The following is a 144,179-nucleotide window of genomic DNA, read 5'->3' as shown; positions in this document are numbered from 1 at the left end:
AAGCTTGTAAAGTAAAATGTCGTGGTTAATAGTGTCAAATGCCTTGGAGAAGTCCAGGAATATACCAATTAGATGCGAATGATCATCCAAAGAATGGGCTACTTTATGCACAAAATTTAAAAGAGCGTGGATAGTGCTATGTTTTTGTCTAAAACCAAATTGAAAGTTAGTAAATATATCATTGACTTTAAGAAATTTAGTTGTTCTAACAAAAATTAATCTCTCTAAAATCTTAGAAAGAGAAGGGAGTAAAGATATGGGACGGTAATTACCAGCATCAAGCTCGTCTCCCTTTTTAAATAAGGGAATAACTTTCGCAATTTTCATTTGTTTAGGAAAAATACCACTCAAAATAGATTTATTTAATATATGTGTCAAGGGCTCAACAATAGACGATATGGTACCTTTTAATATAAAATTACTTATGTCATCATGACCAGCACTGTGTTTATTATTCAAGGAGGAAACAATATCGGTCACTTCATAAATAGTAGTCGGATAGAAGAAAATGGAATTGGCATTAGGTTGTCCCAAGAATTTAGAAAAATGCTTATTAGATTGTGGAATTTTTTGTGCCAAATTTTCCCCTATGGTAGAAAAGTATGAATTTAAAACATTGGCGATTTCTATGGGATCTTCAATATTCCGATTATTAAATCTTATTTTAGTAATATTTGATTTCTTTTTTGAAATATTCAAGGCTTGCTTAATAACTTTCCATGTGTTTTTCATATCATGTTTATATTGTTCTAATTGAATCGAGTAATATTTCTTTTTTTCTGCACGCAAGATTTTTATTAATGTATTTTTATAAGAAGTATACTTCATTTTTGAATGCTCATTCTTTTTTATTTTGAATTTATAGTACAGTCGATTTTTTTTATTAATTGAGCGCAAGAGGGAGTTAGAAATCCATGGAAGTCTGGGTGATGTTTTATAATTAACTCGATTATCATTCTTTTTTGGAATATGATCATCTAGATGTTTTTTAAATATTCTTAAAAAATTACTTAAGGATAGATCGACATCATCAGTGTTGTAAACACTAGACCAATCAACTCTATCTAAACTGACACCAAGACTAGCTAATTTTTCTGGGGTGGCCCTACGTCTAGCTGGTAGGGGATATACTTTTTTTAAGGAACATTTAAGATTAAAAAATGACATAATTGGATAATGATCAGTAATATCAGAAAGGACTATTAAGGATTCTGGGGGTGGTAATGAGTTACACAGAATATTGTCAAGGAGAGTGGCTGAGTGATTACTAACACGTGTAGGTTTAGAAATTAATGGCAAGAACGAGGCTGAGTAAAGTGTTTCAAGAAACTCATGTGAGAAATTATTACTAGCATGTTTTAATAGATCGATATTAAAATCGCCCATTACAAATACATCTTTGTTAACAAAATTAGCATTACTCAGAATAGATGTTATAAATTGTAAGAAATCATTATTATTTGAGTTTGGGGGTCTATAAATAATTCCAACTATTATATTTTTGCTATGAGGAATAGAAATTTCAATAAATAATGACTCAATAAACTCATTCATAAAATTAAGTTCGTTTAGGACAGTGAATTCAAAATTATTGGAAAGATAAAGTGCTACGCCCCCACCAAACTTTTCTGATCTGTTATTAACAATAAAATCATATCCATCTAATGCATAAGGTAAATTTGTGTCTGTGGAAAGCCAAGTTTCGGTCAAGCCAATAACTGAAAAAGAGTGTTTATTATGGTTGTCTAAAAGAATTTGAAGGTCTTCAAAATGTTTACTTATGCTTCTGATATTCATATGGAGTAAGGAAAATGAGTTTTTAGAATTTTTTTTTGTTACTTCTTTTAATTGTAATTGGGTTATATATTTCGAGGAGGGAATTGGAAGGGAACATTGATTAGAATCATTAGCATAATTTAACTCCTCAGATGATAGATTAAAGTTATCTGCAAAATTATTATCATATGAGGCAGAAGAGGTATCAAGGTCATTGGATTCTCTATCAGAAGAATCATCATAAAAATTGAAAGATAAGTTATTTGTATCAGTCATTTAAAAATTTATCAGAACAGGAGAAGCATAAAACATGAACAATTTGTGAGGAAGATGGAATAATCCAGCACTTCTTAAGCAGCATCTCAGCAAGCATCTGAAGAAAGGAAGAATGAAGATAGTCAGGCAAGAACATAGATACAAACACAACACAGAACAAACATGAAATACTCTCATTTGGAAAAAAGTAACAAACGAAAACAGAAATAATATCTCTCATCTTAGGAGGTGTATCATGCGGAGCTCCAGCTTAAAAATAAATGAATTGAATTACTCTTATATGGTAATAAAATAAAATAATAAGCAATTAGCATCTACTAAAAAGTAGAAAGTAAAAAGTAAAAAAAAAAAGTAAAAAGGGATCTGCATTTTTCAAAAAGAAAAAGGAGAAAAGATGAAAATGTAAGCGACAAAATGGAAAAGCAAGCATGAATATATAATTACGAATAATACAAGCGAATACAGAACAGAAGCGAATATATACTATATATATAAAGATATGCGATAGAATATTAATTATGAAATAAGCATGCAATGGGGAAGGTATGCAAGAAAATATAAGCATATGCAGTACATGAATAGGGGTAAAATATCAGACAAAATAGCAAGCGAATATTAAAGCGTATACCGAATGAAACGAGCAAAAAATATAAAAATAAATAAGCAAAAAATAGAATAAAAATAAAAGGATAAAATAAAAGTAAGGAACTTAGGTTGGGGAAAAACAAGCAAATTATTGTAACAGATCAAGCATTAAAAGAAATCCAGTGGGATTAACAGTGAAAATTGGGATTAATCAGTAGTGAGATCATTAACTGAGCAGGCATGCATAATGTAGAATAAAGCAAATGGAAAAAATAAGCATGCATGAATAAACAAGACACTTATTCACTGTTAAATAACTAACACAACACCTTACCTCGAGGTCTTGTTAAGGAATCCCTGTCAAGAAGGGGCTTTTGTACTAGCAAAAAAAATCTATTGATTTCCATCATAATAAAAAGGGGAAAAGATATAAGCATTCATTAGTAGCAAACAAAATTTAAACAATATAATCAGGAATGCAAGTAATGAAGAGCACAATAGGGGAAGTGGGTATCGATCGGAATATTTGTACAGAAACTTGGCGCTAAAATTAAAAGTATGGCAATACTCTTGGGTAAAAATTATCTACTTAACTCCACTGACAATGATTCCCGGAGATAGAGAACTATAAGGGAGCGTGGCTATGATGAATTCTTGCATTTGAATAGTGGAAGGTTGAACAACATATAAGACCAGGGTAGAAATGTGGTTTAACGTAAAGTACAGAATGGGAAAGCATTTGAGTATTAAAAGAGGTTGCTTTGATAGTAAGATCAAAAGAGCACGAATACATAGAATACTATAAGGTTATGTTTGATAGCTGAATGAGTTGAATTCTAACAATACAGTGAAACAAGACACTGAAGGACGGGTAAAACGATAAAGCCAAAGAACTAAACATTTATTTCAGGAATTTGTGGGCTCATTGAACTTTAACAATAAATTCCTGTATTGATTAACCATGATTTGTGACGTATACATGTATGGCGCGAAAGCAAAGTAAGGGTAAGACATGGTCCTCTTCAAACCCGAGTAAGGATACAAGCAGTAAATAAATTAAGGAAATAAATATTGGAAGGGAGGGGGAGTATTGATAAACAATTAAATGCTCAGAGAGATAGAGATAAATGGTCATAATTATTATCTTAACATCAGATAATGGGTATATTTTAGCATAATTGGTAAATTGAAATATACAGAAATTTAAGTAAAATAATTATAAGTTATAGGCTATATAATTTTATAACAATTTTCTGCTTTTTAATTTATTCCAAATTTTGTGAATAAGTTATTCTAAATAGTAACCTAAAAGCTTTACCCAGGGCATTTTTCGATAACCAATGCTTAATATTTTTTTTTCTCTCTCTCTTGTTTTCTTCTCTTTTTTCCATTGAAAATGAGAATCAGGCTAAAGAATGGCTTGCCATTGCAGGTGAACAGTAAAGAAATGAATGTGCTTATATTTGATGCATTAACAAAGCAGTATGAAGTCAACATACACATAATTAGCGTAATTACCGTGGAAGCAGAGCAAAAGTGTTCATGTATGAGTAAAATTGTACAAAGGTATCAAAGGTCTACAATAGTTTTGCGCAGAACAGATGTCATTGATCTCTTATAATAATCATGCCGTAAGTTTATTATGACAGATGATTCATACATCCGTTACTGTATAAAACAAATGAAGGAATATGATTAAATATAAATACAATTGGTGGGCTTAAATATCATATAGATTCAGTTATGGCCTGTAAAGTTAAGAGATCAATGACACCATTACACAACATACATCAGGAAACTTGTTCTATGTATAGAAAATATATACAATAGTATAATAAGACTGACTACAGTGACCAAGAACATTTAAAGCAATTTGGTAAACAAATAAACGTTAAAATAAATCTAATTTTAGTAAGAATATGTCTACCAGAAAGCAAAATTTTTGCTGACTTTATCTGCAACCTTTTCCTTCAGCTTTGCTTTCTTTTTTATTCATTTTCTTCTCAATCACATTTAATTTTCGTTATGACTTCAATCCGTAAATTAATCAATATGCATATACCGCATCATGACTGATAATATGTGTGCAATAAATATATAAGTTTAACACAGGGAGACATAGAGGTTGAATTGTAAGTCATTTTGTACTGTTTAACCGTTATTAACATCAAGAGAAATTCTTGTTTTATCTAAAATTAAATTCATGACGAGATTATGAGGATTACAGACTTGCCTCTTTAGAGTCTTTTCGCTACGCAGTCCAGGTGGTCCAGGCAGTACTCGGAGATCCGTCACGACCGCGTTTCCGCGTTTGCAGGGTAATTTTGGATCCGATCAGTTTTATCCTCGTTGAAACATTTTCCTCGCGGCGAAGCTTGTATGCAATAGTAGCGAGTCGTCCCCTTTCCCGCTTAAGTTTCTGCGGTAGATCGGTACGAATAGATACGCGGGCGTACTCCGGATTCCAGGTCGCTCTGGCTGCAGGATCTGTCTGCTGCTGACGCGGCTGAAACTCATACGCACGTAGAAGGCGGTCCCGGTCCAGCATCGAAGCGAAGCGAATTATGATGGGGCAGGGATCGTTATTTCGTTGACCCTCGGGGTGTTTGTTGCGCTGAGTCGAACCAGGCAAGCGATGGGCGTTGACAATAGGGATCCTAGCGGCAGCATCGGGGGTGATTTTCAAGAAGTTAGCCAACAAGTCACGGGTGGTAGCAATAATATCCTCATTTTGTTTGTCTGGCACTCCATATACTAATAAGTTCTGCTTCCTCTGATGAATTTCCATTTGAATCAGCTTCTCCTCAATTTCGTCTTCGTGAGTTTTAATATCTTTTTTTAGTGATGGAATCTCATTCATCTCAATCGCGGCGATTCTGTTGTCTGTAAAATTAATACTCGCTTCCAAATCTGAAACGTCCTTTTTTGTCTGCGTTAAATCGGCTTTAATTCCGTTCAATTCACCGATGACAGAATCTAGTTTTCCATTGATGAGTTGCAAATTGCTGGCAAACATATCCTTTATCTCTTTCCTCAATTCAGCTATGCAGGTAAGGACTCTGTCAGAGCCCCCGTCGACTAGTATGGATTCGCTGGCGCCACTGGCGCCACTCAGGTCGATGGTAGAGGTGGAGTCATTTGCCGCGGTACGCTGTTCCGGGGCCGTATCGCTAGCGGTCGTACTCGCGTTCGGTACTTGCTCAGTACTTGGTGCGGCGGCCATGTTTTCTGGTTTATGACTCAGTTTTGATTTCTTTTTTGTGTCCAATTTCTTACTTTCCTGTATACGACGAAGATTGTACGCAGAATCCCTTGTTGACTTATTCATTGCTCATTAAGATGAAGGTTACATGAGCGTGTATGGGCGTAATTCTCACAATAGTTTGATGAAATTCGGGAGCTCGCAACAGAAACGTCCGTTCACTACGATGTCATGGCGTACGATCAAATGGGATCGTACTCAGAATATTTTCATTTTCATGTCGGGTTTCTCCCCATTCATCAAATTATAACCAAGCTTCTCATTTCTCAACTTCTGAAACATAATCACACTTCTAACAAAGATTCAAGACAAGATTTAATCACAGTAACAGTAACTAATCACTTACATTCATCACCAGTAAGTTTTACTGCAAAACACGTCGATTCACAACCGACCACATATTCGGCAGGCGCACATCATAAACCTTTCTGGCACGATACCGCCTTTTAAGTATTGTTGTTTACGTGATGATGGATATCAAAATTTATAGTGGATATGCCATTTAAACTGAAATAAAGGAAAATGTGTGTTTTGTAATTTATATATTAAATATTAATTCAATAAAAAATAATCATCTTCATTGGTAACCAAAGTTGCTGTGAGAAAAAGTAGAATTCATTTTGCATTTGATGAATAAATTACAAGAAACAACATGACACACCCGAGTAACCCGATCAACATTTATTTGACGCTTAAATGGTTTCAAATTATCTTCATTCTTCACTCGCATTGAAAGTAAAGGTAAGAAAATATACGATGAGTTATGCATTTGAAATCATCAAAACATAAGACGGGAAAGAAAAACGATCTAAAGCGACACCATAGTAAAATCGCCATCGTTGTCAGAACGGAACTTTACTCCATTCACGGATGGTCATGCTCCAAAACTGATATAAAGTCATGTTTCAAAACTGATATAAAAACGATGGTTTTCGGCGGGAATATATTACCGAAGAAGATTAATTGATATTGGTGATTATATTGGCGACTAAAACTTATAAATTTTGTTGGTGAGTCTTACTAAATTTAATGAGTTTTTGTGACAGGAAAGTGGTGAATCAGTGTCCACGGATACCCGAACCCGAAAAATGAAAACCGTTATTCCGTCCACGCGGGCGGAAACCGTTTGGATATCCGTTTGGTGGCAGCACTAATATTTACCCAGGGAAGCCACTTCAGTTCTGAAAGCTGTTCCTAGTGGGCCCTGCTATTATTATTACCCCGGCAATAGGCGATTTGTTCATATTTACATGAATTCTTGGTTTCATGGATATTTTAGATTCATGGAGATGTAATTTCCAATAACCTATTGTATTTAGTTAGTTGTAGTTGAACATTATTGTTGCTGCTTCTGTTGTGGTTGCCTCATACTTGTGTAAAAACTTGTCTGAATATATTTCACAATTTCTTTGTTTTTTTCACCCCAGGTATAGAATGTCAAGCCAACCAGGCATCAGCAACTTCAGAAGAATGTACAGTAGCATGGGGTGTGTGTAATGTAAGTAGCCACAGACAGCTCTGATCATAAGGACTGACCCATACTCGTAATCCTCATGGCTGGTGATCTGAAAATCATGTTATCTCTGCCAGCGCATATGTCGTTGGCTCACATTGCACGCTTTTGACTTGTGTGTCGGTCAGCTCATTTGTAACTAATTATGAATACTACTTTTAAATTTGTTATGGCAGAACGCGGAAAGATTACACGTAGCCGACGTAGGTAACTTGATTTTTCAGAATACCTTCCCTGAGGTTTGCTATCGGTAAAGATAAACCTAGATATGTGATCACTGGTCTCCAGAGCCCCATGTCATGAACAATCCATGAAGTTAGATCAAGTGTGCAAAGATTGTATCTGTCTAATAATGATAATGTAAAGTATTTCTAAAATGCCAAATCCACTTGGGGCCCGTGGCATAAAAGTTGACATTATGGTATCGGAAACTTTGCCATCCAATGGTAACATGCATGAAATCCTTGATTTTGATTGGCTTTAGATCAATGTTGCCATGGTAGTTACCATTGGATGGCAAAGTTACCATAATAGTAACTTTTATGCAACAGGACCCAGGACTCTGCGCTCAAGGCACTGTGGAAAGGAAAGCTTTCAGCATTCTGAGATCAGCCTCACTTCAATAAACAAAATAAAACAAAACAGAACCCCAAACCCCCAACAATGGGACAGGGATGCCACTTTTCCGTATTTATACGGAATTCCGGCTTTTTTCCTGCTGTCTGTCTTATTTCCGTATTTCCGACTTTTCCTGTTTTCTGTGTATTAAAAAAAAACGGAAAGTCCTCCTTCTTTCCCCCCTATCTCTCCCGATTGCGATGCATGTCGATCGACCGAGTGAGAGATATTTACCCGAGATATTTGCTTTTATACAGTTCATAATTTATAAACGCTTGTACTGCCTACTACGTTCATTGAGTTATGCTTTTATCAAGGCTTTCTGATTAGAATTATCGATATCCTGGCCAATCAATGCGAGCGACAAGTTCCTAACGCACGCACATAGACAAGCGCAAAGCAGCGGCACGAATCGCGGTATAATAGCGACTGGTAAATACGACTGTAAAGATGATGACGTCATCCAAGATGGCAACTTACGATGACCAACGAAGGAATCGAGGATGACTAAGTTTTGATCATCATTTGAAAGGAATTAGCGGTAACTGCGGTCTAAGGTACGATGTTTCTGAATTTTATATATTTTCTCGTAAGTTTGGATGTAATTTTTTTTTTATAATGTGACATTTTATGTACCAAAAACGATCCGAAAATCGGGTTTCCGCCGAATGTTAGATCTAACGTTACTGCTGCATGCTGATGCGGAACCCGGGAGCTCCGGCCCGGAAAGCGGGCCGGAGCTCCTTGGGTTACGTACGTATCAGCTAGCCCAGGGAGCTCCGGCCCGCTTTGCGGGCTGGAGCTCCCTGGGTTAGTTGTCTTAATGTACGGGCCAACAACTCTTCAGTCTATGTATTGGTGAGTGGAGCCAACGCGGTTCAGCTGAACAACCAAAATACAGAGACTGAAGCTTTTGGTCTAGCGTTCTATGAGAAACACACAACTAACTACCGTCAGTTTTTCAAACCTAATTGACTTCAAAGTCATCGATCACAACAAGGTAAGAAGCCACTTGGTCCTCCCCCCTCCCCTAAATTTGAGGTGGGGGCGGAATCCCCCCCCCCCTCCTAATTTTTTTTTATTTTTTTTTTATTTTGCTTGTCCAATTTTTTACCTGTGACATGTGTCCATCCCAAAATTAAAGGTGGACCCCCCCTAATTTTTTTTTTCTTGGACACTGTCCCGGCCCGCGATGAGTTTCAGTATTTTTGGAGGTCACCTAGTGGCATCCCTGGGGAAACACAGTAATTCTTATGGCTTTTGATATCTGCTATACCTTTGAAAACAGAGGAGGGCACATGAATTGATCAAAATGATGTTATCTGTTTTTAAAACAGATTTGAATGGACATACAATACATTTAGGGCCTTTTCACACAAGAATATTGAATCATTGTAATGATGATTGCATTTTGTCTTTAGAAACATTGTACCATTCACATGTTCACTCGACTTGTGATTTGAATTCAAATTCCTGAGCGAAGGCGTTATTGTGTCCTTGGTGACTTGTCAATGAAAGCACTGCCTCGCAAATACAAGCTACTAAGATTGCATGACAATTGTATTATCTACCGAAGTGCTTGAAAGGTCATGCAAGCTCTGCCCCCCAAAAGATGTTTTGGAGGTCAACCCTTTCAGACGAAAAATCTGTAGTGTAACTTGAGTGAAACTTAACTGGAATTCATCTCCAGAGTAGAATTTGAATTCGTGATTGTGATTAGCATTCGTGATTCTAGTTTGGTTTCACACGTGCTAGAAATTTATCATTAGAATTTGAATTTTCATTCAAATTACAATTTTGGTACCGTGTGAAAGGGCGGTTAGTGGTGTTGCAGGATATCCAGAGTTTATAATGATGGATCAATCACAATTTATTTTTGAAGATGGCAAGTCAAACTATTAAAATCGTGGCAAATCGAGTTGGCAAACTGTGTAGGTAGTCCAGTGCAGCGACAGATCATGCTTGTTGAAAGAATTATTAAAGGACAAGTCCAACCCTCCAAAAATTTGATTTGAATAAAAACAGGCAAGTTCAGTCAAGTTGGTCCTTAAAATTTTCAACGTTTTGCTAGATTTTTCTCTTTTTATTCAAATCAACATTTTTCTGAGGTTGAGTTGACCTTTAACAGTTGGTGTACCCTTATGGCTTTTGATCATTCCTGTCTGAACTGAGGTATTGCAAAATTTTATAATTAAGTGAGCAGCCGAATCAGTGACTTCTATTTGGAGTCCTAGTCAAAGTGACTAACTGCCTTTTCTAGATGCATGTTATTTATTCTGATTTGTTTTGTTTTCATTTCCTTTTGTCAGCATGCCTTCCATTTTCACTGCATATCGAGATGGTTGAAGACTAGGCAAGTGTGTCCTCTGGACAACAGAGAATGGGAATTTCAAAAGTAAGTTTCTGCATACATGTACAAGTACTCCCCCCCTATAGCAACAGCATGTGGTGTTGTATGGGGGATGGAGGTATCTTTGAAATTTGCAAAAATATAGCTCGTGAAATGATACATTTATATAATATTGGATGGCTCAGAATGGAATACCAGAAATATTTGCCCTAACAAGTTGATTATTTCTGCTGTTGAGTGTGATGGAATTCCTACCCAAATTCTGCTTTTCATTCTTTGAAATCCATTCAGTCAAGTTATTCAATTAAAAGTATTAAAAGAAGTGTGTATCAATAGGATAGTTTGAAAATAATGTTTAAAAAATTTAAAAAAAATGGAGGAATATCTCTCACCTAACCTTGGTATCTTATAATACTGGTATTTGTAATACACCTTTCTGTTGTAATTCCTGTGAATATTGAAGGTATGGGCCATTTTCTGTTTGTTTTCAAATACACTTGTATTTTTTTTACTCCACGCCTATAATAATGCGGAACTTATTCTAATATGTATAATTTTTTTCTTCCTTTTCATCTATTCATTACAGGTATGGACGCTGATGATGACGATATTCTGTATCACAACATGTACATCTTGGTCGCTATGTTTGAGTCACCAATCCTATTATCTCTTTCTGTACAGTTGTAAATATTGTATTGGAAGTAATATGAGTCAATATAAGGGCATGGGTGAAATTAAGCTAACCATAAAAAAGCTTTTAAAAGTTTCAACACAAATTGGTTAACAAATTATATGTGATTTACATTGTTTCTTTATATTTTCTTTTAATGCTTTTCTTTCTGATAAAGACATGGTTTCCATGGAAATATTTTTTGCCTTGATCAATTTCAAATTCACCCTAACAATGTAGATAGGACATTGTTAAAGGTCAAGTCCACCCCAGAAAAATGTTGATTTGAATAAAGAGAAAAATCAAACAATCATAACACTGAAAATTTCATCAAAATCGGATGTGAAACAAGAAAGTTATGACATTTTAAAGTTTCCCTTATTTTTCACAAAACAGTGATATGCACAACTCAGTGACACGCAAATGAGACAGTCGATGATGTCCATCACTCACTATTCTTTTGTTTTTATTGTTTGAATTATACAAATATCCCACTTTTTACAGATTTGACATTAAGGACCAACTTTACTGAACCATAAAATGTTTAAAAACGATGGAAATACCACATGTTCAGGGAAAATAAAACTTTGTTTCACAGAACAATGAGGAAAAAATAAGAATATTTCATATAATAAAATACAAAAGAAATGGTGAATGGATGACGTCATAAGTCCCCTCATTTGCATACCGATCAGAATGTACATCTAACTTTTTTTGTGTGAAATTAAGCAAAACTTTAAAATGCCATAACTTTCTTATTTTACTATTTTTCATCCGATTTTGATGAAATATTCAGTGTTATCGTTGTTGGATTTTTCTCCTTTTATTAAAATCAACTTTTATCAGGGGTGGACTTGTCCTTTTAGACTGGTTGTTATATCATGCATTTAGTTGTAATATGTGGGTCCCGTAACACAAAGGTTAGCGATTAATCGTACGCTTGATTTTCACGATTGATTGAACATTGTAGTCAATTTTACGAATTTTGTTTCAACTTATTATTTTAAAAATTAAATTATAGGATACAATTTGTAGTACTGGCATTTAAATGGGTGCTAAAACAGGAGCATCTGTGAATGAGCATTATTGCTATGTACAGGTGTTGTAAATGTAGTTAAATGTATGCACTGTACCTACATGTGTTTTGTTCAAGGTTCTACAATATTTATTACATTTAGTTGAATCAAACAAAACACAGCCGGATAGATAATTGTTTCAAGGTATTTGAATTAAGGATTTTCAGTTGTTTTTTTACATATTCAATATTAACCTAGGTCAAGAAATTACTTCAAGTATTAAGAAAGCAATGATTTCCGGGGAGCGTTTCATGGAAGGACTTGTTGGATGTTTTATCCAACAGTTCTGTAGTAACAGTGCTTCTCAGCCAATCAAAATCAAGAAAAAATGTCAGATCTGACGACTTGTCGGATGAAAATGTTGATGAAACACTCCCCTGAAAGACATTTCTTTTCAACATGCCATTAGACTTTTCTTTCTATTAAAGACATGCTTTGTTTTGTTCAATCATCAAAGTCAATCGATACTGTGAATGTGTTAGCTTGCAAATAGCTTCATTGGACACCACCCTGGTTTAATATATATATACACATGTACATAGTTCTCTCCTGTCTCGTAAATTTTATCTCATACATGCATGCACTGGACCCTTACCTTTTCCCCAACATTGTCTTCTATTGGAAATAAGCATTGGATTGTATGTTGAATAAAGAAACCTGTATTTAGTATGTATCGTTACACAAAAATCTTGTTCTTGCGTTGTATGTATAGAAGTATCAAATGCTTTTATTCCTTTGTATTTCAGTTTTCATGCACTTTAATACACACATGTAGATTAATTTGGTTGTCATTGGGTGTTGTGGATTATGTAAATTTGGTGGGTGGTTGGATGACCAATGGCCCAAACTCATAAAGAGAGGTTGTAAACCATGACATTATAAACTATGGACAATGCAAGTTTCATTTATAATTCTGCTTAGGTAATTTAGCATGATTTTGCGCATATTTAGCCCCCTTCGAAAGAAGCGTGCATTATACCCCAAATCTGCATATTCCATGGTTTGAAGTGTACCCCCTCGTTTAGGTCTCTATTTTGTTATGAATTCGGGCATTTAAGACGATTAGAAAATGAAACTGTTTATATCGATATTTCAATCTTTTTCAAATGTGATTTCAAAGAGAATTTGTCCCTTTTGATGTATAAACTCTGAAGTTTAGCAATAACAGTGGTGCTCAAAAGTTAGTGAACCCCACCAGAAAATGAATGTATTGAAAGTGTTCAAGTTCTGCCATGTTTTAGACATTTTATTGTGAAATCACTATCGGGTGATGAAATTTGATATTCAATACAGTTTGTTTCTCTGGGCTCAAGTCCGAACATTGTAGCGTTGTTGTCTACATTCAACACTCAGCATGAAGGCATGCATTTTGTGGTGGGGTTCACTAACTTTTGAGCGAATGATGAGGGATATTGCATCAAATTTACTCCATGTGTTTCCCATATCTTTGCAAGTGATATTCAATTTAATTAGCTATTTCGGCCTGTATTCTGAAGTCGGGTCTACCTTAGACCATGGTCTAACTCTGCTAAAATTATGGGAAGCCAAATATGTCAAAATAATGTTTACATCTTATGCTGCCCATATTTCCAGTGCTCTTTCCTAATTCTTTATGGTGAAGACAACCATCTTATTCATCCTTCCTAGACAATTATTTGAGACTAATATGAGCTGATACATTCAACCTCTCAGAATTATGTCACAACTGGCTTCCCATAGTTAAACCACAACTTTAAACCAGAGTTTAAATTAGACCTGTCTTCGGAATATAGGCCAATGTGATTAGCCACTGGATGATTGTTATGCGCTGGTTCCCTCGGGCTGACAAGAATCCTGGGCCATCTAAAAATGCCACAACACCAAAATCTAAACAAAAAGTATGAGATAAGAGAAAATGAGTCACCCTATCAAGATTCCATGTCACATAGGGATGGTGGATGACAGTGGTGTTGATGATGGACTTTAACTTGGTAATGAAATGGTAGCGGTTGCCGATACGCTATACAGTAGTAGGGCAGGGGACGGATCCAGGATTGATCAAAAGGGGGGGGGGGGGAGGGCACATTTTTCCGATGATTATTTGACAAGGTCATTTCGTCCACAGAAAATTTGAAAGGGGGGGGGGGGCACACATGGGTAAAAATGTTATATATTTTATACACGGGAGTAAGAAAGGAAGTGTTGTTGATGGACTATCCTACTGATGATATGGTAGAGTTGTGTAGCTGATAAACTTTGTTTATAAGTGGTAGAGGTTATAGCAGTGATGGTAGTAGTGGTGTTGGTGATGGACTATCCTACTGATGATATGGTAGAGTTGTGTAGCTGATAAACTTTGTTTATAAGTGGTAGAGGTTATAGCAGTGATGGTAGTAGTGGTGTTGATGATGGACTATCCTACTGATGATATGGTAGAGTTGTGTAGCTGATAAACTTTGTTTATAAGTGGTAAAGGTTATAGCAGTGATGGTAGTAGTGGTGTTGATGATGGACTATCCTACTGATGATATGGTAGAGTTGTGTAGCTGATAAACTTTGTTTATAAGTGGTAGAGGTTATAGCAGTGATGGTAGTAGTGGTGTTGATGATGGACTATCCTACTGATGATATGGTAGAGTTGTGTAGCTGATAAACTTTGTTTATAAGTGGTAGAGGTTATAGCAGTGATGGTAGTAGTGGTGTTGATGATGGACTATCCTACTGATGATAATGGTCGGGTAGTGTTGCTGATAAACTTTGTTTATAAGTGGTAGGGATGGTGGCTGTGAGAGTGGTAGTGGTGGTGATGAACTTTATTTGAGTGATTATAATGGTAGGGTTGTCTATAAACTTCATATTGGTAGGGATCGATGGTGACATTGATAGTGGTGGCGTCGCTGATGACATTTATCATGTTGATGATATTGGTAGCGTATTCTTACTGATGAATTTTATATTGGTAGGGGTGATGGCAGTGAGAGTGATAGTGGTGTTGATGAACTTTATTTGAGTGATTGTAATGATAGGGATGTCGATAAACTTTATAGTGGTATCAATGGTGACAGTGATAGTTGTAGTGGTGTTGATGATGACATTTCTCCTGATGATATATGATAATGGTAGAGTATATGATGGTAATGGTAGTGTTGTTATTAAATTGTATAGTGGTAGGGCCGGGTGGTGACGGTGATAATAGTATTGGGGTAGATAAACTCTATCCTGGTATTGGTAATATGGTAGAAGTATAGTGCTATGAGTGGTAGAAGTGGTGATGGTGAAAGTGGTTGTGGGGTTAATGAACTTAATTCGTAATGGTTGACTACCTGTCTGACATTAATATTATCAGGGAGACAGGGGCATCGATCCATGTTTTGGATGGGGGGGGGGGGGGGGCGGAGGGCAAAAGTGAATAAAATGCCTGAAATTTTTGTTACAACTGAATAATGATACAATTTTGAAAAATTTACAAATTTGTATGTATAGTAATTTTATGCCAAGTTTAATGACTTTATGGTGCTTTACAATTCTTTTTAAAATGTATTTTGCGTGGCATATGAATTTTTAAGTTGTCAAATTTATTTGGGGCAAATTTATATTTTACCTCCATATTTTGTTTGGTGGTTAATTGCGGGCAATTGCCCCCCCCCTCCCCTGTATAGACGCCTCCGCAGAGATATGCCTGTGTTTCACAGCCAATCAAAATGAAGGAATCTTGTCAGATGAAAAATTCCAGGGGCCGGGGAGCTGGGGGGTGGGCTTCAGCCCCCACTTTTTCAAAAAATGGGTACAAAAACGTAAAATGACCATCTGATTGTGATTTTTTTGCATAGTTAGCCCCCCCCCTCAACTTTCGGCTCAGTTCCCCACTTTCAAAACCGTTACGCGGCCCCTGGATCCTTATTAAATACTCTCCTGAATCCGCCACTATATACGGCGTTATGATGCAAGTTGAAAAACTGAATTAGCAACGTCTGGCATGGCGCCATCTACTGACAAGATCTTATAATTATTTCGTCCAATATAGAGGTGATGATGGTGGGGATGATCATGAAGATGATGATGACGAAGTTAATGATGAAGATGATGATGCATCGTTGATTGATAATGAAGAAGGAAGTTGATCATAAATGTGATGATTAATTATGGTGGTGGTGACGGTGATGATGAAAGATTTGATGATGCATGCTAATGATAATGAACGATGTTTAGGCCAATGACGATGGTGATGATGAAATTTACTGGCACTTGATGATCGTCGTTACAATTAAGCTCGAAACGACTGAGCATCGATTTACCAACACATCAGTGGGTGATTTTCTACTGCACTGGCCTACAGATGAGGGGAGGGGGGGGGGGGGGTCATGGCCCCCCCAAAAAAAATGATAATAAAAAATACTAGTTTCACTACCAAAAGGGAAAAAAGTTCGGAACAATCGAAATTAGGGGAAATAAAGGAAAAAAATTATATTATTTTCTGAATAGAATAAAGAAATCTACCGTAAAATTAATTTTTTGTATAAAATAAGTATTTTTTCTTTGCTTGTTTACAGCTTAAACTAAATTTTGCCCCCCATTTTTTTTTGGGGGGGGGGGGGATGGCATTACGCCACTGGTATTCTGTGCCTGTTTGATCAATTTGAAGAAATAAGCGACATTGAATTCTATTGAAACAAGTTGACAGGAGCCGCGGAACGTACGGTTTTGAAAGTTGGCGGAGGGGGGGGGGGGGGGGGGGGGCTGACCATGCAAAAATTCACAATCAGATGCTCATTTTTACGTTTTTTGAACACGGTTTTAGGAAAAAAAAGTGTGGGGGATCTGAAGCCGGCCCATCCCCCCCCCCCGGTTCCGGGTGGCCCCGAATAACGGAGACAATCACTACAAATCCATTGACATGGCAACGGCGAATGTCCATCCAGCATGTAGGTCCATTGTGATGCACTGGGGTGAAGAAAAAAACGACTAGCCTATACACAATGGCGGGAAAGTTTGAATAGGGGCTGGCGACAGTGAATGGGACAGAAGAGTGAATGAATGTATTTTACCAACATGAAAGCAATATGACTTTCCTCCTATGTGTTACAACGCCGGAAAGTTAATTTCTTTTCTTTATCTACCTCAGGTGACAAATACTGAAAAATAGCAACAATGACAAAAGATTGAACATGTTTGGTCAGAGCTGGGCAATGATTATTAGCTCGCTGTTTATTCAATAGACTCATATTTGTTCAGAATGATACGAACATTGCAAAGTATGCATAAGCAAAAACACAGCCAAGAAAATTAACTCGACAACAATGATAAAGGATTGGGATTTGAAGCTTAAATCCCGAGGGATTGTGATAAAAGAAGATTTGACGTTGTGTCCGATTTTATGTATGTGTCCCTGGCTTTGTCTGACTTCCAACGGCCATGTTGTGAAATCAGAAAGGGAGAAACTCGATTGTTACTAGCGGATGAAGCTCCACCCGACGGAGACTGTGCAAACCGAACTTAGAGCTAACGTCGGGAACAAAGGGCTTCAACGCCTCCAGGACAATCTCGCGAGTTCTGGTGTAACTTAGGCCGTGAGAAGTGGCGACTAGACCGCGTTTGGAACGAGCAAGCCTGCGAATCACTGGTAGGTTAGAATGAGGAGGATCGCCTAAAGCTGCGAAATATCGCTCGGCTATAATGACGGGACAGGTCGGGTTGGATGTCCTATAGCAATGGTAACATCTCTGCCTTGGCGGAATTGATCGGTTTTAGAAGAGGGTAAGTGTAGGACTAGCCTGTCATGATGAAGAGTGCAGTCCTTCCTTCTTATCCTGCTAAGGTCGTCGAAGCGTAGGAATCCAGCATAAGAAATGAAGCATATAAACAAAATGCGTAGATCAGCTAAAGATGCATTGAGCTGACCGTGTGATGCGCGAAGATGGGACAGGATTTCTGGTGTAACAGGCTCCTTACGACAAACAGGGGAAGAGTGAGTCCGGTTATACCCCTGCACTGCTGTTTTTACCATCGGGTCATCTGTGGGTGAAGGAAGGCCTGCGAGACTGTGCGCCCATTTCACTGACGCGACGAGGGAATCTGCTAGAGTCTTGGCTCCGCTAACGGAAGACAGGTGGGAAAGGTATAGACAGAGGTGGTACGCTTGGACTGGAAATGTGGGTAGAGATTTGGAGCTCGCCCACTGGACCCATTTGTCCCAACGGGATTTGTATTTTGATGTGGTAGATGAAGCTTTGGCAGACATGAGTAGGGATGGAAGAACATCAGCAGCTAGGCTGCGTAGATGCGGATCGGAGATGGAGTCTTGCTTGGCGGACCATGTTTCTGAAAGTTAGCTCATGAGAGCAAGAAAATTAGACAAAATTAATAAAAAGAAATCAGTCGAAAGACTGACATACATACTGTAACAGTAAGCAGAGTGAGAAATTTCAAGAAACAAAGTAATGAGTAGAACCAAAAGCTGCTTAATACGTACTCTGTCAAAAGTAGGTATCCAAAAGACCTAGATTTTATCAAAAGAATAACAATGCGACAGGAAACGAATAAGGATCGAGGATGCAAGACGCCCACCTGACTAGTGTACGAGACACTAGTACTCGGAGGCCACGAAAAACCCCCATATTAGTTCATGGAGGAAACGTGGTTGCGTCCCAGGGTACTGAGCGAGGGCGCACTCCCTTGCTCCTTGCTCCTGAATACTAAGTAATGCAAGTTTGACCAGGGGAGGGGGGGGGGGGGGGGGGGGGGGGTGAGGGGAAAGCCGTAAGAACAAAAAAAAAAAGGGGGGGGGTGGGAAGTCGAGCTAATAATGCTGAGCCGAGAATGGAAAAGATATGCGTGTTGGCGCAACGAGAAAACTCGAAATTCGCAGTTATGTAAGAAACACAAAAGGAACACCTTGCGTTGGATACCGAAAAGAAATTCCACATTCAACAACAGCAAAGGCTTAAATTCTGAAGGAATGATGTCCAATGACTGCAGAATTGTACAGCCGATAGGTGTTTCCAAAAAAGGATATCCTGCATATTTTCTATTCCTGATATTGCTGGATATGAGAGGAACTCTTCAGGAGATGATTTCAAACATCACTATTAGAGATAACCAGGTATAAGTGAAATACAAAACAGTGGTATAAGTTAAAGAATTAAACCTTGTATATAAAATGGCTAAACGAAATACACGTTGGCTACAAAGGCCAAGTCAAAGCATTAAAGCCTCCTGGCTAGGCATTGCATCGTTTTCAAGAGAGAATGTGAATGGGCATGCTCCCTGACTTATCTAGGGAGGGGGGGGGGGTGTAATTTAAGGGGGAGGCACGTGCACCGGGCGCCAATTTCTTCTTCTTCCAGTCTGGTACAGTCCACCATTGGCGTATTATCGTACCTTGTGCTTGCCACTTTCAGGGGGGGGGGGGGGTCAAAAAGGGAAAGGGGTGCAAATAAAGAAAAGTAAATTAAACAAAAAATGAAGACAAAATGCAAAGGGAGGCACAGAAATGAATACCACCGAAGGTGATTGATTGTACCCCGTCCTATTACTCCAGTTACCAATACACTTACCCAGGGATGAATATTCGTGCCAACTTTTGATAAGTGATATATTTTTATTCTCTTCAAGAATTCTAACAAATAGTCCTTAAAATATTCTATTTGCAAACGCAAATATCACTTAGTAACTTTCCATCTGTAGCTGCGGCTTTTAATATGCCATTCTTCTTTAATCCTTACAAATACATGTGTAGTTCTTGAATACATATTTTTCTAGTTCATTTGTCAAAGCTTTTCACCACGCACTGCATTGATAAGGGAGACACAAATCCACTTCATTAATTTCTACACCAATCATGAAAATGTCCCATTTTCAATGAAGATATAAAAAAAAAATCAGCTCGCGCTTCGCGCACGCATTACATATTATGTTCATGAATTCCTACAAATCGTCTTTTCACCTTTCAGGTAAGTATATCAAACGAATCAGCTCACCCCTCGTGCTTGCATTAATTGCTTAGTTATGTCACTCATTCAATGAACAAGGTTATGATATAACCTTGTTCTCAGTTACATCTCCATGTGTTGCAAAATAAGGGTAGCAATGTTTGGCTTTTTTTCTTTGGGACAAATGCTTGATTTTTTTACACTGTCTGTTTCCATTACAGCTATACATCATATAACTTGACTCTTAAATAAATTTGATTCTTTAGATTATTTTTTCTTAATTAAAAATAGAGATTGAAAAATGAAAATTTTCTTACCATATTACTTTTCACCAATAGAGGGCGTACACAAAAATATTCCAAAAATTTAAGTTTTTGAGCGCTCTGGTGAATACAAAAATTATTCCCTGGTTACTAATGAAAAATAAATTGCAAATGTATGGAAATTAGTAATTTTGGTCACAAAAGTGAAATTTTAATGATTTTTAAAAGTGTGTGCTGTGTACAGCATTGGCATACCATAGTCCTACCTGTAGATTCCCCACAGGCAGGATGGTTGCAGTGAACAAGTGAGTTATGTAAGGCCTTTCATTCAATTGATGACACCCCCCCCCAAAAAAAAAAGACTTCCATGGATGCACAGTATATAGTCTCCTAAAAGATATAATGTACTCTTTCCCGGACCATTTATTTCGTATTAGGTGATAGATTTATCCCTTTTTCCAATTCAAAATTTCATTGGCTGTAAAGCTTGAAAATATATATAGAACAATGTACAGACATCCATGCATAAAATGAATTCATTATTCAAATTGCACTCTAAATTTCATATAAATTGCTATTGCTTTAGATTCAAACCTTAACGATTTGATTTTATAGTTATTTTCTTCCTTTTTGAGCGGGAGCTGTAATTTCTTTACCAGGGGCGGATCTAGCTTTCGCCAGTGGGGGGGGGGGGGGGGGATATTTTCTCGACCGATAGATGTTTTTGAGGGGGGTATGTCCTTACTATAATGACTAATGGGGTTATTACCATCTTAGCTTTAAGTTAAGGAATATCTATTTCATAAGTCCAAATAAAATAATGCGAACGCGTAGCGAGATATATTTTATGTATTTAAACTCAGGCGCGATTAGAGACTAAAAGTTTTTTGGGGGCTTCTGGAGTTTTGATAAATTTTCGACGTTGCTATATTCAATACAATGAAAATAATATATTATGTATAGCCTTATATACCGACCAAGCAGCTAATCCCCCTCCCCCTCTTAAAAAATATTTCTTATATCATGCGAGCAGGTGCGGATCCAGGATTTCGTAGGGAGGGGGCCCAAATTTGACCTGATTTCACGTTTTTTGAGCAGTTTTGGGTCTGACATGTATGGCACGCTCATAGGGAATCAATTAAATATATATTTCACTTATAAAATATATGTTTCTCTTTCACTTAACCATTTCACTCAAAGAAATTTATATTTCACTTTTAAAAATATATTCCACTTTATCAAAAAAATATATTTCACTTAAAAAAAATATGTTTCACTTTAAAAAATAATATGTTTTACTTTAAAAAAATATATATATATTTCCCTTTCCCCCAAAAAATATATTTCACTTTTCAAGAAAATATATTTCACTTTTCAAAAAAAATATATTTCACTTTTAAAAAAAATATATTTCACTTTAAAAAAAATATATATTTCACTTTTCAAGAAAATACATTTTACTTTTCCACAAAATATGTTTCACTTTAAAAAAAATATATATTTCACTTTTCCAAAAAAATATACTTCACTTAAAAAAATATATTTCACTTTTCAAAAAAAATACATTTCACTTTTCAAAAAAAATATGTTTTACTTTAAAAAAAAAAAAACATTTCGCTTTTCAAATAATATATTTCACTTTTCAAAAAAAATATATTTTACTTTTCAAAAAAATATATTTCACTTTTCCAAAAAAATATGTTTCACTTTTTCAAAAAAAAATATATTTCTTTTCGACAAAGAATCATTTCACCTGTTCCATTTTAATTGTGAGAGAATACAAATCCTTTCGCATTCGTTGGATAACACATACATGGTGTGCCTTACTGCACGTGAAAATCCATTCCTCTCTCGCTCCGTATTACATTTCACTCTTGTTGCAAAATTCATTTCACTCAATTGCAAAAAATACGTTCCTCTTTTTTCTCGGCCTGTAGGCGGCGCACACCATTGTTGGTGGGACGAGGACAATGCACCACGAGGTGGGCCCATAAACACAAATCGTAAAGTTTGAATTTATCGCTGATTACGCTCAATAGCCAGTGCAAACAGCTGTTGCATTCGGCCCTATGATCAATCACTAACCTTAGCACGGTCTGGCTATACGTAAAAGGTCCATGGTTTTGTAGGCATGCATGAGACATGAATACTTTATACAATACGGAGCTGAATGGTCAAGGTATAAGTGTTGAAATTTCCCTTTTCTCCCTTCCGTCTGTTTTTTTACTTCATTAAATGACATACGATGATCGTAATGATTGATGAAATGAAGCTTACAAAAAGCTACATTTCACTGGTCAACTCGCTTGTACCTGCACTGCAAAACCAAATTCTCTCCATTTTGTATGAGACATGAATGGGGGGGTCCCCATCCTTAGAACAGACATAAAAAGTGAGTATACGGGATTGAAGTTGGGTGATGACATCGTCGCTTTCGGTGGACATTCTCGGCTAACACCTCAGAGATGTATACTAATTACGCGTTATTAGTATATATCTCTAACACCAACCTTTTCGGGTTGAGCGATGACGTCATCACCCAACTTCAGTCCCGTATACTCACGTTTTATGTCTGTTCTAAAGATGGTGACCCCCCCCCCCTTCATGTCTCGGACAAAATGGAGAGAATTTGGTTTTGCAGTGCAGGTACAAGTGAGTTGACCAGTGTAATGTAGCTTTTTGTAAGCTTCATTTCATCAATCATTACGACCATCGTATGTCAATGAAGTAAAAGACAGACAGAATGGAGAAAAGGGAAATTTCAACACTTATACCTTGACCATTCAGCTCCGTAGATAGTGTATGTATCATGCCTCATGCCTACAAAACGTTGTAGCCAGACCGGCCGTGCTAAGGTTAGCGATTGATCATAGGGCCGAATGCAACAGCTGATTGCACCGGTTATTGTGTTTGTATTCTAGTTCAGTGGGTCCACCTCGTGGTCGTGGTGCATTCTCGTGCACGTGGGAAAGTGATGTAATTGGGTTCGCTGGTATTCCCATATCCTCGTTATTTTGTGTGTTGCAACCGCATTCATGATTTCTCCCCTCAGCACAGCGAAAATTTTGCAACCATCCCTTTTCCTCGTCCCACCAACAATGGTGTGCGCCGCCTACAGGCCGAGAAAAAAGAGGAACGTATTTTTTTGCAATTGAGTGAAATGAATTTGCAACATGAGTGAAATGTTTTTCGCAGCGAGAGGAATGGATATTCACGTGAGGAACGAATTTTACGTACGGTCCAATACGGCAGCCGTATGTGTTATCCAACAAAAGTGAAAGGATTTGTTTTCTCTCAGATTTAAAATGTAACTAGTGAAACTAGATTTTAATTCGTCGTGCGGAGGAATTAGGTGGTCTGTCGTAGATACAGAGATAAACAGACATAATTATTTAAACAAATGAGTGGATATAAGTATGAAAGATAAATAGACAGACATACATACATATTTAAACATATACATATAAGAAAGATAGATAAATAGATAGATGGATGGAGAGATAAATGATAGGTGAGTAGATCAATAGAAGATATATATATATTAACAGGGGTCGCGGAAGCTGGGAGGGGGCTTGTTTTTTTATATTTTTTTGGAAAGTGAAATATATATTTTTTTTTATGAAATATATTTTTTTGAAAAGTGAAATATATATTTTTTCAAAAGTGAAACATATTTTTTTGAAAAGTGAAATATATTTTTTTGAAAAGTGAAATAAATTTTTTTTGAAAAGTGAAATATATTTTTTTTTCAAAAGTGAAACATATTTTTTTGGAAAAGTGAAATATATTTTTTTGAAAAGTGAAATATATTTTTTTGAAAAGTGAAATATATTTTTTTGAAAAGTGAAATATTTTTTTTTCAAAAGTGAAATATATTTTTATGAAAAGTGAAACATATTTTTTTTAAGTGAAATATATTTTTTGGGAAAAGTGAAATATATTTTTTTTTTAAAGTGAAATATATTTTCTTGAAAAGTGAAATATATTTTTTTGGGGAAAAGGGAAATATATATTTTTTTTTTGGAAAAATGAAACATATATTTTTTGAAAAGTGAAACATATTTTTTGATAAAGTGGAATATATTTTTAAAAGTGAAATATAAATTTCTTTGAGTGAAATGGTTAAGTGGAAGAGAAACATATATTTTATAAGTGAAATATATATTTAATTGATTCCCTATGAGCGTGCCATAGACATGCACTTACATAATGTTGCGTAATTTCGTTACCGCGTATACCCGGACAACGCAAATTTGGTCTCAAAAGTTGTGCGAGATTTGAAATTAAAAAGTAAGCGAAAGGTTCGGTTGAAAAATTTCGCGCGGCAGATTTATCGTGAAAAATGTAGGGTGGGGCGGAATCCGTCCCCCGGACCTTTAAGGGGTAAACTACAATTTCTAAAGCACTATTCGTAACCATGAAAAGAATAGGTATCTCGCTTAACAATTGATGCGGAAAATTTATGATTTTCAGACTTTTGAACTGGCATTTTTTAGCACATTTTGTAGCTATGATATTTAATACACTGACTTAAAAAGGATTATTTTAAGCTCTGATTCCATTTATATTTTTTTCTTTTTTCTCTTCTTCTTTTTTCTTCCCTTTTTTGCACCGCCATGGGGGGGGGGGGGGGGGGAGGCAACCAAATTGCCCCCTGGATCCACCTAATGATGTATATTGACCTGAAAATTAAGGACTTATGTACGTGGGATCGATGGAGAGGATACGCATCTCACTAATCATGTATTGCGAGCGCGTAGCGCGAGCTGAGTTTTATATCCAGCCCTTTTTGTTATTCTAGACAGGATACATGACTTTGCATGGCGCCCCCTTAGTTTAAGGTCAATTTGGGGCCCTCGGTTTAACATGAATTTTGCGCCCCCATGTGAAATATGACTTTGTCCCCCCCCCCCCCTCTTAAAAACATGAATTTGTCGCCTATGGTCAAAATCAAATTGGCGCTCCCATAGTTCGAACATAAATTCGGCGCCCCCCTCGATCGAACATCTATTTGGCGCCCCCTAATTCGCACATCAATTTGGCGCCCCCTAGTTCGAACATTTCCATTTCCATTTATGCTCAATATTATACTGTTTTTTGTTTTACGAAGTAAGAATGCCCGTCTGCAAAATTGTACTTGATTTGTATTACTTTATATTACTTTGTATTATGTTTTGAATGGAAATGGAATAAAGAATTGAATTGAATTGAACATTAATTCGGCGCCCCACCCCTACTTCAAACATTAATTAGGTGCCTCCTATAGTTCGAACATCCATTCGGCGCCCCCTAATTCGAACATCAATTTGGCGCCCCTAGTTCAAACATCAATTTGGCGCCACCCTATAGTTCGAACATTTCGGCGCCCTCTATAGGTGAAACATCAATTTTGCGCCCCCTAGTTCGAACATCATTTCGGCTCCCTAGTTCAACATCACTTTGACGCCCCCTAGTTTGTACATCAATTCGGCGCCCCCCCAGTTCGAACATCAATTCGGCACCCCCCAGTTCGAACATCTATATGGCGGCCCCCCCAGTTCGAACATCAATTCGGCACTCCTCCCTAGTTCAAATATCAAATTGGCGCTCCTAGTTTGAACATCAATTTGGCGCCCCCAGTTCGACCATCAATTGCCCCCCCCCAGTTTGAACATCAATTCGGCACCTCCCTAGTTCAAACATTAATTGAAATTGGCGCCCCTAGTTTGAACATCAATTTGGCGTCCCCCAGTTCGAACATCAATTGCCCCCCCCCAGTTTGAACATCAGTTCGGCACCTCCCTAGTTCAAACATCAATTTGGCGCCCCTAGTTTGAACATCATTTTGGCGCTCCTAGTTTGAACATCAATTTGACGCCCCTAGTTTGAACATCAATTTGGCGCCCCTAGTTTGAACATCAATTCGGCGCCCCCATAGTTCCCTCTAATTCGCTCATCAATTCGGTGCCCCGTAGTTCGAACATCAGTTTGGCGCCCCCTAGTTCGAACAGCAGATCGGCGCCCCGATCAACATCAAAATGTGCGCTTCCGCCCATTTATTAGTTATTTCTTCCTCTTTCTCTTTTCCTTCTCCTTTTTTCTCTTTCCGCTTTCCCCTTCTTATTTCCCTTCCTTTCTCCCCTTCGCTCCTTTTTCCTTCTCTCTTTCTTCCCCCTCTCTATTTTCTTTTCTTTCTTTTCCCTCTTTCTCTCTCTCTCCTTTGTTTCTTCTCTTCCTTTCCCCCTCGTCCTCTCTATTTTTTCTTCTTTTCATTCCCCTCTTTTCCTCTTTTTTTCTTTTCCTTTCCCCCTCTTGCTCTCTCTTTTTTCTTTTCTTTCTCCCCTCTCTTCCCCTCTTTTTTCTTCTCTTTCCCCTTTTCCTCTCTCTTTTTTTTCCCTTTTCTTTCATTCCCCTCTTTTCCTCTTTTTTTTCTTTTCCTTTCCCCCTCTTGCTCTCTTTTTTTTTCTTTCTCCCCTCTCTTCCCCTCTCTTTTTTCTTATCTTTCCCCTTTTTTTCCCTTCTCTTTCTTTCCCCCTCTTCCTCTCTTTTTTTATTATCTTCCTTTCCCCCTCTTCTTCTCTCGTTTTTCTCTCTTCCTTTCCCCCTCTTCCTATCTCTTTTTTTTTCTCTTCCTCCCCCACTCTTTTTTGAGGGGGGGGGGGCAATGCCCCATCGCCCCCCATTGATCCGCGCCTGCATGCGAGGGAGCGTCTAGTCTCCATGTTCTACACCAGTGGTGAGATTCGTATCCACTTCCCAACTTTCAAACAGTGCTCAAAGGTTTCCCTTTGTGTATCAAAATTTCAACTCGCGCTTTGGTTCCATGACATTTGCTCCGGCAATCAATTGCTCCGTTGGAAAATCTGCACATTAAGCCATGCACAAACATAAAACCTAATCCTAATCCTTATATTTATATTATTCTGAATAAAAAACTCTATTGCAATCCTATATATTTCAACTATTAAATAATGCGAGCGCGAAGCGCGAGCTGAAATTTTTTTGACATTCCGACCTAAAAAGTTGACATTCTAAGCACTATTTGTAATCATTAACGGTATAGGTATAAATTAAACCAAACAATTAATGCGAGCCCGAAGCGCGAGTGGAAAAATTGAGATTTCAGACCTAATAATGGGACACTCTATTCATGTTTTGTAAATCATGAAAAAAGATGGGAAATTTGGTCTTTTCCTACATAAATAATGCGAGTGCAAAGCGCGAGCAGAAATTTTTTTGATATTCTGATCTGAAACTGGATAATTTTAGCACGTTTTGAATAAAGATCAAGCTGCGTATCTTAATAAAAATGTGTGCGCGTGTTTAGAGTTAGGCAGAATCTGGGCATTCTGAATACATTTCATTTTTTATCATGAAAATCAATAATGCAAGCGGAAGCGCGAGCGGAAAATACTTGATATTTTGGTATGAAAGGGTGAATTTAAGCACTATCTAAAGCACTGTGTAGGGAAATTATGAAGTGGATACGGATAGCACGTAATCAATGATGCGAGTGAGAAGCGCGAGCTGATATTTTTATTACTATTTTGACCTGAGACTTGGACATTCTTGGCCTGAGGACATTTTGTCATCATATGAAAATGATGACTATCCTCCTATTCCTATTCTGAAAAAGCGACAATTTTGTTATGAGGAATTCATGAAAATTTAATCTATCGTATTCATTAATGTTATAAGCTTAATGAGTGAGTGAAATTTGTTGACATTGAGGCCTGAAAACTGGATATTTTAAGCACTTTTTTAATTATGAATAGAATTTATGAGTTGATATATTTTCAACAATAATGCCAGCGCAATCGCGGACGAAATTTTTGATAAACTGTCATAAAAGGGGTATTTCAAGTAATTTGTTATAGAATTAATACCGGTATATAAAGAATCTGATGGACTAAACAGAGACAATATGTAGGCCTACTTGGCAAATCAAATAAAGCGAGCGCACAGCGCAAAAAGCTGCAAATGATATTCACACAATAAAACGGACATTTTACAGAGCAATTTGTAAATCAAACAAAATAATAAAAGCTCGATGTTCGAGCTGAAATATATGCATTGTATATTTCAAAACTTGATATTTTAAGCTACATATCAGCCTATTAAACACGATATGTATTCGGTCGAATAGGCTATGCGAGCGCGAAGCGCGAGCAAAAATTTAATATAGTGACATGAAATATATTTTCAAATCATTTTCAAAGTCTTCCCTTCACCTTATTTTATTCACTCGTCTCCCTCCTCTTATTTTTCCTTTTCATTTTTCCTCCTTTCCCCCCTTCTTTTTTCTTTCTTTCCCCCTTTGTTTCAATTTTTTCTCCTCCAAAATACATGTATTATTTCGATTTTATTGATGTATTTCTTTCCATCATAAAAGACCAAACATAGTAGGGGGGACAATTGATATTGTGTCCCCCTACTATTTTGGGTAGGGGGGACGCGACCCCCCTGTCCCCCCTGGGATTTCCGCCTATGCTGTAGATCATGAAATTTATTTGTGTTTGCTTCTAAAACAGCGATTGGTCTATAATTATAGTTCACTTCAATTGCACATTCTCTCAATTTATGCAGCATGAATGATAGGGGCGGGGCAAGATTAATTAAAAGTGACGTAACATTTTCTCAATTGAATTACAGGGGAATATTATAGGCCAACTGCCCATCTCTCTCTTCACTTTTTATTCCCTTTTCTTCCTCTTTTCCTGTTTGTTTCTTATCTTTTTCCTTTTAAAACACTTTATATAGGGACGGTCGCCTCTTGGCGAAGAGAAAATGAGTTGTTGGAACTCGACAGGTCGACTTGGTTTAGTGAGTCATAAAACAAGATGAAATTGTTAAAACTCTGCAGGTATTGGCTCGTTTTTTAAAGCCAATATTGCACTCATCTACGATTCGTGCGATATTAGCCCTAAATCGTGGACTATATCTCTGGTATCTCCCATTCTGAGCCATCCAATATGATGATTCCGTATGTATAGTGCACTGAGGGGTGCTGTGTCGGATTTATCGTACACTGTTAGAAAAAACAGAAGGTTTTACAGAAGTAAAATAAAAAAAACCCCATATTTTACAGAAAGAAATAACCAAATCATTCTGTAAATTGTTATAAAAGGAACTATTTTTTAAACAATTTTTCTACAATTTTACAGGACAGGTCTTAATTTTTTTTTATTACAATAAATTTGTACGGTGACATACACCAAATACAGATTTCCTGTAATTTTACACAAGTACATGTTATATTACACAGTGACGTAAGATTTAGGTATTCTCGAGACTCACTCTGCTGCAGGAATTATGGTTTTTTTTAATAAAATTTTTCTAACCGTGTACATGTTGGTTGGTCAGAGAGCGATAAAAAATACCTGCCGAATAATTTCATGATTTCTCAGGACCTTGAACTATCTTATGTAATTGATTATTTATTGGATTAATCCTGATGGCCCTCTTCATTTTCATCACCTTTATTATTCTACGTTTCTTAAAAATCCATTGAATGACGCATTTTGAAAAGAAGCATTTTTCATCGTCACTGACGCTATAAACACTGGCAGGTGCATTTGTACCTTTTTCTCGCTTTCATCATTATATCACTTCGTCTTTTACTTCTTTTATTTTACATATTTTCCTTCTTTCTTTCTTATTTCAGTTCTTTCTTTCTTCCTTCCTTCCTTTCTTCTTTTTTTAAATTCTTCTTTCTTTCTCTTCTTCTTCTTTTATCTCCACTAGTTTTTCTTCCCCTTCCCCTTTTATCCCCTTCTTCGTCTTTAACGCAGACCAAGCCGATATTTATTTTTGTTATTTTCTTATTTTTTTAATCTCTTATCGAATTACAATGGAAATAAAACGACTTAAGTATTTTGCATCATTCTCTTCGATTTTCAGTATCTATATATCATTAAACTCTACCCACTAATCATTCTTCAGTCATCAGTGTTTTCCTCCAGTAGTTTTATTCCCAATTCAACCCTACATCTTTCTCTCATCTGAAAGCAACACCAATTTGTTCCCATGACAACAGGACGCCACCTCGCTACTGGAGCAGGTGCTGCGCCGCTCTCCCGCTCCAAGACGCAGTTTCCGCCCCTTTCAATCCTCCAAATGCTGTTAATAATCCATACACCACACTCACTTCGACTTCCTGCCCTATCTATTCAGCAATTCAGTTTTATTTTGCTACCAACCATCTAAGAAGATCCAGGAATTTCATCCTTGGTTAAAGGAGGAGGAGGCGCGATAGCTCATCAGTCGGTATAGCGGGGGTTTCGGATTCCGGAGACCCGGGTTCGATTCCCATTTAATGCGCTAGTGCCCTTTGGTAAGGCATTAAATCTCATTACCAGGTCCCTCGGAGAGGACTTTAAGCTGTCGGTCCTCTGGTCGTTTGCTTACAAGCATTCATGCTTTCTTAGCAATCAGGTAAAAAAAGATCACCACCAGTAGTTGTTTACAGAGGGATATGATTATAAAATCAAGGATAACAGTACATTAAGTGTCTCCATCTTTAATACCAGAAGCATCTTTTAGTGTAGGATTTTTTCTCAAAACAATGAAAAGTATTAAAAACTGACGCAGCTCAAATACAATCTGGATAAAGATGTAGTTTGGACATAGTCAAGACCCCCATACCCCGATCCGCCTTACAAATTGTGTCCAATAACCCTAACCCTTTTCAAGCTGTTCCGACATTGTATTCATAATCCATTCCTATCACGTCGCACTCGAAAAGGATAATAGCCTTATATACCTTAAAGGTCAAGTCCACCCCAGGTAAATGCTGACTTGAATAAATGGAGAAAAATCAAACTAGCATAGTGCTGAAAATTTCATCAAAATCGGATGTAAAATAAAAAAGTTATGACATTTTAAATTTTCACTTATTTTTCACAAAACAGTGATATGCACAACTAGGTGAGTCAGTTGATGATGTCCATCACTCACTATTCCTTTTGTTTTTTATTGTTAATTGGAATTATACAATATTTTATTTTTTATAGATTTGACAATAATGACCAACTTGACTGAACCATATAGTATTAAACAATGCTAATTCCACATGTTCAGGGAGGAATTACTCGTTGTATCACTTGTCAATGAGGAGAAAATTAGAATATTTCATATAATAAAATACAAAAGAAATAGTGAGTGGATGACGTCATATAGTCTCCTCATTGGCATACCAGCCAGGGTGTGCATATAACTGTTTTGTGAAATTAAGCAAAACTTTAAAATGTCATAACTTTCTTATTATACATCCGATTTTGATGAAATCTTTAATGTTATGCTTGTTGGATTTTTCTCTATTTATTCAAATCAACTTTTTGTTGGGGTGGACTTGTCCTTTAACATGTTTAAGCTAGAAACTGAGTGGATAATTATTATGTGAAAAAAATGGAGTGATGTTTTGTTAAAAGACGTGATTGTTCGCATTGTTATTGCATAATTTATTTCAGTTAAGGCCTTTTACACTGTAAAAAATATTGGGTAAAAATGCTCCATGAGGGTAATTATGTGTCCAACCAACATTGGACATTTCTTTTGGGCATTTTCATTTATCCAGTGTGATGAAAATTTTGCCTATTCTAAAGTAATCGCTGCTTATTTTTTTTAACCTTACTGGACAATTTTCTTCCCGCATTGGGTAAAATACTGCCCGAAATTGGTTGAACGCAGTTACTCTCGTGCTGGATAAAATTTTACCCAATATTTTCTACAGTGTACACTGTTACAAAAACCCTGATTTTACAAAAAAAGAAGATTTTGCAGAAAGCAATAACAGAATCATTCTGTAAATTGATAAAACAGGAATTTTCCGCAATTTAACAGAACAGGTCTGTTTAAAAAGGGTAAAAGGGTGTTTCATTTAAGGAAATTTGTAAGATTCAATACACCAAATACCAATTTCCTGTAAGATTACGCAATCTGGTAAGATTACAGGTGTTCTCGAGACTCTGCTGCAGGAACTTATAGGATAAATTTTCCAACAGTGTAGCTGAGAAGGTGTCAAAATTGTGTTATACCGGTTTAGCTACTTTTTGATGATTGCTATTATGTGAGCCTTTAAAAAATGACGACGAAAGTGAAGATGATGTCAGTGGATCCATATATGAAAATATTCTACACATGCTCAGAACATTTAATTACATAGAAAGAAAACAATACATTTATTTTATTGAATAAATTGATAAACGATTTGTTTTCTTCGTAAGGCGTGCTCGGGAAAGCTGGACTTTGCATACTCAAATCGAGTTTATCTGAAGTTTGTGTTTTCGAAATATGATTTAACATTCATGAGAATATTAATTATATTCATAAAATGATAACTTATATCATGCAGATACAAAGGTCAATACGATGAACCCTTGTCTGTTTAATTACATTAAATGAAGGCCTATGTACATTGGGTGATTCATAACAATACAATCAGGTCAGTGACAGAATATCACTTATGTTGTAAGCACTTGTATCACGTGGATTACAGTACCTTGATGGGTTTTCCAGGGCTATCTACAACATCATTGTTCCAAAAATATTCGAAATATTGCAGTGGTGTGTGTTTATATATATATATATATATATAAATATATATATATGTATACATATATATATATATATATATATATATATATATATAAACCCCTCAAAAAAAGTTTGGAAATCTGTGTTTGGCCATTAATTTCTCCCAACTCCCAATTCTACACAATGCATATTTGACATCATTCAAAAGATCATTTAATTCTCTTTTAAATGATACTATGCTTGGTCATGCCATCATGAAAAGGGCAGGATTCAAAAGTGTTGGATGAGGTCTGAATTGAAAAGCTGCAAAACGAGCAAAAAAAGTTTGGAAATCTGAATTTGGCCATTAATTTCTCCCAACTCCCAATTTTACACAATGCATATTTAATATCATTCAAAAGATCATTTAATTTTCTTTAAATGATGCCATGCTTGTTATGATCATACCATCAAGAAAAGAGCAGAATTCAAAAGTGTTGGGTGAGGTCTGAATTGAAAAGCTGCTAAATGAGCAGAAATAGTGATGAAGGGTCAATACAGAACATGATTCTTTTGTCTGTGTCAATAGAGATGAAAATCCATTCAAATCAAGACCCTACTTCTTCATTTTTTACGTTTTGTTGTGGTTCATGTTGTGATGGTTCCGTGAGATAACATGGTTTGAGTCGTGGTTTGAATTACCCATGCATGTTTGTTGTGTGTTAGGGTGTGCAGAGGTGTGTTTGATTCCATGTGAATGTTGATGTTAAGGTGCATGAAAACAAAAGAAACCGCTGAGAAACTCACTGAGTGACTTTCAATATTGTGTCTTTTTGCAACCTTTTTTAATTTTGACCTTGCCCCACATTTCAAGGCACTGTACCTCCATGTGAACCATAATCATATCATGTAGGGTATCATTTTAAAGAGAATTAAATGATCTATTCATCGATATTAAATACACATTGATATTTACTAAAATCGAGGAGGGATTATCGATCGAAATCAAAAGAAACCGCTGAGAAACTCACTCATCACCACGGAAAAATAAACAGTGACTTTCAATATTGTGTCATTTTGCAACTTTTGAATTTTGACTTTGCCCCACATTTCAAGACACTGCACCTCCATGTGAACCATAATCATATCATGTAGGGTATCATCTTAAAGAGAATTGAATAATCTATTCATTGATATTAATTACACATTTATATTTACTAAAACTGAGGAGGGATTATCGATCAAACTCAGATTTCCAAACTTTTTTTGAGGAGTTTATACATATATATATATAATAATAATAATAATAATAATTAGACTTATATCGCACCAAATCTACTCTGTAGAGTGCCCAAGGCGCTTTTTAGGAAATTAAGAAGAATTGAAGAGAAATGTTTTAAGGTATATATATATTTATATATATATATCTCATACTCTGTTTTCTATGCTTCTGCTATCAAACAAATTTATAACGTTGATTTATAATTTTGAACACTCTAAAAAAGGTTTACCCAATATTGGGTAAAATGGGAACGTGCATGTTGGTTGGGTAAAAAGATACCAAATATTTTGTAAATTTTACAATGTTACGTTGAAATTTACCCTTAAAACATGCAATTAGCACAATATTGGGTAACAAAAACCCAGCAATATTGGGTAAAATCTTACTCAATGTTATTAGAGTAAAGCGACTCTGATAGGAAATCAATTAGATACTTTTCTTAGGGCCGTTGACCTGATTTGGGTAAACCGCCTGCTATTTTACACAATGGGGTGCAAGGATAATCATCCTATTAAAACTCACACTTTAGAATACTGATAAGTAAGATTTTAAGTCAAATAGCTTCCGTGATTATCAAATTGATATTTTCTCATCGTAATTATGAAAGTTTCTTGAAATCTCTATTTCATAGACGGTATGCCTACAGAAACGAAATAAATAAAATACAAACTATATCATCGAGTCAAAAGCCACTGTATGGATGAATACTAAGCGAGTGGGGGGGGGGTGATGATGATGGCAATGATAATAATGATGATGATGATGGCAATGATAATGATGAAATGAGAAAATGACTTCTTTTCACTCAGTGTGAAGAATCTTCAAGAGCTGCTTCTGACAAGTGTAAACGCTCAGGTGTTCGAATAAGTGGTAGACACTATGGACAATATAAGAGAAAATCACCTGCCCCAAAGTCGTGCAAATAGTCGCACTCATTGACAAATTGTCAACATTATTGTGAGAAATCTACGTCAAGATGACCAAGAAGGCGAGTTCAAACAGACTCTTCAAACGAATCAAAGTTTGATATTTTTTACATTCTCTCATAATTTACCATAATAAACAGATAGAGCAAAATATACAAGAGAGAGAGACAGAGAGAGAGAGGGAGAGAGAGAGGGGGAGGGAGGGGGAGAGGGGAGGGGGAGAGAAAACACACTTTTAGGCCTTGACCTGACCTTCATACCAATAAGAAACAACAACAACAAACACTTTTGAGATATCAAAGCACCAAACAGTCTGCTTGATATGAATTAGTAAAGAAACCTTGGTGCGAAGATTCGTCCAATCAATTTTCGACCAATAAGGAAGGCCGCTGGTTTAGTGGATTTCTCCAGACGACATCTTGGCAATACTTCATTTTGGCGCGAACCGATTAATCACCCACAGGCGTTTGCTGATTTCTCTGAAACGCCCGGATGCCAAACAAGCAATCGCCGATAAGCAATCCATCACCTATCGAACAAACTATTGGTATTTATATTATCGGAAATTGGATTCATAAATCTGGGCTAACAAAAAAAAAAGAGGGAGAGGAGCTAGAGAGATGGATTAGTATCATTACCTCGGCCCAATTTTGAAAGTTTTCGTATTTGTTGTCCTCCCCCGTCAACAAAACGATGGACCAAGGCGTCGCCGATGATGATAGACCGATGGCGGGAATGAACAGGAAACCGTCCCCGGTAGGAGCATCCACATCACCTGGTAAGTGGTGTCGAATTGACGTCGATATTCCTCGATGTTGTCGAATTTAAAACAATTAATACCCCCTTATAATCACCAGTTCATTTGAGAATCGCTATGTCCATGATTTGAGCCTATACATAATATATGTCGTTAAGGATCTTTTGTATGTACCGTAAACCTATAGTGGTAGGACGTTAGATTGGATTTTTTCTCACTACATTTAAAAAGTGAAATTGGCCAACGGTGGTCGTAGTGATCGGTCGGGGATATTTTTTCTCAACACGCAGGGAAAAGAAGTGATTTAAGAGTATTATTTTGGAAATTATTTTTTAACTGGACGACATCAACGATCAAAATAAAAATAGAAATTGCAGGAACGGGGTAAGTTCTTCAATGTGATGTGTAGATATGGCATATAATTTAGGAGGTGGTCTTTATACACCCTTTTTTCTTAAATCGAACACCGTGTTCAGAGGCAAATATATATCAATACCATTTTCATCGTATAGAGTTGCATATTCTCACATAAACGCTGTTTAATTCATGTCATTTTACATGCTATCATGATAATAATTATATTTATGTTGAAATAAAACCCATGATGTCCAGATTTATACAAAGCAAAAACTGTGGTGTTCACCTGTGTACATAGAGGACATCACCAGTTATTTTACACCGGTGTTAAATTGACCTATAGGTGTTGCTACATTTACACTTTTTGGTGTTATGTTTAATATCTCGGGTGTAATTGTAACACTTCAGGTGTGGTCCTCTGTTAACACCAACTGGTGTCACTACAGTTTTTACAGTTTAGAACGTAAATATCGACATAATTTTACGGAAATTTTATCACTCTCATTTTATCGTCGTCGTATCATTGCGATTATCACTTGCAATAATTAGGCCTATATATCGTTCCACTAATACACTTATCGTTAATTCTTGGTAAATAAACTTTCTGTTATTGAGGGGTAATGTTATTCGATGTAGCCGCAATTTCGGTATAAAAGGGGGTTTATACCGTCCGCTTTCTTTTTTTATTTTTATTTTACCATAAAGTAAAAAAAAAGTCATTTCATTAATGTCAGAACTAGAAATAAGACAAAATACGGCAAGTGAGTACTAATAATAAAAACCACAAATACCGTTTCGGTTTGTTTCTATAAAGTGATAGCATCGATTTAATATCATTTTATTTTTATTTTTTTGCCATTCGTAAATCATCGTAAATATAATCATAGTCATGATATTTATCACCATCTGCATGACGACGATTACCTCATTCTCTGTTTTGCTGAATCATTTTATAAAAGTGCCTCATAATTTTGTAGGATTTCTCCTTTTGTATCCAGATTGGGTGATGCTTGCCCGGCAGTATCTAACGCTCGTGTTGATATCTCTATTTCTCTCAAGCTGTCATTTAGCAGGTAAATAAGTTAGTAAAATTGTATTCATGTATAATTCATTTCATTTAGGTTTGAAAATTACATCAATACTAGGATTTTTACCGGAATTCGGCATCAATAATTGATAAATCAACAATACTAATACAATTTATAATTGATTATAAACAATGTGAGATATATGTATTTATCATAATTATGCAGCGATTAGAAATATTTATAAACCCTATATAAATGTTGCATAATTATCATTACTATTATTATAACCATGGACCTATTTGTAATAGGTCCATGTTATAACTGAAATGTAATGATAGAATGCACATTCTGCAGGTAGCTATCGTAAAAAAAAGTTGGTTGATGCAATACCAGCGGGTATAGCTATCACACTATTCTTTCATCTTATAAAACGAAATGATAGCATTGTTTGTACTTTAGGCATGTTATCCAAATGTTACAGCAGTTTGTAGATATCAATCATCCACTGTAGTTATTTTTTTACTACTTTTTTTCCTTTTCCCCTGCTACCCCACTCATCAGCTTGTTCTTGATGACGAAATAATACGAGATATTTACTGCTAAAATAATTTAAAGACGTTTTTGTCCAACACAATAAATGTATAGGCACACCACAATGCAATCGCTATACATTAAATGTCTAATCCCTATATCATGTATATTCTATAAGATGGGGATTCAAAAGTCAATTTGGTTCCATCGTCACTCCGATCCACACTTAAAACCCGTATTCATCTCTCAAAGAATTGGACTAAAATTTTCTTCTGGTTTTGTGGCGAAAGAGTACCTTTTTGTTAATTGTCATTTTTTGCGCTTCGCGCGACGCGGGCGAAAACATCCAGTATTAAACATGCTAATTACCAATCAACACATGAAAATCAAAGATCATGTTTACGGATTTCTTTTTCCTAAAAACTATACCAATTGATTTGATGCAACCGACCCTTATCTGTACAGTGTTTGCATGTGGGGGGGGGGGGGGGTCGATATCTGCCCCTTAATGCTCCCTTGCTAAGAAAACAAATACCAGCCATGTGAACCAAACAACAATAAGAGTTCAGAACGCCTACCCCGATATCATCAATGATCGATGCGCTCTTTCTTAGCATTAGAACATACTTTCTCCCATGTATTCGCATTGCACAACGGAGTGGAGGGATGGTTGAATATGTTTCTTACCCGTACAGATAGATGTGATCTCCTTATGCGATAAAAAGGAGATCAATTACATCAAGGGCGCCAGAAATGGGGGCAGGAGCGGTCGCCCCATCCAAAAAGTGGGACAGGGTCAAAATGTATGCATGAATATCCGTCTTGCTTTTCCGCTTGTATTGGTTATGTGATGCATATTCTGTCCATCATCTGATAATAATAATAATAGAACAGTTTTTGTATAGCGCATTACACCTTACAAAGGTCTCAATGCGCGTTAGGAAAAAAAGAAAAGGTGAGGGAAAGCTGCTGGCAATGCTTTGATAATATCATTTTCAGTTAAATAAATGTGTTTTCAATGCAGATTTAAATTGCCCAATTGTATCAACTTGCCTTAAATTGTGTGAAATACTATTCCAGAGTTCTGGCGCTGCGTGCGCAAACCCCTGTTCGCCATAAAACGTTGTCTTAACAACAGGTACGTTATATAAATCCTTATGAAGTGATCTAAGAATTCGAACAGGTTCATACTTTACAAGTAACTCAGACAGATAAGATGGAGCTATTTGTCGAAAACACTGAAATGAGGGTAGTAAGATCTTGAACTTAATTATGCCTGACCGGCAACCAATGCACACGATGCAAAATCTTAATACAGATGATACAGATTCATATCTTTTTGATGCCTTTCCATAGCATTCATTCCCTTATTCTTTCAAACGTTAACCCCTTTCTAGTTTACATTTTGATCTAAGAGGAGGTGAATTTAAAATAAACAGATCTCAATTTATAACATTATTAAGGTTTTCGATTTTGACAAATATATCTTTACCGGAAAATGAACGTTTCTTGCATGGGAAAGAATCAAATGAATATGTCACAATGTTATCTTATTGGTCTTGAAAATCGAGAACGGGATTTCACTCAGAGCAAAAGTCCTTCGTTGAGTCATGATGACCACATACCATGAGCACATTTATCATTATGCAGGGAGCGAGCAATGCTTTGCGACAGACACCACCAACGATCTCGAAGCATGGTCGGGAACCATTCGGTCGGCCAACTTCGGCCTCGTGGCCTATCCAAACAACGAAGATTGCCGATGGGTCATTCGACTTTCACTCGGCTCACGGATCTCTCTTCAGTTCAACCATTTCGACTTGGAACCGCCAGGGAATATATGCTTCGACTACATTGAGGTCTAAACATTTTCATTCATTCATTCATTCATACATACATTTCATTTCATTACATTTTTGTGTCCATTAAATGATCATTGTTTACACTTGATCATTCTCGCTTGGGAAAAATAGAAAAAAAATCACAGAGTGATATAACAATATAAAACGAACATAATAAAAACAATGATAAAAGTTATATACAAAATTATTATATACATTCAGAAATTACAGATTATAACTGTTTCATTGTTATGTAATCATGGCGGATCCATACTAAGGAGAGCGACTGGGGTAGGGGGATGCTAAATTTGAAGACAGTATACCGTTTTCACAAACATGGCAAAACTGCTAATAAATACTTTAATGCTGATTTTGTTGAAATTATGCTTAAGTTCAGCAAGGAATAGATTTATCGTTGAGAGATTAGGACCTACTTGTTATAGTTCACTACGATGTGAATATAATAAAACAGAATTGGGGGATATTTACACGACATAGGTTCGATGAATGACATTTTAAACAATTTGAAATAGTATAACCACACTAAAGATTTTCTATAATGGATGAGAAATAAAAAATAATTTTGTGTTTATGATATTTCAAGATTTTTGACGGCGGAAACACCAATGCTCAATCCGTCGGTCAATTCTGCGGGACTACTCCCCCAGAAGATATACTGTCATCAGGACACGAATTGACCGTAGTATTTCACTCGGACAACACGCAAGGATTTCCAGGATTTGAGATGCAATACACAGGTTTGTATGTTTCGTCTTTGGATGGATCACAGGGATTTTTTTGAAATTATGTTTCATGAGTATTCATTCACATATTATAAAAATATTTGCAAGTAATTGCAATTTATTTGGAACTGTTCAAAGATAACAATCAGCACAAAAAACCGAGGAAAAAAGGAAATAAAGAGGTGGCATTATGTAAATCAAAGCAAAACAATATATGATACAAGTTTATGGGAATACAGTTCTCTACCCCTCATAAAAAAGGAAGAATTAGTAGAAGATGGAGGAGTTTATGAAAGATAAAAAAAAAATAACGAAAGGGGAGAAAAGACGAAGGGGGTGGGGGTACATTTATTATTATCATAAAGTGAACAACGGCCGTACAACAAGGGCCGTTTATTTTGGAGTTGACAAATTTGCTTTCAGTGGAGTTACAACACTCTGCAATATAATGAATAGTGCTTGCCTGCAATATCAATTCACACCTTTCCACTGAAAGCGAATTGGCTAACTTCAAAAATTATAGGCCCTGATTGCATCCTTCTTCGGGGGCAAACCGCTGTGAACAGGCCTTTGAACCCAAGAAGAAGATGATGATAAATTAAAAAAGGAGAAAGACAAACAATCTTTTGTGACTGGAAACGTTCACTTATAGAACTTTATTGTCTGAGTTGGGTAATTGCTGTTATATAGGCCTATTGTATGTTCAATAGAGTTTTATCAATGTAGAGATTTTGGAAAAGTAATGGTTTGGACCTTGATAAAGTTAATTCGCTCTGGTAGGACCAACCAGTAACTGATAAGAGGCTAGGTGGGTTTAGCCATGATGGTGTTCATAAGATGGTCTGAAAATCCAACCATCTGCTAGTATATAAGGGTCAAGAGGATACAAACAAAATATGATATTCATATTGGTGAATATGATCTGCGTTCGATAGACGATCGGTTTGTGTGCCGTTTTTATCGTGATTTTTTTTTACTGGGGGTTTCAAATATTCCTAACAAATGAATGTACTGACAAGCAACGAAACTAGCTCTTTGCATATAATATAGATAATCAATGGAGTAATGAGTCAAAACTTTTGAGAGTACCAGACATGCATGGCATTTGGAAAAAGATTCTAAACATGAGCTCGCGAGCAAGCCATATTGCAAGCCACACCTCAATACAAATATCTATTTTTTTGCGATTGATTTTGACATAAAATATATACAATTATAAGTAATTTCACACAAGTTTCTCCTTTTCTCCTAAATCGATTTTTTTTTTGGGGGGGGGGGGTGGTCCATGGCTCCCACGCCCCTTTTTATTATTCTCTGGAAGCCTTTAAATAATGTCCACCACAAATCACAGTCGGATTTATATTAAACATGTCACTGTTACTATTGGCATGACTTGTTACAGTAATATATTATTGGTAGCAAATAAATTCCAATTTCGTTAACACGTCCGTATGTTCAAAATTCGAGAGATCGAAGCATTAAACGAAAATTTGTTGATTTTTTTTTCAATTCTGCTATGTCAGGAGTTTGTTCCGCCGTCTCGTTCCCCCTTGAAGCTGACGAGACCATCACCATCGAGTCCCCTCTCTATCCAGCCGCTCCCCCGTCTCAACCGGCCTGCAGCTGGTCGCTTGAAGCACCTGAAGGACATTACGTGGAAGCAGAATTTACCGATTTCCAACAGAGTAGTGATTCGTGCGATGATACAGCGATAGAGGTCTGGAAATTACTATCATAATTATTAGCCGTCTTTATCAAGAGTCGATCAGCTCATTTATTTGGAAATGAATATATGAATAGGACAAGAATAGAAGAGCAAGGGCACAGATACCTGTTATCAATTTTCCTTAATTTGTACTGAAATATGATACTTACATGTTATTGTTATATACTCGACTGTAATAGTCTAATGCATTGGTGTAAAGCAATATTAATTCTTGAATAAAACACTAAACAAATTTCCCTAGTCGTTGATGTTCTGAAATCTGGGGAGCGTTTCATGAAAGGACTTGTCGGACGTTTTATCCGACAAGTCCCATTGTATCCGACAGTTACCATAGTAACAGTACCTCTCAGCCAATCAACATCGGAGAAAGATGTCAGATCTGACAACTTGTCGGATGAAAATATTGATGAAACACTCCCCTGATTTTGAGCTCTTGATCCTACAATATACTAATTCTGTAAGTCACTATAACCATGGTCCGAGGGCCGGGGGTTCAGTCCCTATTTTTTCATTTAACATGTACAAAAAGTTGTAATCATATTGGGATTTTATCCATGTTCAGTCCCTCCCCTAAACTTTCAAAAACCATGGCCCCAAACCTGAACTCCTAAACTATTCCATGAAAACAGATACACCACTGAACATTATTTTTTTTAAAACAGGTTTATGATGGAGAAGTCTCCCCCTCTGGTGTTTTGATGACGGTTTGCCCCGATGCAACAGCGCCACCTAAGTTGGTTTCGACCTCCAACACCTTGATCGTTGTCTTTGGAAGCAGTCAAAGCACAACCTTCTTGTTCTCTATCAGAGGTTCTGCAAGTAAGTCGATAGAATGATAATAACTTCATGTATTGTGAGCAATTTTTTTTTACAAAGTTTGTGTTGAAATGACGTTTGTTTATGAGTACATGTATGATAAACAGAAATTGAAAATATATGAGAAACGTTGAAAAGGAATGATTATGATCTATTTTTGGTTTAGGAGTCTTACCTTGCTCATCCAATCCTTGCCTATATGGCGGTTCCTGCTCAAACAATCTACAACTGACCCCTCCTATTTACCAGTGCACATGCGCGGTGGCATATACGGGTGCGCAGTGCGAGACAGAGATCAACGAGTGCGCACCCATCAGCCCATGCAGCGACAATGCGCAAGACTGCATCGATCACGTGGGGAGTTTCGAATGTGTATGCAGTTCAGGATTTACAGGTGTCTTATGCGAAACAGGTAAAGTTTTATTTCTATTATATACCTGCTTAAATATTTCATAATTGTGTTCATACAACAGGTCTATGCCAAAAAAGTTTGACCAAAGTGAGATCTAGCATTAGGGGACCTGATGTAGATAGAGATGCATTTTGAGATAACAATGATATGAAAATAAATGAATAAAACTCAAGTCAAAGCTGATGTCATAGGTCTTACGTTTTTTTAATAAAAATATTCTATCCATGTCTCTTCAATTATTCGCTACCACCTTGACAGATATCGACGAATGTAGTAGACCAGATGTTTGCTCAAACGGTGGCATTTGTATAAACACCGAAGGGTCTTTTGAATGTCAGTGTGCCGGAGGTTTTACAGGACAATTCTGTGAAACGGGTAAGCAGAATATAAATTTATGATATATTCACCCTTTACCCTTTTTTTAGGTGAGTTTTTAACTTTATTTTTCTCCTTGTTCCTGCAAGTCTACTCTGATTCTTATGTCTGTCAGCTTATTTGTTGTAACTGTTATAATAATAATGTTCGTGCCTACCACAGGCATTTTTCCATGCTATGTTATGTATGTTCAATACAATGTAAAAATGCAAATTTCCATTTATTTATTTATTTGGAGAATAAATACTACCTTATGAACATTATATCTTATGAACGAATGGGTCAAAGCACTTGCAGTCTGCAAGCACCCTGTCTGCATTGGGTTTATGCAAACTTTAATACACATGACAAAAAAGTCTTTAAAATATCCCTTTTGCAAACTCAAATACTCAATTTCATTCATTTATGATCCATGTTTTTATCATAATCTTGGGAGACTATTATTTTTTTCTCACCAAAGCGCTCAAAAATGTATTTTGGGGCATATTTATGTGAGTCCATCTTTTGATGGAAAGTAAAAAGAAAATGTCTCCAAGTTTTAGGTCAAGATATATGATGAATGATTCTAAAAGAAACTGACAGCGCCTTTTCGATTTTTTCTCTTCTAGATATCAATGAATGCGATGAGTACCCTTGTCAAAATGGAGGATCCTGTACGAACGAGCAAGGCAGCTTTTCATGCCAGTGTACTGGAGGGTTTGATGGAGACACATGTGAACAAGGTAATATTATATGATCAAGATGTCAGTGATTGTGATCAGAATTGGACATGAAATATTGCATTTTATACAGCAGATAGGCATGATTTCCTTTCTTATTATATTTCCGCTCTTCTGTTTGTTTGCGAAATACGAATCCACATTCTTAAATATTTTTCAGATATCAATGAATGCGATGGGTCCCCTTGTCAAAATGGTGGATCCTGCACTAACGAACAAGGGAGCTTTTCATGCCAGTGTGCTGGAGGGTTTGAGGGAGACACATGTGAACAAGGTAATATCATATGATCAAGATGTCAGTAAGTGTGATCAGAATTGGACATGAAATATTGCATTTTATACAGCAGATAGGCATGATTTCCTTTCTTATCATTTTCCCGCTCTTCTGTTCGTTTCCTAAATACGAATCCACATTTTTAAATATTTTTCAGATATCAATGAATGCGATGAGTCCCCTTGTCAGAATGGAGGATCTTGTACGAACGAGCAAGGCAGCTTTTCATGTCAGTGTGCTGGAGGGTTTGAGGGAGACACATGTGAACAAGGTAATATTATATAATCAAGATGTCAGTGAGTGTGAACAGAATTGGCTATGAAATATTGCATTTTGTATAGCAGACAGGCATGATTTTCTTTCTTATTATATTCCCACTCTTTTTTTATTAGTTGCTTTTTTTTCATTTTTTTTCTCTTCTAGATATTAATGAATGCAATGAGTATCCTTGTCAGAATGGCGGGTCTTGCACGAATCAACAAGGCAGCTTTTCATGTCAATGTGCAGCGGGATTCGAGGGTGACATTTGTGAACAAGGTAACATATTATCTACTGGTGCATCTCTCAAAGTTATTCATTTATATTGACAAACTAATGGTAATTCTTTAATTTGATATAAACAGGGGTAATATGTATCAATTCGAGATCCTTATATAATAATGAAAAAAGGGAATGTGTAATACATGTACGATGATTAATAATTTGTATGTTACAGTTCTTCGATTTGTAGGGCCTATAAAAGTAATAACGTAGTCCTACATGTACAATGTATGAGGCACTTAATAACTGTAATACTGTTTACAATGTTCATTATCACAATTTTTTTATCATATTAGGCATATAAATCAATCATAATTAAGATGCTTCCAAAGGTCGATGTGAATGAGCATGCTCGATAGAACATTGTATTTGCATTCAGACATATTTAAGATATTTAGTCGTTTACAATTCGTTTTATCTTTTATTATTTTTTATTTCCAGATGTCAATGAATGCGATGCAAATCCTTGTCAAAATGGTGGGACTTGCACCAACCAGCGTGGCAGCTTTTCATGCTATTGTGATCTGGGATTTGAGGGCCTAACGTGCAATCAAGGTATGTTATAAGAAACAAGCTCCTTAAAAGGAAATCAACATTCTAAATTCTAAATTGAATGATTTTGATATGGAAATTATAACTTACTTCGTATTTAATATGGTAATATTTACTAAATTTCATTATGTGTGGGATCTTGGGGGTTTAAGTAGGATTCTACGTTTATCCGAGGAAAAATTTAATTGACCGTCATCAAGCTATTATAACTCTTCTGTTGAGTGCCAATTAAGTGAGTCTAGTATGTGAAAACCATGCCAACTAAATATATATATCTAAATACAAGATGGAATTCAAATTGACCTCAATTATCATTACACAATCTCAGTTTGAGTTTGGAAATTATTACAAATTTTGATAACTGGGCAAGTCGACATTGCTACTAGAACATGCTTGGTGAATATTAGATGAATTATATGAATATTAAATAAACTAGATAATGACATTGTATCTTTATTCTTGTAGAAATATCTTTCTAAATTGAAAACTGATTTCCAGTTTTAAAATTGCTTTATGAAATTGCTTTCGAAATTTCTTTTTAAGCATTGGGCTTCACATGTTTCACATGCCACCGTTAGACTAACTTCTGTTAGTGTTCGTGGGGCATTTTGCATGATGATGTACTGATTATGGAAGAACTTCACATGCACAAGTATTCATAACTATTAAAACAAGAAATAGTAATGACTAAATGGCTAGTACAATCTAGATATTCAGAAAGGTGCAAACGTTTTTTTCTCAAGTCTTTACTATCTGTTTGGTGCACATGTTTGCATTGCAGATATAGATGAATGTTCACAGTCTCCTACCATATGCCAGAACGGTGGTCAATGCATAAACTCTGAGGGGTCCTACAGATGTCAATGTCTTGCGTCCTTCACGGGGACGCACTGCCAGGAAGATGTTGATGAGTGTTCTAGCAATCCCTGTGTTAATGGAACTTGCTCTAATAGTTTCGGTTCATACCTCTGCCTTTGCGCAGATGGCTTTGAAGGAAAGAACTGTGACAGCGATGTGAACGAGTGCTTCTTAGCGCCATGTCTAAACTGGGCAACCTGTGTTAACACTCCAGGGTCCTACTACTGTCATTGCACGGAAGCCTACACAGGGAAGACTTGCAACAAGGATGCGAATGAGTGCGAGCTTGAGCCATGCCTGAATGGAGGTAGTTGCATCAATACAATCGGATCCTACCGATGTGAATGTCCGTTGTCATTAACTGGGAATAACTGTGAAGTGGATGTCGATGAATGCCTCATCAGCCCCTGCCAGAACGGTGGAAGTTGTACTAACAACTTTGGTTCGTATACGTGCACTTGTCCATCATCTTACTTCGGTAATAATTGTCTCGGTGACGTCAATGAATGCGATGCCGATCCTTGTTTTAACAATGGTACATGCGTCAATCTTGTTGGTTCATATCGATGCGAGTGCTATCCCCAATTCACAGGACAACTTTGCGAAGATGATGCTGACGAATGCCACGCACTCCCTTGCAATAATGGAGGTATCTGTACAAATACATTTGGATCCTACACCTGTGAGTGTACACCTTATTACACAGGACAAAACTGCGAGATCGACATTGATGAGTGCGAAAGCAGCCCATGTCTTAACTGGGGATCTTGCTCTAACAGCGTTGGTTCTTACGCCTGTACGTGCACTCTCTCATACAGGGGTCGGCACTGCGACGAAGACGTTAACGAGTGTGAAATCAATCCCTGTTTAAACGGAGGGAATTGTTCTAACAGCGTTGGTTCTTATCATTGTGAATGCCACCGCTCTTACACCGGGCGACACTGTGGTGATGACGTAAATGAGTGTGAAAACAACCCCTGCAGAAACGGAGGAACTTGTTCCAATTTTCACGGTTCTTTTCATTGCCAGTGCAGTGACCTGTTTTCCGGCTCACTTTGCGAAGAAGGTTTGTATGTCTTTTATCATTTCAATTCTTCAAAGGAGTGTTTGTAATCTCAAATTTCACGACAAAGACAAGAGCATATTTTTCCTCAGGTTACATCATGATCTTGCGTGGCGATTTATTGCAACCATAAGGGGGAAGAAACAGTCCTCTCTCACAGGCACTGTACAAATTTCGAAATTCGAGAGGGAAGGCGGGCGGTGGGAGCTTGTCCCCCACCCTAATTTCCTATTTATCGCCGCCCATGACCATAAACAATCTGTAAGTTCAGTCTCAATATTGACTATACGCCCATCATGCACACATATCAGACAAACCATGCATACCTTTGATCGTTAAGTAAGTTGATCATGCATCTCTTCTAATTCGTCAAAAAACATTGCGTGTGAAATAACTAAGAACATGGAGAAGATCGTGATCGATAAATAATGGTTTGAGCGATGAAAATGTCGGATTGCTTTTGAAGTGATCTAACCTTGTATTCCTGTAAACAATGTCAATTATATAATCCTTCCCCCCCAAAAAGCTTTAAGCTTCTACTGTTTGATATCAAACTGGAAGAATCAAAGCTAGACGTTTTTTTTTTCATATCCCTCAGACGTGAATGAATGTCTAAACACACCCTGTGGTAATGGAGGAACTTGTCTAAACTTACACGGTGACTTTTCCTGTACCTGTCCAGACACTATGACTGGAAAAACCTGCGAAAGCGGTCAGTATGAGAAGCCCAAATCAGGCTCTTTTTATCCAAGTTATTATCGTTCTAATTTTCAGTTTATAGTGACGTTCTCACTGCAGGCAATTTGCAGGAATCTTGCGCCAGTCCTATTTTTACATTCTGGGAGCAGAAATCGGACTAGATGTAATTATCGTTTCATGCAATAGAAAAAAAATTAAATGAAAATACAGAGATGACATCATCAGGGCTTCGTTTCATTAAGAGTAGTTATAATAACAAATGCAAAATTTATCTCACAAATTTACTATCAGCCAATCAGATTGAATGATTTCAGTAGCTTTTAACTGTTATTGAAATTTGTTAATGTAATAAGTTTTGTGAAACGGGCCCCATTTCGCTCAATGCATGTTCATGGCCATATTCATATAATTTTCTTTGACAGAAATAACGAAATGTAATGTTATTAAAAGTATGATTTGCAATGTGTTGTCTGTTTTGATTTTGTCATACATATAAATCATCCCGTACATGTAGTACCCGTTTAAAGTCATATATGGCTAAGTAAAGTTGTGGTGATAATAACAGTGCCTTGGAAAATATTCAGAGGCGATCAAAGTGCTCAATCAATTTTTATTTTTTCACACACTAGATGTTGATGAATGTGCGATTCACACCCCTTGCGAGAATGGCGCCACATGCATCAATGAAGATGGAGGGTACAGCTGCGCATGCGCTCCTGGATTTCAGGGAGACACTTGCTCACAAGGTAGGTATGTAGGTAGAGAAGCCTCATTAATTTCACGTTTTTCTGCAACATTAACCATGTAAACAGAATATGTAGTTAAGATTTACTGTGCACTTTGAGTGCATGGATTCGATTCCCAGCCATGGCGTGTTTTCTATCTGCAAGAAATTTACCTACATTGTGCTGCACTCAACCCAGGTGAGGTGAATGGGTACCTAGTATGAAATTATTCCTTGAAAGGCAGCGCACGTAACAGCTGCTCTGCTAAAGCCAGGGTAATTATCCTTCATTACTGCAGAGCACTTGGAGACTTCTGATAAAGTAAGTGTTAAACGCTATATAAGCAAGTATAATTAATTCTTAGTGTAATATCACACTGAAAACATGGACAATGGAAGTACGTCCTTTACCATGATTTCATGATGATACTCATAGTGTAATAAGGACTAACACCGAAAGGTATAATTTTAAACTAAAAATTCGTCAGTTGATACTGTCAGTAATTTGACGTTGGAGGACGGAAATTGTGGATTAACAGAATTATATTATCCACAAATTAATATGGCATCCTGATACGTTAGGCCTTACAAGACCAAAATTCATACCTCTTTTGGGGTTGACATCTCCAGAAGTTTCTTATGGTTTCGCCATGATGCATTTCCTTGACATACATATATTTGTATTCAGCTATTTTTCAAACAAGTTTACTAAAAACTGCGGACACAAATAGCCCACACCCTATTTCCTTTTTATATATATATATTTTTTACTTTAGACGTGGATGAGTGTACCTTGACAACCCCGTGTCTGAACAAAGCTCGTTGTATCAACATCTTTGGTAGCTACTCGTGTGAATGTGGGCGCAACTTCACTGGCAAAAATTGTGCGATCGGTAAGAATAATCAATATCTTATGGCTTTTGTAAAAAAAAAATCATATCAGTGCTTCAGATGTCTGTTTTCTTATCAAGTTTGTCACATAATTTTATTTCGGATATTTATCACAAGTCTCATATTACCCGAAAGTGTTCACGACAAATCCCCCCTCCCATAGCCGAGGGTAAGCATTAATGTTAAAGTCAACATGCCAATGTGTAGCTACAACTTAAAACGGCATCAGCTTGAGTCATAAACTACTCATATAATTCATTATTTTGAATGCAACATTTTCATCAGCCTTATGATATACATGATATATGTCAACTCGAAGGATTACAAAAAGTGCCTTACTTTTATTTACACGTACTGCTATATTTCTAAAGAACAGATGGATTACAGTATATTCCCCAGCATTCCTAGTTTAATTGGATCAATCCATTGGTATCTAACTCTGTGCTGCACTCAATCCAGGTGACGTGAATGGGTACCCGGCAGCATTTATCCCTTGAATACATAAGCGCTGAAAGGCAGCTCAAGCTAAAGCCGGGGTAATAATAATAATAATAATAATAACGCGCCTCGGAATAGTTTCTAGATAGATGGCGCTATATAAATATATATTATTGTTATCATTATCATTATTATTATTATTATTATTATTATTATAACTCTACGGATCATTCACGCCTTTATTAAGACGGAGCCTTGTAATATCGATGAAAACTACCAAAGTAGATTTCTATCTTGTAATATCGATGAAAACTACCAAGGTAGATTTCTATATCATTCAAATTGAATCTCTCTTTAAATTTTTCATTTATCACTGTTGATGTCCTTCGTTTTCTTTTTTTTCAATTTTTCCTGATTTGTTACGTTTCCCTTCAAGATATCAACGAGTGTATAGCAGAACCCTGTCGAAATGGAGGATCCTGTATTAATACGTACGGTGGTTTTGCATGTGTCTGTGCTGGAGGGTTCCGGGGAACATTTTGCAATGAAGGTAAGTATACTTATCAAACTTCTTCGTATTAAAGAAGTAACCATGGTGCAGTGGCAAAGTGATTTGTCTCGTATACCTGCGTATACCCCGGTAAAGTACTTATATCCCTGTGGATTGACATTTGGCAATTCATTATCTTTATCGAAAACCTGACTTGAAGAATGTTTGTTTGTGTGCTCAAATTTCTGCGTTCAAAATAATACAATACACAATATGAAATTTGTTTACATGTACAATATACAAAACAATCCACAATATAAACAATATAGTCAGAATATAAGGTATACACAATAACTATGTGAATATAACCTATTCTTGTTTTTGAAAAATAACGTGTGAGCCCTGTAGTGGCACCTTTTTTTCGCTGGACGGTGAAATTAAATCTAAATGATAATATCATGCAATTTAATTCTTATTTATCATTTAGACGTCAACGAATGTGATATCCCTGGGGGATGTCAACACAGAAGTACATGTATTAACACAGAAGGCTCATTTCGCTGCGATTGCGCAGATGGGTATCAAGGACCGCTTTGTGAAGTCGGTGAGAAGAAATTATTCATTTTCTTTACTCTGATACACTAGTACAACCTTGTTATTTACAATAGATTTGAAACATCTTCAATAAGTAAATAATAATGATATACCGCAATCATGTCATGTCAAGTCAAGTACTTTTAAGAAATATTTCAATTTAAACTGTCATGTTACACACGTGTAATATAAATTTAAATAGGATCTTGATAGCCATCACTGATAACTTCATTTGTAAAATCCCGCCAAAATCAACTATCGCATACTTTCACTTTGTCTTTGGTCTGTGGGTGGGGGTGCATGTGTGCGTGTGTGTGTGTGGGAGGGGGGTGTCAATCAGAAATTGTTAAGCAGAAATTGTGTAAAGCCTTATTTCTTCAAGCTTAGCGCAGTAAATGTTGTGTAAGATAAAATCTTGCGAATTTAACGTTATCTGCTTATTTTTCTTTGACAGACATCGATGACTGTGCAGAATCACCATGTATAAACGGAGGGGCATGTGTTGATGGTATCGACAGTTTCACCTGTGTCTGCTTACAAGGCTACTATGGGGAGAGATGTGAAATAGGTATAAACCCGAAAAAAATATTTCAATCAATTTGATCTTATTTTATAATTTTTAGTGATTAGCTTTTATTAAAAAGGGCCCTTTTGGCCTCGGCATACTTGCATATATTTACATTTAGGTACAATACTGTAAAACTATTTTCCTGATGTATATGGGCTTATGATATCATCTGTAAGCATAGCTATTGGTAATTCATTCACTCTTTCATATACAGGGTAGAACTTTCAATAACGAGTTTTGCTCTCCTTTACTTCGAAGCAAATTTGTTTGTTTTTCGTTTCTAATTTTCCATTCTCGAACCTACCCCCCCCCCAACAATTACTTTAGAAATTCCTCATACTGAATCAAGGCCGTGTGCAAATATCTTTCCGAAGAGGGGATGGGGTCAACGTTTGATGCACACTCTACATGTATTTTTGGAACAAAATGTACCGTTACCTTTACAGAAAAGATAAACTTATCGTTTTGTTACATCATTTCATCTTGGTGAAATGATTGCTTTCTCTTATTATTTAGTTGTGAGTGAAAACATCAAAGATTGCGAGGAAGGGCTAGATTCGATTAGTCGTCTGTACTGGAATAGAACGACTGCTGGTAAAACGGCTGAGACCGCCTGTCCCCAGGGAACAACTGGTAAGCTACACTGCCAAAACGCCGGTGTTAATTTAACACCAACCTGGTATCTATATCGGTCCACACGAGAGAGGTGTTGAAACAACAACGCTTTGGCGTTAGGCTTACACATATTTGGCATTTAAGCAACACCAATTTAGTGTTCAGCCAATATCAGTTTGATTCTTAATTGGTGTAGTTTCAACGCTTCTCTGGTGTGGACCGAAAGATACACCGACGTTTTTGCAGTGTAAACTCAAAGAAGAATCTTATTCTCGTAGGCTGCATTGCTTTATCATGTTTATGCTGTAGTATAAAAGTATCATTTTACTTTTATAGAATGATAACATTTAGATAGCTTTCTCAGGCCGTCGTGCCATTTACGAAAACATTTAAGAGGACCAGCCTAACTATAGTTAGTCACTTTGCTGTATACAGCAAAGTGACTTGTAACTGGTTGTAGCGGAAAGTTCACCTCGGACTAGTAAGACCACGGTAAAGCCGAGGCTTAGTGTTAATTGAAGCGGGATTTGAGAAAACGATGCTAGCGATAAGTTCAGTACAGAGATATATATTCAAAACGATGAGGTATCAGAAATTGTTATTTTTTTACATGATATGGACATCTGAATTTTCTTCTTTTGACTTGGATGATACAGAAAAAGGTATATACTACAATACAATCATTAGTGTAATTAATCAATTAATGTTAAAATTATCGTTGAAATACCCTCAAACTTAAAATTAATCAAAATTAATAAAATACTTTTGTTTTATTGCTGGCAGTTATTGAATTATAATAACAACAGTTAATGTTACTGAGCACCGTCCAATGGTACTAGTCGGTCAAGGGTTACCTGCTGCGTCACTAAATTCCATAATCTATACCTCACGAAGTAATTATTAAGGATGTCAATACACCAGCTAAGTAGTTTCTGTATATACTACATTAGCTTTCCAATTTTCTTTCGATCGATCTAGGGATCGCTAGTCGTGTATGTTCGGCTCTTACCGATGTCACACCACCTCTTTCGTCTTGGGATACACCTGACCTGTCACAATGCATTAATCCTAATTTCCTGACGGTCACCGAAAAGGTAGGACGGTAGCACCTCTTTGAAGCAAGCCTAATGACATGTGCGAGTTTCAACTTCTAAAAAGGCCACAGGTTGGAACATGATGTGTTTCCACGCCACAGCCTTGATATACAGTGTTCTGGGACTCCTATATTCTTTACTGCGACAATTAAACTCTTAAACACGTCTGTGTTCCCAAATGTTCAGGTCAAGCGTTTATTTGGTTCTATACAGATCTTTTTTCGACAGCCTTATGCGACATAAATCATAAGATACAATATTCTTTAAATTGATTGTGTTTTTATTTTTACCTTCGTTTTTTTTTATCCCAGAAGATTTCAGCATTCTTATATTATCTCGACACCAGTATGAGTGAGGTTTAACAACAAAACTTTGCAACACCGTACCGTTCTGTTCCTACATTCATCTGTTGACGCCCTGTATTAAAAAAACGATTACATTTTAAAGAAATGATATAATTATGAACACATACAAATTTTCAGAAAGTATAGATGCCCCGAAATTCGGGATGGCAATATGGTTGACACCAAGTGTCGTAACAATTTGATTGAGAAATATGATCCAGGTTGAAGTTAAACAAAACTTGTACAAGTTAAACAAAACTTGTAAATTGTATAAGTGTTTCATTTCTACAGCTCGACGAGCTTGAAAAAAGACCAAACATCACCGTCGACGATGTCATTGGCCTAGCCTCCCTTCTTTCGAATTTGACGTCATCGTCGAAGAAGAATCAGTCGTCGACCGACGCCAATGAGCTCCATATCGTACCCCAAGACATAATGATCACCACCAAGGCTCTTAGCGCAGTGGCAGATCTATCGGCGGAGATCGCCAAAAATCTGACTGTTAAGGACATTGATGATCTCACAAACGTAAGAATTATTTACCTTGTGAATTCATGATAATCGTGAAAAATGTTTGAGATTCAAGGAAAAAATTTCTCAAACGTAATACAGGGAAAGAATAATTAAGAGAGAGGACAGAAACAAACTTATGAAATATTGGAAAATATCGAAAAGATTTTCTATTGGTGCATTTCTAATCGAAAATCAAAACTTAATAATGATCGTTTTCAATGTATGTTGTATTATATATATTTCGTCAGAATTTGTTGCTGTCACCTCATAGGCCTGCATGGCAAACGCCCATAGTACATATCTGTAATGAATGAATCGATGATGTAATTTCCATTCTCTGTAACTTACCCAAGGCATTTGTCGACACCGTGGACCATATCCTGGATGATGCGAACCTTGGGGCGTGGAAGACCTCGGACGATACCGACATTGTGACTCAGCAGCTGACGTCAGTGGTTGCGTCTTCAGAAAACATGGCCCTCAGCATGGCTCAGGCTAGGAGGGCTCGGAGTCGATTGGATCAGGGAAAGGATTCTGCACCCCATGCTGCCAACCAGAGCCTGTCATTCAATAAGACAAATATAGGTAATACTGATTGGTTTCCAAAACTGACTCTCTGTCAAGTCTGATCAAGAACCTTCTTCCCTGTTGGTCTAGTTCGAGATATACTTATAGTTAACATCAATATACTTTGATATAAAATCGCTCTGGTAGCGTACTCGATTTTTTGAGTATTCAGGCAATGAATCATTCAAAATAAATGTAGATTTACTCCGATCACTTTTTTGAGTTGAATGAATCGATCGGTTTAATTAGCACTAGGAAACTTTCACCATGCAAGGGCCAATGAACCCTAATTGGGACGATCGACAACTTTCTGGCTCCATACTCAAGTATATTGAACAGTCCCAAAACATTCAAAAAGGTCATCAGAGTGACGTGGATCAATCAATAAAGACTGACGCGAATCATTTTATGGATTGATCGGTGATATAATCACGTTTTGTGCTCCCCCTTTCTCCGAACATAATGATAAGACTACATTATCATGAGCGTGTTGGATTATTTGCAAAGGAACCTTGGACGGTTTGAGGAGTTTCGTGGAGCATTTCATGAAAGGATTTGTCAGATATTCTATCCGACAGAGTCTGTGTTATCTGACAGGGCTCAGCCAATCAAAAAATCAAGATTATCTGTCAGATCTGCACAACTTGTCTGACAACAAGTCTTGATGAAACCTTTCCCTGTAATCTGGCTGATGCTGTTCAATGTGACTATGAACACTGCCTTCTAATTTTGTTTTACATTTTAATTATATACAGAGTTCGATGTCATCTTCGTAGCGGACTCTGTGGACGATGAACGCGTGAAGAGAACGTTCGTACGATCAGGCGGTAGTCTCTCCATCCCTCCGGAGGTCTTCCAGATAGCCAATCAGCAAAGCGATGGTAAGTCACATGGTCATGTCCACGCGCAGCGCGGGGAGGGAGGGGAAATATTGTCAACTTGTATTTTTACAAAATTCCACAAAAACTGTGTACCAGATCCTTATATATCAAATAATAAAAGCATTCCCAAATGTCTTTGAAACAAGCTCGGTCGCTTTGCTTTCTCGCCTATCCATTTTTCATGACCTTACACCCGGAAAAGATTTCTTCTTACGATATTCTGAACATGAGTCGTAATTGGGTTCTACAAAAGATTCAATGATGTGCTTTGATTAAGTGTGCCATACAATTAAACACAAAGCAGAAACCTTACTATCTTTCAATATTGAGTTAAGTTCCAGACTGAACAACTTAACTTCATTTATTGATTGTCAACAATTACCACGCTGCGACCGAATCGTCGTATTTATCTTTTGAAAGTATGAACAACAAAAAACATTAATAGAGTATGTGTAACTTAAGATACATCAATATTTATTATTATAGTTAAAAAAGAATATTACTCCCTTACTCGGATGTTTATAACATTGGTGAATTATTTTCATAAAATCTTATTCACATGGGTTTATTTTCTACATGTATTTTCTTTTCAGATTCAGATCAGTTAGCTATATACCGAGCTAGATACCCATCGCTTGCTTCATTATATTCTGCCTTAGAAGATGAAAGCATATCAAGGTAGGGATACTGTCACGAATATTTCAGTTAGGATTTGGATCCCGTGCAAAATGTTCGTATGGCTAACTTTAACTTTGCAGAACATGTAATAAAAAAAAAAAACATCTCATTAGAAAACAAAGTAGGCTTAATCTTCTTATGAGACCAAGTCTTTTGGTTAGGTCCTTTGATCAATGACAAAGTATCAACAACGTTTAATTTACCCAGAGTAGCAAATGCAGTTAAGAGATTGCACTAACAGCGGGGCCTTGCATAACATGTTATTCATTGTATTTTTATTACCAAGATAGAAGGCATATCGTCTCATTAAAAAAAAAGTCCGGTAGGAATTGGAAGGGGTTCGAACTCACGCTCTACCACTAAGCCCGATAATAGATATAAGTTTTAATCGTATTCATGAAACCAATGAAAACCCCAAATTATACAATATCTACGAAATTGTATTGGTTTGTTGACCACTGTTTTTTCAGGCAGTCCCTGTACCCTTCCATTTTCTTTTTCATAAAATTGCCTCTGTTGAATAGTTTTTATTCTGAAATCTATAACTCTGTCTTTGATTTTTTTTAATTTCAAAATGTTTTAGAATCAATACTGATGTGATGGCGACCAAGATCTTAGGTGTAGACGAGGCTTTCTTCGGGGAACTGACTGAACCTGTAGTAGGAATCTACAAACATCAAGAGGTAAACCAGTTCGAAACAGAAAAAAAGAAATAGAAATAATGATACATTTTTCCTTAATAAGATTGGTAGCAGTACGCTCTCGATGTATAAGGTCATTGATCGGAAAATTAATGAGAACTATCTTAAGATTTTCAAGAATTTATTCAATTATTATGTATACCAAGCATGTCACGTCTACCCATTTACAAGACAATATTACACGCTACTTTCTAGAGGCTCACTGTATGGCCAACTTCATAATTCGAAATGACTGACTATTTTTTATCTTGTAAGTTTATTTGCGCATGATTCAAATGTAAAAGACATTAGAAACACCCTTCACGATAATCACTTAAAATTCAACCGAAATAATTCGTATAAACACCTCACCAATCTAGGCGACTGGTACTAAAAGAGGTTCAATCTGATTATTCTCTCTTTATAGATTGGCGCCAATTTGAACCCGAGTTGTGTATTTCTTGATCTCGATCAAAAGTAAGTTTTACAGAGAGCGTTCTCTGATTCCGGCTTTCCAGGGACTGCAGAATCGGGGGTGGGGGTCCTCAATAATCGTGTACAAAAATTGACCATCTTATTCATGAATTTTTGCATGGTTAGTCCCCATCCACTACCGTTCTGCGGTCTCTGGTTTATTATAATTAATTTTCTTATAATTACAATTTTTTAGGCAATATATTTATCAATTTCTCTTGTTGTACTTGAGAGCATTTCTTTTTTTTAAAAGAAAATCGTGTTTGAAATTGCATTTACAATGATCACATGATCATCGATATAATTATCTTTCAGAAAATAATTAATAAAATAATGGTTACATTTATATAGCGCTTATTACACTTTGTTTTTTTAGCGATTTACATTGCAATTATTATTACTCCGATCCTCTGACATTGACTTTCCAGTTTCACATAAATTAACAAGATTTGTGCATTTTTACATTTTCTATAAACTTATCTGTTTTATTCGATCATGAAACGGAAATAGTTCTGGAGTACAGTCTGATATATGGAAGGCTACTGGCTGTAAAGTCTACGCCAGCAATAGAACCCATACAACATGCCACTGCAATCATCTCACAAACTTTGCAGTCATCATGGATGTCCATGGTGTTCAGGTAAGGCCAGGGCCCCGTCTTACAAAGAGTTACAATTGATCCAATCAATCTCAACTGTATGGAAATCTATCCATGCTATAAATGAAAACAAAAATAACAAAGTGAATATTAAATTGCTCAAAATATGTCAAATGCATGATTTGTTTTTCCATTCAAATTAGATATTGTCCATCAGCAGCAATCTTCAAAAAGGCGTTGAAGACTCACGGTATTGGGTTTGAAGCTTATAAGATACATGTATTTTGGTCGTTGTTGCAAAATAGAAATATTTTAATTACGCTAATCAAAGAGCGTTGTAAAAAAACTATGCTTGATATCCAGTAATTTTTGCCAGAACAATGCTAGATGTGACAACCTAAAAATTGTGCACATCAAATGCTTGAGGACTCATGACAAAATAATGAATAAAACATCATTACCATGATAATAATTTGGACTTTTCAGGATAGCCTGTCGAACGGCCATGGGACTGCACTGTCTATTCTATCTCAGATCGGTGGGTCCATGTCTATCGTAGGATGTGTAACATCCGTAGCAGTATACGAATTCTTCAGGTAGGTAGACAAACTATGAATGAGTGTTACCGGACTAATGGGACATTGCAATAAGTTTACGTTCAAAATCAAGCGCAAGTCATTGCAGTTGATTTGCGTTCAATTCAAAATCAAGCGCAAGTCATTGCAGTTGATTTGCGTTCAATTCAAAATCAAGCGCAAGTCATTGCAGTTGATTTGCGTTCAATTCAAAATCAAGCGCAAGTCATTGCAGTTGATTTGCGTTCAATTCAAAATCAAGCGCAAGTCATTGCAGTTGATTTGCGTTCAATTCAAAATCAAGCGCAAGTCATTGCAGTTGGTTTGCGTTCAATTCAAAATCAAGCGCAAGTCATTGCAGTTGATTTGCGTTCAATTCAAAATCAAGCGCAAGTCATTGCAGTTGATTTGCGTTCAATTCAAAATCAAGCGCAAGTCATTGCAGTTGATTTGCGTTCAATTCAAAATCAAGCGCAAGTCATTGCAGTTGATTTGCGTTCAATTCAAAATCAAGCGCAAGTCATTGCAGTTGATTTGCGTTCAATTGAGACTCAATCGTCTTGCAATGTCATATTTTGCTCGTGACTAACGATTGATTTGTAATTGAATAAAACGTTTCCTTTGTTACAAAGAAATGTTTAGATAATTTATATAAGCAAGAACGTATGCAAATTACAGAAAATGTTAACACATTTGGTATAAAAAGCTTAAATACACTCTTTTTTAACCTACCGGAAAAAAGGATTTGACTCCCAAATGTTTGTACACTTCTCCGTGGACGAATTTTTTTTTAAAGAGGTAAATGTTTTCAAGTTTGTAACTACTTTAAAAGATAACCGTAAGTGGCAAACATTTTATCATAACCAATTTTTTTTATTCAAATCATTACAGATTGAAATCGGACAGGATTCGCGTACACGAGAATCTAGGAGTGGCTATTGCTATTTCACAGTTTATCTTCCTTGTAGGGATGGAACGAACAGATATTATGGTGAGCTGTCAGAAAAAATAGTTATTCTGAATTTTATTCCATATATTTTTTTTCTTTCTGCGTATTTACTTAAGATTTCATTTTGCATACCCATTTGTTATCTATATCATAGGTCACTCACTGGTATTGATTCGAATTTGCTTCATTTATATTTGGGATATGAACGGGAAAGTGCGTTGGAGTGCATACTATACTATCATAAGAGTAAGAATTAAACGCTCAATATAGCACTGCACGCATGAAAGCATCTGAAGGGAGTTAGTTTATGATCCTTTAGTAAATTTTTACCGACGCTAATTATTTACTTATGATCGGTGATGTATGTTTCTCACTTCTGTATTTTGTCATATTACGCACTTTTGAGAGAAAACGTAAACAAGTGTTAAAAACGATTACTGATGTCTCGTTAAAACTTCTGTTTTTATTATGTTTCAACATATCACCAAGTCTGAACATTTAGATCGAGTAATAAACTCATAAAGATATATTTTTGTATTGTCTTTTGGTAGTGGTTATGTAAAGCGGTAGCTATTACTTTCCACTACTCTATCACGGCCATGTTCTGCTGGATGCTGCTAGAGGGCGTTCACCTATACGTCATGCTAGTCAAGGTATTTGGATCAGGAAGCAATGTCAAGAAATACCTATTAGCGGGATGGGGTAAGTAGGAACCCTGTTTCACGAAGCTGTCTTACAATCTATATTCCGTGATCTTTGACAGGGGTGGGGGTATTTAGCCAGTTCATAGTTCCATTCTGCGCGTGATCAGAAGAAGGTCATTTGTACTCAAGAGGCATAGGGGCTTCATATTCAATGAGATAAGCACCAACTTTGATGTCTTTATTATTCATACCTTGGAGTGGTTCAGGAATTACCTAATAAACCGTAAACAGTTTATTAACATAAATGAACGAAATTCTTCTCTACTAAAGGTCAACTGGGGTGTTCCTCAAGGTAGCATACTGGGCCCACTTTTATTTACGATCTATATAAATGACATTCACAATTCATCGACAATATTATCTTATATTCTTTTTGCAGATGATTCAAATGTACTTTATTCTCATCCTAATCCCGATATTTTAGTCAATATATTGAATATTGAACTGGAGAAGCTAGTACAATGGATAAGATCTAATAAATTGTCAATCAATGTACAAAAAACGAAATGTATGCTTTTCAGCAATTCTTTAGATAAATTACCATACGATATTAAATTGGACAACGCTGACATTGAAGTGGTCGCTTCCACAAAATTTTTAGGCCTGATAGTAGACAACAATTTATCTTGGAAAACACACATTGATTCTATATGCCGTACAATTTCACGTAATATTGGTGTTATAAATAAGGTCAAGTTTTTTCTTCCAACTTCCTCCCTAAAAATGCTTTATTCAACATTAATTTTACCTTATCTAAACTACGGGATAATTGCCTGGGGAAATACACATACATCATATCTAGAAAGAATATTACTTTTACAGAAAAAGGCATTGCGCGTTATTTTTAATATGTCCTGGAGATCCCATACAGACCAATTGTTTATTGACAATAAAATCTTAAAAGTAAAAACATTATATCAATATAACTTGGGTCAATTTATGTATCAATTAAATAATAATATGCTACCATCAATCTTCGATTCTTCATTTAACAAAAACAAAACTATTCATAAATACCCTACACGTCAATCCGACGAATTTCATTTTCCTTTGCCCCGGACTATTCTTGCCAAATCTATCTTTACTTTCGAAGGTCCTCGACTTTGGGGCACTCTTAATAATACTATCAAAGATTCCCCAAGTCTAAATTCTTTTAAATTTAAGTTCAAAAAGTTTCTCCAAGATACTCGTTAGTTTGTTTAACTCTTCATCACTCATACATTATATTTTTCATATATACTTAGCACTACTAGTGTGAAATATGATAATTTTTGTTTTCCTGTTGATCCGTAATATTCGCTGTGAGTGCCGGGGCAAGAATCTGGAGACCATTGATCTCGTTTTTTTCTCTCATTTTCTATTTCTTTTTTTTTTTCTTTTTTTCTTTTAAACTATTCATGTAAATAGATTTAAGCTCAACTTCTACATTTGTGTTTTGTTTACATTGTTCATACAAATATGTAATAGGAGGCTGCATTCTACAAGCTTCGCTTTTTTAGCAGCCTCCTCCGTTTCCGACCTGTTATCTTAATTATTACATATGATAAGTTTCTTTGTTTTATTGATTATATCAAGATGTATGTAACAAAACTTATTATAAATGATTGTAAATGATTGTTGGAAATGGAAAAATAAATGAAATGAAATGAAATGAAATATATTCTTTTGAATTGTGCTCTTCATTAAATCCACAAGAAAGCAATAATGCGTCCACTTGCGCCTGGTATGTTTGGCCAAGTACATTGTAATAGCAACATGCTATACAGGCATTCAAAGTAGAAATTAATGCAACAAATACCTTCATACAGTGTTCATAGAAGTGCTATTCTAGTCGCTTGGTTATGCAATTTATACATCCTGCTATGTAAGGCATGCTTACATAATATCTTGCTTTAAAATCCGCTTATCATATTGAAGGTAAGCACAGGTCATTTAAACAAACCCACCCATGAGGTAACTATGAACTGGTCTATCTGTGGATAACAATACAAATACCTGTATTTGAAGTACTGCATTGTTGTGAATTGGTGAATTTTTCAGTGTCACCGAATCAAGATTCCTTTGCCTGGTTTGGGGAAAGTAATACAAGGAAAAGCGGGCTAATGACTATATGAAGCGATGATAATGATTATAATATAAATCGCATTACATATACTAGTTATAAAATTCAGTTATAAACATGATTCGACTCGGGGTGAGTGGCGCATGGCATCCAGGTACATAATACCCCGTTCATACATAACTTGAACACTCATGAAGTGCTATAGTCATGATAGTGACTGCACTTTGAGAGCAGATTTAGTCATTCAAATTTGAACTAGAAAATCAGAACTCAAAATGCAGTCAGTCACTATTTATACAAGGATATTAAGTGCTAAGTTAGCACTTCATTTTTTTAGAGTGAATTTCATTTTAATTTAATGTATTTCCACTTAAAACAACCATACGAATCAATATAATACAATATTCAAGACATACATGCAACAGTGGGGGATTATTAACAGCACCAATTGGTTATTGAAAAAAATGACCCCTTGCTTACATAGATAAAATTACACAAATTTCTACAATCTCTATAAATTCGAAATACAAAAAAGGCATAAATAAAAGAAAAAAAAAGACAGAAAGAAAGGAAACATACATGAATTTGATCTGCATCAATCGGGTAAAGCAAGAAGATTTCTTTATACAAATGTTTAATTTTTGTAAATGATATGACTGTTTGCTTTATGTGTATAACACCCTCACATGTGTTTCCCCTACTATATGTACCAATGAAAATTATTGTTGTTCTTATTTTACAGGAATTCCTTTGGTTGTTGCTGGAGTGTCAGCTGGTGTCTTCTACAAAGAATACGCAGTGGGAAATGTGTAAGAAATTCAACTTTACATAATTTCTGTCCATCTTAATTTAGATATATTTGTACACAATGTAAAAAGTATGCTTTTAAATCATAATCAATATCCAATGTAATGACTGAAGCATGGTATGGATCCAATGCTGCAAAGATGCATCACAACCCCAAACATCAGTATTATATATATATATATATATATATATATATATATATATATATGAAGAATTTAGTTGCAAAAGGTGTTAGGTCCACTTTGGACCATTCCGAGAAAAACCATGTTTTTTATTCTCACTTATTGCAATATTCTTATGAGAAACTAAATTGTCATGATGTACTACCCTATCATGTGAACATAAAATTTGGGTATAAAAGAAATCTACCTGTCTTCAATTTTTTTCTATACATTCTTTTACAAATTATTATTGTGGACCTAACCCCTTATGCAAGGAAAGTGAAATGAATCCAATCTATTTTGATTAAAAAAGGGATTTTGCTTTGCCATTTTCATTCACGTTTTCATGTGAATTTCAAATTTTCTTTGTTTTCATCAGAGTGACTAAAATTGTTGTGCTTTTGAGACAGAAAACAATAAAATTTATGAACAATGGACCTAACCCCTTTTGACAAATGAGCTCTTCAGAAGAGTTTGTTTGCAAGAGGGGTTAGGTCCACTCCAAGAAAATCATTTTTTTTATTCTCCCATATTGCAATATTCTTATGCGAAACTAAATTTTCATGATACCCTACCATGAGAACATAAAATTGGGTATAAAATAAATCTACCTGTCTTCATATTTTTAAAAATATTCTTTTCTAAAAGAATTCTGTGTGGACCTAACCCCTTTTGCAACTAAACTGAAATGGACCTAACCCCTTTTGAAAAAAAGTGATTTTTCTTTGCCATTTTAGATCACTTTTAATGGGAATTTCAACTTTTCTTTGGTATTACCTTATAGAGCTACTAAAAATCTATACATTGAGACAAAAAAAATAATTAAATTTGATGAAAAATTGACCTAACCCCTTTTGCAAGTGAGCTCTTCATATATATATATCAAGAGCACCATCACATTCATCAGCCTTACCTGCCGACATCATCATTCTCATACCACCACCACCATCATCATCGTCATCATCATTGCTACCATTATTTGGCTACTGACACTCTTAAAAATGTTGGGCAACATACTGTCCACAAAACAATTGGTTAAAACTTTATCCAATTCTGGGTATTTTTTTTTGCAGGAGTTTCTGCATTTATTGTAAAGTCAAAATAAATTTACAATACATAAACATAATCGTAGTATGACATGAAAGTACATTGTAATGTGACAAATTTATAGCAGTGTCATAACAATATTTAGACATGAATACAATTTAAGGATAAGACAAAGTAGTGAAAAACAAATGCAGTGGCAAACTATAGTAGCAAAATAATACTTGAGTAATAGCCAATAATGTGTGCTTTGTGTGAAAATTTACACAGCATTGGTTGATAACTATGCAGAGTTGGATATATATTTTTTTCTACCAACTGTTGTGTGGACAGTATGTTGCCCAACATTTTAAGAGTGTAATCAATCAATTAATTGGGTGATTAAAAACGATTTTTTTTCTTCTTTTTCTTTGACATATTCTAGATGTTGGATGTCTACCAGAGCCATGCTTTTTTCCTTCATACCAACGGTAGCCATTGTGATAATGGTGAGTTCATGACCCACACAATACAGTATTTCGACAGCATGATGGCTGTCATTTGTTGATAGTGGAGTGGATTTTGATAAAATTTGCATGAGTTGTTAAGGGTGTACGCGTGACCAGGCAATTATTTTTGGCTCAAAAGCATAATATCTCAATCATCATGAACGGTCTTTTTTTTATTTACGTGTATGTCCTAACTAATATGCGTATTGTTTTTTATTTTCTAAATCATGTTGATTGAGAAATCTATAGCTATGCTGCGTGTTATATATTTTATGATAGCCCTCATTTTTCAAGAGATCAATGATAATAATATTCGAGCGCAACGATATAATATTTCTAAAGAAAATATTTGTTAATCGAAAAATGGTGTTTAACTTTTCAAAACAATGATTAAAGTTGGCTCGTTTTATAGTGTTCCACTGTGATCACACTATTGATGTTGCATTGCGATGTTGCAATGCTATTGGTGGCTCTTCATTGATGCTGTTATTGAATATTTATTTAGAACTCTGGGCTTTGAAATTTGGACTTTGAAAGAGGGTCGTGGGTTCAAATCCCAGCCACGTCGTAGTTACCTTCAGCAAGAAATGTATCCACATTGTGCTGCACTCAACCCAGGTGAGGTGAATGGGTACCTGGCAGGAATTTATCCCTTGAAATGTCGAGCGCTGGAAAGGCTGCTTGAGCTACAGCCGGGGTAATAATATCCAAGTCCTCTGGAAGCGCATATAGACGTTATTCATAATGTGTTATGCGCTATACAAGAACTGACTATTATTATTATTATTATTTATCAAAAAAATTCTTTGAAGGTGAACACGGCTTTCTTGATTATGGTTCTTCATGTGATGATGAGATCAATGTCGGCCAAGTATAAGAGCAGAGTCTCAAGCAACACGTCACAAGTCAAGTAAGTTTGGATCAAATTTATGAAGGTGAAGGCCAATAAGTTTATGTTAAAAAAATATTTAAAAAAAATCCACAATTCTAGCTTAAAGAGAACACAATTTATTCATTCTCAGTGCTTGGCATATGAATTTATTATACTGTACATTCATCAACTATATGGTACATAAGTTTAGATATTCATTAAATATTTGTGAATACCTTTTACGGTATTCTATCTTACTCTATAATTTATAAAAGGCATTCGTAGTAAAAGAGGAGCCTTATCATAATGTTAACATTTGAGCAAAATGAGAACGTTGCCAATTTAAGATATTCTGTTCTTGCATTTTGAGATTTTGAATTTTGGCCTTACAACATTTTGTTATGCCTCGACAGTTTTTTTCGGATATTGTTTTTTCGCCGAACATTCGCTGGCTGATCATTGATAACATGTTTCTAAGACTTTTCTTAGTTAAAAAAAAGGTTGCAGAAGTTCGACCTTCTTTAAAATTAGGATGAACTAGTGTACACTGTTAGAAAATTTCTATAAAAAAAGAATTCCTGCAGCAGAGTCTCGAGAACACATGTAATTTTACATGCATTTGTGTAAAATTACAGAAAATTGGTATTTGGTGTTTGTAACTTTACATATTTATTATAATTTTGTAATTAAATTTGTATTAAATTATTGCAGTAAAACTGTTCTCCCCTTAAAAAAAAATGAAAATACTTACCATGATTTTCTTATTTACGAGATAACTGGATATACTCATTTGATTTGCTAGTTCATTACGATTAACTTGCACGCCGAATAAAAGTACACAATCTCCCTACGCACGCACCATCCCAAGATCATCACGCAAATGGGCGTCCATTTCCTCTTATGAGCCTGAACGCAAGACATGTTGCCACGCAAGGCGAGTGGAGGGTTCAAATGAGTATATCCAGTTATCTCGTAAATAAGAAAATCATGGTAAGTATTTTCATAATTTACTATCAATAACTGGGATATACTCATTCGATTTGCTAGACCAACACGGATTCAACGTGAAGGGAGGCATGTCTAGACTAAGAAAGTGCGTACAAAATAGGGAGATGAAGACACGAAGGCCGCTGCCTTAAGGACAGAGGAGGCAAATAAGGCCTCATGCGAAGTAAAGTCCTTAAGAACAAGGAAGTGAAGGAATTAGAAGAGCGCCAAAAAAGGCGGTCCTCAAGATGTCGTCTACGACGATTCCATAGAAAAGAGCCCAAGAAGAAACGATACTATAGTATCATGGGCCCTCGGCCTAGTGTCAGAAGGAGAACATCATCACCAACTGACTTGATCGTTTCAACAATCCAGCGTGAAATGATGTCTCGAGAAGCTGCCGCAAACGGCTCGCGCTACAATACAACCAACTGAACAGAGTTGGGAATTGTCTGAAGAATGGCAAACAAAGACAAGGGTTAAGAAGTCACGCCTAATCTACGCCAATCCCGGCAAATGTCCGGGAGCGATGCATAAGTATGCAAAGCTACGTACTGTAAATGGTTACATATAAACAGATACAGGAGGGATCTCGACTGATAGACAGACGAAAGAAACCCTGAATACCGACCCCAGAGGGAGTTAGTCAAGCGTCAAGAACGACAGACAGGCGCCATGACGGACTAAACCATACAAGCTCAACGTTTGAGAAGAAACTCTAAAAGTGAGAATATAAGTGAAATAAGTACTAAAGTAATGAGGGAGTTGCACGTGTGTGACATCACAGATCTTGGTCGCATTGCCAATGGGAGGAACTACATGGCATTAGTGATCTCAATATTCAAATGCTCATAACTTTCTTATTATTCATTCAATCTTCCTCAAACTTTCAACAATATGTTTCTTTGATATTTCTCTTTGATATGGATTCAGCTGGTTTCAAGGGTTTCATTCTCCTTTAATAATGATAATCGCCGATGATCAATAAACGATCCGACTTTGTTGAAAAATTCGACAAGAATCGTGATCGGAAGACTGAAACTTGTACGGTTCAGTAAGTGATCAATCAATTAATCAATCCGAGAAGGCAACAGCGGGGCTAATAAAAGCCACGGTCGGGTCACCGGCTTAATAAATTAAGCCAAGCCGCAACAATGCAAACGTAAGGAATGCGAGATATCTCGGTAGCCCCCGCGTGGGGGAAAGCGCCCAGAATTCGATATCTGTACCAAATGCGTGAGGGCAGAACATCTGTAGGCATAGAAATGCCGACAGAAAAAGCCTGGGGCTTGAAACAAGCCTGAACGCACGTACACAGCCGACAATCTAATGAGATATACGGCTGTTTCTTTCCTCCGAGATGATGCTTACCCGACCGGGAAAGACTCGGGGAACAAGCTGTGAATGTCAACAGGAGGGGTATCTAGCATATAAATAGCCGATTCCCTTCGGGTGTTCGGTGCGGTTGCTGCCGGCGGGGTCCGGGGGGGGGGACGACCGATGATGGCAGCTCGGGCAAGGCTCGCACGAGCCGCCCAAATACGAGACAAACAGCTTAAAACTAACCATAATGCACCGGGTGGTGAAGGCATAGCGATTACTAAGTATAGGAGAACTATTAATCGCCGTGACATTCAGATCCGATATTCATGCTCATAAGCTCGGCAGAGCTACGAGATAGTGAGACATACCGCTGAGCGGTGATGGTGCTAATATCGGAGTCGCCCTCTCTACAGCGACGATCACTGGAGGACGGGTGTCTGTACTAGCCCTGACTCTAACCTTACAAGAGTAGGAGTTAAAAGTAGAGACAGGGCACCCTTACTTTCGTATAGAAAGTGAGGTTCAGGCCAAAAGCTGACGGTCCCGTCGCCTGGGCGGACGGTCCGCGGGCGTGATAGGTTGCCCTCTCAAAAACAGCCTAACATTCTCACGAGAGAAGGAAGGCATGCGTTATGTAAGAAATTCTTACCTTCAATCTACAGGCCCGCCTAGGGGGTAGAATGGAGAGAGTTACCACTGAAAGAGCCGTCGCCGTAAGCGATGCCCAGTCAAACTGTGAAGCTTGACGTAGAGGGCGAATTCGGGAGTACCTGCATATTAATGGGGGATACCCATGCAGGTGAACTCGCCGACGGCTCCCCGGAGTGCGGGCTGGCGGGAGAAAACTCAATCCGCTCAAAGCCCGACACCGGCAATAAGACCGACAGAAAGCAGCAAATCGGCTGCAGCGTCCAACCAGCGACATACGGGGGCTTGCCGACTTGCTGGGTGACACCCATACGTCGGCAGCACCTGTACATATCGTGAAATCACCCGTGCGGGTGAAAGAGCCGGCAATTTCAATGAAAAGGGCCGGCGGATGGTGCGAGGCTGCTGATAAGCCCGGCCGTCGCGTAGCGGCGGTCTATAATGACGGAGAACACGAGGGTAAGAACCCGTAATGCTCGGGGACGTGTTGATGCAACGTCCAGCCGTCGGTCACCGAGAGCTTGCCGACATGTTGGGGCTTGAAAGCCGTATGTCGGAAGCGCCTGCATAGAAACGGGATCACCGTGTAGGTGAGCAGCGTTTCAATAAAAGACCGGCGTGAGAGGGCAGGTGACTGCTTGAACCGCACGGTGCTTAGCACGGCGGCTGAAGCTGACATGAAGCGTGGGGGGAATTACCCGCACTGCTCGTGGGCGTGTGAAGCAACATCAGAGTTGCGACGCCTGACCCACAATTATCGGGAGTCTGGTGACATAATGGGGGGCGACGCCCCTATGTCGATAACACCTGTGTATTAGCGGGGATTTCCCTTGCAGGTGCGTGAGCCGGCGAATCATGAAATTGCCGGTGAATCTCCGCGGTGTGAGATGGCGAATGTCTGCTTGACCTGGCCGGTGCTTGACACGGCGGTTTTAGCTGACGGAGAGCATGAGGATAAAAATCCGTGATGCTCGAGGGCGTTCTGTTGTAACATGAAGTTACGACGCCTGGCCATCGGCACAAGAATCAGAAAGAAAGGTCTGCCCGCGAAGCGGGGTTAGCGACCTAGAATTTCTTCTTCTTCCTCTTCTATGCGGCCCCCGCCGGGGGGCAGAAGAAGGCACAAGAGAGAGGGGGGGACGTGATATCTCGCATGAGAAAAGTCACCCAAATCTGATCAAGCCGTTTAGGCACATGAACGCTAATCAGATAATCGTGAGATTGACGGGGTCGAGCTCACGTGTCTCTAGCGACTAGGGGCTGGTAGCCCTTTGCGAATGCTCCCTAACGGAGACTGACAAAGCATCGAGCCTAGTCTGTGCCGGGAAAAGAGTCCCATGCTCTTAACCCGGACTTGTTTGACCTGATAGCCGGAGGGTCAAGCAGCCCTGGAGGAGTGAGGTTTTCTATACTTGTACAACACTCCCCCAAATAGGTTCAGGTCCCGTCGAGGGAGCCTTGGCTATCACCTTTCAGGCACGTGGCCGCAGCGCCACGGTTCCACCCTAAAACGCTCGGGCACGTGGCCGCAGTTCCACGGTTCCACCCTCTTGGGCACGTGGGCGCAACTCCACGGTTCCACCCTCCTTTTTCCAGGGCACTTGGACCCTTTATAGAGCCCTTCGCAAAGGGTCTCACTCTCTTGCCCTCATACTCACCGCCGCTGATCACGGGAACAAAATACCATGTCTGGTTCTCTCCCAGCGGCAGGTTTGGAGTCATCAAGAGATGAGTCGAAAGAGCTCATCTACCTGGTAAGCTCTTAGCCTGAAAGAACAAAGGGAGGGTCGAAAACAGAAAGGGGGCGGAGGGGTGGGTGGGCAAGAAAGGTGACAAAACAAGATCCTTTTCAGAAATTATTAATAATAAAATTAATAATTCCGGTAAATAACACAGGACCGACTTCTTAAACATGAGTTCTGAAACAAAGTTAAGAAGCTCAAGTGAGATTTTTTTTAATTTTTTTTTTTTAAATTAATTACACGAGACATGACGTTAATTAATTAAAAGCAGAAAAAGTCCAAGACGAAGAGCAGGATCAGCTAAGTAAAAAAAACACAAGGTTTTTTTTTTGACAAAGGTCAAAAGAAACAAGTAAAAGGAGCTGATCTAAAAGGAAGAAGTAAAAGCTTACTTCCCTTAAACTGGAAAACCGAAAACTCATTAGCGAAAACAAAGAACGCTAATAAAGAACAGGGGGCTTTCCAAAAAATATTTTAGAGAAATTTTTTTAAAGACAATAAGTCAAAAAAAAAAATTCAATACAAAATAATCATTAAAATTGATTAATAATTAAACAATTAACAGATAAGTTAATTAATCAATTAATTAATTAGGAACAAAAGAATGATTGAGACACAAAAAGAACAATCAACCGACTCAAAACAAGAACAACAACAAGTTGAAAACAAGTTTGAGAACAAACAAGGACGACGCTCCTACCTGTCCAACATAGCCTAAGCTGTGGAGAGGAAATAAAATCAATTCAATTCAAGACGAGGCAAAGGAGCAAGTCAAGAATTATAAAGGATTATAAAGAAAAGGGGAGCGTCGCATCAGTGCCTGCGGCACGCAGGAGAGCGCGGAGCTATACGGGGAAGGGAAGCGGAGGCAACCCGTCTGTGAGAGAACGAAACTGACGTTCGGAACTCACAAGTTTATTTGAAAAAAAAACGTGAATAAATAACACGAAGCTCCGCGCAGAGAGAAATAAATGAAATCAATCTAAAGCCAAAGGCAAAGGATTGAAATAGGCAGTAAATATATAGAAAAATATGTCAACAACGGTCACTTTAAAAAAGCAAAGTGGGAGTGTACTTTATAGCTAACGTCTGATCACGGTGGCAGGCGAAAGTAAAAGAGGAAATGGACGCCTATTTGCGTGATGATCTTAGGATGGTGCGTGCGTAGGGAGATGTTGCGCGCGCGCAGGAAAAATCGTGTACTTTTATTCGGCGTGCAAGTTAATCGCAATGAACTAGCGAATCAAATGAGTATATCCCAGTTATTGATAGTAAATAGACCTGTTCTATAAAATTGTAGACAAATTGTAAAAAAATCTTTCCTGTTATAGCAATTTACAGAATGATTTGGTTATTTTTTTTCTGTAAAATCTGTTTTTTTTTCTTCTGTAAAATCTTTTGTTTTTTCTAACAGTGTTGTCTGATCTAATCAAACTTCAATGAAGAACAACATCCTGACAATTTCAACCATTTTCTCTGTGTCTATAGGGCTGGATTAAAAGCGGCCGCCATCTTGTTACCTCTGCTTGGTCTCACGTGGGTGTTTGGATTTTTGTCAGTAAATGCTCGAACTCTCGTCTTCACTTATCTTTTTGCCATTCTCAACTCATTTCAGGTGAGTTCTCAAATTTGAGATAGATAATAATACCAGGGTGTATCTCCATTGGAAGGCATACTCCGCAAATGGACCTATTATGCTCCGTTAAAGCAGTTTGAATGACCCACCCCCTCCCCCGAAAAAAAAACCTGTTGCAGACTAAGTAATGTGTTTTTCGGAAGTGATCTACATTATTCTCCTTACCTCATACATGTATGTTTTATTTCCATTTTGTCTATTTTTTATTTATCTATATATCTATTTATTATATATTTCATTTTTTATAATATCATCTTGATTATTTATTTTTTATTTCATTTCGTTTATTACTATCATTATTGTTTATTGTTATTATTATCTTTTTTTTTTTTTTTTTTTTTTTTTTTTTTTTTTTGGGGGGGGGGGGGGGGGGCTTAAAAACTGCATAAGTGATACAGCAGTACCTCCCAATATCAAGTAGTGTGATCAGCAAAATAATCATTACAGCTCTCAAAAACTACCAATATAACGATCCCATAAAGACATTGTTTGCTTTTTATTTGTATAATACTCGCCCCATCAGCTTATTTTACTATTAATATGCTGCCACAATAGTAATTCACTATCGGCATATCTACAGAGAAGGGGGGGGGGGTGCTACCCTCCTACTTCTTAATATACGCATTTATTCAACATGCTGAATCCGTCCCTGTCAAAATTTATTTTTTGTAGAGTTCCAATATTTATTGTCAAAACACATTGCTGTTTCTTCTATTTTATAAGATATGCACATTTATTGAATCATGAAGTTACAACAATACGATTCTACTCGCATACAATGAAGTCAAATCATGGCATGTTTTACGTTATGAGAGCCAACAATGGAAATATTTCTAATCAAAATGATGGAATGACATCGGAGACTGGCAATGTGTTCACATGACCATCAAATGTTGCGTTTTTATTTTTGATTTTCAGGGACTGTTCTTCTTTATCGCCCATTGTATTCTGAACATGGAGGTAAGCTTTCAAGCAGTAGTATTGTCTTTTGTGATCAACTGTAATATTGATTAATATCGTTAATTAATAGTTGTAAAGAGTATCATCGAACCGTAAGTCTTCTCGTTGTCAGGTGAATAAATAAATGAAGGGGTGGGTTGGATCATACGGAAATATTCGAAAATTTACGAAAATCTGCATCGTCCTGAATATAATAATAATAGTATAATAATAATCCGCTTTTATATTGTGCTTAATACTTCGGAACGACGTGTCTAATAAGCGCTTTACAGATACAATCATTGTGAAGATCGCTAAATAAATACTTATATTGTATTGTATTGTATTGTATTGTATATATTATTACCCCGGTCATCGGATTGAATCAGTCATTCCCGCACACAATGTGTGCACATCCTCCACTCCCCAGGGAGTATTCCAGTCAGTCGCCGGTGAGGCGCACAGAGTACTGGACAAGCTAAAATGACTTTCACATCCTGCCGGGTACCCATTTAGCACCTGCACGGGTATAGAGAGTGGTATAGATTCACGAGCGTACGAAGCGGGAGAGATGATTACATTTTGAAAATGAAAATATAATACGTTGTTATCCTAATGTTCATGGTAATATTCGGCAGGGTGGATTGATGAGAATCTTATTTATAAATGTAAGCTGTTCCATTATAGAAGACCGAGTAAATGATAGTAATGATTATTGAAAACCCCCCCAAATCAAGTTTAGTTCAGATTGTCAATCCGCGCACACGCGGTATACAATTAGGCTCTTTCAATACTACTAATACTAGTAATAATATTAATAATAATAGTAATAATATACATGTATGTGTATATATAATCAGGAGGGGGGGGGGGGGGGAGCACGTCCCTACACAGGAAAGGGCAAGAATTTGGGATGTATGAATTTGGCAATATCGGTTACAAGAATTTTTTCACAATTATTATTATTATCTGATGTCATCGGGGTATAGGGATACACATAGTAGTTTTGTGAATTGTGATTGACGTAAAGTGGGATTAGCAATTTGCTAGTTATTAAAAAAATGGGTACAAACATGGTACTTAAAAAAGTGTATTTGTGTGTATTTTCAGGTGAGGAAAGCATACGAGCGTCGATACGGCAAGACCAAGGCGGGAATGATCAGTTCTACAGCCCTTTCGTCCGTCTCCAATACTGCAAGCGGCAAGGGTGGTAACAGGAATATTTCGGGAAAGTCTAAGTCGACTTCTGGATCATCTTCTAAAAGCAATGCAAATGACACGGTGGCGCTTTGCAGGAAAAGCAGTGACGACTCGCAGGGCATGGTAAATATGATGATAGGCATTTGTAAAAAATTCCGGTTCAGATTAACTTGGAACGAGCCTGTTAATAATTGGCACCACACCCCGTTCCGGTTAAAAATTATCCGAAGTAAGGGCCGATAATTTTTACGCTTTCTGTCTTTTTTAAGGAAAAGATGCGTTTTGCACATTTATATGCGATAAAAGTTACAAAAATAAACAAAATATTTATCAGCTACGAAATCATTGAGTCATCATAAATAGAAAAAAAACATGAAATCACAACACAAAAACAATCTTTACGAATAATCATCGAATGAGAAAACAGCAAATAAGGTTGGAGTTTGATAATGAGGTAACTATTCCGCAGTATCATTCTGAAGCACTTTTTTGTTTATCAATGCGTTCCAGAAAAAAAAAATTGAGAGATGTAACAATGTTTTATCATTACTTTATCAAAGTAACAATCAATGAAGCATATATTTGGAAGGAATCTTCAGACCAATTTACTAAAAGAAAATAAAAATCTGATAAGTAACGATTTTTAAACCGGCGCGAGAAGTAGCTTCTTTGTTTCTTAAAAAGAATAAATCTTTATTGATTGTTCATGTGAAACCACACTCCTTGTGGTATAGATGATTTTGTTGTTTATCCACTTATATAGGATTGTCATGATAACCCGGTGAAAACGTCAAGCGTAGATGAAACTAACCATCTTAACAATGGATTAAGTACCAATCAGGATTCTACAAAGAAGAAACTAAGCGTAAGTATCTAAAAAACAAAGGTTTCATAAGATAATAGAGTCTTAACATTTCTGTATATAGCAATATAAGTAATCAATCTACACCTAACTCTAACAATATATATCACTTTCCCAGAAAATCTCTCATTTTTGTTTTTAAGAAAATTCAAAAGTATATATATTTGTTTATGGAGCTATTGTGGGATGGGTTAGATATTCTTGCGTTTCCTATATTAAAGGGTATCAAGGTAGCTTATCCTTTTGTTTGTATTCCACCTTACCAGTGCAATATTGAGAAGAATACATACGGGAAGAAAAATAAAGATTCATTCCGTAGGGAAAGCTTTCAACAACTTTAATGCGAAAAGTATTTTGGTATTGCTGTCAAATTGTCCATCGGACCATGCAGATTAAAGCATGCGTTATAAAACACTTACCGGATAAATTGTGAATAATCCCAGCACTTTAATAAATCCATATATTTTATTGTTCGAAATAGAAATCTGAAACAAAAATACCCCCAAATTAATTTTGCCCAGTTGATTGTGGGCCCGGCAGCCACATTCCAGTGCCACATCGACGTTGTCGGTTTATTAATAAATAATAATTTGACCAAATGAATTCCCCAAAATTATTTTTTATATTGTCAAAAAAGGGCAAAAATGGTGCCTCAAATATGTGCTAGCTCACGGAAAACCTACCGCATCAATTTGGATTTTAAAACGAAAGTGCGTAACATAGGAACACTCTGACCACGTAAAATTGCCGCCAAAATGGGTGAAATTATATGCTGTTTTTATTCATGGAGAATTAATTGTTAATTTCATAATTCGCTAAATCATTGGTAAAATAATACAATTTCGAATCAAATGCGGTTATTTTATCATCATAATACAACATTTTGTGATGTGTTTTTTGTTGAAAAAACATTTATTTATGGTATTAGTATTTTTAACGAATTTTTATTTTCTTTTAACAACAGCCTGACGGACCACTACAGCACAACGAAATACAGTGCCTCGTGAAAGATAGGTAAAGTCATCATAAGGATGATCACATTGAGTCCTGTGATTGGACTCGAACTTTTAGGAATCGCTCTCAGTAGTGGTTCAACACCAATAATACAAGTTACAAAAATAGCTTTATCCTGTAAATATGGTCACATTGAAGCCTCAACTGGCAATTACAAAATATTCAAAAAAGTGTACTACCGAACAGACTACATTAACAAATACACCTGAAAAAACGAACGATATAAACAATCGATATCGTAATACTGGCAAATCCCTCCCATCCCAATTTCCCTCGTTAAGTAAAAATCTCTATTTAATAATGGCCTGTGATCAGCATTGAAATATTTTATTATCATTATGTTGTTAGTATTACTTTTTACCATTATTATGATTATCTTTATGTTAACAGTTTTCATCACATAATCATTATTATAGTATTCATAATCTGTTCTTTAGATTAGAAAGCACACGTGACCCCCATTTCATATGGAAAACTGGCTTGCCATTCAACTTAATCCGGCTTATGTAAGTTTCCAGCCATTACCTAATGGGAATGAATGTAATTTATCAAACACATACTTCATTGTTTTTATATTATTTTATTCATTACGCATAGTAGAACTACATAATTTCCCTAACTGTGTATGGGTGTAACATTTCATTCGTTAGAAATGTTAATTCTACATTTGATTCATTAATAAACTTTTCCCCTTTCTATTCCAATTGTGTGATACTTTAGCGAAAAGAATATCAACCAAGGAAAGCAAAATGGCGGACTGTCCAAGGAAGCTAAGGTGGCTATGGAAAACATGATTTCAAAATCTAATGTCGCCTCGAACAATGAGAATATTGCATAGAAAGAAAGAACTTTATTTAATACTTACTTTTGAAACAAACGGCTTGAAGAAAGTAATGTTATTTGCTCTCAATATTTGAATATATTTCGATGTTCAGATTAAAGAAATATGAAATATATAATATTACACTAACTCAATGCGACCTTCAGTTAATCACATTTTGCACATGGAAACACTGTATTTATAAGTAGGACCACCCCATCTACGCCATCTACGTTAGAAGTACGCACAGGCTTGAGGCTGGTGTGATGATAATTAATAAAAGAGAAGTGTAAGGCTATTAAACTCATTTAATAAGCATGTGGAGTTCAACGAGAATCCCAATTGTACTGCCGTGTTGCTGTTTTATCTGTGTTTTATGAAATAAGCATACACATTTATCTACCTTTGTCCTTTATAGATACGAGTCTGAGTTTTCAAATCAAGATGTAATATAATAAAATTCTACGTATTTCTGAACTTCTAAAAATAAAGTGAATGATGCTCCAACTTAAAAAAATAAATTGTGCTGTAGGTATGACTAGCTTCATAAATGATTAAATAATTTTGAAATTTGATATCGATCATGTAAAGTTATATTTTTATATCAACATGTAATTATTGTTTGATAATTCTACTGGCGGGTAGCTACTGCGAACAGTATGGCGATCAATTTGTAAATAAACGACTTTGAAAAGGGCTCGAATGTAGATATTATGGGGGCGTTGCGTGGCTTCACAAATAGCCAAACCTATTTAGTTGATGATTTATTGATGTGGTTGTCAAACTAAAGGTCTCCCATTTTTAGAACGTTCGTCGATTTATCTTGAAAAGAATCTGTTTCCATCTTTTAAAAACAATTATTTAATGTGCCCTCATCTATTCCGTCCATTATACATCGGTAGATTTTGAAAAATTATATAAACATTGAAAGAACACAGAAATAAGTTGAAATGAAATAATTGTGTATTTGTTAGAGATAGAAATAACGTGAATGTTTGTACGATGGATATTTATGATAATGGTTTTGATTGTTGTTTTCACATTCGTTTCTGTAGTGTGCACAAAGGTTCGACAATATTTTCCTTGGAGACCACATTCTCCGCAATATTTCAAATCTATTTCAATTTTCTTCACAAAAAAGTCATAGATGTGCAGTGGCTACGTTCTCAAGGATAGTCTGGTTTAGTATTTTGATTATTTAAATTGAAGACGCAGGCTAAACATGGATGTGTTTATTTATCATACCACCACATAATGCTACGAAAATAATCGTCATTGGTTCACACAAAAAACAATTTGGACGAGGGATCACTTTTCTAGCTTCTTTGCTATCGTGTACTGAGATGGAAATTTCTGTCGGAAAATAAATTGGGTACTCTGAACACATCTTTATTCCCTTCCCTTATTTTTTCGGAGAAATAAAAACAAAGGAGAAGAAAAAGGGATTAAAAAATGTCATAATTCAATCAAAGCCTTTGGTGGCTCCATCGTGAAAAAATATTTCATAAAATCAACTAATATCAAATTTGAAATATGAAACTCGCATCTAACATTGTAGCATCATTTGTTAAATCTCATATTAATCGATTTTATATTGTGGATCTTGAACTTGTGACACGTTTAATTGCTCTATTATGATGTCTAGCTATTGTCTTATTTAAAAAGTTGGTCCAGTATTCTAAGAATTGTTTTAGTTGAATAAAACAAACAATTTGATCTTTTGTATAGTCTCTCGTACTGAGATTCAGAAAGGTTGGGGAAGCTCGTGAACTCATCATGAGGCACGCAAGATGCAATGTTGTAATAATTCTAGATAGACTGTGGCATATTAATGATCATATATCAGTAAAATAATATAAAATGATAATAACAATTACACCCTTCTTGAATTCATAAAAAATATACTTCAGTAAATTAAAAGAACAAAGAAATTTAACAATAAACCAATTACCGAGGAACACTTTATTTACAGATAGCTGTTCCATTTGGACAGATGGTAAACACAGTATAGGGTTTCGGAGAGCAGACAAAGTCATTTGTTTGGAGACTGAAAGAACATGATACACCTAAAAAAAAATGATGGGCATTATTTTAGATTGAAATAACAACTCTACCATGGTGAATGAGCATATTTTCCCCGTGTGTTAGACTCGCTCATAATGTCTGAATTATACCCCAGTACACTGTAAAAAATGAAGTGCTAAATTAGCACTTACAGTGCTTGCATAGTGACTGCACTACGAGTGCTGATTTTTTAGTTCAAATTTAAACTAGAAAATTAGCACTCGTAGTGCAGTCACTATACAAGCACTTTAAGTGCTAAATTAGCACTTCATTTTTTACAGTGTAGTTTCTGAAGCAAACTGACCAGTATGTAATTATATTGGACCCTTTTTAAGAATCTCGTGGTACGTAACCCCAAATAAAATCGACCTTTTAATGGTAGTTGCCGTGGTTACCGCAACAGCAAGTCTTTATGAAATGGGCGCCTAAATTCTTTTGATGCGTCCCAACATATATTTCGTCATATTCAATAAATGTGAACTTTGTGCAATAATCACATTGTAGATAGTATCATTAAGTATATAATGAAGTTGGTTTCAAATTATGAATGTGATGAGTACGAAGTTTTGGTGAAAGAAACATGAGAAAGCAGAGACTAAAATGGGATTTACCAATGATAAAAGAGGTTTGGATGACTGAAGTTGTTGGCTATACATGTTGTACGCATCCTATACCGCATATCAAACGTCAATCAAAGGACACAGAATTACTTGATATTTGATAATTACACTGTAAAAAATGATGTGCTAATTTAGCATTTACAGTGCTTGTATAGTGACTGCACTACGAGTGCTGATTTTCTAATTTAAATTTGAACAAGAAAATCAGCACTTGTAGTGCAGTCACTATACAAGCACTGTAAGTGCTAAATTAGCACTTCATTTTTTACAATGTATGAGGTTTTTACAATTCCCTTGGTAACTTATACAAGAAATTCGAGAAAATATACGACATAACTCAATTTATATTAGTCTTCTAACTCCAGCATAGGCAGCGGATCGACGGCAATGAGAATGAAGTTTGGTCTTAATAAAAATGTGACTTTTACCACTGTAAAACTCAAATGATGACATGGCTCTTGCATTTTCCTTAATCCGGAGAATGATGGAGGCACTTCTATGTTGTTAATTTGGTATGGGAAAATTGCATCTCTTTTAATTTTATCAAATCCGATGCTTACTATTTTAACGCGATTTAAGAATATAAGAAATCATAAAGGCAAATGTATAGAAAGAAGAAAAGGAAGAAGAAATGTATGCATATATATATATATATATACAGTGCGTCCCAGAAAAAACGAAACCGAGATTAAGCGATGATTTATCATAACTTAATCAAAAATACAATAGACAAATGACCTACCAATGTAAAGCTTAGAATCTCTTCTTTCATCTGATATTACTTAGAGTATTCCCCATTCACGCATGAGTGAGCAAAAACAATTTGAAGAAAGGATACCAAAAACTCATTTGGCGGGGGGTATCTGAATTTCAAAAAGAAAATCACATGCCTAAAAAGTTCAATATCTGCTCTTTTATTTGATACCTTAATCACAAAAAATGGTCAAGAAATAAAAAAGTTATGTTCCCTCGAAACAATGCTTGTATTTCCATAATTTCATTAAATAAACGTGTTTTCACCGGTTTCCCACAGAAGCTATATATCGCACGGTTAACAAAAGACTTAATGCATGGCTGATCGTCAACAAAACGGAGTGTCGAGTGAGTTTGAACGCGAGCCTGTAGAACCTCTTAATTTTATGAAATTATTGAAATTCAAGCCTTATTTCAAATAACCAGAACTTTGTTATTTCTTGACCATTTCCGCAATTGAGGTATAAAATTAAAGAGCAGATATTGAACTTTTAAAAAATGTGTTTTTCTTTTTGAAACCCAGATATAGCCCGCCAAATGACTTTTTGGTATCCCCTCTTCAAATTTATTTTTGCTCACTCATGCGTGAATGAGAAATAATCTAAGTAATTTTAGATGAAAGAAAAGATTCTAAGCTTTACAATGGTAGGTCATTTGTCTATTGTATTTGTGATTAAGTTATGATAAATCATCGATAAATCTCGGTTTCGTTTTTTGTGGGACGCACTGTATATATATAATGTTATATGACTAAATGTAAAGACAGAAGGGGGGTAGAAAGAAGAAAGAGAGAGTCGGGGCGTGGGCATCTTTTAAAGGGCATACGAACCAGCAGACTTGGTAGCCTCATCTCAAGTCCTCAACTACTCATATCTGGCCAGGTTCATTACCCGTAATGCATCATTCTGAGCAGTGTATAGTCTTGTAATAGAGGACCAGTTAAATAACAATTCACTACTTAATATTTCACTGATTGTGTAACAAAGGAGCAAAACAGACACATTTTCTCTCAAAACATCTTAGATTCACCACACAAACACAATTCTAGGCCTAATCTATTTTATTCTCTGTATTCAGGGTTTGGCTCAATAACTTTCTTCAATTACAATTGCAATAAAATAATTGAAGAAATGTTCATTTACAATTACTTTTCAATTAAATTACATGTTTTATGATTACAATTACCAATTACTTTTGTCAATTACAATTTCAATTACTTTCTAGAAAAGTCATAACTGACACTAAATTTTTTCTGTACATATTACCACCTATTTCAAAATACTTTTAAGTTACAGAGAAACTGAAAAGATGAAGGTTTAGGTTAAAGAGCACGGATTCTGCCTGTTACCCTCTTTGAGGCTGAAGCAGTTGACATGAAAAATGTCACGAAATTAATTTATAAATTAAGTGAGTTTACTGTAAAGTAATTGAATGTAATTAAAAGTAATTTACAGTAATGGAAGTAAATTACTTTTTTTTTTCAATTACAATTGCAATTACTTTCCCGTTCAAAATTTTAATTACAATAACAATTACTCAAAAAATGTAATTAATTATGTAATTGATCAATTACCTTGTAATTGAGCCCAACCCTGACCTGTATTACTAATAGTTTAAATCTCGAAAGGGTATACTTCAACCCTACAGCTATTCATATTACACAGTTAATGATAGATGCTGATAAGTTTGCCCCGCTTAAAAAAGAAAAACCTGTTTCCATAGTGAAATATAGATTTTCAAAAGCAAACAAGGAATGAGCTAACCACTTCACAATATTGTACGTTAGCGTCCGACATTTCACGAAGAGAGACACAAGCATGAAGACACTTCATATCTTTCAAACGCACGAGTGGTTATTGTATCATTATTTTCTTCCATGCCCAAGCCACTCGAGAAAGTAGATCAAGCAGATTAATACAAAAAAAAACTATGAAGAAACAGATTTTGTGCTCCATCAGTTCAAGGGGGGGGGGGGGGGGGAATAAAAGGGTTGGCAATACGGAACAGGCGCATATCATACTGGGTTTAGACCAATCATATACAGATATAGGACTAAATTGTTCAACTGGGTGACACGGGATAACAATACTTTTGTAAAGAGCTAACAATGGCGATTGCGTATGCACAATCTTTACTCCCTGGGGAATATTTAGGCTATGAACAGTAAATATACTTTCATCGCTAAGCCAACGACATTGGAATTACATACTACCGGGTACCAACTTAACGGAAAATGAAACTTTGAAACAAGATAGCTTGTGTGAAAACAAAAAAATCGAAGAAACAGTTCAAAGAAAGTTTGAGAAAAATTGAATAAATAATAAGAAAGTTATGAGCATTTGAAGTTTGGATCATTATTACAATGTAGATCATTCAGTTGGCAATGCGACAAAGATGTGTGATGTCCATAGAGATGTATACTAACTATCTCTATGGTGATGTCACAGTCATGTGAACAACTTTCCCATTACTACTTTTCGATATATTTCACTTAAACTGCTTCTTTTATCACATTTATTAGTAAATCATGTATTCTTTCTATAGGAGTAATACAGATTTTTTAAGGAATAAATTATATATAAAGAGTTTGTATCACCATAAAAAGCAAAAAAAAATAAATATATATATACATTTTTTTTTATAGTCCATCACTGGGAAAGTTATTCACAATGTCACATCACACATCTTTGTCGCATTGCCAATGAGAGGATCTCCATAGCAGAAGTGATCGCAATATTCAAGTGCTCATAACTTTGTCATTATTTGTCCGATTTTTCTCAAACTCTCTTTGATCTAATTCTTTGATTTTTCTCTTTCCGCACAAGCCCACTTGCTCCAAAGATTTGATTTCCCTTTAACACCTGAATGGAGAGTGACAAAGTATACAGTGATGCATTTGCCAAAGGATGATAGAGCAGCAGTAGGATTTGACCACAATACTATCTGGTTAGTACGGTCTGTATACAAGGTAAGAGCTAGAACAACTATCAATACGACGCAAAATAATGATCATTTGTCACTGTTTCAGCTATAACACAACAGATGTATTACCTGGAAATGGATGCAATGTTCCAGTAATTTGTGGACTAGTGATCATGGTGATGAAATTACATAGGGATTGCACGATACGCATTACTACCAACCTCATTTCAAATGACAGCTCGTAAGTAAATGTATCATACTCAAATCCTCATCGATTCTTTAGAGAATTGATACACCGTGACATCGTGATTTGAAAAGTAGGTTAAGAGAACGATTCAATAATGGGACTTCAATTTTGCGCGTGTATCTGTAAAACGGAGAGGCTTTCACAATATCGGTATCATCAAGCCTATGACTTGTGAGATATGGAGTAAGTCGAGGTCGAATGTACAGAATGGATTGAATCACGTCTAAATACAGGAATCAAAATGAATACATGAATATATATGCAGTAAATAGAATTCATGCAGTATGAGTGATGGTGGTTACCAAACAGAATAGCACAGTTCAACACTTTCTAATGATAAATGAAATGCAAATGGGTAATTATGAATAAAATGGGTGTCTATTTGCCTTACCTGTGTCGAGTGTGACAGAAATAGATCAACGCCTTGTCAAAGGCGTTAGTGCCGAGGCGGGAGTCGAACCCCGAACCTTGCGATCTGTATTCTGCAGAGTCTATCCATTAGACCACAGCACATCTTCGGAAAAGGGAAGAAGAAATGAAAGAAAGAAGAATAGTAAATAAAATTAAATAAATAAATAATACACGACTGAAAATCCACGGGTCCTGTCTTACAAAATATTGCGATTCATCCTATTACCCACAACTATGGAAAGCCACCAACGCCACCATCTAAAATGCATATTTGTTCAAAACGTTTTCTAGAATATATGATGTATATCATACATTCATCGCTTTCATGGTTGTCTTGACAATTCAGTATGCTCCTCATTGTTTGCAAAAGGACATTTTTGTGCAAATTTCCTGTAGGAAAAATGATGACATTGATGGATTTCCATCTACACTGTTAGAAAATTTATCCTTAAAATAAAAGCAGTTCCTGCAGCAGAGTCTCGAGAACACCTGTAATCTTACCGGATTGCGTTATCTTACAGAAAATTGGTATTTGGTGTATGGAATCTTACAAATTTCCTTAAATAAAACACCCTTTTCCCCTTTTTAAACAGACCTGTTCGGTTAAATTGCAAAAAAATTCCTGTTTTATGAATTTACAGAATGATTCTGTTATTGCTTTCTGCAAAAATCTTCTTTTTTCCTGTAAAATCACGGGTTTTTTAACAGTGTAGTTAAGATTGATTTGATCAAACTCAACTCTTTGTACGACGGGGACCCGGGTAGTGTAACTTTAAATTTACAGTGTTATTATGTGATCGTGTGATTTTTAAACAGGTAAATTCACCTGAATCAAAGAGTAACGGGTATATTCAAAGGCTCGTATTCTGAAGTCAGGTTTAACTTAGACCATGGTCTAACTCTGTGCTAAATTATGGGAAGCCAAAAGTGTCAAAATTTGCATTAAGTTGTATGTTTACTGTGCTTTTTCCAGATTCATCGATGGTGCAGACAAAAATCTATTTATACTTCCTACACAATTATGAATGATTTGAGAGCCAAATGAGGTGAAATATTATATCTCTATACTGTTAGTGATTTATGTAACAATTGGCTGTCCATACTTAAACCACAACTTTAAACCTGAGTTTAAGTTAAACCCGACTTCAGAATACGGGCCAAAGTGACCAAAGATTTAATAAAATATGTATTAGGGTAAAGGGGTGAAAATAGGGCGGAAAAAGGAAGGATGAAAGCCCCACAGGCGCATGGGTAACTATGACTGACGTGATCAGAGTATTTGAAATTAGACCTGTGAGATATAGATCTTAAATAAAATGGGATAGTATCCTTCTTATATTCAATTATCAATGTCAATTTCACCCTCACCACAAAAGAGGTTTTGGATAATAAAGTAAAAATCAGATTAATATTCTTACCATGGGCAGCATGAACATGAAGGGCCCAATTCGGTAAACCCTAAAAAATACTCGAGGGGGGAAAAATCAATCCCAACAGAACCGCAGTGAATATACTTGTTTTATCATTCCCAGATTTCATCTTAAGCTATTGAAAATGAGTTTTACATGATTTCACCAATTCGTTTCACAAGATCTTTCATTTCTTAACTCTTGCTTCAAACACCATTAAACGAACACTCATATTATCTCTCTCCTAAACACACGTACACCCTCCCTCGCGCACACAAACATCCACCCACACCACTCCTCCACATACATGCACTCACACAACAATCGCACACAACCTCACTCGCAGTCTTCTCTTAAGAGTCGCACAGGCCTTGAGCTAACACAGTTACACTAACTTAACATCATCATAAGATATCGGAAAAACGCGGAGAGGCTGGGGTAATCATGGTAATACGTAACACTGATCGCCCTTGCAGTTTCTAGCATCTTATCAGGTCGACGCAAAATAGGGAATTTGGCAAACACCGCCTGTTATCTATAACAAAGGAAGCAAAATATGGGATTGTGCAATATTTTCTCAGGGGTTTTCTGTAAGAGTTCGCATGCGTCTAGCAAGACTATATTTCCTTTTGCGAATCCTTGCCCGTCATGCCGATGGATAACCATTTAATTTTTTTCTGTGATCTTAAAAACTCAACTGTATTTGATAAGTTCAAGTGATTTATATTTGATATTTTGCACGATTTGTCTTTTTTATGGTCGAATGAATAATAATGATGATGATAATAATAATGATAATAAAAATAATAATATAAATAATTATTTAGGATGATCTTAAGATGAGTGGGTAGTAAACAATACTATACAACCCTCTTTTTTCATTCAGAAATGCCATCTGCTTTAAGGCCTCTTTCCCCTATTTACACAGTCACTGAGAAAATAAGTATATAATGTCATGACAACCTTGAAATGTTTGCCGATCATTACGGGGGCAGAACTAGTATCTCCAGGAAAGCACTGGCGTTCAGATGAGGGTTGGGCCTTGAGGATGGGAGGGGTGCTCTGCCTCCCCCAAATGTTCCACGACCCCCCCCCCGTATAGAGGATATGTTAGATTTTCGCTCTCCCATTACTTTTAATGTTTATTATTCAAAAGATAAAAATATTATTTCATATTTTCATGAAACTGGGCTTTTGAATGACATCTCCCACTTTGTCTCCCCGCTCGCACTGAAGCACTATCCCACTGCTCACTTCATGAGCAGAAACAGGTAACCTCTCGAAAAAAAATCGTCCTTACTCCATCGAAGCTCTTACATTATAGAGAGTACATTGACATAGGCAGGTACAAGTACTTTGGATAGAAGATATACTTTAAACATGGCTAAAGGCATCTGGAATCCTCTCACCGCCCAGCCCCATCTATTCTTCTCATTTTGTGAAAATGAAAGTGCATATACTTTTAGGTTACTTGCATTTACGCTATTAAACCTCTGTCATCTACACGGACGTGGGTTTCTTCGATGTCTTGACAAATTTGCTATTTCACTCAGCAAAAAATCATTTTGACCCGGATTGGTGATGCACACATTCTGTGCATTTCCAGGGTAACCCTTACATGAAGCTTGGAGATGAGTACTTTAGACATGACGTGGCGGTGAGGATAGAAATGAGAGTGAGGCACGGAGTGTCTAATGAAGGAAAGTAAGCGAAAGTGAGAGTGAGAGAGAGGGGGAGAGAGAGAGAGTGGAAGAGAGAGAAAGGGTGGGTTAATATAGAGAAGAAATGAGAGAGGGGGAGAGAGGGAGAGAGAGAGAAGTGGGGGGGGGGGGGGGTCAAGTCTGAAAGCTTTCATTTGGACATGAAACTCAGAAATTACTTTAAAAATTAATCTATATCAAGGAAATTTCGCTTCAAATAAATGTTCTTAGCTGAAGTGATGCGAATGGTAAAATATCAAAACGAATGCTGATTTAATGGGGGCACCAAAAGTAATCACATAAAACAAGAAATAAATAAAAGCTGCAGGGAAAGAAGACTTTAAAGAACTTCTTCCAAATTATAGATGTCAGAACATTTTTATTGGAAAAAGGAGCAAACAAAATATGGTTATCCTCACGACTCTACATGAACTGCAAAGACACGTGTCAAAACGTTTTGTAGTCGAATGCACTTATAGTTGATCGATTTCTTTTACAGCAAGTCATACGGATGTAATTTCATACATTACTGAAAGTCTTTATGTTGCCCATACCATCTCGAATAAAAGTTCACGAGAAAAGGGGGAAGTGCATGCTCAGCTTAGGTGCCATAAAGTTCATAGGATAACTTCAAGGTGTATCATTATTTTGTACAAGTTAAAAAGGCGTAATGAATGCTTCTTTGAATATGATTCCCTGTCTAAAAGGTGTTCATTATTATCATATTCACATTTCTGTCAAATTCTTTGGTGATATGCAACCCCCATGCGTCATTCAATTTCAATTCATATTTCATTTTTTCCCAAATGATGTAATATTCCATGTCTAGTACCATTAAAAATTGGCAAATGATATTTCATTTAACAATTTAAAGGTAATATAAAACAGCCACATTCGACAGTGACAGCTCGATTCCTGAGGAGTTCACGGTTCCTTGCCAAGAAAGCAATTTCTCTCAAGTAGTCTTGCAAAACATACCCAATTGAATATCCTTAAAGTAAACCCTATAGTATCCTACCACAAATACGTTATTACGAAAACCGACCCACAAATTAACCCCAAACAAAATAAGTGACAGTCATATTTTATACACACTTACAATTTTGGGCAACATACTGTCCACTGTGTTGGGTAATGTATGTTGGTAAAAAAAATATATATTTTGGGCAGTTATTATCCAACTGAGCAAATTTATAACCCAATTATTAGTTTTCGTTACCCAATTTGCACATATTTTAACCAATAGTTATGTGGACAGTATCATGATGTTGCCCAGGGTTGGTTAAAAGTTGGACATTTTTTGCCGAACCTTTTTAGGAGTGTAGCAAAAAGGTTTAAAAGTGAAGACTAATTAACAGCACAGAAGTCTATTACAGGTCCCTTGTTGTGCAGGGGTCCCTTTAATGGATTACATAATCTTTATTCAAAGATTGCCATATACTGTATTCTGAAATCGAACAGAGGAATATTCCTTTGTTGAGCATTTTTTAGTATTCTCCCTAAAAGCCCTCCAACATATCGCCGCATGTAATTCGACTATGATAAACGACATTCAATCTAACCGGATTGCTGCAGCGCATCATCAACATGAATTCATGTTTGAACAATGTTCCGCCGAGCTTTATCAATTTCCAGTTAGCCATAAAAGAATGAGAGCGAGACAGCGTTTTTATTAATTGAGGGGGGGGGGGCACAGGTGCATCGAAGTTCATTATTTTTTATGGTAATTGTAAACTCGAATGAAATGATGGAAAAGGATTAGCATCAGGCAGATTACGTAGAAAAAAAATCACTAATGTTAAGTTTCAAACGATGTTGCTTAAAGGTTGAACATCGCTTAAAAAAAAAAAAACAATCGTATATTAAGCCATGCAGATTGTATAAAATGTATCCATCTTGTTTGAGGTTGTTAATACTCATATGTTCGATGTATGATGGGGTGTCCTAACTTCGCGGACTTAAAAAAAATATTCTTCAGGCTTAAATTTGTTCACAAAATATTCACAATTTATGCAAAACCAATTTAAGAAATATTTACCACATTCATAGGCGGATCCAGCTTTTGGCGAAAGGGGGGGGGGGCGCACTGCCGAGCGGCGCACATATTTTTGCACTTCACCGGCGCCATAAAAAAAAATGTTGAAAAAGGGGTAAAGTCTGACCCTGTCAAATGCTCTTTTCAAAATGTAGGATTTCCAGTCATGCCATTTTGCATGACCACATTGCATGACCACACGCAGATAATATTTCCGGGGGGGGGGGGGGGGGCAAGACTCGAACATTTGGTGCACATCTCACATTTGCACATTTTTCATAGTTTTCATGAAATGTTAAGGAAAAAAAAATGTTTTTCACAACAGCAGATCGCGAATGTGCCCCCCCCTTCCCCCTTGCTGCGTACGACCATTCCCTGAAGTCCACTTAAACATATCTCATTATAACAGAAAATATACATCAATTTAAACATATAATCTAAAACATATATAGAGAGAGATTGAAAAACTTATTAAAGAAAGAAACAAGCAAAAAGTAATACAAATTATGCATGTTATGTGCGATTTCAAAATCTCGTGTATTATCCCTTTTATTGCGATGAGGCCAATACTTTTGTATATTAATAGAGATACAAGTTTTTTTTTACTATATGTATATATATATATATATACACACAGGGGCGTCGATCCTTTTTTTTAAAGATTTGGGGGGCAAAATCATTAATCAACTTTCCAAAGGCGCTCGATATCACACAAAACAAACAAACTCACACAAACACACACACACATATGCATATATATATATATATATATATATATATATATATATATATATCTATATGACTCATGAGATAGAAACACATATCTCACCAACAAATTAATGCGAGCGCGAAGCGCGAGCTGAAATTTTTTAGTATACTGACCTGAAAACAGGAAAAAGGTGCCTGTTTAGGACTGTTTGTAGTAACTCATGATGAGGATACACATCTCACTACACAGATAATGCGAGTGCCGAGGGCGAGCTGAAATTTCTTTATATTCTGACCAGAAAGCTTGATATTCTATGCATTTTTGGTACCAATGATTAAGATGGGTATCTAAAAAAACAATAGATGCGAGCACGAAGCGCTCGCTTAAAATTTTGATATTTCGATCTGAAAAAAATGACAGTTTAATGGACGTTTGTAATAAAGAACAAGATTATATCCAGCAAAAGATTATTGCAAATCGAAGCGGGAGTTCTTTTGACGTTTAGAACTGAAAACGGGACATTCTATTCACCTATTTAATAATGAAAAGTATGGGGTTTTGCTACAGAAATGATGCGAGCAAGAAGCGCGAGCTGAAAATTTTTTATATTCCAATCTGAGAAGCGGATAATTTAAGCACGATTTAAAATAAAGAACGAGTTGTGTAGCTTAATCTCAATATACGACTGGTTGCGTTATTATACACTCCCGGTACTAGCAACGGGTTTTAGCAAAGTTTTGGGCTAAAATATCGAATCATCTTCATAAAACACTATAGTAGCTGTCTTAAACTAACGGCCATAGAGGTGGCACAATGTGGAATGTGTAAAGAATAAAAGTGACTGACATTAAAGCATTGGAAAATATGATCAAAATTAAAGGATTTGCTCTACGCTTTTGTATGATTCTAGGATTTTTTAAATAAATTAAAGATTTCATGACATCTGTCATTCTGTGGGCAACTGCCCCGCCCCATTCCACTCTGTAAGGGCATGCGATAAGCTTTGTTATGACCATTCAACAATAAAATGTATAACCAGGTGCCGCTGATCATTCTTGACCGGCGCCGATCTAGATTTGGTTGGCAATAGGCCCTTCTTTATTATTCTACCGGCGCCTATTTATTGGAACCAGGGGACGCTGATTATTCTTGACCGGCGCCGATTTAGAACAAGTAGTGCTGATTATTTTTACCGACGTCACGTAAGATTCAGGCAGCGGCAATTCATAATTGACTGGAGCCGATTTAGAACCAGGAGGCGCCGATTATTCTTGACTGGCGCCGATTTTTAACCAGGTGGTGCTGATTATTCTTGTCCGGCGCCGATTTAGATTTAGGTGGAGCTGATTATTCTTGATCGGCGCCGGTTAAGACTCAGGCAGCGCCGATATATAACCAGATGGCGCTGATTATTCTTGACCAGCCCCGATTTAGATATAGGTGGCGCTGATTATCCTTGATTGGCGCCGGTTACGAACTCAGGCAGCGCCGATTTTTCTTTACCAGCGCCGATTTATAACCAGATGGCGCCGTTTATTCTTGCCCGGCGCCGATTTAGATTTAGGTGGAGCTGATTATTCTTAATCGGCACCGGTTAAGACTCTAGCAGCGCCGATTTATAACCAGATGGCGCTGATTATTCTTGTCCGGCCCCGATTTAGATTTAGGTGGCGCTGATTATCCTTGATCGGCGCCGGTTAAGAACTCAGGCAGCGTCGATTTTTCTTTACCGGCGCCGATTTATAACCAGATGGCGCCGATTATTTTTATCTGCATAGTGCCGATTTAGATCTAGGTGGCGCAGATTATCCTTGATCGGCGCCGGTTAAGACTCTGGCAGAGCTGATTTTTCTCGACTGGCGCCGATTTATAACCAAATGGCGCTGATTATTCTTGTCCGGCGCCGATTGAGATTAAGGTGGCGCTGATTATTCTTGATTGGCGCCAGTTATATGCAGGCAGCGCACTGCTGATTATTTTTAACCGGCGAAGTTGTTGGGAAACGGGTAGTTAAAAGAAAAGATAAGGAAGATGATATGATTGTGCTTTGCTGGGGGATAGTCTTTCCTTACTGTTGCTAATATTATATCAGTGTATAATTTTTTCAAGCAGCGCCTTTTCTTTCTTTTACTTTTTTTTTTTTTTTTTTTTGAGCGGCGCCGCGCGCGCCCCCTGCGCCACCCCTTGGATCCGCCACTGACATTGACGGCAAGATCGTAAACTATAAAATCATTGACAAAAATGTGAAGTAGGTCAAGGGGTTTCGGCGGTATCGCGATCTCAAAATTCTATTCCGATCGACGAATGCGCGCTGTGCTGGAAAACCGTTCGAAAAAGTGTGACCTAACTTCGCGGACCAGTTTTTGAGAAGATTTAAACAAAAACTCAAGCTCGAAAGGTGAGATATTTATATCAGATGACAAAATGCTATAGAATTAGTCAGTACCACATTGAACTCACATTTTTTATGATATCTGCTTGCAAAATTATGATATTGTGATGCTTGTTGAGGATATCAGATTTCTTCGGAACGGGGCGCTAACGGTGACAAATTTGCCGATCTTTTGTCAATATTTTCATGAATACTGAACTCATCCTGAAGAAACTTACACCAAAGGGTAATTTTAGGTCGCTTTTCACGTTGATGATGTCAGATTTTAAGGATGATGGCTATTTTTTTTAGATAATGACCGTCCGCAAAGTATGGACACACGCGAAGTTTGGACTCACTGCCATACATGGATTTTTCTTTCATTGCTTCATCTTGTCATAATGGAATTTGTTTCACTTAACATGTTTCATGAACTATGCAGTGGTCATGGGGTAGTTTACGATTTCATGTCGAAAATATGAATATAATTTACTTGACGGATTTTGTTTTAAATGCGACTATTCTTCTCATGAGTGTCCCCCGGGGGCCTGGGAACAATGTTTGGAGAGGGGATGTTGACCCCTTTCATACCTGACTATACCAGACCTTTGGGTATAGAAACTTGCACGCTGTGACAAGCAGCCCTTATAAATAGTGGCCATGGGTTAGTTCATGATGTTATTTTCAGACCACTACTTTTTTATTGTTAAGTATGAATGTAACAGATTCCTTCAAAATAATGCTTCCTGAAGTTATTTTGAGCCGTTTAATTTATGCTATCTTGCAAACTATATTGAAGTTCATATCAACTCATAATCTCAATTCCCGGAATTCTAAAGCCACCATCATCTGTCATATAGCGGCAGTTAGCATACAATTTAAAAACCCGTATACCTTTCCATAAATTTCTTAAGTGGTTGATCAATGATATCTCTCAAAAATCTTAATTCTATGCTATTTTTCTTGGTTATAAACTATAATTCCCCAGAATTGAGAATCACCATCATTATTTTTTAGAGGGGTTTGGTACCTATCATGACATCTATAAAGATGTTCTTTTTTTATTCCGAAACTATCAAGGCATTATATTATAACTGTTCCTCAAATATCAATTTTTTTTATGATTTATGAATTTTCAGCAAAAAAAAATTATCATAAAATTAGAAAACGCAGGATCAATTGTGTAATAGGAGAAAGGGAAGTTTAAAAAAACCCATGATATGCAACGCCCGATTTTATTGATAAATACGCATTAGTGCGTGTCCTCATGACACGACAGTAGTTAGGGGTTAGACCTCATCCTAATTGACCTTTGACCCATGACCTTTGACCGCATGACCTTTGACCGCATGACCTTTGACCCCAACTTCCGGTCACTGTTGACCCCGTGACCCCACCTTCCGGTCAATCATGACCTTTGACCTTTGGGTACGCGGTAAACAGGAAATTGGATAATGGAGCGCGGGAAGCGATTTTAATTGGATAATGGAGCGCGGGACGCGATTTTAATTGGATAATGACTCCGCGTGGGGACGCCATCTTAATTGGATAATGAAGCGCGGGACGCGATTTTAATTGGATAATGACTCCGCGTGGGGACGCGATTTTAATTGGATAATGACTCCGCGTGGGGACGCCATCTTAATTGGATATGAGTCCACGTAGGGACGCGATCTACAGGAAATTTAATTAACCTCCGCGTGGGTGATCTCCCGCGCCCTCGCCTATAAATGATGGGAGTAAACCGAGAACACCATGACCTTTAGCCCGGTCATCCATGCCCTTTACCCCGGTCAGCCTTTGACCACACGACCCGATGGGTTGACCCAGACTTCCGGCCAGCCACAACGTCACCATGAATCGGTATTACGACACAGTTACGCAACCACGGCCGTGATGTCATATCCCAGGGAATTACCCTTTACCCGGTATTGCACCACCGTGGCGCAATCGTCACGTATAGGATACGATGCACAAAACAGACGTATGATTTCTGCACAGTTTCCTATCGAAAAAAGGATCTTTCTCCGCCTTCCAGCGGATATGTCAACCGCCTCGCATGACGTCACCGGCTACGTAAGCACCGTGATGTCATCCCAGGGAATTCCCCTTATCCCATCGTATCGGTATTGCACCACCGTGGCGCAATCGTCACGTATAGGATACGATGCACGAAACAGACGTATGATTTCTACAGAGTTTCCTATTGAAAAAATTATCTTTCTTTGCCTACCAGCAGATATGTCGAACCCGATATGTCAAGTGCCTCGCGGTTCACGAATCGATCACCCCACTCACGACCAACGCCCGTCATTGAACTTGGGATATCCTATTCAAGGTGAAAGCCGGCTCTCTCTGTCTCTTATTACAACAATTATTGGTAATCCAACATGTGATTATAATCCTGATAACAGTGGCATCTCAAGCTCTACTCATTCCAGACTTTCCCCCATCAAAACTCTCTGACTTTTCCATACTGTTTTGTACATACCTCCATACTTTTCATTTTAACTCACATGACCTGCACGGCTCTCTGACCCGCAAAAGTATACTATATTGAAACCCGTAGACGACTCCTTTCAATCAACTTAAATTCATCCGCAGTACAGATGGTGATAACATGAAACACTATACAGTCAAGGATGATTCTTTATTATTACTATCATTTATTCTATTCCATTTCAATGTAGATAGGTTCAATTAGTGTATAAACAGCAGATTTTGATACAAAGGTAAAAATAATGTAAGATATGTTCTCAAATTACGTTGTCACAACAAAATAATTAACTGTTCATTGTTAATATTAAAGTGAAGTTCTCGTTTTTTCTTTTCCTTCGCTTAACTTAATGGATTGTAACACATGTCTATGGATGGCATTCAGAAAATATGAACACAATGAAGTTCAAACTGTCATTTATGCCCGCATTTATGTTGACGGCGTTTTCTTGGATTATTCGACAAGCTGATGTTTGTGCCTTTAGTTGTAGGTTCCATCTTCACCCTCCGTTTCTTCTCCACCATCATCATTATCGTCATCGTCACCTTGATACTGGAATAAACCATCGAATTGTGAACCATGCCTGGCTAACACTCTCTGTACGGCTTTCCGGAATTCCATGCCATTCTCTAATCTTTCCGTGAGATCGGACACGATTTCATGATTGATGTCAGCGTCTTCGAGGTACACGTTCTGCTGCAAGAACTGAGAGTACAGATCGAAAAAGATGCGTTTGACTGCCCACATTAGTTTCACGTGAGCCTTTGCTTTAGCGTCTTCTTCTTCCATTCCTTCTGAGATGTATTTCTGATATTTTTCGTCTCTCAAGTCCTTGGTGGCCGTCATGGCTTGCTCTAACCATCCTCGATAAGCGAGGTTGTCTTCAGTTTCTTCCATGTTTGCTGTCATTGACGATTCGTGTCCATCGCTTTCTGATACGCTCGTTTCGGAATCACCGTTGGATTCTTCAACTCTTTGCATTTGAGAGGATGGGTCGGAGTCTTCATCTTCACTCGTTTCTTCTCCAGTATCATGCTCAATTTGTTCATGCCTCTGCATGTTATATTTCCTACTAAAAGTTTTATCGCATCGTGAACAAGCGTAACGGTTGGACATATCCAATATATTCATGCTGACTCGATGATTATTTGTTGGGAAATGAAGAAAATTAACGTTCAAACTTGTAATTATACGTAATCATGAAACGCGCGCGAAGGTACTTTGATTCTTACGGATGTTTACGCATTCTTACGGATTCTTACTCATTCTTACGGATTCTTACGGATGTTTACTCATTCTTACTCATTCTTACTCATTCTTACGGATTTTTTACGGATTCTTACGGATGTTTACGGATTCTTACGGATGTTTACGGATGTTTACGGATGTTTACGGATGTTTACGGATTCTTACGGATGTTTACGGATTCTTACGGATTCTTACGGATTTTTACGGATTAATCAATGCTTTCATATAATCTCAAGGAAAATATGTTCATCCACGCTAGAATGACCCATGCAGCATGGGTCATTCCAACGTGGATCCGTAAGGATCCGTAAACATCCCTAAGAATCCGTAAGAATCCGTAAACATCCGTAAGAATCCGTAAAAAATCCGTAAGAATCCGTAAACATCCGTAAACATCCGTAAGAATCCGTAAACATCCGTAAGAATCCGTAAAAAATCCGTAAGAATCCGTAAGAATGAGTAAGAATCCGTAAGAATGAGTAAGAATCCGTAAGAATGAGTAAGAATCCGTAAGAATCCGTAAACATCCGTAAGAATCCGTAAACATCCGTAAGAATCCGTAAACATCCGTAAGAATCCGTAAACATCCGTAAGAATCCGTAAAAAATCCGTAAGAATGAGTAAGAATGAGTAAGAATGAGTAAACATCCGTAAGAATCCGTAAGAATGAGTAAGAATCCGTAAGAATGCGTAAACATCCGTAAGAATCAAAGTACCTTCGCGCGCGTTTCATGATTACGTATAATTACAAGTTTGAACGTTAATTTTCTTCATTTCCCAACAAATAATCATCGAGTCAGCATGAATATATTGGATATGTCCAACCGTTACGCTTGTTCACGATGCGATAAAACTTTTAGTAGGAAATATAACATGCAGAGGCATGAACAAATTGAGCATGATACTGGAGAAGAAACGAGTGAAGATGAAGACTCCGACCCATCCTCTCAAATGCAAAGAGTTGAAGAATCCAACGGTGATTCCGAAACGAGCGTATCAGAAAGCGATGGACACGAATCGTCAATGACAGCAAACATGGAAGAAACTGAAGACAACCTCGCTTATCGAGGATGGTTAGAGCAAGCCATGACGGCCACCAAGGACTTGAGAGACGAAAAATATCAGAAATACATCTCAGAAGGAATGGAAGAAGAAGACGCTAAAGCAAAGGCTCACGTGAAACTAATGTGGGCAGTCAAACGCATCTTTTTCGATCTGTACTCTCAGTTCTTGCAGCAGAACGTGTACCTCGAAGACGCTGACATCAATCATGAAATCGTGTCCGATCTCACGGAAAGATTAGAGAATGGCATGGAATTCCGGAAAGCCGTACAGAGAGTGTTAGCCAGGCATGGTTCACAATTCGATGGTTTATTCCAGTATCAAGGTGACGATGACGATAATGATGATGGTGGAGAAGAAACGGAGGGTGAAGATGGAACCTACAACTAAAGGCACAAACATCAGCTTGTCGAATAATCCAAGAAAACGCCGTCAACATAAATGCGGGCATAAATGACAGTTTGAACTTCATTGTGTTCATATTTTCTGAATGCCATCCATAGACATGTGTTACAATCCATTAAGTTAAGCGAAGGAAAAGAAAAAACGAGAACTTCACTTTAATATTAACAATGAACAGTTAATTATTTTGTTGTGACAACGTAATTTGAGAACATATCTTACATTATTTTTACCTTTGTATCAAAATCTGCTGTTTATACACTAATTGAACCTATCTACATTGAAATGGAATAGAATAAATGATAGTAATAATAAAGAATCATCCTTGACTGTATAGTGTTTCATGTTATCACCATCTGTACTGCGGATGAATTTAAGTTGATTGAAAGGAGTCGTCTACGGGTTTCAATATAGTATACTTTTGCGGGTCAGAGAGCCGTGCAGGTCATGTGAGTTAAAATGAAAAGTATGGAGGTATGTACAAAACAGTATGGAAAAGTCAGAGAGTTTTGATGGGGGAAAGTCTGGAATGAGTAGAGCTTGAGATGCCACTGTTATCAGGATTATAATCACATGTTGGATTACCAATAATTGTTGTAATAAGAGACAGAGAGAGCCGGCTTTCACCTTGAATAGGATATCCCAAGTTCAATGACGGGCGTTGGTCGTGAGTGGGGTGATCGATTCGTGAACCGCGAGGCACTTGACATATCGGGTTCGACATATCTGCTGGTAGGCAAAGAAAGATAATTTTTTCAATAGGAAACTCTGTAGAAATCATACGTCTGTTTCGTGCATCGTATCCTATACGTGACGATTGCGCCACGGTGGTGCAATACCGATACGATGGGATAAGGGGAATTCCCTGGGATGACATCACGGTGCTTACGTAGCCGGTGACGTCATGCGAGGCGGTTGACATATCCGCTGGAAGGCGGAGAAAGATCCTTTTTTCGATAGGAAACTGTGCAGAAATCATACGTCTGTTTTGTGCATCGTATCCTATACGTGACGATTGCGCCACGGTGGTGCAATACCGGGTAAAGGGTAATTCCCTGGGATATGACATCACGGCCGTGGTTGCGTAACTGTGTCGTAATACCGATTCATGGTGACGTTGTGGCTGGCCGGAAGTCTGGGTCAACCCATCGGGTCGTGTGGTCAAAGGCTGACCGGGGTAAAGGGCATGGATGACCGGGCTAAAGGTCATGGTGTTCTCGGTTTACTCCCATCATTTATAGGCGAGGGCGCGGGAGATCACCCACGCGGAGGTTAATTAAATTTCCTGTAGATCGAGTCCCTACGTGGACTCATATCCAATTAAGATGGCGTCCCCACGCGGAGTCATTATCCAATTAAAATCGCGTCCCCACGCGGAGTCATTATCCAATTAAAATCGCGTCCCGCGCTTCATTATCCAATTAAGATGGCGTCCCCACGCGGAGTCATTATCCAATTAAAATCGCGTCCCGCGCTCCATTATCCAATTAAAATCGCTTCCCGCGCTCCATTATCCAATTTCCTGTTTACCGCGTACCCAAAGGTCAAAGGTCATGATTGACCGGAAGGTGGGGTCACGGGGTCAACAGTGACCGGAAGTTGGGGTCAAAGGTCATGCGGTCAAAGGTCATGCGGTCAAAGGTCATGGGTCAAAGGTCAATTAGGATGAGGTCTAACCCCCCCAAATCAAGTTTAGTTCAGATTGTCAATCCGCGCACACGCGGTATACAATTAGGCTCTTTCAATACTACTAATACTAGTAATAATATTAATAATAATAGTAATAATATACATGTATGTGTATATATAATCAGGAGGGGGGGGGGGGGGAGCACGTCCCTACACAGGAAAGGGCAAGAATTTGGGATGTATGAATTTGGCAATATCGGTTACAAGAATTTTTTCACAATTATTATTATTATCTGATGTCATCGGGGTATAGGGATACACATAGTAGTTTTGTGAATTGTGATTGACGTAAAGTGGGATTAGCAATTTGCTAGTTATTAAAAAAATGGGTACAAACATGGTACTTAAAAAAGTGTATTTGTGTGTATTTTCAGGTGAGGAAAGCATACGAGCGTCGATACGGCAAGACCAAGGCGGGAATGATCAGTTCTACAGCCCTTTCGTCCGTCTCCAATACTGCAAGCGGCAAGGGTGGTAACAGGAATATTTCGGGAAAGTCTAAGTCGACTTCTGGATCATCTTCTAAAAGCAATGCAAATGACACGGTGGCGCTTTGCAGGAAAAGCAGTGACGACTCGCAGGGCATGGTAAATATGATGATAGGCATTTGTAAAAAATTCCGGTTCAGATTAACTTGGAACGAGCCTGTTAATAATTGGCACCACACCCCGTTCCGGTTAAAAATTATCCGAAGTAAGGGCCGATAATTTTTACGCTTTCTGTCTTTTTTAAGGAAAAGATGCGTTTTGCACATTTATATGCGATAAAAGTTACAAAAATAAACAAAATATTTATCAGCTACGAAATCATTGAGTCATCATAAATAGAAAAAAAACATGAAATCACAACACAAAAACAATCTTTACGAATAATCATCGAATGAGAAAACAGCAAATAAGGTTGGAGTTTGATAATGAGGTAACTATTCCGCAGTATCATTCTGAAGCACTTTTTTGTTTATCAATGCGTTCCAGAAAAAAAAAATTGAGAGATGTAACAATGTTTTATCATTACTTTATCAAAGTAACAATCAATGAAGCATATATTTGGAAGGAATCTTCAGACCAATTTACTAAAAGAAAATAAAAATCTGATAAGTAACGATTTTTAAACCGGCGCGAGAAGTAGCTTCTTTGTTTCTTAAAAAGAATAAATCTTTATTGATTGTTCATGTGAAACCACACTCCTTGTGGTATAGATGATTTTGTTGTTTATCCACTTATATAGGATTGTCATGATAACCCGGTGAAAACGTCAAGCGTAGATGAAACTAACCATCTTAACAATGGATTAAGTACCAATCAGGATTCTACAAAGAAGAAACTAAGCGTAAGTATCTAAAAAACAAAGGTTTCATAAGATAATAGAGTCTTAACATTTCTGTATATAGCAATATAAGTAATCAATCTACACCTAACTCTAACAATATATATCACTTTCCCAGAAAATCTCTCATTTTTGTTTTTAAGAAAATTCAAAAGTATATATATTTGTTTATGGAGCTATTGTGGGATGGGTTAGATATTCTTGCGTTTCCTATATTAAAGGGTATCAAGGTAGCTTATCCTTTTGTTTGTATTCCACCTTACCAGTGCAATATTGAGAAGAATACATACGGGAAGAAAAATAAAGATTCATTCCGTAGGGAAAGCTTTCAACAACTTTAATGCGAAAAGTATTTTGGTATTGCTGTCAAATTGTCCATCGGACCATGCAGATTAAAGCATGCGTTATAAAACACTTACCGGATAAATTGTGAATAATCCCAGCACTTTAATAAATCCATATATTTTATTGTTCGAAATAGAAATCTGAAACAAAAATACCCCCAAATTAATTTTGCCCAGTTGATTGTGGGCCCGGCAGCCACATTCCAGTGCCACATCGACGTTGTCGGTTTATTAATAAATAATAATTTGACCAAATGAATTCCCCAAAATTATTTTTTATATTGTCAAAAAAGGGCAAAAATGGTGCCTCAAATATGTGCTAGCTCACGGAAAACCTACCGCATCAATTTGGATTTTAAAACGAAAGTGCGTAACATAGGAACACTCTGACCACGTAAAATTGCCGCCAAAATGGGTGAAATTATATGCTGTTTTTATTCATGGAGAATTAATTGTTAATTTCATAATTCGCTAAATCATTGGTAAAATAATACAATTTCGAATCAAATGCGGTTATTTTATCATCATAATACAACATTTTGTGATGTGTTTTTTGTTGAAAAAACATTTATTTATGGTATTAGTATTTTTAACGAATTTTTATTTTCTTTTAACAACAGCCTGACGGACCACTACAGCACAACGAAATACAGTGCCTCGTGAAAGATAGGTAAAGTCATCATAAGGATGATCACATTGAGTCCTGTGATTGGACTCGAACTTTTAGGAATCGCTCTCAGTAGTGGTTCAACACCAATAATACAAGTTACAAAAATAGCTTTATCCTGTAAATATGGTCACATTGAAGCCTCAACTGGCAATTACAAAATATTCAAAAAAGTGTACTACCGAACAGACTACATTAACAAATACACCTGAAAAAACGAACGATATAAACAATCGATATCGTAATACTGGCAAATCCCTCCCATCCCAATTTCCCTCGTTAAGTAAAAATCTCTATTTAATAATGGCCTGTGATCAGCATTGAAATATTTTATTATCATTATGTTGTTAGTATTACTTTTTACCATTATTATGATTATCTTTATGTTAACAGTTTTCATCACATAATCATTATTATAGTATTCATAATCTGTTCTTTAGATTAGAAAGCACACGTGACCCCCATTTCATATGGAAAACTGGCTTGCCATTCAACTTAATCCGGCTTATGTAAGTTTCCAGCCATTACCTAATGGGAATGAATGTAATTTATCAAACACATACTTCATTGTTTTTATATTATTTTATTCATTACGCATAGTAGAACTACATAATTTCCCTAACTGTGTATGGGTGTAACATTTCATTCGTTAGAAATGTTAATTCTACATTTGATTCATTAATAAACTTTTCCCCTTTCTATTCCAATTGTGTGATACTTTAGCGAAAAGAATATCAACCAAGGAAAGCAAAATGGCGGACTGTCCAAGGAAGCTAAGGTGGCTATGGAAAACATGATTTCAAAATCTAATGTCGCCTCGAACAATGAGAATATTGCATAGAAAGAAAGAACTTTATTTAATACTTACTTTTGAAACAAACGGCTTGAAGAAAGTAATGTTATTTGCTCTCAATATTTGAATATATTTCGATGTTCAGATTAAAGAAATATGAAATATATAATATTACACTAACTCAATGCGACCTTCAGTTAATCACATTTTGCACATGGAAACACTGTATTTATAAGTAGGACCACCCCATCTACGCCATCTACGTTAGAAGTACGCACAGGCTTGAGGCTGGTGTGATGATAATTAATAAAAGAGAAGTGTAAGGCTATTAAACTCATTTAATAAGCATGTGGAGTTCAACGAGAATCCCAATTGTACTGCCGTGTTGCTGTTTTATCTGTGTTTTATGAAATAAGCATACACATTTATCTACCTTTGTCCTTTATAGATACGAGTCTGAGTTTTCAAATCAAGATGTAATATAATAAAATTCTACGTATTTCTGAACTTCTAAAAATAAAGTGAATGATGCTCCAACTTAAAAAAATAAATTGTGCTGTAGGTATGACTAGCTTCATAAATGATTAAATAATTTTGAAATTTGATATCGATCATGTAAAGTTATATTTTTATATCAACATGTAATTATTGTTTGATAATTCTACTGGCGGGTAGCTACTGCGAACAGTATGGCGATCAATTTGTAAATAAACGACTTTGAAAAGGGCTCGAATGTAGATATTATGGGGGCGTTGCGTGGCTTCACAAATAGCCAAACCTATTTAGTTGATGATTTATTGATGTGGTTGTCAAACTAAAGGTCTCCCATTTTTAGAACGTTCGTCGATTTATCTTGAAAAGAATCTGTTTCCATCTTTTAAAAACAATTATTTAATGTGCCCTCATCTATTCCGTCCATTATACATCGGTAGATTTTGAAAAATTATATAAACATTGAAAGAACACAGAAATAAGTTGAAATGAAATAATTGTGTATTTGTTAGAGATAGAAATAACGTGAATGTTTGTACGATGGATATTTATGATAATGGTTTTGATTGTTGTTTTCACATTCGTTTCTGTAGTGTGCACAAAGGTTCGACAATATTTTCCTTGGAGACCACATTCTCCGCAATATTTCAAATCTATTTCAATTTTCTTCACAAAAAAGTCATAGATGTGCAGTGGCTACGTTCTCAAGGATAGTCTGGTTTAGTATTTTGATTATTTAAATTGAAGACGCAGGCTAAACATGGATGTGTTTATTTATCATACCACCACATAATGCTACGAAAATAATCGTCATTGGTTCACACAAAAAACAATTTGGACGAGGGATCACTTTTCTAGCTTCTTTGCTATCGTGTACTGAGATGGAAATTTCTGTCGGAAAATAAATTGGGTACTCTGAACACATCTTTATTCCCTTCCCTTATTTTTTCGGAGAAATAAAAACAAAGGAGAAGAAAAAGGGATTAAAAAATGTCATAATTCAATCAAAGCCTTTGGTGGCTCCATCGTGAAAAAATATTTCATAAAATCAACTAATATCAAATTTGAAATATGAAACTCGCATCTAACATTGTAGCATCATTTGTTAAATCTCATATTAATCGATTTTATATTGTGGATCTTGAACTTGTGACACGTTTAATTGCTCTATTATGATGTCTAGCTATTGTCTTATTTAAAAAGTTGGTCCAGTATTCTAAGAATTGTTTTAGTTGAATAAAACAAACAATTTGATCTTTTGTATAGTCTCTCGTACTGAGATTCAGAAAGGTTGGGGAAGCTCGTGAACTCATCATGAGGCACGCAAGATGCAATGTTGTAATAATTCTAGATAGACTGTGGCATATTAATGATCATATATCAGTAAAATAATATAAAATGATAATAACAATTACACCCTTCTTGAATTCATAAAAAATATACTTCAGTAAATTAAAAGAACAAAGAAATTTAACAATAAACCAATTACCGAGGAACACTTTATTTACAGATAGCTGTTCCATTTGGACAGATGGTAAACACAGTATAGGGTTTCGGAGAGCAGACAAAGTCATTTGTTTGGAGACTGAAAGAACATGATACACCTAAAAAAAAATGATGGGCATTATTTTAGATTGAAATAACAACTCTACCATGGTGAATGAGCATATTTTCCCCGTGTGTTAGACTCGCTCATAATGTCTGAATTATACCCCAGTACACTGTAAAAAATGAAGTGCTAAATTAGCACTTACAGTGCTTGCATAGTGACTGCACTACGAGTGCTGATTTTTTAGTTCAAATTTAAACTAGAAAATTAGCACTCGTAGTGCAGTCACTATACAAGCACTTTAAGTGCTAAATTAGCACTTCATTTTTTACAGTGTAGTTTCTGAAGCAAACTGACCAGTATGTAATTATATTGGACCCTTTTTAAGAATCTCGTGGTACGTAACCCCAAATAAAATCGACCTTTTAATGGTAGTTGCCGTGGTTACCGCAACAGCAAGTCTTTATGAAATGGGCGCCTAAATTCTTTTGATGCGTCCCAACATATATTTCGTCATATTCAATAAATGTGAACTTTGTGCAATAATCACATTGTAGATAGTATCATTAAGTATATAATGAAGTTGGTTTCAAATTATGAATGTGATGAGTACGAAGTTTTGGTGAAAGAAACATGAGAAAGCAGAGACTAAAATGGGATTTACCAATGATAAAAGAGGTTTGGATGACTGAAGTTGTTGGCTATACATGTTGTACGCATCCTATACCGCATATCAAACGTCAATCAAAGGACACAGAATTACTTGATATTTGATAATTACACTGTAAAAAATGATGTGCTAATTTAGCATTTACAGTGCTTGTATAGTGACTGCACTACGAGTGCTGATTTTCTAATTTAAATTTGAACAAGAAAATCAGCACTTGTAGTGCAGTCACTATACAAGCACTGTAAGTGCTAAATTAGCACTTCATTTTTTACAATGTATGAGGTTTTTACAATTCCCTTGGTAACTTATACAAGAAATTCGAGAAAATATACGACATAACTCAATTTATATTAGTCTTCTAACTCCAGCATAGGCAGCGGATCGACGGCAATGAGAATGAAGTTTGGTCTTAATAAAAATGTGACTTTTACCACTGTAAAACTCAAATGATGACATGGCTCTTGCATTTTCCTTAATCCGGAGAATGATGGAGGCACTTCTATGTTGTTAATTTGGTATGGGAAAATTGCATCTCTTTTAATTTTATCAAATCCGATGCTTACTATTTTAACGCGATTTAAGAATATAAGAAATCATAAAGGCAAATGTATAGAAAGAAGAAAAGGAAGAAGAAATGTATGCATATATATATATATATATACAGTGCGTCCCAGAAAAAACGAAACCGAGATTAAGCGATGATTTATCATAACTTAATCAAAAATACAATAGACAAATGACCTACCAATGTAAAGCTTAGAATCTCTTCTTTCATCTGATATTACTTAGAGTATTCCCCATTCACGCATGAGTGAGCAAAAACAATTTGAAGAAAGGATACCAAAAACTCATTTGGCGGGGGGTATCTGAATTTCAAAAAGAAAATCACATGCCTAAAAAGTTCAATATCTGCTCTTTTATTTGATACCTTAATCACAAAAAATGGTCAAGAAATAAAAAAGTTATGTTCCCTCGAAACAATGCTTGTATTTCCATAATTTCATTAAATAAACGTGTTTTCACCGGTTTCCCACAGAAGCTATATATCGCACGGTTAACAAAAGACTTAATGCATGGCTGATCGTCAACAAAACGGAGTGTCGAGTGAGTTTGAACGCGAGCCTGTAGAACCTCTTAATTTTATGAAATTATTGAAATTCAAGCCTTATTTCAAATAACCAGAACTTTGTTATTTCTTGACCATTTCCGCAATTGAGGTATAAAATTAAAGAGCAGATATTGAACTTTTAAAAAATGTGTTTTTCTTTTTGAAACCCAGATATAGCCCGCCAAATGACTTTTTGGTATCCCCTCTTCAAATTTATTTTTGCTCACTCATGCGTGAATGAGAAATAATCTAAGTAATTTTAGATGAAAGAAAAGATTCTAAGCTTTACAATGGTAGGTCATTTGTCTATTGTATTTGTGATTAAGTTATGATAAATCATCGATAAATCTCGGTTTCGTTTTTTGTGGGACGCACTGTATATATATAATGTTATATGACTAAATGTAAAGACAGAAGGGGGGTAGAAAGAAGAAAGAGAGAGTCGGGGCGTGGGCATCTTTTAAAGGGCATACGAACCAGCAGACTTGGTAGCCTCATCTCAAGTCCTCAACTACTCATATCTGGCCAGGTTCATTACCCGTAATGCATCATTCTGAGCAGTGTATAGTCTTGTAATAGAGGACCAGTTAAATAACAATTCACTACTTAATATTTCACTGATTGTGTAACAAAGGAGCAAAACAGACACATTTTCTCTCAAAACATCTTAGATTCACCACACAAACACAATTCTAGGCCTAATCTATTTTATTCTCTGTATTCAGGGTTTGGCTCAATAACTTTCTTCAATTACAATTGCAATAAAATAATTGAAGAAATGTTCATTTACAATTACTTTTCAATTAAATTACATGTTTTATGATTACAATTACCAATTACTTTTGTCAATTACAATTTCAATTACTTTCTAGAAAAGTCATAACTGACACTAAATTTTTTCTGTACATATTACCACCTATTTCAAAATACTTTTAAGTTACAGAGAAACTGAAAAGATGAAGGTTTAGGTTAAAGAGCACGGATTCTGCCTGTTACCCTCTTTGAGGCTGAAGCAGTTGACATGAAAAATGTCACGAAATTAATTTATAAATTAAGTGAGTTTACTGTAAAGTAATTGAATGTAATTAAAAGTAATTTACAGTAATGGAAGTAAATTACTTTTTTTTTTCAATTACAATTGCAATTACTTTCCCGTTCAAAATTTTAATTACAATAACAATTACTCAAAAAATGTAATTAATTATGTAATTGATCAATTACCTTGTAATTGAGCCCAACCCTGACCTGTATTACTAATAGTTTAAATCTCGAAAGGGTATACTTCAACCCTACAGCTATTCATATTACACAGTTAATGATAGATGCTGATAAGTTTGCCCCGCTTAAAAAAGAAAAACCTGTTTCCATAGTGAAATATAGATTTTCAAAAGCAAACAAGGAATGAGCTAACCACTTCACAATATTGTACGTTAGCGTCCGACATTTCACGAAGAGAGACACAAGCATGAAGACACTTCATATCTTTCAAACGCACGAGTGGTTATTGTATCATTATTTTCTTCCATGCCCAAGCCACTCGAGAAAGTAGATCAAGCAGATTAATACAAAAAAAAACTATGAAGAAACAGATTTTGTGCTCCATCAGTTCAAGGGGGGGGGGGGGGGGAATAAAAGGGTTGGCAATACGGAACAGGCGCATATCATACTGGGTTTAGACCAATCATATACAGATATAGGACTAAATTGTTCAACTGGGTGACACGGGATAACAATACTTTTGTAAAGAGCTAACAATGGCGATTGCGTATGCACAATCTTTACTCCCTGGGGAATATTTAGGCTATGAACAGTAAATATACTTTCATCGCTAAGCCAACGACATTGGAATTACATACTACCGGGTACCAACTTAACGGAAAATGAAACTTTGAAACAAGATAGCTTGTGTGAAAACAAAAAAATCGAAGAAACAGTTCAAAGAAAGTTTGAGAAAAATTGAATAAATAATAAGAAAGTTATGAGCATTTGAAGTTTGGATCATTATTACAATGTAGATCATTCAGTTGGCAATGCGACAAAGATGTGTGATGTCCATAGAGATGTATACTAACTATCTCTATGGTGATGTCACAGTCATGTGAACAACTTTCCCATTACTACTTTTCGATATATTTCACTTAAACTGCTTCTTTTATCACATTTATTAGTAGATCATGTATTCTTTCTATAGGAGTAATACAGATTTTTTAAGGAATAAATTATATATAAAGAGTTTGTATCACCATAAAAAGCAAAAAAAAATAAATATATATATACATTTTTTTTTATAGTCCATCACTGGGAAAGTTATTCACAATGTCACATCACACATCTTTGTCGCATTGCCAATGAGAGGATCTCCATAGCAGAAGTGATCGCAATATTCAAGTGCTCATAACTTTGTCATTATTTGTCCGATTTTTCTCAAACTCTCTTTGATCTAATTCTTTGATTTTTCTCTTTCCGCACAAGCCCACTTGCTCCAAAGATTTGATTTCCCTTTAACACCTGAATGGAGAGTGACAAAGTATACAGTGATGCATTTGCCAAAGGATGATAGAGCAGCAGTAGGATTTGACCACAATACTATCTGGTTAGTACGGTCTGTATACAAGGTAAGAGCTAGAACAACTATCAATACGACGCAAAATAATGATCATTTGTCACTGTTTCAGCTATAACACAACAGATGTATTACCTGGAAATGGATGCAATGTTCCAGTAATTTGTGGACTAGTGATCATGGTGATGAAATTACATAGGGATTGCACGATACGCATTACTACCAACCTCATTTCAAATGACAGCTCGTAAGTAAATGTATCATACTCAAATCCTCATCGATTCTTTAGAGAATTGATACACCGTGACATCGTGATTTGAAAAGTAGGTTAAGAGAACGATTCAATAATGGGACTTCAATTTTGCGCGTGTATCTGTAAAACGGAGAGGCTTTCACAATATCGGTATCATCAAGCCTATGACTTGTGAGATATGGAGTAAGTCGAGGTCGAATGTACAGAATGGATTGAATCACGTCTAAATACAGGAATCAAAATGAATACATGAATATATATGCAGTAAATAGAATTCATGCAGTATGAGTGATGGTGGTTACCAAACAGAATAGCACAGTTCAACACTTTCTAATGATAAATGAAATGCAAATGGGTAATTATGAATAAAATGGGTGTCTATTTGCCTTACCTGTGTCGAGTGTGACAGAAATAGATCAACGCCTTGTCAAAGGCGTTAGTGCCGAGGCGGGAGTCGAACCCCGAACCTTGCGATCTGTATTCTGCAGAGTCTATCCATTAGACCACAGCACATCTTCGGAAAAGGGAAGAAGAAATGAAAGAAAGAAGAATAGTAAATAAAATTAAATAAATAAATAATACACGACTGAAAATCCACGGGTCCTGTCTTACAAAATATTGCGATTCATCCTATTACCCACAACTATGGAAAGCCACCAACGCCACCATCTAAAATGCATATTTGTTCAAAACGTTTTCTAGAATATATGATGTATATCATACATTCATCGCTTTCATGGTTGTCTTGACAATTCAGTATGCTCCTCATTGTTTGCAAAAGGACATTTTTGTGCAAATTTCCTGTAGGAAAAATGATGACATTGATGGATTTCCATCTACACTGTTAGAAAATTTATCCTTAAAATAAAAGCAGTTCCTGCAGCAGAGTCTCGAGAACACCTGTAATCTTACCGGATTGCGTTATCTTACAGAAAATTGGTATTTGGTGTATGGAATCTTACAAATTTCCTTAAATAAAACACCCTTTTCCCCTTTTTAAACAGACCTGTTCGGTTAAATTGCAAAAAAATTCCTGTTTTATGAATTTACAGAATGATTCTGTTATTGCTTTCTGCAAAAATCTTCTTTTTTCCTGTAAAATCACGGGTTTTTTAACAGTGTAGTTAAGATTGATTTGATCAAACTCAACTCTTTGTACGACGGGGACCCGGGTAGTGTAACTTTAAATTTACAGTGTTATTATGTGATCGTGTGATTTTTAAACAGGTAAATTCACCTGAATCAAAGAGTAACGGGTATATTCAAAGGCTCGTATTCTGAAGTCAGGTTTAACTTAGACCATGGTCTAACTCTGTGCTAAATTATGGGAAGCCAAAAGTGTCAAAATTTGCATTAAGTTGTATGTTTACTGTGCTTTTTCCAGATTCATCGATGGTGCAGACAAAAATCTATTTATACTTCCTACACAATTATGAATGATTTGAGAGCCAAATGAGGTGAAATATTATATCTCTATACTGTTAGTGATTTATGTAACAATTGGCTGTCCATACTTAAACCACAACTTTAAACCTGAGTTTAAGTTAAACCCGACTTCAGAATACGGGCCAAAGTGACCAAAGATTTAATAAAATATGTATTAGGGTAAAGGGGTGAAAATAGGGCGGAAAAAGGAAGGATGAAAGCCCCACAGGCGCATGGGTAACTATGACTGACGTGATCAGAGTATTTGAAATTAGACCTGTGAGATATAGATCTTAAATAAAATGGGATAGTATCCTTCTTATATTCAATTATCAATGTCAATTTCACCCTCACCACAAAAGAGGTTTTGGATAATAAAGTAAAAATCAGATTAATATTCTTACCATGGGCAGCATGAACATGAAGGGCCCAATTCGGTAAACCCTAAAAAATACTCGAGGGGGGAAAAATCAATCCCAACAGAACCGCAGTGAATATACTTGTTTTATCATTCCCAGATTTCATCTTAAGCTATTGAAAATGAGTTTTACATGATTTCACCAATTCGTTTCACAAGATCTTTCATTTCTTAACTCTTGCTTCAAACACCATTAAACGAACACTCATATTATCTCTCTCCTAAACACACGTACACCCTCCCTCGCGCACACAAACATCCACCCACACCACTCCTCCACATACATGCACTCACACAACAATCGCACACAACCTCACTCGCAGTCTTCTCTTAAGAGTCGCACAGGCCTTGAGCTAACACAGTTACACTAACTTAACATCATCATAAGATATCGGAAAAACGCGGAGAGGCTGGGGTAATCATGGTAATACGTAACACTGATCGCCCTTGCAGTTTCTAGCATCTTATCAGGTCGACGCAAAATAGGGAATTTGGCAAACACCGCCTGTTATCTATAACAAAGGAAGCAAAATATGGGATTGTGCAATATTTTCTCAGGGGTTTTCTGTAAGAGTTCGCATGCGTCTAGCAAGACTATATTTCCTTTTGCGAATCCTTGCCCGTCATGCCGATGGATAACCATTTAATTTTTTTCTGTGATCTTAAAAACTCAACTGTATTTGATAAGTTCAAGTGATTTATATTTGATATTTTGCACGATTTGTCTTTTTTATGGTCGAATGAATAATAATGATGATGATAATAATAATGATAATAAAAATAATAATATAAATAATTATTTAGGATGATCTTAAGATGAGTGGGTAGTAAACAATACTATACAACCCTCTTTTTTCATTCAGAAATGCCATCTGCTTTAAGGCCTCTTTCCCCTATTTACACAGTCACTGAGAAAATAAGTATATAATGTCATGACAACCTTGAAATGTTTGCCGATCATTACGGGGGCAGAACTAGTATCTCCAGGAAAGCACTGGCGTTCAGATGAGGGTTGGGCCTTGAGGATGGGAGGGGTGCTCTGCCTCCCCCAAATGTTCCACGACCCCCCCCCCGTATAGAGGATATGTTAGATTTTCGCTCTCCCATTACTTTTAATGTTTATTATTCAAAAGATAAAAATATTATTTCATATTTTCATGAAACTGGGCTTTTGAATGACATCTCCCACTTTGTCTCCCCGCTCGCACTGAAGCACTATCCCACTGCTCACTTCATGAGCAGAAACAGGTAACCTCTCGAAAAAAAATCGTCCTTACTCCATCGAAGCTCTTACATTATAGAGAGTACATTGACATAGGCAGGTACAAGTACTTTGGATAGAAGATATACTTTAAACATGGCTAAAGGCATCTGGAATCCTCTCACCGCCCAGCCCCATCTATTCTTCTCATTTTGTGAAAATGAAAGTGCATATACTTTTAGGTTACTTGCATTTACGCTATTAAACCTCTGTCATCTACACGGACGTGGGTTTCTTCGATGTCTTGACAAATTTGCTATTTCACTCAGCAAAAAATCATTTTGACCCGGATTGGTGATGCACACATTCTGTGCATTTCCAGGGTAACCCTTACATGAAGCTTGGAGATGAGTACTTTAGACATGACGTGGCGGTGAGGATAGAAATGAGAGTGAGGCACGGAGTGTCTAATGAAGGAAAGTAAGCGAAAGTGAGAGTGAGAGAGAGGGGGAGAGAGAGAGAGTGGAAGAGAGAGAAAGGGTGGGTTAATATAGAGAAGAAATGAGAGAGGGGGAGAGAGGGAGAGAGAGAGAAGTGGGGGGGGGGGGTCAAGTCTGAAAGCTTTCATTTGGACATGAAACTCAGAAATTACTTTAAAAATTAATCTATATCAAGGAAATTTCGCTTCAAATAAATGTTCTTAGCTGAAGTGATGCGAATGGTAAAATATCAAAACGAATGCTGATTTAATGGGGGCACCAAAAGTAATCACATAAAACAAGAAATAAATAAAAGCTGCAGGGAAAGAAGACTTTAAAGAACTTCTTCCAAATTATAGATGTCAGAACATTTTTATTGGAAAAAGGAGCAAACAAAATATGGTTATCCTCACGACTCTACATGAACTGCAAAGACACGTGTCAAAACGTTTTGTAGTCGAATGCACTTATAGTTGATCGATTTCTTTTACAGCAAGTCATACGGATGTAATTTCATACATTACTGAAAGTCTTTATGTTGCCCATACCATCTCGAATAAAAGTTCACGAGAAAAGGGGGAAGTGCATGCTCAGCTTAGGTGCCATAAAGTTCATAGGATAACTTCAAGGTGTATCATTATTTTGTACAAGTTAAAAAGGCGTAATGAATGCTTCTTTGAATATGATTCCCTGTCTAAAAGGTGTTCATTATTATCATATTCACATTTCTGTCAAATTCTTTGGTGATATGCAACCCCCATGCGTCATTCAATTTCAATTCATATTTCATTTTTTCCCAAATGATGTAATATTCCATGTCTAGTACCATTAAAAATTGGCAAATGATATTTCATTTAACAATTTAAAGGTAATATAAAACAGCCACATTCGACAGTGACAGCTCGATTCCTGAGGAGTTCACGGTTCCTTGCCAAGAAAGCAATTTCTCTCAAGTAGTCTTGCAAAACATACCCAATTGAATATCCTTAAAGTAAACCCTATAGTATCCTACCACAAATACGTTATTACGAAAACCGACCCACAAATTAACCCCAAACAAAATAAGTGACAGTCATATTTTATACACACTTACAATTTTGGGCAACATACTGTCCACTGTGTTGGGTAATGTATGTTGGTAAAAAAAATATATATTTTGGGCAGTTATTATCCAACTGAGCAAATTTATAACCCAATTATTAGTTTTCGTTACCCAATTTGCACATATTTTAACCAATAGTTATGTGGACAGTATCATGATGTTGCCCAGGGTTGGTTAAAAGTTGGACATTTTTTGCCGAACCTTTTTAGGAGTGTAGCAAAAAGGTTTAAAAGTGAAGACTAATTAACAGCACAGAAGTCTATTACAGGTCCCTTGTTGTGCAGGGGTCCCTTTAATGGATTACATAATCTTTATTCAAAGATTGCCATATACTGTATTCTGAAATCGAACAGAGGAATATTCCTTTGTTGAGCATTTTTTAGTATTCTCCCTAAAAGCCCTCCAACATATCGCCGCATGTAATTCGACTATGATAAACGACATTCAATCTAACCGGATTGCTGCAGCGCATCATCAACATGAATTCATGTTTGAACAATGTTCCGCCGAGCTTTATCAATTTCCAGTTAGCCATAAAAGAATGAGAGCGAGACAGCGTTTTTATTAATTGAGGGGGGGGGGGGGCACAGGTGCATCGAAGTTCATTATTTTTTATGGTAATTGTAAACTCGAATGAAATGATGGAAAAGGATTAGCATCAGGCAGATTACGTAGAAAAAAAATCACTAATGTTAAGTTTCAAACGATGTTGCTTAAAGGTTGAACATCGCTTAAAAAAAAAAAAACAATCGTATATTAAGCCATGCAGATTGTATAAAATGTATCCATCTTGTTTGAGGTTGTTAATACTCATATGTTCGATGTATGATGGGGTGTCCTAACTTCGCGGACTTAAAAAAAATATTCTTCAGGCTTAAATTTGTTCACAAAATATTCACAATTTATGCAAAACCAATTTAAGAAATATTTACCACATTCATAGGCGGATCCAGCTTTTGGCGAAAGGGGGGGGGGGGGGGGCGCACTGCCGAGCGGCGCACATATTTTTGCACTTCACCGGCGCCATAAAAAAAAATGTTGAAAAAGGGGTAAAGTCTGACCCTGTCAAATGCTCTTTTCAAAATGTAGGATTTCCAGTCATGCCATTTTGCATGACCACATTGCATGACCACACGCAGATAATATTTCCGGGGGGGGGGGGGGGGCAAGACTCGAACATTTGGTGCACATCTCACATTTGCACATTTTTCATAGTTTTCATGAAATGTTAAGGAAAAAAAAATGTTTTTCACAACAGCAGATCGCGAATGTGCCCCCCCCCTTCCCCCTTGCTGCGTACGACCATTCCCTGAAGTCCACTTAAACATATCTCATTATAACAGAAAATATACATCAATTTAAACATATAATCTAAAACATATATAGAGAGAGATTGAAAAACTTATTAAAGAAAGAAACAAGCAAAAAGTAATACAAATTATGCATGTTATGTGCGATTTCAAAATCTCGTGTATTATCCCTTTTATTGCGATGAGGCCAATACTTTTGTATATTAATAGAGATACAAGTTTTTTTTTACTATATGTATATATATATATATATACACACAGGGGCGTCGATCCTTTTTTTTAAAGATTTGGGGGGCAAAATCATTAATCAACTTTCCAAAGGCGCTCGATATCACACAAAACAAACAAACTCACACAAACACACACACACATATGCATATATATATATATATATATATATATATATATATATATATATCTATATGACTCATGAGATAGAAACACATATCTCACCAACAAATTAATGCGAGCGCGAAGCGCGAGCTGAAATTTTTTAGTATACTGACCTGAAAACAGGAAAAAGGTGCCTGTTTAGGACTGTTTGTAGTAACTCATGATGAGGATACACATCTCACTACACAGATAATGCGAGTGCCGAGGGCGAGCTGAAATTTCTTTATATTCTGACCAGAAAGCTTGATATTCTATGCATTTTTGGTACCAATGATTAAGATGGGTATCTAAAAAAACAATAGATGCGAGCACGAAGCGCTCGCTTAAAATTTTGATATTTCGATCTGAAAAAAATGACAGTTTAATGGACGTTTGTAATAAAGAACAAGATTATATCCAGCAAAAGATTATTGCAAATCGAAGCGGGAGTTCTTTTGACGTTTAGAACTGAAAACGGGACATTCTATTCACCTATTTAATAATGAAAAGTATGGGGTTTTGCTACAGAAATGATGCGAGCAAGAAGCGCGAGCTGAAATTTTTTTATATTCCAATCTGAGAAGCGGATAATTTAAGCACGATTTAAAATAAAGAACGAGTTGTGTAGCTTAATCTCAATATACGACTGGTTGCGTTATTATACACTCCCGGTACTAGCAACGGGTTTTAGCAAAGTTTTGGGCTAAAATATCGAATCATCTTCATAAAACACTATAGTAGCTGTCTTAAACTAACGGCCATAGAGGTGGCACAATGTGGAATGTGTAAAGAATAAAAGTGACTGACATTAAAGCATTGGAAAATATGATCAAAATTAAAGGATTTGCTCTACGCTTTTGTATGATTCTAGGATTTTTTAAATAAATTAAAGATTTCATGACATCTGTCATTCTGTGGGCAACTGCCCCGCCCCATTCCACTCTGTAAGGGCATGCGATAAGCTTTGTTATGACCATTCAACAATAAAATGTATAACCAGGTGCCGCTGATCATTCTTGACCGGCGCCGATCTAGATTTGGTTGGCAATAGGCCCTTCTTTATTATTCTACCGGCGCCTATTTATTGGAACCAGGGGACGCTGATTATTCTTGACCGGCGCCGATTTAGAACAAGTAGTGCTGATTATTTTTACCGACGTCACGTAAGATTCAGGCAGCGGCAATTCATAATTGACTGGAGCCGATTTAGAACCAGGAGGCGCCGATTATTCTTGACTGGCGCCGATTTTTAACCAGGTGGTGCTGATTATTCTTGTCCGGCGCCGATTTAGATTTAGGTGGAGCTGATTATTCTTGATCGGCGCCGGTTAAGACTCAGGCAGCGCCGATATATAACCAGATGGCGCTGATTATTCTTGACCAGCCCCGATTTAGATATAGGTGGCGCTGATTATCCTTGATTGGCGCCGGTTACGAACTCAGGCAGCGCCGATTTTTCTTTACCAGCGCCGATTTATAACCAGATGGCGCCGTTTATTCTTGCCCGGCGCCGATTTAGATTTAGGTGGAGCTGATTATTCTTAATCGGCACCGGTTAAGACTCTAGCAGCGCCGATTTATAACCAGATGGCGCTGATTATTCTTGTCCGGCCCCGATTTAGATTTAGGTGGCGCTGATTATCCTTGATCGGCGCCGGTTAAGAACTCAGGCAGCGTCGATTTTTCTTTACCGGCGCCGATTTATAACCAGATGGCGCCGATTATTTTTATCTGCATAGTGCCGATTTAGATCTAGGTGGCGCAGATTATCCTTGATCGGCGCCGGTTAAGACTCTGGCAGAGCTGATTTTTCTCGACTGGCGCCGATTTATAACCAAATGGCGCTGATTATTCTTGTCCGGCGCCGATTGAGATTAAGGTGGCGCTGATTATTCTTGATTGGCGCCAGTTATATGCAGGCAGCGCACTGCTGATTATTTTTAACCGGCGAAGTTGTTGGGAAACGGGTAGTTAAAAGAAAAGATAAGGAAGATGATATGATTGTGCTTTGCTGGGGGATAGTCTTTCCTTACTGTTGCTAATATTATATCAGTGTATAATTTTTTCAAGCAGCGCCTTTTCTTTCTTTTACTTTTTTTTTTTTTTTTTTTTGAGCGGCGCCGCGCGCGCCCCCTGCGCCACCCCTTGGATCCGCCACTGACATTGACGGCAAGATCGTAAACTATAAAATCATTGACAAAAATGTGAAGTAGGTCAAGGGGTTTCGGCGGTATCGCGATCTCAAAATTCTATTCCGATCGACGAATGCGCGCTGTGCTGGAAAACCGTTCGAAAAAGTGTGACCTAACTTCGCGGACCAGTTTTTGAGAAGATTTAAACAAAAACTCAAGCTCGAAAGGTGAGATATTTATATCAGATGACAAAATGCTATAGAATTAGTCAGTACCACATTGAACTCACATTTTTTATGATATCTGCTTGCAAAATTATGATATTGTGATGCTTGTTGAGGATATCAGATTTCTTCGGAACGGGGCGCTAACGGTGACAAATTTGCCGATCTTTTGTCAATATTTTCATGAATACTGAACTCATCCTGAAGAAACTTACACCAAAGGGTAATTTTAGGTCGCTTTTCACGTTGATGATGTCAGATTTTAAGGATGATGGCTATTTTTTTTAGATAATGACCGTCCGCAAAGTATGGACACACGCGAAGTTTGGACTCACTGCCATACATGGATTTTTCTTTCATTGCTTCATCTTGTCATAATGGAATTTGTTTCACTTAACATGTTTCATGAACTATGCAGTGGTCATGGGGTAGTTTACGATTTCATGTCGAAAATATGAATATAATTTACTTGACGGATTTTGTTTTAAATGCGACTATTCTTCTCATGAGTGTCCCCCGGGGGCCTGGGAACAATGTTTGGAGAGGGGATGTTGACCCCTTTCATACCTGACTATACCAGACCTTTGGGTATAGAAACTTGCACGCTGTGACAAGCAGCCCTTATAAATAGTGGCCATGGGTTAGTTCATGATGTTATTTTCAGACCACTACTTTTTTATTGTTAAGTATGAATGTAACAGATTCCTTCAAAATAATGCTTCCTGAAGTTATTTTGAGCCGTTTAATTTATGCTATCTTGCAAACTATATTGAAGTTCATATCAACTCATAATCTCAATTCCCGGAATTCTAAAGCCACCATCATCTGTCATATAGCGGCAGTTAGCATACAATTTAAAAACCCGTATACCTTTCCATAAATTTCTTAAGTGGTTGATCAATGATATCTCTCAAAAATCTTAATTCTATGCTATTTTTCTTGGTTATAAACTATAATTCCCCAGAATTGAGAATCACCATCATTATTTTTTAGAGGGGTTTGGTACCTATCATGACATCTATAAAGATGTTCTTTTTTTATTCCGAAACTATCAAGGCATTATATTATAACTGTTCCTCAAATATCAATTTTTTTTATGATTTATGAATTTTCAGCAAAAAAAAATTATCATAAAATTAGAAAACGCAGGATCAATTGTGTAATAGGAGAAAGGGAAGTTTAAAAAAACCCATGATATGCAACGCCCGATTTTATTGATAAATACGCATTAGTGCGTGTCCTCATGACACGACAGTAGTTAGGGGTTAGACCTCATCCTAATTGACCTTTGACCCATGACCTTTGACCGCATGACCTTTGACCGCATGACCTTTGACCCCAACTTCCGGTCACTGTTGACCCCGTGACCCCACCTTCCGGTCAATCATGACCTTTGACCTTTGGGTACGCGGTAAACAGGAAATTGGATAATGGAGCGCGGGAAGCGATTTTAATTGGATAATGGAGCGCGGGACGCGATTTTAATTGGATAATGACTCCGCGTGGGGACGCCATCTTAATTGGATAATGAAGCGCGGGACGCGATTTTAATTGGATAATGACTCCGCGTGGGGACGCGATTTTAATTGGATAATGACTCCGCGTGGGGACGCCATCTTAATTGGATATGAGTCCACGTAGGGACGCGATCTACAGGAAATTTAATTAACCTCCGCGTGGGTGATCTCCCGCGCCCTCGCCTATAAATGATGGGAGTAAACCGAGAACACCATGACCTTTAGCCCGGTCATCCATGCCCTTTACCCCGGTCAGCCTTTGACCACACGACCCGATGGGTTGACCCAGACTTCCGGCCAGCCACAACGTCACCATGAATCGGTATTACGACACAGTTACGCAACCACGGCCGTGATGTCATATCCCAGGGAATTACCCTTTACCCGGTATTGCACCACCGTGGCGCAATCGTCACGTATAGGATACGATGCACAAAACAGACGTATGATTTCTGCACAGTTTCCTATCGAAAAAAGGATCTTTCTCCGCCTTCCAGCGGATATGTCAACCGCCTCGCATGACGTCACCGGCTACGTAAGCACCGTGATGTCATCCCAGGGAATTCCCCTTATCCCATCGTATCGGTATTGCACCACCGTGGCGCAATCGTCACGTATAGGATACGATGCACGAAACAGACGTATGATTTCTACAGAGTTTCCTATTGAAAAAATTATCTTTCTTTGCCTACCAGCAGATATGTCGAACCCGATATGTCAAGTGCCTCGCGGTTCACGAATCGATCACCCCACTCACGACCAACGCCCGTCATTGAACTTGGGATATCCTATTCAAGGTGAAAGCCGGCTCTCTCTGTCTCTTATTACAACAATTATTGGTAATCCAACATGTGATTATAATCCTGATAACAGTGGCATCTCAAGCTCTACTCATTCCAGACTTTCCCCCATCAAAACTCTCTGACTTTTCCATACTGTTTTGTACATACCTCCATACTTTTCATTTTAACTCACATGACCTGCACGGCTCTCTGACCCGCAAAAGTATACTATATTGAAACCCGTAGACGACTCCTTTCAATCAACTTAAATTCATCCGCAGTACAGATGGTGATAACATGAAACACTATACAGTCAAGGATGATTCTTTATTATTACTATCATTTATTCTATTCCATTTCAATGTAGATAGGTTCAATTAGTGTATAAACAGCAGATTTTGATACAAAGGTAAAAATAATGTAAGATATGTTCTCAAATTACGTTGTCACAACAAAATAATTAACTGTTCATTGTTAATATTAAAGTGAAGTTCTCGTTTTTTCTTTTCCTTCGCTTAACTTAATGGATTGTAACACATGTCTATGGATGGCATTCAGAAAATATGAACACAATGAAGTTCAAACTGTCATTTATGCCCGCATTTATGTTGACGGCGTTTTCTTGGATTATTCGACAAGCTGATGTTTGTGCCTTTAGTTGTAGGTTCCATCTTCACCCTCCGTTTCTTCTCCACCATCATCATTATCGTCATCGTCACCTTGATACTGGAATAAACCATCGAATTGTGAACCATGCCTGGCTAACACTCTCTGTACGGCTTTCCGGAATTCCATGCCATTCTCTAATCTTTCCGTGAGATCGGACACGATTTCATGATTGATGTCAGCGTCTTCGAGGTACACGTTCTGCTGCAAGAACTGAGAGTACAGATCGAAAAAGATGCGTTTGACTGCCCACATTAGTTTCACGTGAGCCTTTGCTTTAGCGTCTTCTTCTTCCATTCCTTCTGAGATGTATTTCTGATATTTTTCGTCTCTCAAGTCCTTGGTGGCCGTCATGGCTTGCTCTAACCATCCTCGATAAGCGAGGTTGTCTTCAGTTTCTTCCATGTTTGCTGTCATTGACGATTCGTGTCCATCGCTTTCTGATACGCTCGTTTCGGAATCACCGTTGGATTCTTCAACTCTTTGCATTTGAGAGGATGGGTCGGAGTCTTCATCTTCACTCGTTTCTTCTCCAGTATCATGCTCAATTTGTTCATGCCTCTGCATGTTATATTTCCTACTAAAAGTTTTATCGCATCGTGAACAAGCGTAACGGTTGGACATATCCAATATATTCATGCTGACTCGATGATTATTTGTTGGGAAATGAAGAAAATTAACGTTCAAACTTGTAATTATACGTAATCATGAAACGCGCGCGAAGGTACTTTGATTCTTACGGATGTTTACGCATTCTTACGGATTCTTACTCATTCTTACGGATTCTTACGGATGTTTACTCATTCTTACTCATTCTTACTCATTCTTACGGATTTTTTACGGATTCTTACGGATGTTTACGGATTCTTACGGATGTTTACGGATGTTTACGGATGTTTACGGATGTTTACGGATTCTTACGGATGTTTACGGATTCTTACGGATTCTTACGGATTTTTACGGATTAATCAATGCTTTCATATAATCTCAAGGAAAATATGTTCATCCACGCTAGAATGACCCATGCAGCATGGGTCATTCCAACGTGGATCCGTAAGGATCCGTAAACATCCCTAAGAATCCGTAAGAATCCGTAAACATCCGTAAGAATCCGTAAAAAATCCGTAAGAATCCGTAAACATCCGTAAACATCCGTAAGAATCCGTAAACATCCGTAAGAATCCGTAAAAAATCCGTAAGAATCCGTAAGAATGAGTAAGAATCCGTAAGAATGAGTAAGAATCCGTAAGAATGAGTAAGAATCCGTAAGAATCCGTAAACATCCGTAAGAATCCGTAAACATCCGTAAGAATCCGTAAACATCCGTAAGAATCCGTAAACATCCGTAAGAATCCGTAAAAAATCCGTAAGAATGAGTAAGAATGAGTAAACATCCGTAAGAATCCGTAAGAATGAGTAAGAATCCGTAAGAATGCGTAAACATCCGTAAGAATCAAAGTACCTTCGCGCGCGTTTCATGATTACGTATAATTACAAGTTTGAACGTTAATTTTCTTCATTTCCCAACAAATAATCATCGAGTCAGCATGAATATATTGGATATGTCCAACCGTTACGCTTGTTCACGATGCGATAAAACTTTTAGTAGGAAATATAACATGCAGAGGCATGAACAAATTGAGCATGATACTGGAGAAGAAACGAGTGAAGATGAAGACTCCGACCCATCCTCTCAAATGCAAAGAGTTGAAGAATCCAACGGTGATTCCGAAACGAGCGTATCAGAAAGCGATGGACACGAATCGTCAATGACAGCAAACATGGAAGAAACTGAAGACAACCTCGCTTATCGAGGATGGTTAGAGCAAGCCATGACGGCCACCAAGGACTTGAGAGACGAAAAATATCAGAAATACATCTCAGAAGGAATGGAAGAAGAAGACGCTAAAGCAAAGGCTCACGTGAAACTAATGTGGGCAGTCAAACGCATCTTTTTCGATCTGTACTCTCAGTTCTTGCAGCAGAACGTGTACCTCGAAGACGCTGACATCAATCATGAAATCGTGTCCGATCTCACGGAAAGATTAGAGAATGGCATGGAATTCCGGAAAGCCGTACAGAGAGTGTTAGCCAGGCATGGTTCACAATTCGATGGTTTATTCCAGTATCAAGGTGACGATGACGATAATGATGATGGTGGAGAAGAAACGGAGGGTGAAGATGGAACCTACAACTAAAGGCACAAACATCAGCTTGTCGAATAATCCAAGAAAACGCCGTCAACATAAATGCGGGCATAAATGACAGTTTGAACTTCATTGTGTTCATATTTTCTGAATGCCATCCATAGACATGTGTTACAATCCATTAAGTTAAGCGAAGGAAAAGAAAAAACGAGAACTTCACTTTAATATTAACAATGAACAGTTAATTATTTTGTTGTGACAACGTAATTTGAGAACATATCTTACATTATTTTTACCTTTGTATCAAAATCTGCTGTTTATACACTAATTGAACCTATCTACATTGAAATGGAATAGAATAAATGATAGTAATAATAAAGAATCATCCTTGACTGTATAGTGTTTCATGTTATCACCATCTGTACTGCGGATGAATTTAAGTTGATTGAAAGGAGTCGTCTACGGGTTTCAATATAGTATACTTTTGCGGGTCAGAGAGCCGTGCAGGTCATGTGAGTTAAAATGAAAAGTATGGAGGTATGTACAAAACAGTATGGAAAAGTCAGAGAGTTTTGATGGGGGAAAGTCTGGAATGAGTAGAGCTTGAGATGCCACTGTTATCAGGATTATAATCACATGTTGGATTACCAATAATTGTTGTAATAAGAGACAGAGAGAGCCGGCTTTCACCTTGAATAGGATATCCCAAGTTCAATGACGGGCGTTGGTCGTGAGTGGGGTGATCGATTCGTGAACCGCGAGGCACTTGACATATCGGGTTCGACATATCTGCTGGTAGGCAAAGAAAGATAATTTTTTCAATAGGAAACTCTGTAGAAATCATACGTCTGTTTCGTGCATCGTATCCTATACGTGACGATTGCGCCACGGTGGTGCAATACCGATACGATGGGATAAGGGGAATTCCCTGGGATGACATCACGGTGCTTACGTAGCCGGTGACGTCATGCGAGGCGGTTGACATATCCGCTGGAAGGCGGAGAAAGATCCTTTTTTCGATAGGAAACTGTGCAGAAATCATACGTCTGTTTTGTGCATCGTATCCTATACGTGACGATTGCGCCACGGTGGTGCAATACCGGGTAAAGGGTAATTCCCTGGGATATGACATCACGGCCGTGGTTGCGTAACTGTGTCGTAATACCGATTCATGGTGACGTTGTGGCTGGCCGGAAGTCTGGGTCAACCCATCGGGTCGTGTGGTCAAAGGCTGACCGGGGTAAAGGGCATGGATGACCGGGCTAAAGGTCATGGTGTTCTCGGTTTACTCCCATCATTTATAGGCGAGGGCGCGGGAGATCACCCACGCGGAGGTTAATTAAATTTCCTGTAGATCGAGTCCCTACGTGGACTCATATCCAATTAAGATGGCGTCCCCACGCGGAGTCATTATCCAATTAAAATCGCGTCCCCACGCGGAGTCATTATCCAATTAAAATCGCGTCCCGCGCTTCATTATCCAATTAAGATGGCGTCCCCACGCGGAGTCATTATCCAATTAAAATCGCGTCCCGCGCTCCATTATCCAATTAAAATCGCTTCCCGCGCTCCATTATCCAATTTCCTGTTTACCGCGTACCCAAAGGTCAAAGGTCATGATTGACCGGAAGGTGGGGTCACGGGGTCAACAGTGACCGGAAGTTGGGGTCAAAGGTCATGCGGTCAAAGGTCATGCGGTCAAAGGTCATGGGTCAAAGGTCAATTAGGATGAGGTCTAACCCCTAACTACTCACGACCTGACCAATGCGGTCAAGCCTTTCATACCGTATGCAACTCGGTATCAAAATGCGACTCTAAGTCATACTTAAATCTTTGTGAAACACCCCCTGGTACTCTAGTCTCACCCCTCTACTCATTAAAAGTAGAGTGCAATGCCTATATACATGTACGTTTCTTTCTCCTTCTCTCTCGTATTTTTGTTCGCTCTCTCTCTCTCTCTCTCTTCCCTTCCCTTCCCTTCGGTCCCATATATTGATCCTCCAGTGGTTCTTCAAATAAAATTGAGTGGGAGGTTTAAACGAGTGGTCAAATTTTACACCATTAACAAAATTACCCCATAGGATTTTCCTTGTGTACTTCTCCTAGAATAAACACAGCTATGTGTGAGTAGAAGAGTGAATAATATTCCCGTGGGAAGGAGGGTATATAATGATTAGGGCCTAATACATTTTCAATTTTTTATTTTGTATAAGGATATCTTAGGAGCACTACAAACAGTGTATAGGCTCCATTCAGAGACGTGGTGAGAGCCGGGAATACAAGGAGACTTTAAGAAAGAAACATTGGTAAAATTAGGGGGTTCACAACTAAATATGGGATTTAAAAAATACCCAGCAAACATGCATGTTCCCTTTCTACCCAATATTTGGTAAAATGTTACTCAATGTTTCAAGAGTGTAAAATATTCATGGTATTAGAACCTTTTTCATGAAATTTGGATATAAGTATTGCTGATCATTAGACGTAAGTTTCTGGTCATATGATCAAGGTTCACACTAAAAAATAGGGGTTCAAATTTGAACCCTAAGAGTTGGTACAATAGCAGCATCCCAAAGGGTGCTAACTATTGCAATTTTGCTCATTTTGTTCACCTTTAGGGGTGCAATTAGTTATATTAAGCACCCTATAGGGTGCAGAAATAAACCATGTAATGCGGGTTCAAATTGGAACTTTTTTAATGTCAAGTATAAAGCACCTCAAAAGGTTCAAATTTGCACCTTTAAGGGAGCAAACGAGCATTTCTTGGTGCATATAAGAATACAAAGGTGAAACTTTTCACCCTTTTCCACTTATAGGGTGTAAGATTATACCCCAAAAGGTTGGTACAAATGTTCATTTAGGGGTCAAAAATTACTTAGTGTGTTGAAAGTCAACAAAGTCAATTAACTTGGACCCTGTCTTAGAATGAAAACAATTTTTTATTATTTAAAAACATTATAAAATTTGAAATTTCTGTTTCATAATAATTACATCAGATCAATTAAACGATAAAACTCTATATCGTGTTTTTTATTTTAAAAAGTACCTAATTATATTTAATGAAGATTGTGTGAAATAGTTATTTTATATCATAAATGATATGATTCCTAATCGGGAGGCTAATGAAATTAGGGTTTTAAATATTCTATTCTAAGATTCGAACACTATTAACCTTCTTTGCTTTCCACGAAGCTTGTATAGAAAGTTTATTATTGTTCAAAGGCTGATTGAGAATGGCATTGCTTCGTCATGGCCTTTCATTATGGCATTGCATATTCAGAGGGTAAATAAAAAACTTGTATAGAAAGTTTATTATTGTTCAAAGGCTGATTGAGAATGGCATTGCTCCTTCATGGCCTTTCATTATGGCATTGCATATTCAGAGGGTAAATAAAAAACGAAATCTGAAATCTGATATTTCAGTGTCACAAAGTCAACATTGGCATTGGTATTTGATTTCATATTCATTTCGCTTCATCGATGAAAACCTTCGCAAATGTAAATAATTTGATTTGATTAATTGATTTTAATGTAAAAGTACAAAATTTATTTTAAACAAGTGGAATGCCTCTGGCGGTCTCACCTGCATCACGCGATTCAATATAGCAGCAGTGCTGACTTTGAAAACTACTATAACTCGCACAAGATGTTCAGTGATACTTGGTTACTCTTATGTACACGTTTTATGAACTAGACCAATACACTTACAGAGATATGGTAATTCAACAAATACCCCCAACATGGCCAAAGTTCATTGACATTACATGACCTTTGACCTTGAACATGTGACCTAAAACTCGCACAGGATGTTCAGTGATACTTGATTACTCTTATGTCCAAGTTTCATGAGTCAGATCCATAAACTTTCAAAGTTATGATGGTAATTCAACAGATACCCCCATTATGGCCAAAGTTCATTGACCTTTGACCTTGGTCATGTGACCTGAAATGCGCACAGGATGTTCAGTGATACTTGATTACTCTTATGTCCAAGTTTTATGAACTAGACCAATATACTTTCAAAGTTATGATGGTAATTCAACAAATACCCCCAATTTGGCAAAAGTTCATTGACCCTAAATGACCTTTGACCTTAATCATGTGACCTGAAACTTGCACAGGATGTTAAGTGATACTTGATTACTATTATGTTCAAGTTTCATGAATCAGATTCCTAAACATTCAAAGTTATGATGGTAATTCAACATATACCCCCATTCGACCAAAGTTCATTGACCCTAAATGACCTTTGACATTGGTCATGTGATGTGGAACTCGTGCAGGATGTTCAGTGATACTTGAATAACCTTATGTCCAAGTTTCATGAACTAGGTTCATATATTTTTTAAGTTATGATGACATTTCAAAAACTTAACCTTAGGTTAAGATTTTGATGTTGATTCCCCCAACATGGTCTAAGTTCATTGACCCTAAATGACCTTTGACCTTAGTCATGTGACATGAAACTCAGGCAGGATGTTTAGTAATACTTGATTAACCTTATGGCCAAGTTTCATGAACTAGGTCTATATACTTTCTAAGTTATGTTGTCATTTCAAAAACTTAACCTTCGGTTAAGATTTGGTGTTGACGCCGCCGCCGCCGCACAGTGGGCCAGAATGGGTTGAAAGTGCGCCAAAGTTATATTTTTACTTTAACATGTTGATTAAGGGTAATTTTTGGCGTAGAATCGACTTAACATAATTTAAAGCCGATGTGACGTCACCTTGATACCAAATTTTGATTGGCTACTTAAAACCTATCTGTGAAAAGACAAATTACGCTAAACAATGTGTAGTATAAACTTTGGTTTATGTGCTACTTTCAGATTGACCAGAGTGAATGTTGGTTTATGCTTCTCACATGCCTAAAATGTGTGTATGAGATGCCGAAAATAGTTTTATGGCATCAAAATAATAATTAATTAGATTTATAAAAAAAACCTTTAAAATCTGAAAAATATTAACCGTGCTTTATCAAGCTGTGTTGACTTGTGTAAAACACAGAGTATATAACACCACGAATGTATTACTATGAGGAGGGTTTTTGGCTGAAATTATTCTACAAGTAAGTTTTATCTCTGGAAGAGTTGTGGGTATAGCCCTTATTTGCGTTAGCAACCTTTATTTTGTTTACATTATGCCCGGAATTCATGTCATTTTCATGGAATGGGAGGGGATTCGTCCTCGCTGTGCAAAAGCGAACGGCAATGTACACCCAAACGGTGCGCTACGACGACTGCGCGGTATAAAAATGACCGTTTTTAACAGGTTTTTGGGGTGTTGTGTCAAGTAAAATCAGCTCTAACATGAAACGGGCAAAAACGGGCAGCTAAATTTGGTATCGATTTAAAGCTTAGACATCGGGAAAAATGATGCTTATAGAATTTAGACGGAAATCCACGGAAATCTAAACGTTTCTAATGTAAATGCGAAAAACATGGATTTTCAGCCTATTTCGAGGAATAATTATCCTATAAACCTCCTGAAAGATGTCTTTTATCTACTTTGAACCCTTTTACACGAAAAAAAGAATATATCAGGATTATGTGGGAGCCATTTCAGATCCCTACATGAAAAGCCTCCTGTGAAATGGCCTGTTTTTCAACTAGGTTGTCATATACGCGACATTTTGCAAAATGTCACATTTTACGATTTGAGGTAGGAAATTAACAACCTTTATGCAAATTCTGGAATGAAATATTTTGCTGAAGTATTGTTCAAAGTGTTGTCTTTCAGTTGGGCATGACAAAAATTAAAAATCTGAAATTGCCCAAAATGACTTTTGGCGCACTTTTGTTTCGCCCCGGCCCACTGTAAGCCGCCGCCGTCGGAAAAGCGGCGCCTATAGTCTCACTCTGCTATGCAGGTGAGACAAAAATGAACTAAAATGTGATTCGTGTAATTTCAACGTTTTCTTGAAAATTCAAATTCCTAACCTTGGTAGAGGAATTGATGTTGACACCCCGACATGGTCAAAGTTCATTGACCCAAAATGACCTTTGATCTTATCATGTGACCACAAACGCATTCCAAAATATTTATGACGCGCGAAATTGTCCTCATATCCAAGTTTTATGAAATGTGTCTTTTAACAGGATAAGGATTTATAATTGTTCCAGGGTTAATCACTAAGATTAGAAGAAAAAAAGAAACATTACCTCGGGGAGGTTTGGATGTGACGGTGCTGCCACCGCCGCACAGTGGGCCAGGAGAGAGCAAAAGTGCGCCAAAACTGGTTTTTGGTCATGAAACAAATTTAGTTTTTTTCATGTTCTAAGCAAAGATAAGAACCTGTAGAATGCCTCCGAACAATATTTCTCCATTAAATTGAATATTAGTTGCCCATTTTTATTCAATGTTACCGGGAAATGACTCTTTACGGCTACCGCGTGTGTAAATGTCACGTTTTAGATATTTCACTGTTTTAACAAAACAGATTGCTTAATTTATTTCTAATTCACGGTACTCTTTGATGAATAATTGTTTTAAGTGATCAAAGATTTTCAGGATAAAATGATAATCCCTTCAGAGGCAATTTTGGACGAAACCATTTGACAATGGGGGTGTTTTAGCATTTTTTTTTTCATGAGCATTTCTTTTACAAATTGCTGCCGATTGCTGCGCTGTAAATACCATGGCGGTCTTTGTTATAGTTCATGCTTTACACTGATACCAAATTTAGCTGCATATACGTGCATTTTCTGGAGATATAACCAATTTTCCAACCACATGTTCGCCGTATTTATCACAAAAAGCGGTCCAAGTTACTGTCCCATTATGCTTGTGCATGCCGAACGTTGCGGGTGACATTAAACATCAAACTCCCCGTCGCGTTCTGGGAGAGAGAGAGAGAGGGGGGGGGGGGTGTCTGGCTCAAGTGTGTGGCTCTTGTGACTGGTGTCTGCCTTTAAAATATTTTCGTTAAACATACGTAAAGGCAAGCTTTCATTTCCAATTCCACTAACTATATAATAATACATGTAACGCAACTTCATTTTGATGCAAAACTGTTCCATCCCGTGTTCCATATCTGATATGCTGTCATACTGAGAAGATTAATTCTTAAGGTAAGATTTCCTGGTAAGATTATATATTTGGTTTGTTGTTCATAAACCCCAGGGTCATAAACCAAGTAGAGGCTACTGTTTATCGCTATAACACACATGACTAGGGATGTGATAGGTCTCACGCAGTTTTCTGACAAAATATGAAAATGTGTATAGGACAGAGATGGGATATACGTGGGCTTTATTACATGTATAAATTGCATTATCATTATTAGTATTTATCCCCCAAAAGGGTTTGTAACTTCACATACACGTATGAATTCGTTTATCTCTTGCCTAATTCTAAATTTGCTATAATTGTTGGTATCGATCAAGAAGGGAGTGTATATTATCATTTCAATGATTGTTTGGTTTATGATTCTCATTGACTTTATATGTACTCCACAGGCTAATGGTAACAGGTGACATTGTGATTAGTAGCAAGTTGTTAACAACAACTCAGCCTCTTACCCCTGATGTTCCAAAGTATGCTAAAAGATCATCTCACCAAAGACATAATAGTTGTTGAGATAGAAGAGAGAGACTCTGATTCGGAATAACTTTGTATACGCCGTTCTTGGTAGGCCTTGTAGGGCCTTTTACTGATTAACCTGCAGAGGACCCGGCCTCTAATCACTGGAATCACTATTTTAAAGATTTCACTGTCCACTTCTGGTATCAATCCATTTTAATTCATGTAGGTGTGGTTAATCATTGTACACAGGGAATAAAAATACTCCTTTTATTATTTTCTTTTTAAATTTCACTTTGAATTTTACAATTCCGGATTCATGGTAGGACGCCCTCTTTAAGCGATAGTCAAGCCACCAATTGAATTATTTGTACCCCGAGCACAGACTTTTCTGGTTTGGTTGCCTGTTTGTGTGTTTGCTGTTTGCTAATATTCTTAATTATTGCTGAAATTTATCTAAAACTATTTTCTGAAAATTTGAAACTTATTGTAGAATTAGAAACATGTAATTTCTGCTCAAATGTTGACAGCCAATCAGAAAACAGCATTTTAACGACGTCATCAATATTTGAAAATTCTTTTATTGAATTCTACGGGTGAAATTACCCCTATCTACCAAATTTAATCATACAAATGTGTGAATAATGGGTTTTGGCGCACTTTGGGTTCATTCTGGCCCACTGTGCGCCGCCGCGCCGTCGGAAAAGCGGCGCATATGACCGTTTTTTCCATTGTGCAGGCGATAATTTAATGTATTCAAACGCGAACTCCAGGGGGAAATCCCAGCAAGTTGTTATTCTTAACAAATAAATAAGGAAATTATACAGGAATTATTTTTTTCTCCAAAGCAGTATCACGTTTGTGGTCAATGTGGGTTGTACTTTTGTAAAAGAAAAAAAAAGAGTAATCCGCTGATCGAAACAAAAATGAAGAAACCAAGAATACAAAGGAAAAAAACAAAGAACACGATGAAAACTAATAGACAAGTGTGGAACTTAAAATATTAAGCGTCTGAAGTCTCAGTATAATCCATGCTCTAAATACTTCAAGGAATTGAAAAATATCAAAGGTGCATGACCACCAAAAGAGCAATATGAAAATAATACTAAAAACTGTCCCAAGGATGGGTTGAAAAATAACAGTGAGATAAACAGACAAATTGAAATTAATTATTCATACAAGGAAATAAATCATTGACTAGGCCTAATGCAATTTTGTAATTATCATGAATGGTACACATTCAAAATGTTGGGAAACATAATATCCACTGTGTTGGGTAATGTAATAACATTGAATTATATTTTTCAAGTATCTTTCTCCAGTAGTCTTCTGTAAAAAAGGAAAATATGTTTCTTTCTTGGGTCAATGTCCTCACATGCAAGAATTTAGTCAAAGTGCAAATTGATATGATCATGGATGTAGGACACCGACTGGTGAGAAATTATTGCCTCAATTTTCTTAAATCATCTGACTAATTGCTCATAGCAACTGGGGCTGTATGAAGGTGATTAAGAAGACTTTCACCTCTCAGAACATTCGCAAGACTTTCTCCCTATAAACATAGATGGATGAGAGATGCATGCCTCTCTCTGCTGATGGTGGTTGTGGAGGTACTGATGATGTTAATAGTGACGAGGGTGACAATAATGGTGATGATGATGATGATGATGTTAGTACGAACACACGGCAATGAGCGTTTAATAGTAAGCCATAATAATAAGATTTACTATTGCAATTTACAAATTTTCTTGCTTGGTCGCTTCACTCACTCGCATACAGGTAACGGGAATATCCTTTTTTTTAAGCTATGGCACATGCTTTTCACGACAATGCCCAATGATAGAAAGAAAATGCGAAGTTCCAAAGTTTAATGTGGGAAAGTTTTTTCCCGGTCGCTATCCTCTCTCGCATGAAAACAGCCAACCATATTGTATTCCGTCTTTTAGGCTTAAAGCACCAAGACTTAAAGTTGAAAGTCATAAATGTTCTTACTCAGTTACTCAGCTTGCTGGCATAAATATAGCTAACATTCATTATAAGGAAGTCCAAATAGCCACATGCCCCTTGCAATAAAAGTGCTTTATTGTTTTCAAGTCCATACACCAAACCTGACGCTTGCAATATTTTGTTTAATCAGATATGTCCCGGCATTATGTATCATGTTCAGAATTACAAAATGTGTTTGAAATATTCGGTAAAAAAAAAGAGCTCACGCTCGACCCATATCCTGTTCATTAATTTCTGAAAACATACTTAAAGTGTCCTTTTTCTGATCAATATATCAAATACATCAATTTGCGATTAGCGCTCGCATTATTTCTTTAAATGTCTCGAAGATAATAATGTTTTCGATTACAAAATGTGAATAATAAATGATTTTTTTTACATCAGGTCAACATTTCACAAATTTCAGCTCGCTCTTCAAGCTTGAATTATTTCTTTAAAAAGACATGTTCCGGGGATATATTACATATATTACAAAATTCAGAACGCGCTTCGCGGTCGCATTATTTATTCAATGATACATGTTCCAGAGATACGAATTACTTTCACGATTACAAATTGTGCATAATAAATATCCTGTTTTCAGGTCAATGTATGAGAATATGTCCTCTTGCACTTCACGCTTACATTATTCACTTAGGAGTTACGTATCATGTTCCTTCAAATAGTCCTTAAAATTTAATTTTCATGCCTCAATGTATCCATAAGTCTCAGGTCGACTTCGTGCCAGCATTATCATTTTTTAACGAAATATGTCTGGGAGATATATTTCTGGTCACAATTACAAAATTTCCTTAATAAAATGTTCCGTTTTCAGATGAATATATAGGCCTATGACAATAATTCGTGTTGATTTTATTCCTTCCGACGGGTCTGACGTGACCGAACTCTATATTTATGTTGTGCTTTTCAGGATTCATCCCAATAACACAGTCGAAAGAACTTGAGGACGCATGCGCAGGTGGTTTGATCGGTAATCTCATCGTCGCAGAACTCGTCGTGTAAAAAGAAAGCTCCTGTTTTACTAGCACGGAGAGTGAAAATAGCTCTATGAAAAACTATGATATAAAACAGATACTTACCGATTTTCTGATTGTGACAACGTCTCAAATTGGAACCAGTCATTTCTAATCAGGAGGTAAACTTAAAATTCTTATAATTCATCAATATCTAAGTGAAAAGGAATGAAATTCGTGACCTTCCATGTTGTGTTTCAACCCAAACAGCTTGTACATGAACCGGATATTCATCTTCGCAATCTTACAAACCGGTTGGTATGCATTATTCCTTGTCACTACTGTAATAGAGAAGTCGCATAAATATCTTTGCATAGAATGAATGTCCATTGAAATTACCAATTGTTTAGGCCCGTCGATTCGAAATCATTTTGGGCCTTTTCACACGAGAATTTTGAATCATCATTGTGGTGATGATTGCAATTCGTCTTTAGAATCATTGCACCACTCACACGTTAACTTGAAAACTGTGATTTAAATTCGAATTCCTGAGCAAAGACGGTATTGTGTCCTTGGTGACTTGTCAATCAAACCCAATCAAAGCGCTGTCTCGCAAAAAAGAAACTAAGATGAGTGCCTGACAATTGTATTATCTACGGAAGTGCTTGAAATGTCACGTAAGCTCCGCCCATCTAAAGATGTTTTGGAGGTCAACCCTTTCAGACGTAAAACTCGTACCGTAATTTGAGTGAAACTTAACTGGAATTCACCTCCAGAGTAGAACTTGAATTTGTGATTAGCGTTCGGGGTTCTAGTTTGGTTTCACACGTGCTAAAATTCGTCATTAGAATTATTTTTCACTGGAATCATCATTGAAATTACGATTTTGGTGCCGCGTGAAAGGGCGGGCGGTTTGAATCGTGCTTGCCTAACAAAGCATCAATACGCGCTATGTTGTATCCCACTTAATTCAGATTTGACCAAACTCTGCAATAAGGCTTCTGAATACATCCAACTTCGGGGTAAACCGCAACCGGCAATGTGTGGTTTCCCTTTATATCGACCATATAACCAGGGCCCTGTGAACAATTTTCTTTTACAGGAGGTGCTGATGTAACTTTAACAAGCCAAAAAAAAAGGGTTTCACTATAATATGAAGGTCATTTTGGTCCCGAGATATTTGACCCCCCAAAAAAAAAATAAAGAAAGAAAGAAAAAGGTTTTTATAAAGCTGTAGGTCATTTTGGTTACATTTCTCCATTTTGTCACACCTACCGGAATTCCAGGGGGTGCTGCCCCCTGGAAAATAATACACGCAGCACCCGCCAGGAAAATCTTGGGATGAACAGCACCCCCGCTTCCCAGGGCCAGGCTAATATCCTAATATAGATGTATAGGCTGTTTTGTTCGAATTCAGGTCGGGAGAAGGGTCAGAGGAAGCCTAGTAGGCTGGTAGGAGTAGTGCTCGTCTGGTCAGAGGTCGTGATATCCGAACTTTTCGCATTTACTACGGGGAAACTCTCTACACCGCAACAATTCCTTTGAAAATGCAAATCAATCCCAATGGAGAGCTGAGACGCTTTTGTCGAAAGTTGTTGGTGGACCGCAACCGCGTAGCCAGGATTTCATTTTGGAGGGGGCGGTAAATGCACGCGAAGCGTGCCAACACTTACAGAGCGCGCGAAGCGCGCTCCCTAGGGGGTGGGTGCAGGGAGGGGGAGTTTCCCCCTCCCTTGCGAAGCGCGAAGCTTTTGGTGTCTCATAAATTAAAATGAAAATAGGAGCCGTCTCTCTTGTCTCTAGTACCTATATCAGCTCCAATTCAGTTGACTATATTGTGATTTTGAACCTTGTTTTCGAAAGTGATTGTGAACGCACAAAAAAGGAATACAATGGAGGAAATTAAAGTAATAATAACCCCGCGCGAAGCGCGGAAGCTAAAGCGTTTTATCATTTTTTTCAAAGAAAAGGGTATTCTCTAAGATATATTGAATACTTCCCTTGGAAAGATCAGATTTGATTACAAACAATTAGCGACAGTGCATATCTTTAATTCGCAAAACAGAGGAGAAGTGTAAATGCCGGGAGGAAGATATTCCTCCCCGCGCAGAGCAATGAAACTCTGAAATTTTAAAGGGCGGACGTTTCATAAAATGCAGATATCTCTAATACCACATTGGCTCTAATTCAATTGATTATCTAAGATTATTGAACTTCATTACAAGGAAAATAGTGCGCAAAAAGTTGAAACTTCTGTGATTTATTGAAATTATATAAAAAAGGATGCCTAATTTCTTTGACTTATCCTGAAGCGCTTCATTTTGAATGATAAAGAAACTTAATTGTCATTCAAAATTTCAATCTGAGGGCGCAAAACAGGAGATGAATGTGCAAGGAAATGACATGAAGTTTAATAGAATTGGATTTATACAAAATTGTACTTTTTTATTTAATACGACACGAATTTTTTTTTTTTTTTCAAATTCATTTATTTCACATCTGTAAAAAACATACAAGATACAATATATCGAGATCAATCAAAATGATTCCATAGTAAAGGAGTAAAGGAGTAATGAATATTGTAAAATGACAAATTAACAAAAATAACAAAATACATAGGGTAATGAATGCGATGTGGGGGAATAGCAAAAGCCAAATAGACCTATCTAGGCTACTCCCTGATTAACATTCATTACCGAAAAAAGACCATCCTGCAATCAATTGATTAGATTGCAAGAAACACACATTTCAAAATAAACGAAATCAACAAACTAATGAAAAATTTGAAGAAAAAAAATAACAACTACATTACAAAAAAATATGTTTAAAAAACATACACATAAAAGCAAGCAAGCTTATTCACTGAGAACATGGTGAAGTATACATATTTAGAAGGTAAGACTTACATCTTACTTTAAATGAATTTAGCGAAGGACTTTCTTTTATTTCAGGGGGCAAACTGTTCCATATGAGTGGTCCACTATAACTTATGACTGTTCTTGAGAAAGAAAAGCGGTAAAAAGGAATGTATAAATTATCAGAATTTCTCGTATTATATTTGTTTACACTGCGATTTGTTTTAAAATAACTGTTAAATGTGTCAGGCAACTGATTCTTGTAGTATGAAAAGATAAAAATTGCAGTGTGAAGGGTATGTATATCATAAATTTTTAGAATCTTTAATTTACGGAATAATTGATGAGAGTGAGCTAAATATGGGGAATTTGTTATTATTCTTATTGCCCGTTTTTGTAAGCGAAATAATTGTAGCTTTAAATAATTTGCACAGTCCCCCCATACGATATTGCAATAGCTGAGATGCGTGAGTATCATCGTATTGTATAATTGAACACGAATATGCAATGGTAAGTCACCTTTGATTCTATTAAGTACACCAATGGTTTTTTTCAGTTAAATCAATTAATGCATGAACAGTGTTGTATCCCTTTCTGAAACCGAATTGCTTGTTATATAATATGTTGTGTTTTGAAATAAATGCTATCAATTTGTCATATACTATTTTTTCAAAAACCTTGCTGAAAACTGATAAAATTGATATGGGTCGGTAGTTAGTTACTAGTGTTTTATTACCATTCTTAAAGATAGGAGTTACTTTAGCAAGTTTTAAAGAGTTCGGAAACACACCATTTTCAAGAGACATATTAATGATTTTACATAAAGGGGAAACTATTGCATGAATTGAATATTTAACTACCTTAGGACTAATATCATCGTAACCCGCGCTTTTATTCGCATCCAATTTCAAAATGACATCATATATATTTCTTTCTGTTACTGGCGTAAAGTACATAGAATGACAAATACTGTGTTTCATAAACCTTTTAAAGTTATTTTCTTGAGATAGATTTCTAGTACTCTCATGTATTTTAGAACCAATACTACTAAAAAAATCATTAAATACACTTACAATTTCTTGCTGATTATCGGTCACTTCTCCATTATTTTCAATACTATAATCAACATCTCTATTCTTATTTTTTTGTTAAAATGTTATTTATTATTTTCCATGTCGCTCTAGAATTGTGTTTTACATTTTCAAATTTATGATGATAGAATTCACGCTTCTTTTTACGAATGAAGCTATGGACCATGTTTCTGTAACTTTTATATACATTCTCTCTATAGGAAGTTGGGTTCTTTAAAAATTTCTTATATAAAAAGTATTTTCGTTTGCACATTTTCTTGATATCCGTATTAAACCATGACCTTTCTGTAGATGTCTTTTTTATTTTAACATTTGTTATTGAAAAACTTTCATTATATAGTTTTTTGTAAATGTCTAAAAATATATCATAAACTTCATCAACGTTTTCTGTATTGTTTAAACATGTCCAATCAACACACTGTAATTTTCTACAAAATGTAATCATATTTTTTTCACAGAAGTCTCTTATAGGGTAATGGGTCTTTGAATTATTAGAGATTAAAGGACCTTCAATTATGACGAAAGGGGTTAGGTGATCACTGACATCTGTTGTAATGATACCAGCTTCTACGACACTTTCAGGTTGGTTATAAAATATATTATCTAATATTGTTGCCGAATTACTTGTTATCCTTGTGGGTTTATTAATTAATGGAAAATATGAAAAGGTAGAAAAAATATTAACAAAATCATGATTACATGACATTAAATCTAGGTCCATCAAATTAACATTAAAATCCCCCATGATAATACATTGTTTTTTCTCACTTGAGATTTTGCTTAAAGGTATTTGAGCTGTTTCTAAAAAATCTTTTAATGATTGGCTAGGAGGACTATAGATGACTGAAACTATGAAACATATTGATCTTATGTGGATTTCAATAAATAAACTCTCTATACAATTTTGGAAAATGTCTAAATCCGGTCTCCTTTTAAATTTAAGATTTCTATTTACATATATTCCAACTCCACCTCCACGCTTGTTATCACGGTTACTAGTAATAAAAGAAAAGTCTGGTATATTATAATATTGTTCCTCATTATCTCTAAGTCATGTTTCAGATATACCAAATACTGTAATATAATTCTTAAAGCAATTAATACATTCTGAGAACCTGCTAAAATTACGTCTCAAGCTTCGACAGTTAAAATGAAGCATTGTTAAAGTATCTTTAGTATTGTAATTATTAATTAAGTTCGAAAAATCGTTTGGGGTGTAATACTTATTATCGGCACGGATCATTCTATTATCCAAACCATCAATATTATCCATAGCACAAATCATGATAATTTTCTTGATGCCTTCTGATATTATACATATAACAAATTAAATCATATAATAAGCTTGCGTTGACAAGACGAACAATTAAACTTGGAAAAATTAAACAATATGCAACAATAAGGGGGAAATAAAAAAGTAAAAATTTATACCTTCCTCTTTTTAAATTAGGAACCTGTTTGCCCCAAAATTATGGTTGTTTAGTGATGAGATGAAAAGCGGAAGAATTTGCCTATATGGAGGTGACGGCAGAAATTGATATAAAGATTTTACCTGCCCGGAGCCGACCCGACCAGAAGTTGCGCGATAAATAAAAAAAAAGGTAACTTCATATTTCGGCCTAACCTTACTCTAATTCCATGCCCTAATGTATACATTTGAACTTTAACTGGCAAGAAACACATATAGCTGAGGTGGAAAAACAAGGTTAGAGAAAGGGTGAGGGAAACAATGGAGAACTGCAATATTGTCATTTAACCGCGCGCAGCGCGGAAGCAAAAATAGAAATCTAGAGCAAGAGTGAAGGAGTTTCTCTTTTGAGAAAAAAATAAAATAAAAAGAAAAAACCCACAAAGCTACCCTTTTCCCTTTCTTCCCTTCGCTTTTCCTTTTCTCCTCTCTTTTTCTCTTCTTTTTTTTTTCTTTTTGGGGACGTTTTGGTGGGGGCGACCGCCCCCACCGCCCCCCCCTGGCTACGCGCCTGGTGGACCGGGACAGCATCAGAATGTCTTGACCCTGGACAACGACATATTTGCATTATTGTTCGTCCGGTGCAAATCTTCTGATGATCTGCTGTCCTGGTCCACCAACTTTCGAGAAAAGCCTCTTAGCTCTTCATCGTGATTTTAATTGCATTTTCAAAGTAATCGGTGCGTTGTAGAGAATGTCCCCGTAGTAAATGCGAAAAAACCCACCTAACATGTCGTTTGTCCCGAGTCACGGACGACACTGCTGTTTTCAATCGCAGAATTTCGACAAAGACTGCTTTGTCATGAAGGGCTTTTGACAATAGATTCTGTACGTTCCTGAAAGGGTATTCGTAGTGGTTGCGACGACAATGCCTTTCAACACTTTATCTTGATAAACACGAACTCGAGAAAAGCAGGTCGTCCGATATTACTCTCTTCCTATCTCCCATCGAAAGAATCGGATCTGATTTCGTAAATATTTAAAACACAAATCCTTGGATGTGCCGTCTTCGTGTAATTCCTTATATTACCTCCCACATTGAAGGCAAAGCCCACGCAATTGGGCGAAGTAGAGGGCAAATTTACGTCCGACCATGTATGGACCCTCACTCCTTAGATGATTTGTATCTATTTTTTGTATAGTTCATATGACAAGTCGTAATGCTTTCATATTATCATGGCAGTTCCTGATATAAGGTAGATATTCGAGAAAAAAGTGGTTGATCGTACAACAAAGTTAATTACTTCCAGGACTGACTATTTCATACAATCGCCCCTTACAGGATCGAGACTGGGCCATGGTGATATGCGACCTTTTCGGAATAAATCGATTTATAAATGTTTTAAGGTGATTATTATGGTATAATTATGTTGTTGATACTAAATCAAACAATACATTTGTTTAATCCCTGAACATTCTTATACCCGTTTCTTCAAAAAGGATGAGATGAATGTGGAATCTTGCCCCCCCCCTCCTCCACCCGTCGGGACAAATTTATGAGGGGGCACCCCAACCTAAAAAAGATGAGAAAAAAAAAAAACATCAGGGACGATGAAAAAAAACATGCCAAGGGTGGTGCCAAAGGGACGGGGGTGCAGGGGGGGGGGGGTAAATAAAAAAAAGAAGAAAAATATCTACTTGAGAGAAAAATGACGTCGTCGTGCCCCTACTCCCATCGAAATATCTTGACACTGCCCGTTTAACATCCTGCTCCGCTGTTATAAAATTTCTACTTAAAAAAACTTCCTGCAGCAAGAACACCTGTAATCTTATTGCACTGTGTAATCTTACATGCATTTATTTGTTCAAAATTTAAAAAAAATTGGTATTTGGTGTATGTAACCTTACAAATTTATTGTAATAAAACTGTTTTCCCCCTTTTAAAAACAGACCTGTTCGGTAAAATTGTAGAATAATTGTACAAATATCTTTCCTGTTATAACAATTTACAGAATGATTAGGGTTTTTTCTTTCTGTACAATCTGTTTTTCAATTTTTCTCCTGTAAAATCTTCTGTTTTTCTAACAGTGTAGGACTTATAAGTTATATAAAGCAGTAGTAGTCTAAAACTTAAATCAGTAAATCTATCATTATGAAAGAAACAAAACAAAATATTAAAAAAAAACATATAAAATGCCGTTCCAGAGACCCGGTAAAAACGATTTATCTAATCGATTACAATTTAGTTACATTTTCTCCCTCTCAAACATTTTACAAGCAAACTATTTAACCCCAACCCTCAATTAGATATAGTACTTTTGCCACCATTTCCGTATTCTTGGTAAAATTAAAGGAGGTGAAGGACTTGAAACGAGAGACATTCTCACAAGCTCACCAATAGAAACAGTGGTTCTTTTTTCTATTTCAATCTTCCCTCATCTTCTTTTCAGCGTTCTACTAAGTTTTATTAAAGTTAATCAATCCCGACAAATCTGCTTATTCGGGTTTGAATTAGGTTTAGATTATCAAATTACTAACAAGTTCTTATCGCCAAATAGATTTTATAATAGCTTTACACACAACCGAAAATGAGCATTACACTGCGGATTTCATAAACCAAGACCACATTTTTGCTTCAATCAATTGAGGTGTGGTCGAAGGCAGATGGTGACTTTTGCCACAAAGCAATAAATTAGTTAGTGAGAGAGAGCGAAAGAAAGAGAAGAGAGAGTGAGGGGGGGGGGGGGAGTATGTGCGTGGAAACAAATAAAAATTCCGATAACAATAATAATAATATAAATGGACATACAAACATTACTTCATTTTCTTCCCATGTTATATAAATTATTATATCCTACATAAATTAAATTATGTATGCTGATTGGTTTAAATAGCGTCATGTGACCAAACATATTCTCACTATTTTGCGATGATGTCGAAAATAGAACGCCCATCGAAGAAAATGTGCTATTCCGTGACGTCAATGATGGAATAGTCGACTATTCCATCATTGACGTCACAGGTCATTGACACAGATCATGCAATTTCTCGGGTGCACCGGTCAGCGAGTTGACTCTACCGTGCAAGTCCCGCGAAGGGACGGCGCATGCACAAATCCGCGTTCCGCTGAGCGCATGGTTTCGGGAAAAGTAGATCAGCCTGCGCAGCGCGTTATCTATAATACAGATTAGGAAAAGATGAACTACGTCTACAAGAGTAGATAAACTATTGCTCTACCTTATTCAGTTATTAAATGTAGGATATAAAGCAAATATACCAGGCCTTTATTTCGAAAGTATAGAGAGAATTATTTATCCTCGGTTGTACTGGCCAAATTACTATTTTTCCCTCGGGGCTTCGCCCCTCGGGAAAAATAGTAATACCAGTCCAACCTCGGATGAATAATTCCCGCTATACAAAGCCTGGTATATCTGTACACTATTGCTGCTGCTACTACTACTATTACTACTACTACTACTACTACTATTACTACTACTACTACTACTGCTTCTACTGCTCCTAAACTACTACTACTACTACTACTACTACTACTACTACTACTACTACTACTACTACTACTACTACTATATACTACTACTACCACTACTACTACTACTAATACTACTACCACTACTACTAGTAATATTCCTACTACTACTACTACTACTACTTCTATTTCTACTTCTACTTATGCTGCTACTACTAATAATAATAATGATACTACTACTACCACTACTGCTGCTGTTACTGCTACTGAAATCACAACGTTAACAACATTAATAAATTAATTCATGTTATATTGATAAGGATCAATAAAAGATGGATGAGAAAAGAAGGAAATCCCTGATTAAATGATTGTAAGCCTGTATTATATTTAGTAGACATTAACTGGGAGTTTGTGGTGGAAGAGATATAGTGAGGTGAACAGATATAGTAAGTAAGAAAGAAAGAATGATTGATAGATAGATAGGTTAAGAGATAGGGAAAGAGAGAGATTAGCAGGGCGGAGTAGGGGAAATAACCACTAACAAAAACTCTCTCTAACTACATGTCGCATTCTGTTCATTAAAAAAAAAATAAAGAAAATGCCATCAAGGCTGTTCGTTCATATTCCCTAAATTTCCCCACATATCGATGAGTATCGATTGTTCTACCAATTTCACACTCTAAGGTAACCGCAATGTTCGTTAATTCTACCACGTTCGATCTATTATACAACCCATGAGAATTAATCTTCCATAATCCTTACTATATATAATTCGCCAAACTCACTTTCGCTGTGTCCGTCATGCTATTCTGGGCCTGATTTTCTCTCTTAATGTCTATGTGGTAAAAATACATTTATTCTTAGTAAAATTGTGCACAAATTTCCAAGAGGAAGTCTAATTTAAGTAATTTTGACTATGGGGGGGGGGGGGCGATATTTTAAAATACGTACCTTTTTACGGCTTGCGTTGTAGTCAAAGTTGCTCTATGACATTTTTGACATTTACCAAAAGGAAAGACCAGCACATTTTTGTGCGCACATCAGCATCCCGCGTGTCACTGTGGATTTTGCTTGCAAAAGCATTTTTCCCACGAGGTCAACAAAATTTCTATGGATATTATGGTGATTACCATTACATAAAAACATGCATAAAAACATCTTGGACTTTCTGATTTCACAGATTCAAGTAATCTCTACAACGGCCCTTTTTGGGTTATTTTCCCCCACAATATATTGGATTCGAAGTTTTCATTGAACACTTTGCAAAATATATGCAATCGTAGTCAGCTTGCTGGGTCATTTGATGGACAGAAACCGATGAACCGGCAGTAAGTTAAAGTCATTAATTTTGCACTTTGCATGTGAACCAGTCTATAGATGAGGGAACTGCCATTTGGTCTTGGTGAACATACTGTTAAAATAAGAAGTCCCCAAAGAAAAAGGTCAGTCACAGTCGGGTGCAAATTTCTATCACAAGCAAAATAACAATTACTATCGCTACGCGGAGGGGGGGGGGGGGGGGGCATATTGTTAAGTAGATCTAAAACACCCCCCAAAACACCCTTATCAAGCTGCATAAACGGTAATGTAGAGCAATATTGTCAAGCAAATCTAAAGCACTAAGGGAAAAAAAAAATTGCATAGCACGCCATATCAAAGGTAGGTGATGTTATTTTTGAAATTAGGTCCCAAAATCAACTAAATTAGATCTACTTCAGGTAGGTTTTCATAACTACATACAAACTACACAGTAAAAAAAAAATATACAACGCTGTTTACAATATAAACCTTACAGTAATTGTTTAAACAGTTTAAACAAGTGTTTAAATATTAAGCAACACAGATTAATTTTCAATATCTAATCTTCAATAAATTAAACATGATTGTTTAAACGGTTAAACAAATACTGTA

General features: G+C 36.8%; 2 protein-coding genes across 4 annotated transcripts; both read left to right on the top strand.

Annotated features, from left to right (window-relative positions):
* The first annotated feature begins 35,448 nt into the window (after positions 1-35,448).
* Positions 35,449-79,825, top strand: LOC129261418 (protein eyes shut homolog). 3 transcript variants are annotated; one of them, XM_064100394.1, is made up of 41 exons: positions 35,449-35,774; positions 37,109-37,183; positions 39,320-39,528; positions 40,115-40,268; positions 41,777-41,970; positions 42,642-42,798; positions 42,962-43,207; positions 43,466-43,582; positions 44,191-44,304; positions 44,462-44,575; positions 44,733-44,846; positions 44,999-45,112; positions 45,557-45,670; positions 46,449-47,591; positions 48,187-48,300; positions 48,917-49,033; positions 49,788-49,904; positions 50,777-50,890; positions 51,318-51,434; positions 51,879-51,992; positions 52,509-52,625; positions 53,586-53,701; positions 54,337-54,573; positions 54,912-55,143; positions 55,881-56,006; positions 56,600-56,684; positions 57,268-57,367; positions 57,792-57,841; positions 58,349-58,478; positions 58,923-59,032; positions 59,903-60,002; positions 60,512-60,662; positions 63,469-63,535; positions 65,163-65,226; positions 66,039-66,136; positions 72,286-72,412; positions 73,352-73,393; positions 74,483-74,695; positions 75,336-75,437; positions 76,399-76,448; positions 77,169-79,825. In XM_064100394.1, exons 1-41 carry the CDS (start codon positions 35,690-35,692, stop codon positions 77,284-77,286), a joined length of 6,078 nt encoding a protein of 2,025 aa, XP_063956464.1. In that variant the 5' UTR covers positions 35,449-35,689; the 3' UTR covers positions 77,287-79,825. The 3 variants fall into 3 exon arrangements, with proteins under 3 accessions (XP_063956464.1, XP_054755458.2, XP_063956465.1); XM_064100395.1 differs by lacking the exon at positions 35,449-35,774 and adding an exon at positions 35,985-36,137; XM_054899483.2 differs by lacking the exon at positions 44,462-44,575.
* Positions 79,826-98,826: 19,001 nt separating this feature from the next.
* Positions 98,827-105,124, top strand: LOC135154192 (uncharacterized). Its single transcript, XM_064099508.1, has 5 exons — positions 98,827-98,895; positions 99,782-99,994; positions 100,635-100,736; positions 101,698-101,747; positions 102,468-105,124. The coding sequence occupies exons 1-5, from the start codon at positions 98,827-98,829 to the stop codon at positions 102,583-102,585; spliced, it is 552 nt and encodes a 183-aa protein (XP_063955578.1). The 3' UTR covers positions 102,586-105,124.
* Positions 105,125-144,179: the final 39,055 nt, after the last annotated feature.

The sequence above is a fragment of the Lytechinus pictus genome, chromosome 5 (genome assembly GCF_037042905.1).
Source record: "Lytechinus pictus isolate F3 Inbred chromosome 5, Lp3.0, whole genome shotgun sequence".
NCBI classification, from domain to species: Eukaryota; Metazoa; Echinodermata; class Echinoidea; order Temnopleuroida; family Toxopneustidae; genus Lytechinus; species Lytechinus pictus.
This window is presented reverse-complemented; position numbering and strand designations above follow the sequence as displayed.

Coding starts and splice junctions, on each gene's coding strand:
- LOC135154192 (XM_064099508.1), top strand. CDS start 98,827: ATGGTGACGTTGTGGCTGGCCGGAAGTCTGGGTCAACCCATCGGGTCG. Junction 99,995..100,634: donor GTGACGACTCGCAGGGCATG/GTAAATATGATG, acceptor CCACTTATATAG/GATTGTCATGATAACCCGGT. Junction 100,737..101,697: donor CTACAAAGAAGAAACTAAGC/GTAAGTATCTAA, acceptor TTTTAACAACAG/CCTGACGGACCACTACAGCA.
- LOC129261418 (XM_064100394.1), top strand. CDS start 35,690: ATGGACCAAGGCGTCGCCGATGATGATAGACCGATGGCGGGAATGAAC. Junction 40,269..41,776: donor ATTTGAGATGCAATACACAG/GTTTGTATGTTT, acceptor CTGCTATGTCAG/GAGTTTGTTCCGCCGTCTCG. Junction 41,971..42,641: donor GCGATGATACAGCGATAGAG/GTCTGGAAATTA, acceptor TTTTTAAAACAG/GTTTATGATGGAGAAGTCTC.